Source organism: Xenopus tropicalis, chromosome 2 (assembly GCF_000004195.4).
Source record: "Xenopus tropicalis strain Nigerian chromosome 2, UCB_Xtro_10.0, whole genome shotgun sequence".
Taxonomy (NCBI): Eukaryota; Metazoa; Chordata; class Amphibia; order Anura; family Pipidae; genus Xenopus; species Xenopus tropicalis.
The window spans coordinates 45,242,491-45,386,669 of record NC_030678.2 but is presented as its reverse complement, the minus strand read 5'-3'; the positions used below and the strand labels follow the sequence as shown (position 1 = coordinate 45,386,669).

General features: G+C 40.6%; 3 protein-coding genes, 1 long non-coding RNA gene and 1 other non-coding gene across 6 annotated transcripts; 3 read left to right on the top strand and 2 right to left on the bottom strand.

The window, feature by feature from the left end:
- Positions 1-47,172: 47,172 nt before the first annotated feature.
- On the top strand, positions 47,173-60,036 carry LOC116408803. The gene is made up of 2 exons (XR_004221264.1): positions 47,173-49,471; positions 59,301-60,036. It is a non-coding gene; the product is annotated as an uncharacterized LOC116408803 (long non-coding RNA).
- mir22 (microRNA mir-22) lies at positions 59,334-59,425 on the top strand. Its single transcript, NR_049656.1, has one exon. It is a non-coding gene; the product is annotated as a microRNA mir-22 (primary transcript).
- Positions 60,037-61,766: 1,730 nt separating the features above from the next.
- Positions 61,767-100,404, bottom strand: LOC100498581 (apoptosis-inducing factor 3). Of its 2 annotated transcripts, XM_002936058.5 has the most exons (20): positions 100,251-100,404; positions 99,392-99,514; positions 93,434-93,518; positions 91,722-91,831; positions 90,927-91,036; positions 90,487-90,531; positions 90,325-90,406; positions 88,476-88,588; positions 86,003-86,089; positions 83,517-83,608; positions 83,071-83,201; positions 80,890-81,005; positions 79,036-79,107; positions 77,625-77,688; positions 74,417-74,493; positions 71,647-71,764; positions 68,866-68,964; positions 67,381-67,456; positions 67,190-67,294; positions 61,767-62,605 (listed from the first exon to the last, which is right to left on the bottom strand). In XM_002936058.5, exons 3-20 carry the CDS (start codon positions 93,493-93,495, stop codon positions 62,572-62,574), a joined length of 1,593 nt encoding a protein of 530 aa, XP_002936104.2. In that variant the 5' UTR covers positions 93,496-93,518; positions 99,392-99,514; positions 100,251-100,404; the 3' UTR covers positions 61,767-62,571. The 2 variants fall into 2 exon arrangements, with proteins under 2 accessions (XP_002936104.2, XP_031752616.1); XM_031896756.1 differs by lacking the exon at positions 99,392-99,514.
- Positions 100,405-104,953: 4,549 nt separating this feature from the next.
- On the bottom strand, positions 104,954-113,611 carry atp5pb (ATP synthase peripheral stalk-membrane subunit b). The gene is made up of 7 exons (NM_203787.1): positions 113,551-113,611; positions 111,957-111,993; positions 111,612-111,757; positions 110,566-110,729; positions 110,217-110,342; positions 106,157-106,336; positions 104,954-105,111 (listed from the first exon to the last, which is right to left on the bottom strand). The coding sequence occupies exons 1-7, from the start codon at positions 113,576-113,578 to the stop codon at positions 105,040-105,042; spliced, it is 753 nt and encodes a 250-aa protein (NP_989118.1). The 5' UTR covers positions 113,579-113,611; the 3' UTR covers positions 104,954-105,039.
- A 479-nt stretch (positions 113,612-114,090) lies between these two features.
- On the top strand, positions 114,091-125,923 carry wdr77 (WD repeat domain 77). The gene is given in 10 exon segments (NM_001126537.1): positions 114,091-114,230; positions 117,896-118,081; positions 119,480-119,621; positions 119,706-119,755; positions 120,283-120,353; positions 121,746-121,800; positions 123,048-123,119; positions 123,216-123,324; positions 124,683-124,751; positions 125,483-125,923. Coding segments are annotated over 10 exon segments (1,002 nt in total). The 5' UTR covers positions 114,091-114,145; the 3' UTR covers positions 125,646-125,923.
- The last annotated feature ends 18,256 nt before the right edge of the window (positions 125,924-144,179 follow it).

The following is a 144,179-nucleotide window of genomic DNA, read 5'->3' as shown; positions in this document are numbered from 1 at the left end:
TTGGGGAGTTCATTTGATCTGCTTGTGCCCCAGGGACTTTATTCTGAATGTGATGCTGTATAATTAGTAGAGCTACACAAAATAATGATATCTGCCTTCATTACCTGAGCACTTGATGATTTCTCCTTTACAGTCTGTTTCACATGCAGCAACATGTACATTCGCATATGGAATTAGTTGCCGCGATTGGGTTTTTAAAAATCACAGCAACTAATTACCCCATTTGTCTTAACCCTTAGGGTAAAAGGAGGTATTTTACTCATTGTAATCAAAGTTAACAGAAGTAAGGGGCAAATTTAAATGTCAAATCAGATGCACTTTTGCCAATTTACAAAAATGTGGGTATGACAAACTGTTACATATTAACAGCCCATTGATAGACATACACATCTTGCAAATCACTGAAAAAATATGCCACTTTATCAATATGGCACATGCACTGTTTTGTTGGCAAACTTTATAAAGATGGTGCAGCTACTTTAGCAATTCAATAGGGCTTATGTATGTCAGGTATGATTCCCACACTTTCCCCACAGTCAGTTGCGTGTAAAACCACTTTTATAGTTATGCTCTACGTCGCTCAGTCCTCTCTGCCACCATTCTGAATTTAGCGCTGCAATTTTTCCGGTGCAACTGAACTGGCTCAGGGGGCACTGGAGCCGCTGTTCCCTGTAACCTGTGTGCTCGCGTGTGCACAAATTGTGGTGCGCGCAACAAATTTTCTGGGAAAACACATAATTTTCTACTTATTCTGACCTACGCACACTAGTTTTTAAAAAATGCGCACACAGGTTTTAAAAAGTGTGCACAATAGAAATTTCTTTGCACACACAGCCATGCAGAAATTAGAGGGAACATTGCCTGGAGCTACTGCCTGGTGTGGAGGTGGCAGTAGCTTGAGGGTTCCCCCAGGCCCCTACGGCAACTGTGGCAGTTCAGTTGCACAAATAGGGTGCAAGCAGCACTCACGCTGAACACTGGAAATGACACCAGGCAGACTTTGAAAACTATGGCTAATTTATAGCTGAGTTAACTTTGGCGAATTCAACACAATTGTGATTGTATTGTATTAAGAGAATGGCCCCTTTGCAACAGCAATGACACCAGAATTCTGCAAAAAAACACTGCATTGTGGGGGCAAAACACGGGGTTTGCCACCAAAATGGCACTTTGCTCACTGCACTTGTCTATGTTATATCCTTCATGTTAATATCTTACGTTGTTGGTTTATGGCGTTCATTCACAAGCATTATTACAATTGTAATCAAGCAAGATATTTACACCAGCACATTATGTTCACATTTGCATAATTACTATTTTATATGTATGCTTGACATCCTGATGAAAATTTGGCAGAGTTTGACAAGAAGAAAACTCACACTAGTAAAATAAATATGTCCCTTAGGCTTATTTAGGAACATGGGTGAAGTTGCCAGTATAATATTCAAAACTAATTTCTGATTGGCTGCAATTGACAACTGCACAATTTAGCACATGTATTCTTAAATTAGCCCCACTGTATTCTCCTTACACGTGTATGTCTCATACAGGTTTACAAAGTTATAGATACCAAAGGGATGTGTGGCATTTTACAAGGGATAGTTACATGTTTATAGGAGTCACGGCCATTCTTGTGGCAATAAAGTGTAATCAGTTTTAACATTCATTCAAGAGTCACCAAAGTCCCTGTGAAATTAGCCTTAGGGTTAATTCAGCTAGAAGGGCTACCCTGATTGCCCTCATTGGTAATTACAGTAAGTGCTGCCCCACAACTTACATTTATTAGAAGTGTCCCGAAGGGCAAGGGCACAAAGGGCTATTACATGCATTTTTTACCTGATGCATTTTTTTCCTTGCTAAAAAATTATTACAACATCAAAAATCAACAGTACAGGCCTGGTTTGTCCCCACATCCCTATGGCATTAACTAAACATGGAGCTATGATTGGTTAAGAACTCCCATAGGTACAAGCACTTGGAACAATGGTCTCCACTCTTGGGTTCTCCTTCCTACAACTCTTTTGGTGCGGCAGTCTCAAACTAGCAACCAGGAGAGGGGCAGGGCATATTGGCAAGAGGTGGATCAGAGGCGTAACCTTCTCCACGTTACAGCTCTGCAAATGGAGGCCTGCAGACTAATTACAATATTTTGATGTCTCTAATTCTGCTCAAACTCTCTTCAGATGTTTTTGTAAAAAACTATTATTCTGATATAATCAGGCCCTTGAATGACTAATAATTGGCCCATTACATGGAAAAAGTTGGATAGCACTGCTCTAACACAAAGTCTGTGTGGGTTCACGCTGGCCTGGCCTATAATATCCCATTTTTTATCAAGAATGTTGAGATGTTTAAAGTACAATTGCTAAAATAAACATTTCAGGTACTATAATAAGGCATTAAAGCCTAAGGAAAAGTAAGTTTAGCAAAGAATTTAGGAGAAACCCTTGTAACTCTTTTCTTTCCATGACTGTGCTGTTAAACTATTGTGTCATGTAACTCAGCCCAAAGTGCAGGATCAGGAATTTCAGGAATTTATGCTCTCTATTCTTCCATTCTGGGTTTCTGGAAATCTGAGATGAGATTGCTACATTTTATACAGCAGGAGTCATTCTGAAACGATACCAAAGCCATCAATCTAAAAAAGGCAAGAAGATGGGCGAGAGGAGGCGAGGGAGGAAAAAGGCTGCAGTCTCAGAGGGAGGGAGACGGGAGAGCCCTATCGGTCAGTCATTAATATTCTTACTCAGATGCAGAAGGACACATAACCACAAGCATGATTGGATTCTGGTTCCAGTTATGTGTTATTCTTTGTAAAAAGGGACTAGCATTCATTGTGGGGCACCCCCAATCCCGGAGATTATATTTACTTATCTATTACCTTGGGCCAGTGCTCTTCTTCGAAAAACGCACCAGCCTTACATACTTCTACCACTATCATGGTTTTGTAGAAAAATATCAAATTTAATCTATCGACCCCTAGGAAAAATTGCCTCCCGCATATGCCACTAAAATTGTGAATATCAACCCTGTCAGAGTTTGGGCTTAGGTGAGAATAGCAGTTGCTAGACAATGCATCTCCCCATAGTGTAGTTTTAAACCCAGATACACAGATTCTACTTTGCTGGCAGGCCGTCACTCTCCTTGCCAATGACAAGAAAACTATGTAGTAGGCAGGGATTAAATTTGATATTTAACATTGTTGAATTTGAACTCAAAAACAGTGCTGATCTCTAACACCCCTCTGGATCACTAATCCCTGATCTAAAGGGGCTTTAACAATTTCGCCAATTCCTGTTTGCGCGTAAACTGAAATTAAACCAGGGAAAGGAAAGGCCCTTAGTCTGATTCATTCAGCAATTTGCTCAGCAATTCAGCACTCGGCAATTTGTTTTCTAAATCCATAACTGACAAGTATAATGGACCTTTCGCAGCAGACATAGAAACCAGGGCCCTTCAGATCTTTCTGGGCTAAAAGTCTCTGCTCTATTAGTTGATCAAACCTCTTTTAAAGGAACAGTAACACTAAAAAATGAAAGAGCTTTAAAGTAATAAAAATATAATGCACTGTTGCCCTGCACTGGTAAAACTGGTGTGTTTGCTACAGTAACACTACTATAATTTATATAATAAGCTGCTGTGTAGCCACGGGGGCAGCCATTCAAGCTGGAAAAAAGGAGAAAAGGCACAGGTTACATAGCAGATAACAGATAAGCTCTGTGGAATACAAAAGTGTTTTATCTGTTATCTGCTACGTGCCTGTGCCTTTTCTCCTTTGAATGGCTGCCCCCATGGCTACACAGCAGCTTTATTTATATAAATTATAGTAGACTTTCTGAAGTAAACACACAACTTTTACCAGTGCAGGGCAGCAGCACATTATATTTTAGTTACTTTTATACACTTTCATTTTTTGGTGTTACTGTTCCTTTAACTTCTTCCTGTGTGTGTGTGTGTAAAGAAATACATTTTAGATGTGATCTCTGTGGCTATTACTGTGTATAAGGCCTTGTCAAAGTGATTTAATGAAAGACCTTTATTTTCTTTATATAAAAGTCCCCCTAACGCTCCCCAGTGTGATTACAGGATCATGCTGCCATCCTGTGAGACACACACAACACATAGCTATCAATTATATGAACACACTTGTATCATTTTAACATCCTCATGACAATCATCCACAATGGCCACAAACGTCTCAGTATCACAGCTCTGTTGCTGCGCTACCTTCTTTGTAAATGAGTCCCTGTTTGTGTGGGTTTTATTTCTAGCCGAGTGGAAATTGGATACAAGAAAGAATCTCTGACTTGTGCAACATCACTGGCCACTGTGCTTCTGAGCATCCTGGCTGCAAGGTTACACTTGCTTCGGCCAAAGAGCCATAACAGATTCAGTCTCGGATTAAATAAAGTCCAAGCCTTACTGGGCCTAACACCAATCCCTCCAGCTGGGCTGGCTTTCTTGCAGCTCATTTATAAAAGCAATAACACAGTCACACACTGCAGCTCTAGCTAGATATAGTGATGGTGCAGAGATTATATTAGAATAGCTGGTGAGGAGAACGGTATATTTCATTATATATATTGTATGGATGGCATGTCTCCTCATCCATTATGTATACAGCAGATCTAGACCTTCCAGTGAAACCAAAGCAACTAAACATTGTGTCAGAAATTAGATGATTTATCAGCACCTATTATTGTTCATTATTTATATAGCTACACCTTATTACAGAGATTATACATCATTCATATCAGTTGTTTTTGATTTCCCCTTGAGTAGACAAAGGCAAGTGTTTCAGAGTGGTTCTCCTCTACTCCAGTTAATACTGTGTGTGATTCTTCTCTGCACCCCCATGTATGCCAAGTTATGGAGGTAAGAGAAAGAAGCAGACCAATGTAGATAGAATTGAAGCCCCTACTCCTTAGCTCTTATATGGGTGTCTCTAGAATTCTCAAGCCTGAAGTGGATAACTAACTCCAAGGTGCTGTTGGATGTCCAAGTGCAACATGGGAGGTCAGCCCTGGAAGGAACTGTTTCTCAATTTAAATGTTACTTCCATGGCTCCTTACATCTGCATGCCCTATACTCTGGACCTTGCACCGTATTGGACAAAAAGCAATAAACTGCATTTTGACGCAAGGTGCAAGTATGGAAGAGTATGCTAACATGTGTAAATGAGCCCTTGTGCCTTGTTGAAGTGTGCTAATGCCTTCTTGTTGGTCTATAAAATTGTTTTAGGAAAAGATTGCACAGGAAATCAGAACTCATATAGTTCTAGGCTGTTTGTGTAAATACATGTAGAGTGTAAGGAAGGAATTCTTAAAATCTCAGCTTCCATAAATAGGGAAAAGTTACAAAGTAACTACTGGGACACATACAAAAGTCAGACATTTTCTTTAGCTAATAGCTGGAGGCAGGGAGTCTTTATGGGGCACTTTTCTCCATGGCCAAGGTTCTGAAATTGGTCTGTCCCCAGGAAATGGGGTGCTGATGGGAACCCTTAACTATGGGCTTAATTAGTGTTTTCTCTTGCATTCCTCAAGCTATAAATGAAATAGAAAATTATAGGTTAACATTAAACATAGCAAAATAGAATAAGTTGTGCTCACCACTAGATTTTAAACCTTTTGGCTTGGGTGCAATGAGGGTGTAACCACAAAATTCATACAGACAAAAACAGGAGGTCCTCTGCACTCACTCACTATCAATATATATAGGACATTTAGTGGTGAGCAGAACTTTACCTTTTTTTTGCTATAGTTTATATAGGAACAATGGCCAGCTCCATGTTGTAGCTCCCATTTTGACCAGCTACAGTCAGGTGATACCAATGGTGGCCAAAAAAAGGGCAACCATTTTGGAGCTTTAACCTTGAAAGCAAGAAAGTTGCATATAAAACATAATTCCTTTGAAAAAAGTATAATAAAGCTGCAGAATTCTTAGCATGCTTACCTCTTCATCAGAGCAGGTTCTAGGGGGCGGCATCACTAGGGCAGAGAGTACTATTGTGCTGTCTGCACTAGAATTTCCATTATTGGCCTCATGGCAGAAGCAGATCTGTGCACTACATACAGATTTTAAATACTATAAGTATTGAAGTCACCATCTTGACCTACTACACATCCTACTCTACAGTCCTAGTCCCCTAATTGAGTCCCCACTGCTATAGGCACCATCTCTCTCTACTATACCTGCTATCCCACAGCCACAGTCCCTTCCCAGAGTTTATTATCCCACTGCTACTATAGGTACCATCTCTCCCTACTATACCTGCTATCCCACAGTCACAGTCCCTTCCCAGAGGCTATTATCCCCACTGCTACTATAGGCACCATCTCTCCCTACTATACCTGCTATCGCACAGCCACAGTCCCTTCCCAGAGGCTATTATCCCACTGCTACTATAGGCACCATCTCTCCCTACTATACCTGCTATCCCACAGTCACAGTCCCTTCCCAGAGGCTATTATCCCACGGCTACTATAGGCACCATCTCTCCCTACTATACCTGCAATCCCACAGCCACAGTCCCTTCTCAGAGGCTATTATCCCACTGCTACTATAGGCACCATCTCTCCCTACTATACCTGCAATCCCACAGCCACAGTCCCTTCCCAGAGGCTATTATCCCACTGCTACTATAGGTACCATCTCTCCATACTATACCTGCTATCCCACAGTCCCTTCCCAGAGGCTATTATCCCACTGCTACTATAGGCACCATCTCTCCCTACTATACCTGCAATCCCACAGCCACAGTCCCTTCCCAGAGGCTATTATTCCCACTGCTACTATAGGCACCATCTCTCCCTACTATACCTGCAATCCCACAGCCACAGTCCCTTCTCAGAGGCTATTATCCCCCAACTGTTACTATAGGCACCATCTCTCCCTACTATACCTGCTATCCCACAGCCACAGTCCCTTCCCAGAGGCTATTATCCCACTGCTACTATAGGCACCATCTCTCCCTACTATACCTGCAATCCCACAGTCCCTTCCCAGAGGCTATTATCCCACTGCTACTATAGGCACCATCTCTCCCTACTATACCTGCTATCCCACAGTCCCTTCCCAGAGGCTATTATCCCACTGCTACTATAGGCACCATCTCTCCCTACTATACCTGCAATCCCACAGCCACAGTCCCTTCTCAGAGGCTATTATCCCCCCACTGCTACTATAGGCACCATCTCTCCCTACTATACCTGCTATCCCACAGCCCCAGTCCATTCCCAGAGGCTATTATTCCACTGCTACTATAGGCATCATCTCTCCCTAGTAAACCTGCTATCCCACAGTCACAATCCCTTCCCAGAGGCTACTATCCCCACTGCTACTATAGGCACCATCTCTCCCTACTAAACCTGCTATCCCACAGCCACAGTCCCTTCTCAGAGGCTATTATCCCACTGCTACTATAGGCACCATCTCTCCCTACTATACCTGCTATCCCACAGCCACAGTCCCTTCCCAGAGGCTATTATCCCACTGCTACTATAGGCACCATCTCTCCCTACTATACCTGCAATCCCACAGCCACAGTCCCTTCCCAGAGGCTATTATCCCACTGCTACTATAGGTACCATCTCTCCCTACTATACCTGCTATCCCACAGTCCCTTCCCAGAGGCTATTATCCCACTGCTACTATAGGCACCATCTCTCCCTACTATACCTGCAATCCCACAGCCACAGTCCCTTCTCAGAGGCTATTATCCCCCAACTGTTACTATAGGCACCATCTCTCCCTACTATACCTGCTATCCCACAGCCACAGTCCCTTCCCAGAGGCTATTATCCCACTGCTACTATAGGCACCATCTCTCCCTACTATACCTGCAATCCCACAGCCACAGTCCCTTCTCAGAGGCTATTATCCCCCCCACTGCTACTATAGGCACCATCTCTCCCTACTATACCTGCTATCCCACAGCCACAGTCCCTTCCCAGAGGCTATTATCCCACTGCTACTATAGGCACCATCTCTCCCTACTATACCTGCAATCCCACAGCCACAGTCCCTTCCCAGAGGCTATTATCCCACTGCTACTATAGGTACCATCTCTCCCTACTATACCTGCTATCCCACAGTCCCTTCCCAGAGGCTATTATCCCACTGCTACTATAGGCACCATCTCTCCCTACTATACCTGCAATCCCACAGCCACAGTCCCTTCTCAGAGGCTATTATCCCCCAACTGTTACTATAGGCACCATCTCTCCCTACTATACCTGCTATCCCACAGCCACAGTCCCTTCCCAGAGGCTATTATCCCACTGCTACTATAGGCACCATCTCTCCCTACTATACCTGCAATCCCACAGTCCCTTCCCAGAGGCTATTATCCCACTGCTACTATAGGCACCATCTCTCCCTACTATACCTGCAATCCCACAGCCACAGTCCCTTCTCAGAGGCTATTATCCCCCCCACTGCTACTATAGGCACCATCTCTCCCTACTATACCTGCTATCCCACAGCCACAGTCCCTTCCCAAAGGCTATTATTCCACTTCTACTATAGGCATCATCTCTCCCTAGTAAACCTGCTATCCCACAGTCACAATCCCTTCCCAGAGGCTACTATCCCCACTGCTACTATAGGCACCATCTCTCCCTACTATACCTGCTATCCCACAGCCACAGTCCCTTCTCAGAGGCTATTATCCCACTGCTACTATAGGCACCATCTCTCCCTACTATACCTGCAATCCCACAGCCACAGTCCCTTCCCAGAGGCTATTATCCCACTGCTACTATAGGTACCATCTCTCCCTACTATACCTGCTATCCCACAGTCCCTTCCCAGAGGCTATTATCCCACTGCTACTATAGGCACCATCTCTCCCTACTATACCTGCAATCCCACAGCCACAGTCCCTTCTCAGAGGCTATTATCCCCCAACTGTTACTATAGGCACCATCTCTCCCTACTATACCTGCTATCCCACAGCCACAGTCCCTTCCCAGAGGCTATTATCCCACTGCTACTATAGGCACCATCTCTCCCTACTATACCTGCAATCCCACAGTCCCTTCCCAGAGGCTATTATCCCACTGCTACTATAGGCACCATCTCTCCCTACTATACCTGCAATCCCACAGCCACAGTCCCTTCTCAGAGGCTATTATCCCCCCCACTGCTACTATAGGCACCATCTCTCCCTACTATACCTGCTATCCCACAGCCACAGTCCCTTCCCAGAGGCTATTATCCCACTGCTACTATAGGCACCATCTCTCCCTACTATACCTGCAATCCCACAGCCACAGTCCCTTCTCAGAGGCTATTATCCCCCCACTGCTACTATAGGTACCATCTCTCCCTACTATACCTGCTATCCCACAGCCACAGTCCCTTCCCAAAGGCTATTATTCCACTTCTACTATAGGCATCATCTCTCCCTAGTAAACCTGCTATCCCACAGTCACAATCCCTTCCCAGAGGCTACTATCCCCACTGCTACTATAGGCACCATCTCTCCCTACTATACCTGCTATCCCAAAGCCACAGTCCCTTCCCAGGGGCTATTATCCCCACTGCTACTATAGGCACCATCTCTCCCTACTATACCTGCTATCCCAAAGCCACAGTCCCTTCCCAGGGGCTATTATCCCCACTGCTACTATAGGCACCATCTCTCCCTACTATACCTGCTATCCCACAGCCACAGTCCCTTCCCAGAGGCTATTATCCCCCCACTGCTACTATGGGCACCATCTCTCCCTACTATACCTGATATCCCACAGCCACAGTCCCTTCCCAGAGGCTATTATCCCCACTGCTACTATAGGCACCATCTCTCCCTACTATACCTGCTATCCCACAGCCACAGTCCCTTCCCAGAGGCTATTATCCCCCCACTGCTACTATGGGCACCATCTCTCCCTACTATACCTGATATCCCACAGCCACTGTCCCTTCCCAGAGGCTATTATACCACCATCTCTCCCTACTATAACTTTTATGCCATTGCTACAGTGTCTACCCAACGCTGCTATCCTCACTGGTACAGTTCATCCCCACCAGCTATTATACCCATTGTTACACCTTTGGTCTTCCTACAGTTGAGACAATTACTAGGGAAAGCATCATATAAACTCAAGCTACACTTACTTGTCACAGAACATTGAGCCCATATTCTAGAATAAGAATCTGGGCATACAGTGCATTATTATAGCACTCGATCACTTGGTACAGTCTAGATTCTCTAGAACAATGCTCAAAGTACAGAAGTGTCTTGGAGAAAGAGAAACATGAGCAATTCTTAACCATACCACCATGCAGATGAATTTAAAAGAAGGCCTTAAGGCATGTAGCTTTAAAGTTACTGTTATATTTACTCATTTAACCTCTGAAAATGTACTTATGTGCTGGCAGATACAGGAGGAAATTATCATGTGAAAGTGCATGTTTGGATGGACCTTTCTTGACGTCCAGCTGCAAGGTCCTTCCTTGTTACAAACTAAGAATTATGCAATATTTCTTGTGCAATGGACCTTGGTTACTTAACACATAACCTTTGGATTTAACAAGAGGAGTGGGAGGACAGTACAGTTTTCTAGTGGCAGAGATTTTACTTTAATTAAATATAAAATGCTTAACTTGTACAAGGGTATGCTTCACTTCATCGAAGGTCAACGGTAAATGGTCAGTTTAGTAAAGCTTTTTATATTTAGGGCTGTAACATGATAAGTAGTGGGTCCAGTTAAACTGCAGCTAAAAGAACCATTTGTAGTTCTAGGCCATTGGAAAGGCTGCAGGTTGGACATCACTGAAATTGGAAATGAGGGGTGATCAGCAGTGAGCATAAAGGTGGCCATACACATACCAATAACGATAAGATTGTTTGTTCCCTCCATTGACGTTCAGGGCCAAATGCAGGTTTTGCTCAGGCGCCTTCAACACCAGCTTTTGGGATATTGGTCATGTCATCGAGCCGCCATACATGCACCAAATATAGTACAAAACTAGGTTTTGTATAATACTATCAGTGCGCATTTGGCCAGCATAACGTGCGGGATCTATGACAGACACTCTCTTCACTTTAAGGCAGTTTATTTAACACAGGGGTGCCCATTACAACATACAAAACATAAAAATAAAACCTGCCCTCTGGGCACTACCTTCACACATTTGGTGAGTTCCCTCACTAACCTGGGCCCCTCACTGACTGCCAGTAAAAACACAAATGTATGGGGTCACCCCTGTACTCACAATGCTTCTTTGGGGGATTTCTCAGCCTCCTGGCTTTCCTCTCAGCTCCTCAGACACTCAGGGGCCTATTTATTATGATGTGTAAAATGAAATTTGCCAAAAAACAGGTATAAAAAGCTGTGTAAAATAAATTAATTTTACATGGTTAAGCCTGGCAATGTGTTTTGAATTTTATCAGCGTTTTTTTATACAGAAAAAATGAATCTGCCCTTCAGTCACTTTCCTCTGTACAGTGCCAGGCAGCACCCCCAGCCCCTCTGGGAGTTCCATAAACAAATAGGCAGCCTTCCTGCTCTGTGCCCTGTTTGAGAGACATTATACACATGATCCCTACAATTAAATACCTTTACACAGGACAGCCTTCCTGTTGAAAGTGAACTCCAGTATGTGAGCTGATCTAATGAAATGGATCACGTGGTCTGACTGTTCCTTCCACCAAACGTTCCTGGATCAGACAGCAAAGTCCTGTAAACAGCGACAACATTCTCTGTTTAGTATAATCTCCCTTCAGGCCTACATCTCCCAAAATGGAGAACTTAAAGGAAAAACTCACATTTTTACTTATTTGTTGGGTCACTGTACCACAATATACTGTGTATATATTTTTCTGATGTTTCAGTCCTCAACAGGACCTTTCAGACGTCAGATAAATTTTGTGCAATGTGTTTACAATAAAGTTGCGATTGTTTTTATAGGGTGTTCCAGTCTTGGAATATTTTTTGTATATATATATAAAATATATAATGTCTTATATTTGTCGGTGGTGGGAGGGTCTTAACATATCTCTGGCAAAAATGGTATAGATTATTCTGGATGTTGGGTACATACTGGGATGCACAAAAGCTCTTTACAGACATAGCACATAAACCAAAACAATGGAATATGCTGTCATAACAGTGTGACCCTTTCAGTAAGCACCCAAATATCCAACCAGCAGTGCTGCCCTGCAGTTATAAACAGCAAATTGTTTAAATTTCACCCTCTCTGGTGCCTACCTTCCTGATTCTCCTCTTTAGGTCAGGTGGCTCTTATGGCTAATAGGTTTCTGGCACAGGATGAAGGTTGCATTTAGGGGTGCCCTCTATGCAGCAACAAGATCTTTGCAATTCCTAGCTCCCTATACACTGGGTCCCTAACTGGCAAGGTACTACTTTGTCTTTGGTGGTGCCTCAGTTCCTTAACTAGTTGGCTTACCTTTACCTTACCTCTCATTGTATCTCTCACCACCTACATTGAGATATGGCCTATAAAAAAGCTACACTTAACTATATAGCTCACCTTGGAACCTTTGTGAGGGAGTTAACCTCAGGCTCTCTAGCGTAACCCACGCTTATCTTAGCTAAAGAAAACAAAGTCACCTGTTGCTCCCGCCCCTTATATAGCCTACCTTGGGCAATCCCCTACCCTCTTAAATGAGGGAAACCAGTTCTAGAACCTTCTCAAGGGCATACCCTGCTCCACAGTGCCACCTAGCTACTTGGAGTAATAGTTAAGCAACTTTACATGAATGGATAAACAAGCTTTACACAGCTTTGCAGGTTTATCAAGCTACACTAACTATTGGTAAAGTCCAGACACCTGCATAACACAACATTGTGACTTGAGGGGATTTGCTCTGAGCAACTTTTATACATAACAATTTGTTCATGGTAGTGATGTAATCAATATAGAAACCACAATGCACTTGTGTGACTGTTATATTTGTGGTATTTCAAGCTGAATTCCTATAATTATGCTAATATGGGTCTTCTAATTCTGTTTTATACCTCCAAATGGTCTATATTTTGGCAGCACTCCTAATCTAACAGAGATGGGGTTTACAACAATAAGGATGAAGTTTAAAAACAATTGTGGTTAAGAGCAGTTGGTCTTTATATTCCCAGTTTGATGTTGGACAGTTATCTTTGGATATTTGCCAATACATTATTCTGGTTGGAAATGGTAAAATACATTTCCTAACTGCGCAATAATAATCTCATGTATTGTGCAAATCCCATAAAATTAGATGCTGCCATGGTGGCATAGGGAATATGTCCTGTCATTCATGCATCTGTGACCCTTCTACAGTGATAATGCCGGCTCAGCACTGATTGATCTCGCCTGCAGACAGGATGGCTGCCAGAACTGCACTAACTAAACATTCCTCGCAGGTGCCTTGACCTGAGCTCTTTGATGTCCTTATTTTGCCCTATATAGTGTATACATTCTCAGAGAAGCCATCTGCAGGCAAAATGCACGGATTCCTCATAGGCAATTACAAGTCAGATTCTAACTTTCTTTAAAGGAACACTTGGTGGTATTTACAAGGCAATTAACCCCTGTATTATCTGCCTGCCTGCAAAACATTAAAAGTCTAACCCCTACTGGTACAGACACATAGAACTAATGGATAAAAACAGGACTATTTAATAGGGATGCACTAAATCCAGGATTCGGTTCGGGATTCGGCCAAGATTCTGCCTTTTTCAGCAGGATTCGGTCGAAACCATGCTCCTGGCCGAACTAAATCCGAAAAATCACACTTTCTGTCACATAAACATAGAAGTTGAACATTTTTCGCTGTAAGGGTCTTTAACTCTTCCTTATCCTAATTTACATATGTGAATTAGGATTCGGTTTGGTATTCGGCAAAATCCTTTACGAAGAATTCGCCATTTGGCCGAATCCGAAAATAGTGTATTTGGTGCATCCCTAGTATTTAACATGATCTAGCACAGGGGTCCCCAACCTTTATTACTCGTGAGCCACATTCAAATGTAAAAAGACTTGGAAAGCAACACAAGCACCATAAACGTTCATGGAGGTGCCAAATAAGGGCTGTGATTGGCTATTAGGTAGCCTCTATGCACACTATCAGCTTACAGGAGGCTTTATTTGGTAGTAAATCTTGTTTTTATTCAACCTAAAGTTGCCCCCAAGTCAGGAATTCAAAAATAACTACCTGGTTTGGGGGCACTGGGAGCAACATTCAAGGGGTTAGTGAGCAGCATGTTGCCCCCGAGCCACTGGTTGGGATCACGGATCTAGCAGAACATAAGGTAGCAGTGATGGATTAAATAACCCCAGCATTTTCTTTACAATATAATTATTCTGGCCCATCATCAGAAATGGAGCCCCGTTCTACTGAATTGTCAGGGCCCTCTCCTCTATTTTGTCTCAGTTATTCACCCACTGGGCCCCCTGGGGTAGGGCCTTTCTGACTAAGGAAAATGAAGCACCAATGAAAAAATGTACAACTGATTATCTTACATGCAATGACATGTCTAATTCATCTGGCCACATCCATTACTCCCAAATCACGCCCATGGTCTACCTAAACCTTTATTCTTTACTGCAAGCCCCGCCTTCTTTTGTTGTCTATATACTGTACCTGTGTATCTCTTAAGGACCCCCTCTGCTATTAGGTGCCTGGCTGGACCCCACCCCATTGCCCCTTAATGTAAACCCTGTCATTATTTGAAACTGAAAGCATCCTTTAATTATCTTACAAACCAATGCTTATATGTAGTAGGTATACCCCACATGTCTATGAAGATTTTCATTCATCCAGGTCATGGTATATCTAGTATAAATAAATTTAACATCTTCAATGATTACCAAACAAGTCCAGTTGCTTTAAATTTATTTATACTAGATATACCCCACATGTTCAGGATTCTGCTGGGCAGGTTTACTTCAGCATAACATAAATGTAAAATATGGTTTATGTAGTTTTTATCTGATAATACTTTATAGCACCATAAAAATAATTTGTATTTTTGGTAAAAAAAGTAAATAAAATATTTTACCCTCCCTTTTATACTTGGGGGACAGTCAAGTCCATCTCTTTCTGCTGAACTTTAGCTGGTAAACAACGAAAACATGAAAGGTAACCTAGCCATGGCGAGGTTGCCAAACGAGCAAATCTTTCCCCCATATTCGCACCTTCGGTGGGTGATATTGTGCGATTCCAATAGTTTGGACTGATTTTTAGCCAAAAATCATTGGGAGAGGCCTGTCGGAGGGCCCCATACAGGGCCAGATAAGCTGCTGAATCAGTCAAAGGAGCCGAATCCCATGTATGGCCGCCTTAAACAGAGATATCTCAGCCCCAGGGAAAGTGAAACTGCAGCACAATCCAAGGAAGAATTTGGTTTGTTTGTTGAGATGCTAAATTTGTGAACAAAAATCAAACCATGTAAAGTCAGCACTTTCCCCACACTGCATATCATTCATTCAATTTGTTTATGGATGTTAGGGGGGATATGTGTGATGTGTGAGGGGATAAGAAAAGCTCAGGGAGTTTTTTGAAGGCGTTTGGTGCTAAAACAGGTGTAAATGGATTTTCGATATCACAAACACAGATATGTCAAAATTCTCCAGTTTCCAGAATTATTTATTTAATTAGTTATTAGGCGTGTCCTAATGGTCCCTGCCAGAAGCAAAGACAGGATCAGTTCCCTATCAGGTCTTTCTCCCTACTGATTGGCTCTTATCCTACAGTGCAGTGTACTGAGTGCCCCCACCCCCCTGCACAGCCTGGGAAAGGAGGCAGCAGGAAGTGGAACAGATGGGCGGGACTAGTGGGGTTTTTGACGTTTTCAATAAATCAGCCTTAAACACTACTTTTCAAAGCACATTCCTTCTATATTTAGATGAGTACAATTCATTGACACAATATTGTTTTTCACACAGTATGTCCCCTTTAAAATGATGTTGGGCTCACAGAAGCTCCCTTGTCAATGCATCTCTCAGCTCCTCTTCCAATATATTTTCCCTACCCCTGCTGTTGTGCAAAGGTATACTCACTCCTGTGAAAGAAATACATGCTAACATTTTGCAACATGGAGGGGTGCAGAGAATGCTTTGGTTCTTTGCTCCATTTAATGCTGTCATTGTCCAGTTTAACACAGTGGGTCACTGCACCTTTTAAGATTGTACTTTAGTGTGATATTTAATGCTGAGAATCACTGTGCCATTTAATGCTGAGAGTCACTGTGCCATTTAATGCTGGGAGTCACTGTGCCATTTAATGCTGGGAGTCACTGTGCCATTTAATGCTGAGAGTCACTGTGCCATTGAATGCTGGGAGTCACTGTGCCATTTAATGCTGGGAGTCACTGTGCCATTTAATGCTGGGAGTCACTGTGCCATTTAATGCTGGGAGTCACTGTGCCATTTAATGCTGGGAGTCACTGTGCCATTTAATGCTGAGAGTCACTGTGCCATTTAATGTGCCATTTAATGCTAGAAGTCCCTGTGCCATTTAATGGTGAGAGTCACTGTGCCATTTAATGCTGGGAGTCACTGTGCCATTTAACGCTGGGAGTCACTGTGCCATTTAATCCTGAGAGTCACTGTGCCATTTAATGCTGAGAGTCACTGTGCCATTTAATGCTGAGAGTCACTGTGCCATTTAATGCTGGGAGTCACTGTGCCATTTAATGCTGGGAGTCACTGTGCCATTTAATGCTGAGAGTCAATGTGCCATTTAATGCTGAGAGTCACTGTGCCATTTAATGCTGAGAGTCACTGTGCCATTTAATGCTGAGAGTCACTGTGCCATTTAATGCTGAGAGTCACTGTGCCATTTAATGCTGAGAGTCACTGTGCCATTGAATGCTGGGAGTCACTGTGCCATTTAATGCTGAGAGTCACTGTGCCATTTAATGCTGAGAGTCACTGTGCCATTTAATGCTGGGAGTCACTGTGCCATTTAATGCTGGGAGTCACTGTGCCATTTAATGCTGAGAGTCACTGTGCCATTTAATGCTGAGTCATGTGCCTTAATGCTGGGTCTGTGCCATTTAATGCTGAGAGTCACTGTGCCATTTAATGCTGGAGTCACTGTGCCATTTAATGCTGAGAGTCACTGTGCCATTTAATGCTGAGAGTCACTGTGCCATTTAATGCTGAGAGTCACTGTGCCATTTAATGCTGAGAGTCACTGTGCCATTTAATGCTGGGAGTCACTGTGCCATTTAATGCTGGGAGTCACTGTGCCATTTAATGCTGAGAGTCACTGTGCCATTTAATGCTGAGAGTCAATGTGCCATTTAATGCTGAGAGTCACTGTGCCATTTAATGCTGGGAGTCACTGTGCCATTTAATGCTGAGAGTCACTGTGCCATTTAATGCTGAGAGTCACTGTGCCATTTAATGTTGTGGGTCACTGTGTCATTAAATGCAGTAAGTCATTACAGTATGCAGTATGGCACTCAGCTCTGCAAATCAAATTGCCATTTAATTTGCGAATCACTGTGCAATTTAATATGGGGAGTCACTGTAACATTTAATGCTGAATACTCTATTATATATAGGCATAATTAAGCTTCAGTAATAATCAAGGTATAATAAAACTACAGAGGCAAGAGGAGGTGGATGGGGGAAAAGTAAATTGGGAAAGGGTAGGGGACACCACAAGTACAAAGCTTTTTTTCTCAGATGTTTATCCGTGAAACATGCTGAGCCCGCGACAGTCCTAGATAGACATTCTTTCCCTCCTCACAATGAGGCGATTCCTAGAGAACAACAAATGTCCTTTAGTTGTGCATAAATTTATAAGGTGCCAGGCTTCCAAGATGCCCCTTCTGTTTGGGTGCCCTGAAACAAACCATAAAGTACCTCATGGTATGTAAGGCAGGTCCTGGGCACACAGTCTGTGAGTTCATGTTCCAGGGTGTGAGGCAGGCCCTGCGCAAATGGGCAATCCCCAAAAAAGATGCCTTGTCTTGAATGATGCACCAAGGGCTACGCTGGTACCTGCACAGGGTACAGGCATGCATTAATGTTCCAAGGGGAAGTCCACCTTGTATAGACATTCATGCGATGAACTTTTGCTGGTTGGTTGGTAAGCCTGTCTGAAGAAAGATTTTCCCAGACAGACTGCCTGGGAGCAGGGGCGCTGTAGTTGCTATAGGGATGGCAAAAATCCACTCCTGGTAAGGTTATGAATTTTTATTAAAATGGAAATTCGGCTCTGCTAGTGCAGAGAGCGCAATTGCGCCCTGGACCCCCTCCAGCTCTGTAAAGGTAAGCGCATGTGAGGCCAAGGGGGGGGGGGGGGTTGGCATTGGAGGAGCTGCCTCAGGGGCCAGAAATGCCCCTGCCTGGGAGTCAGAATGCCAAGTGATGCTATACCATTAATGTTGGGAACAGGGTGTATTGGTCACCATTTAATGCTGAGAGCCACTGCATTGTGCTTTGTGGTCTAAAAGTGAGCATGACCACATGACCTATTCAATTTTTTGCTTGCCACAGAATTATTTTATTGAAATACTGACCGCTTCTGTACATGTACATGTGGGCATGTACAGGCTGCTAAAAAGTTTCATGCTGTGCATTGCATGCCACGTACCACCAAATGTATTGTATTGTTGTCATAAACAACATGTTATATGCAGCTCTTTTGAGCAGTCAGTGGTCACATATGAGGTAAGAGATATAACCTTAGCTGTTTGCCCCATGACATTTTGAATATAAGTACTATCTCTCTCTATATAATGCATAGCTAGCTGACACATGTACATCATTTGGGAGTAAATGGCACATTGCACTGTCCTGTGTTGCACCCACAGAGCACATCTGAAATACAGTTAGCTAGCATGAATAGGATTCACATTTATGTAGCTAAAGATTGCTGTATAAAATGAAATAATTGCTATTATTCCCCAGACAGTACCTAAGCAATTATTTCTGCAGTATGTGCATCACAGTGTGGCTTCAGATGTAGCATCCATGCATTTTATAGGTGAGTGCACTAATGCTCCAGCAATAAATCTTAGTTATGTAAAATGTTAGATGCTTATGGGAGCAGGGCCTTCTAAACATGGAAAGGCTGAAGCTATTTCAGGAAGCGCTGCCTGTGCTGAGAAGGCTGCAATCGTTTGGCAAGCCCTGCTGAGGTCAGAGTGACGTCAAGTGAACCCCGGGCTGCCAGCTACAATCCATCCGTCCAAGCTGAAGAGGCACCAAGCCCTTAAAAGGGGTGGTGGCACAAGCCTCACAAGCACTGCAGGTTCCCACATTGAAATCAAGTGACTTAGGAAAGGGATTTGATAGTGACTACTTGCCATGAAATAGACTGCGGTCATTCAACAAGTGAGACGAACCTTCTGCTTGATAATATCAATATCCTCTGCACTACTGTTCTAATTATAAAACTGAATAACAACACTAATACGGTACATCCTATATTTCCTAAACTACTAAGTAGGGGTGGCGTGAAATTATACCTCAGTGATGGCACAGAATGCAGGTTCTTGCTGGTTAATCTTATAATTAATAATCTTATAATAATAAAATGATATATACAATGTATCTAAAAGGTAGCAGGCTAAGGCACTCTGCAATTGGTCTTTATTTTTATTCTTTGTATCACAATTCAAACATGAAATTGTTACCTGTCGACAAAGTTCCACTTACTTAGTAACTAGGCAGTAGTTGGAAAGCAGATTGGAAACTGAATAGTAATGGGCCCTTATTAGGGTTGCAACCTTTTAAAATTATTTTTACCTGATGGTAGGGGGACGAGCAGTGATGTAAAGGGGGCAGAGCATTGCCATAATAGGGGCAGAGATACAAAGCACAGATGGGTGGAGGGTGGGTTATGGAGAGGACTGGGGAAGGAATTGGGTAAAATTAGGGCAGGCCAGGGGCCAGTAAATTTGTAATATCAGCCCCAGTATTGGCAGAGGTTTTTTTTCAAATACTGGCTGGGTATTATTTCTATTAATACTAATAGAATCCTATCTATCTTAATAGAAGGATAAGTGATCTATATATTAATAACAATAACATTCTACCCGCAGAGTTAATCAGTGACCCAGGCAAATAGACAACTGCTATTGTTATCTAATAAGCATATAGTTTTCTGCTGCTGTTATGGCCAGATAAGCAACCTTTGCACATAAGCATCTGTGTTAACATTCTGGTTTATGTAAGCTGATACCTGCTATTAATGCTTATACATGCATTGAACTCGGTTCTTTTGCTGTTGACTGAGCATTTTGCATTACAGTAAATGAATGATGGACAACTTGAAAAATTGTTGAAAGTTTAGTAGTGCTGACATGTGCTGAGAAGTGTATGTCACAGTCAAGCATCCTACTATTTTCCAACCCTTCATTTTGTATTGTTACAGTGCATTGCTACAGTACCATATGAACATATGTCCCTGGGAGACTTTTATGAGCAGAACATAAGTTACTCAATGAGCTGGAGCATAGGTGGAGGCTGATTTTAGTAGGGTTTAGTAAAGAAGGAGAGGGGAGATGGGAAAATTATACTTGATATGAGAGATAAGCCTACAAGAAAGTACACTAGGGCTTATTTAAGACCAATAATTATATCCCTTGAATGCTTCTTCTCAATTCTTGGATGTTGTTTGTAGGATATTAAGAGTTGGGCTATTTTACCCCAAAGAAACCATGGGAATCAGTACCCATACAATGCCTGATCCATGTACAATAGCCACATAATTTATTGCAGGCAGGGCCACATTTTAAAATATTGTGCCCCTAGGCCAGCCGCCTTCTGCATCCCTCAAGCCAGCCCCCCTGCAGCATGAATGCACACACGCATATGTGTTATGTTCTCGTTCTGGATGCTCTATGTTGTGGGGTTGCTCACTAGTTTCTACAGACACCCGACGCACTGAGGACTGGGCACAGGAAATTCAATTGTCAAAATCTCAGGCAGGTCCAGTCCCCAGTGCTCGGGGTATATGTAGGAACAAAAAACTACAGATGTGTCTGGACAGCATGCCGCCTTGGGGCCTTTGTGGCCTTCCAACAAATCCGGACCTGATTGCAGGATAATTACAGTTGAAATTTAAAGTGTAATAACCCCAGAACACATGGCAGGATAACTGCAGTGTCAACTTCATGTATAATACTGCCATCCTGTTTGCTGTAAAAATTGTTGGATTTTGGAGGCTTAGCCTCCACTAGCCTCATTAAAATGCTAATGAGCTGGATTCATTATGGCAGTCATGGTATGGCCTTAACAGTGAGGAATTGTAAGAATCAAAAAGGTATATGGTTTAATAAAGTAGCAACTGTCATTTTAAAGTGAAATTGTTGTTACTATCAAAATCAGTTAAATGTGGCTGATGCTTAATAATCTAATTTAAGGATTGTTTTCTAACAGTTTTTGTGAAATGAATAGTTTATTAATGTGCCTCCTTGACCTAATTTTTTTTTCTTCATAAAACGCAGTCATGCTAATTGTCAGTAGTGCATTGCAAAATGCTGACTTACCCTGGAACGAGCCAACTAGAGCAGGTGAAATCAGGCAGCGACTCACAGCAGGAAAGTAGTTTTTGCAGCTGGAAAATGGCACTCAAATATGTAAATAAATCATTTCATACAAAAACTACTTTATGGGGGAAAAAATATAGAAGCCATTTGCAATTAACTAAACATTTACTACAATTAAATGGATTTTATAATGACAATTCCATTTAAGGTTATGTAAATTTATGTTACGGTTTTACATGTATTAATGGTATGGGTGGATAGCCCATCTGTTCTTTCCCTGTCAAGAATTTGTATATTTAACCCTTTCCCACACAGATACCAAAACTTCCCTCAAGGTCTCAAACACTGGATTTTGATGCCATCATTCTGCAAAAATAGTTACAACAAAGAAGTTTGCCTCTGTCAACAGGAAGGCTTTTCCGGGACCATGTACCTCTGCCAGGCATATTAATTCTTGATAAGGCTGCAACTTGCAGTGGAACAGCAGAGTCAGGTGTCTCCGGGCCGTGTGTATATTTAGCCGGTATGATGTGAGCTGCCTCCCCCAGACACCAATGTGTGAGTGCGGCCACTAATTATAGCAAGCCAGTGATAGGGAGAAATGCCAGGTGTAATTTGCGTAATCCAATGGCTTCCATGGGTTAAGCTATCTCATCAAAAGAAGTATTTTATACAGTTTTACTAAATAAATTAACCAAATTAATATCAGCCAGGGTAGGCTGCAAATACCATTTAACCACATAGAGAGAAACTGTATGCATGAGAGAGTCGGGATTTCAGTTTTATTTTATATTACATGTATAATAATAGCATCCCAGTGACCCAAATATGTTTAAATCTGGAGGGTTTCTGCTCTATTCCCTCTCTTATCAACTTATCAAGCATGACCACAGATGCCCATCAGTATAATCTTTGTGGCATAATACAAGACCTGGAGAATGCACAGTTTGCCATAGGTTGTCTTTGCCAGGTCCCCAATGTGGCCTTTCAGTCACCAGAAAGGTATGCATCCAAGTTGTTCAGTCCAGCACTATGCACCAGAATCTTTGGATTAGAGGATATAAAGAAAAGATGTATAAATAAATACCAGCCTTCCTTTCACATTTAAAACAAGTGTCCGGGGGAACCTGGACAGATCTTGAACAGTCTGTGTTGAGTAAGGTAGACTGAATTTGTATAAGTCTGTCCTTCATTGTAATGTACACATCAGGCATTTGGTTAAATATATCTTCCCGCTCCTCCTTACCATGTACATCCTCCTGCCAGGTTCCAGCAAAGGCAAACTACCCTGGGCTAAAATGGCATACAGCCTAGATATGGACCTATGAAGAGATTGCCTCCTTAGATGGCAGTGAAGCCTGTCTGCTAGTGAGCAATTTAAGTGAAGTTCCCAATGCACTCAGCAGGAATTATTTGCACATTTTATGGAGTGCTTATTTCACAAATGAATGAGAACCAATGTTGGCATGAAAAAGCAGCAGCAGAGGGTAGTTTTGTGTGCTTTTGTTGAGTCAGAGAATGGTAATAGCTGTATCTGAATTCCTTTGCAGCAAACTGCAGAATAATCTCTTGGAAATCTGGTGACAACTGATTAGAGAATGCAGTGACTCACACAAAAAGGATTGCGCACCAAGCCTTCCTTCCCCATCTGCCTTTATATAAAGCAGAAGAGGATCGTCTCAGCCCCATGATTTGTTACTAACGCAAATGTCATGTGACTTCATCATGATTTGCCTCAGAAGAAGAATGGGAGGAAAGGGCACATTAACCATGGCCAAGTAAGGCCTGGACTCTCCCTCGATGGAATGTGACAGAGATTTCTATTGTGTAACAACAAAAGTGCAGTTATCTTGGGTTATTTAATGGGTACATGAAAACAACATGTTTGTGGTTGATTTTATTTAGTAAATCAACACAGCATTACCCACAATCCTTCTAGTATAAGCAGGTACTTGCCAACCTTCACTTATTAACATAGGCATAACTTTGTACAAGGGCAGTAACATATAACATACAGTCAAAAATGAGCCTTTACTGGTTAGTATGGTTATAATAATATAGTGCATAATGTACCTATTGTAAAATATATATGAATATTATAAGTCACAAAGTTCCATGACAAGACTGAGTGCTTTTATACAGGTTATGGAACTCTAATTACTAGTATAACAATGCAATTGTCATAAGAACAATAACTCTTTATATTAACTCTTATTAAATAGAGATGCATAAATAATACAGACATTAAGAACTAATAAATAATATAAAAGAGCCACAATAATGCTTTAAAATATATAAGTGGCACGTGCAATCTGCAGTAATTGTCTATACAGACATTAAGAACCAATAAATAATATAAAAGAGCCACGATAATCCTTTAAAATATATAAGTGGCACGTGCAGTCTGCAGTTATTGTCTATACAGACATTAAGAACCAATAAATAATATAAAAGAGCCACGGTAATCCTTTAAAATATATAAGTGGCACGTGCAGTCTGCAGTAATTGTCTATAATATACATGAGCACTGGAGACCAAACCTTAACTGTATATGGCTATGAAACTCCTCAGCGAGCTCTAATAGCTTAATTTATATTACAATAGGTGGTACATTAATCCCTATATAATTTATTTTAGGTGGGGGCACATTTATAAATTCAACTTTTTTACTAAACTTTAAAGTTTCTGAAGAAGTTGGGCTAATATAGGGGGGTTAATTTGCTTTATTTAATTTTAACAATTGCATGGGCAAAACTCTTCCACAGATGTGAGTTCAGAAGAAGCCAGTGGTGGTAAAATTTTGGGTACTAACATTTTCCTTTATCAGCCAAGAGAGCTAGCACCCTATTTATCTTTCCTGCACACATCTCTCTGAGAAGCACAAGGGAAACACCAAGAGCAGATTTTTCCCAGAGGTAAATCGCTTTACCCTTGCCATGCACTCACTGCAGCAGGCTCTTTTCATTAAGTCTGTTCTTTCTCTCTCTCCCTTCCACCAGGACATTCCCTCCCTGCTACTTCTGGGGCACTTGAAAGTGGGTGGAATTTTTTCTAGCTGACAGCAGGAAGAGGAAATGTTTCTCATTCCACCATTATGCAATCATCCCTCTAGCAGACAGCTCCACTATGGGGGAATGCTTGCCCAAGGTACACAGGGCAGCAAGCATGTCCCTGTAAGGAGGCCTCCGTTATACAGCACACGTCTAACGTTTCCATGGTAAGTGCCTGGAAACAACAAACGTGTCTGGGCTCCTGACACAGCCTCTGTCTGCATTACCTGAAGTAAAAACAGATCCAATAAGCATTTTAACTCAGGTTCTTGGATAGTTTTCAAATCACAGAATCCTTCTCAAGTTATAAGTGTCTGCCAGCCAGTAGCATCCCAACATGAACCGAGCCTGTGAAGTCAGAGAGAAATAGATAAAGTAGATAAAGCCAAAAAGGCCGAACTGATGATATCATTCTTTTTATCATAAGCTAACACTCTTAGTATTAATACATTCTGTACATTTTCCCTTGCTGTGTAACAAATTCATTCTATATACATATACAGGTATGGGACCCATTATCCAGAATGCTCGGGACCAAGGGTATTTCGGATAAGGGGTCTTTCCGTAATTTGGATCTCAGTACCTTAAGTCTACTAAAAAATCAATAAAACATTAATTAAACCCAATAGGATTGTTTTGCATCCAATAAGGATTAATTATATCTTAGTTGGGATCAATTAAAAGGTTCTGTTTTATTTCTACATAGAAAAAGGAAATCAGTTTTAAAATTCTGAATTATTTGATTAAAATGGAGTCTATGGGAGATGGGCTTTCCGTAATTCAGAGCTTTCTGGATAACGGGTTTCCGGATAAGGGGTCCGATACCTGTATATACCCATATAAATGGTTTGAGAACTGCACTCCCTGTAGGTACCTTAATGGTTGGAGTGCAAACTATTGTTATCATCATTTATTAATATAGTGCCAGCAAGTAATGAAGAGCTTTATATTCATTTGTAATTACAATAATAACAATAATGTAAAAACAAGGGTTAGAGTAAAAATAGGATCAGAGGGGCCTTCATGCAAGAGCTTACAATCTAAATGGTTAGGGGACATTTGATAAATAAATTAATAATTAATACATTAATTTATGATAAGTTCATGTCTGATCAATTAAGTTACATTAAATAAGCTTCCCTAAACATACAGTATATATATATATATAAACATACAGTATATATATATATATAAACAAATATGTTAAATATATACAGTTTTTTGCTGAGGAAGGTGACTGGAATGTAGGACCAGTCATTTTTCCCACATTAAAGGAAAACTATACCCCCAAACAATGTAGGTCTCTACAAAATATATTGCATAAACAAGCTCATATGTAAAACCCTGCTTCATCTAAACAAACCATTTTCATAAAAATATACTTTTTAGCAGTATGTGCTATTGGGTACTCCTAAATAGAAAAAATAGGATTCACAGTGCACATAAACAAGCCAAGGCACACATACATGCTTGGCCCCATTAGCCAATGAATGGATAGAGTTCTGCCTTTTGCTCCCACACTACTTCCTGTTACAGTTAGAGCTGCAGTATTTCCTGTCAGGTGATCTCTGAGGGAGCACACAGCCCATCACTAAATGGTGGCTCAAATTTACTGATATATACCCATGTATATATTCCAGTTTGGTGAGATTCTTTAATAGGTCACTTGACATAATATAAATATATATATTATAAATAATATATGTTGGCTAAGTATTCATTCTGGGGGTATAGTTTTCCTTTAAGGGGCAGATTTATTAAAGAGGTGGTTCACCTTTCTGTTAACTTTTAGTATGTTATAGAATGTCCTATTCCTAACAACTTTGCAGTTTGGAATATCACTCTCTATATCATAGTAAAAGTTAATTTAAAGGTGAACAACCCCTTTAAAGTTCTATTTTCATGTATTTAGATAATTACACTAAAAATAAATTCCGTAATTTACTGTGTAAAAAACACTAAAACCTTGAATACAATACATCGCCTTCTTAAAGGAACAGTAACACCAAAAAATGAAAGAGCTTTGAAGTAATAAAAATATAATGCACTGTTGCCCTGCACTGGTAAAACTGGTGTGTTTGCTACAGTAACACTACTATAATTTATATAATAAGCTGCTGTGTAGCCACGGGGGCAGCCATTCAAGCTGGAAAAAAGGAGAAAAGGCACAGGTTACATAGCAGATAACAGATAAGTTCTGTAGAGTACAATAGGGTTTTATCTGTTATCTGCTATGTACCTGTGCCTTTTCTCCTTTGAATGGCTGCCTCCATGGCTACATAGCAGCTTATTTATATAAATTATAGTAGACTTTCTGAAGTAAACACACAATTTTTACCAGTGCAGGGCAGCAGCACATTATATTTTAGTTACTTTTATACACTTTCATTTTTTGGTGTTACTGTTCCTTTAAAGCTGCCATAGTCATGTAGATATCAACGAGAGCTGTCTTCTTCGTTTATAACCACACAAAATTCTTACAAATCGGATTTAAATATTTTTGTATCCTTATTTGCATTCATTACGCATTTTTATTCATTTGGACTTTTTACATTTGAATTTTTAATAAATGAGTTTAGTCGTGATAGAAAAAAACAGGAAAATTACACAAATACAAATTTTAATAAATCTGCCCCTATACTTTTTGTACCGGACCTGCTGAGTGCTGTGCTGTTTATTAATATTTGAAGTTTATTTTCTTACACACAAGCAATATATATATATGTTATGTTTGTGTTAACTCAGCATGGAGAAGATGGACACCAATTACTCTTTTTCAGCAGAACCTTCAGATTCTTTTGCCATGAAGGTTGGTGTAGCTAAAAATATGTCAGGATGTAACTGTGGGATGGTTCTGCGGCACTCGGGGCAGATGAAGAGTACACAGTGTACCGCGGTACATATCTCAAGGGCAGCGGGCTGCTTGAAAGCTTCAAGTATTTCAATATATTAGATCATTTTGTTCTGACCCAGCCCACCAGCCGTTCAGCCTAGAACTAATGAGATGCAGACGTGGAAAAGGAAAAATGTGAATAGCACTGCTTTCTTTGAGGAGTTGCTGGTCGGGAGTTACAATGGGAAGAATGCAGTGTACATGCATAGTCACAATACCACTGCTGTATTCACACATCCGCTCTATATGATATATAAGCTATGCAGAAGCAGGAATTTACTAGAGCGCGTCATTGTTCAAGCTGTCGCCAGAGCTGTCTTTAGGGGGTGTAAGCAGGGGCGACTGACCTCTGATGCACACATTGCAGGGCCTCAGGAGCAGCTTTTGTTTGTAGGAAAAGCTAGAAAATCATTTCTTGACTGGGCATTCAGAACTTATAAAAGCAGAGGGGATAACGGATGCTGTGCGTTAAGTATAGAAGGATGAGGTGGTGCCTATAGTAGTGGGGATAATAGGTTCTGGCTGTGGGATAGCAGGGAGAGATGGTGCCTATAGTAGCAGTGGGGATAATAGCCTCTGGGAAGGGACTGGGGCTGTGGGATAGCAGGTATAGTAGGGAGAGATGGTGCCTATAGTAGGGAGAGATGGTGCCTATAGTAACAGTGGGATAATAGCCTCTGGGAAGGGACTGTGGCTGTGGGATAGCAGGTATAGTAGGGAGAGATGATGCCTATAGCAGCAGTGGGATGATAGCCTCTGGGAAAGGACTGTGGCTGTGGGATAACAGGTATAGTAGGGAGAGATGGTGCCTATAGTAGCAGTGGGGTTAATAGCCTCTGGGAAGGGACTGTGGCTGTGGGATAGCAGGTATAGTAGGGAGAGATGGTGCCTATAGTAGCAGTGGGGGGATAATAGCCTCTGGGAAGGGACTGTGGCTGTGGGATAGCAGGTATAGTAGGGAGAGATGGTGCCTATAGTAGCAGTGGGGATAATAGCCTCTGGGAAGGCACTGTGGCTGTGGGATAGAGAGGTACAGTAGGGAGAGATGATGCCTAAAATATAGCAACCAATCATCGATTAGATTTTAATAAAAGCAAAGATCTGATTGGTTGCTATGCACAACATCACTGTAATCAATAGGTATCGCCAGTGTTAGTAAACACACCCCTTATAAATTAAGATAGAAGTTATAATATGACGAATTGGGCCTATGGTAGTGGTGACAATAGTATCTGGGAAATAACTGCTGCCATGGGATAGGGATATATAACGATATAGAATAAAAGACATTTTTTATCCACAACTGCAGTTTTTATTTTGTTCAATTTTTTCTCCCACTACTTGTAAATACAGGAGACTTTTATTTTGCATTTGCATTAGGATTTTCTTTAAAACTTTTTCTTTAAAAATGTGGTCAACAAAAAAAATACAGAGCAATTATTAAAATCTGGGAAGTGACTGTGGCTATGTATAGCAACTAAGATGGTGCCCAGGGCCACAGTGGGAATGTGAGGAGACGTCGGTACAAATGGGCATGATTGGATGGATCAGGGAAATGGTAGTTCAAAACACTGAGATGACTTTACTAGTGGGCAACTTGTGCTTTTATTTTTTTCCAGTACCCCATGTTATAATGTAGGATTTGTGTTCTGAGTGCATGCCTTTGGACTGTATACTGTGTACTGTAAATGTTACTATGAGCCCCAAGGCTGTGTATTTTGTTATTTGAAAGTAGGTACAGAATGCTATTCTATAAGCAAACCCACGCCAACCATGAAATCATATGCGGCTAATGTTAGAGAAAAACATTCTGGCCCAGCAGTGAATCATGCCCAGTGTTTAATCCCAGTGTTTTGGCCTATGTGTCACATGTTATTTATGAGTGTTGCTGGGAATTGTTGAGGAAATGTCTGGGAATGGTCTGTAAAGGGGAGCAGGGAAGGCACCGCAGCCCAGGGCCCAGCTCTACAGTGTCTGACCTTCTCTATGAATCACACTATCAATGCATTTTTCCCCTGCAGTGAACTCTCTGTTCTCTCTGGAGCTCAGGGACAGGGTGGGGGAGGTGAGCAGCAGGGGCACCACCAAATTGCACAAACAAATCTCAATGTTATTTGGCAGGGCCGTCTCGGAACTGTGTGAACTGCTCACCCTATACATAAAATGAGTGATGGAATATAGCAGGTCTGGGAGTTGTAGTCCAGAGAAGAGTTTGACTTCTCTAAAGAAATGCTTGTGAATGTGCATCAGTGGTATCATAACCAAACCCCTTATTTGTTACATTACAAAGCCCCTCAGAACAGAAAATACATAGTGCTCTTGTTTAGACAATATGGCATAGGCATATGCATCATTCCTGTATGTTCTAAACATGAGCCAAGAAAGCTTAAATGGATACTGATAATTATTCTTTAGGCACCATTTTCAGTCCCAAAATTCATACCCAGTAATATCCATTGGCTGCATATGATAAGGAGGTGCATGTGCCTAATCTCATGCCCATTTTCTCTCTATGATACAAGCATTTTGGCTAATGTATGTAGTTCATTTGGGTTAAAAAAGGACAAACAAAACAACTGATCATTCAAAAATCTGAAATTATATTCATGTCTCAAGTGTTTTGATTTTGCAAAGAATATTTTTTACTCAAATTTACAGAAATAGATTTTTATAACAGAGAAAACAGAATCTGGCAAAAAATGTAGAATTGGCAACACTTCAGGGATTGGAAAAGATTCAGATCTTTCCTGATAATAGGTTTCCACATAGTCAATTAACCAGATAATAGATCCAATAACTCTGAGAGAATGGCTGAAATCTTGGTTAGATTTACACAGAGTAGAGCAGTACAAGGCCCCCACTCTCAGTTTTCTGACCAAACCATTTATTTAAAGCTTAACACTTGTAAAATAAACATGCATTTAGGGTGGGTTAGAAATTAGTTCAGCTGCATTCCATATGGTTACAAAGCAAATCATTCAGTGTCCCCACATGCTTCGTAACTGATTACTCCTCAGTAGTACATTCGATATGTATGAATTTTATATGTATATATTATTATAAAGTACAGGTATGGGATCCTTTATCCAGAAACCCCTTATCCAGAAAGTTCCGAAATACGAAATGGCCAACTGCCATAGACTCCATTATAAGCAAATAATTCCAATTTTTAAAAATGATTTCCTTTTTCTCTGTAATAATAAAACAGTACCTTGTAGTTGATCCCAACTAAGATATAATTAATCCTTACTGGAGGCAGAACAAGCCTATTGGGTTTATTCAGTATTTAAATTATTTTTACGTTATGGAGATCCAAATTAATGAAAGATCCCTTATCCGGAAAACCCCTGATCCCGAGCATTCTGGATAACAGGTCCCATACCTGTATATATATTTTTATCTATATAGCGCTACTTATGTATGCAGCACTGTATGGCAGAACAATAAACTAATATAACAATCAGGGGTCATTACAATCATAAATACAAATATATACATATACATTAAAGTTTAGAGTCAAAGAGTGTCAAAGTATGCATTATATAGGTGTTTTGGGTTCATAAGCCAGAAGTAAAGAGAAAATGTCAACTATACCGAAAACCCATTATCCAGAAAGTTACGAATTACAGGCCATCTTCCATAGACTCCATTTTATTCAAATAATTTAAAATGTTAATACATATTTCCTTTTTCTCTTTAATAACAAAATAGTACAATATGTTTTGTTCCAGCTAAGATACAGTATAATGAAACCTTATTGGAGGCAAAATAATCCTATTGGGTTTATTTAATATTGAAATGATTTTATAGCATACTTAAGATATAAAGACACAAAATATGGAAAGATCCCTTATCTGGAAAACCCCAGGTCCCGAGGATTCTAGATAACAGGTCCTATACTTGTAGCTGGAAGTGTCAAATAAAAAGAAAATATTAACAATTTTTTTTTACAAACACAGTATTACACCAGACTTTTAAGAAAATGAAAGCAGCAGGGTAACGTTAATAAAATCGAAAACGTTATTGGAAGGCCAGGGCCGGCTTTTGACTTTTTGCTCCCCTAGGTTTCTTTGTTGCTCGCAACCCCTGCCACTCGCATCCCCTCTCACCCACGTGCTGGTCCCTACTACTACCATGGTTTTGCCGTCATCACTGGGGACTGGGTGGGCTGGAGATTCAAATGGCTGGCAAAATCTCCCGCACAGTCCCCAGTGGAGATGAGGCCAATAGGTGGCATGCTGCCCCCAATATTTTCTGCCCCATGCATGGGCCTTTGTGGCCTGTCCACAAATCCAGGCCTGCAGAAGTCGCTAGTGTTGGAATTGCCAATTTATCAAGTTTAAACAAATTGGTGATGAAGTAGCTGTTGTTATATTTAAGTAAAAAAATCAAAATATTGCCAGCTACAATCTGGGGGTGATTTAAATAAGTGCCTTTTTTGTCTTTTACGCAGTCCTCTTAAGGTGGCAATACATGGATCGATAAAAGCTGCCAATAGATTGTGTCAGCAGCTTACTGGTCCATGTATAGGGCCCTGCCCGACTGATATTTGGCTGATAATCATGCAGATGTCGAATAAGCAGGTATAAAAATCCTATTGCGGTGAGGGATACATCAGCTCGTTGGCTCGGCCGTCATCCCAACAGCCTACTTGTAACGCATTGATCAGCACAATATTGTCTACCTCAAGGTGGGCATATCGGTTAAGATCTTTACAAGTATGGCCTGATTAAGTTCAAAATCAATAAATCAAACCCCCCTCCCCCCATACGAAAAGACCTTTCCAGCCTAAACAGCCCCTCAGCAGTGACTGTCTATGGCATCTTACAGAAGCCCCTGCATTTGCCAAAATACAAAGACTGCCACTGCAGGCCTGCTCAGAATTTGACCCCAAAGAATGAATTAGAACTATCTTTCCATATTCTAAATGCAGTTGTCATAAAATAACTTATTGCTGGATGATTGCTATTGCAATACAACTCCTGAATGGAATGACTCCAGTTTGATGAATTACAACTTTCTCAGGTTTGTACTATAATGTTAAGAAGAATTAGACATAAGTGGTGTATCTTTTCTGTGCTTTTGTGGGGGGGGGGGGGCTCCAATGAGGTTAATGACAATATGTGGGCAAATAGTAGGTTTTCTCCTGGTGCAGAAGCTCCTTAGACCTGACTGAGCCCATTTGGTTTGTCCCACACATTTCGGTTCACAAGAAAACTGTGGATAATAAAAACAAAACCCATGGTTTTGCAACTTATACAGTATACAGAAAATTTGCTGAAAGTATTTTGGGCATTGAACCTTCTCAATCAAATTTGAAATCACGGGAGCACTTACCGGACAGTCACTGTGTGCTCAACGCATAGGCCGGAACCCAGATGGCAAAATTACCAATCGATTAGAAGATTTGTACGGAGCAATCCAAAGGACCAAATGCTTGATGCGTTTCGTGGTATCACACCACTTTCTCAAAAGCAGCTTTTGAGAAAGTGGTGTGATACCACGAAATGTGTCAAGTGTGTGGTCCTTTTTGTATATGCACAATATGCTTTTAAAGAGATGGAAAAAATAAAGATAATGATTTTTTAAGAGCAGTGTTGGATTGCTCCTTACAAATCTTCTAATCGATTGAATCTTCTCATACAGAAAATTAATTGCACTAGGATATGCTCCCAAAACCAAAGGCTGCCTAGCTGTGTAACTGGAAGGCCTTTTGTAGACCTTCAAGGAATTTTAATGGACTACAGTATTCTTAAGGGTTCTAAAGACTTCTTAATAATCATTAAAATAATCCGGCCCTTGAACTGGCTGCATAAGAAATAAGTGGTCTCCTACATGTACAGAGTTCTACTGCACTGCACAACAGGAAGCTGCCATGTTTGCTCCCATTGAGCCAAGATAACGACCAATTTGCCACCAAGTAAAAAGTTCAGTGAGGAGAGTGGGGCCCACACATTTACACACATGATGTAGTAGGCAGCAAAAGCACTGCTTTATACATGTGAGCTTAGCAACTGAAGGAATGGAACTCTGAATACATTTTTGGCAATTGTTGCTATGGGCAACTAGTAAGGCACACATATATAATATATAAATATATATACAGTTTATTCAATGCGGAACTCTGATCTGCTCTGTCATACTCACTCTCCAATTCTCCAATTTCTGAAAAATATTCAAAGCACCATACAAGGGGCAAGTTTACTGCCAATTAGCCTAGCAGAAATTTAAGGAAGGGAACTGCATTATTATGTATCTGTGTGTTCTTACATATATTCATCCATACATAGAGAATGGTTGGGGCCAGCTAACATTGCTCAATCATATCTAGCCAGTAGTTTATTTCTTGACTGGGAGAAATGCCAGTATGAATAAATATGAAGCCGCTCATCACCCGCCTACCCCCAAAGAATGTGTTAAGTCATCTTGCATGCGGCTAGATTTGTCAAGTCATTCAGTTCAGCTAAGTTTGCTTTGTCCCGCCCCTTCAGCTTGTTGATTGGTCCCTTGGGTCAGACATCTGCTTCTGATTGATAGTCTAACCTGCACTGAGCTGTAACCAGATCTGGTAACCTTTTTCTGTGGCAATGCAAACTGCTGAAATGCTAAATTCTACAGAAAGCAAACTAGAAACAATTTCATTTCTTTTTTTATTTTTATATACGGGGCAAGTCTGTGTTCATTTGCTGATAGAGGCTAACCTGCACATTACAAACAGCAAAGCAACCGAATGGTGTGTGCTGCTGTGCTGAAAGAGGAACTACACTGAGTCCACCATTTTACATACCCTGATTTTATGTTTTATCTCAGTGCTGTCCAACTTCTACGGTGCCGAGGGCCGGAATTTCTCTAGCATACATGGTGGAGGGCCGCTAATGGAAGCCAGTTTTGACCACTCCCCTTTTTGAAACCACACCCACTTCAAACCACACCTATTTTATCACAATGGTGGTAGCACAGCAAAATCCCAAATGCTTGGTCCTTACTGTGGGGATATCAACCGTCATTCATATGTGAAAGAATTATGTCATATTAAGATATACCCTTAAATTCCATATGCCTCCTCATCCCCTGTGGATAGCAGAGCAACCCCCAGTACATAATTACACACCTTCGGGACCATTTAATGGCTATTTCCAACTGCTAACAAACTCCCACAACAAACCCCCTGCCAGGTTCACCTCCCACAAGCAGCATAGGGCAAGCAGAGTATGGCACACACAGGAAGCACTCTGCCTGTCCTAAGCTGTCTGTGCGTGCCATACTCTGCCTGTCCTACCCTGCCTGTGTGTGCCATACTCTGCCTGTCCTACCCTGCCTGTGTGTGCCATACTCTGCCTTCCCTATGCTGCCTCTGTGTGCCATACTCTGCCTGCCCTACCCTTCCTGTGTGTGCCATACTCTGCCTGCCCTACCCTGACTGTGTGTGCCATACTCTGCCTGCCCTACCCTTCCTGTGTGTGCCATACTCTGCCTGCCCTACCCTGACTGTGTGTGCCATACTCTGCCTGCCCTACCCTTCCTGTGTGTGCCATACTCTGCCTGCCCTACCCTGACTGTGTGTGCCATACTCTGCCTGCCCTACCCTGACTGTGTGTGCCATACTCTGCCTGCCCTACCCTTCCTGTGTGTGCCATACTCTGCCTGCCCTACCCTGACTGTGTGTGCCATACTCTGCCTGCCCTACCCTTCCTGTGTGTGCCATACCCTCCCTGCCCTATGCTGGCTGTATGTGCCATACTCTTCCTACAGTACCTATGTCTGAGGTGTGAAGAAGTGAACAATGGGAGTGATTACAGTCTGAGCCTGAGGTGTGAACACTGCAGGGGGTGAACAATGCAGGTATTTGAAGGTGTGAAAAACACAGGGGATTACATATTTAAACAATACAGAGGGATTACAGCCTGAATCTGAGGTGAGAACCATGCAGGGGGCCAGTTAATCTCAGTACTGATACCATTTAATGCTTACTCAAAGGTAAGCCATCAAAGCAGCCAGACAGGTGGGGGGCCACACAGAGGGGGGTCGCGGGCCGCCAGTTGGACAGCACTGTTTTATCTTATTTTCTTGGTCCCACCAATAAATATTGCATTTCCCTGATTTGACATTTTCCCAGATTTTACGTCATTTTTTTTCCATGAAAAAAGTAAAAAGGGGTTGTACTGACTGTAAGCAGAAGGCACATATATAGGCACATATATATATATATATATATATAAGACCATTACTGTAGTTAGTAATTAATTCAGATTCATATTACATGACAGCTCATAAACCAGTAGAGTCCTGCAGCAACAAGATCCAAGATGGGGAGCTCCGGGGGACAAGTTTAAAAGCCTTGATATTATGGCTTTGGTTTTCTCTTCAGATCCTTTTGCTGAGGCTCTGCAGTCTTTTTTCCTTCCCAGCATTAGGAAAGCAGCCCAAAGTGATCAGACACCACTATGTGTAACATGTTGGATTGAGAGCAACAGTGACCAGTAGTAACAGGGAGAATATCTAAATTATTCCATGGGCAGACCTAGGGTTGCCAACTCATCTATTTAATAAAGGTATGGGACATGTTATCCAGAATGCTTGGGTCCTAGGGTTTTCCAGATAAGGGGTGTTTCCATAATTTGGTTCTCCATACCTTAAGTCTACTGAAAAATAATTTGAACCCAACAGGGTTGTTCTGCTTCCATTAAGGATTCATTATATCTTATTTGGGATCAAGTACAAGGTGCTGTTTTATTGTTACAGAGAAAAATAAAATCATTACAATTATTTGCTTATAATGGAGTCTATGGCAGATGGACTTCACAGAACTTTCTGGAAAACAGGTTTCCAGATAACAGATCCTATACCTGTAGCACATATAAAAACACTTATGCGTCATGGCCCAACACAATTTATAACAGGAATTTAAGTTGTGGCTTTTACTAAACCAATATAATGGTATCCCAAAACAATTAATCAACAATACTGCTTGTTCTACTGATAAACCCATGATTCCATAAAATGGTAATCATATTCCCAAGAACCTTTAAAATGGCTAATTGCAGATTTTCAGGATTATGATACTATCTTGGCTAAAGACGTGGCACCACTCTCTCCAAGAAACTTTTGCCATAGTCTGTGTGTAACAACAAGCGAATGCAAAGCAACATCTTACAGGGGATCTACTTCATTTGTTTTTCTTTTTTGTGTTGGATATTCACAAATTAAGCAAAAAGATGATTGTAGATTGTAAGATCTTTTGGGCAGGGCCCACTTCACCTCTTGTATCGGTTATTGATTGCTTTATATGTTACTCTGTATGTCCGATTTATGAAATCCACTTATTGTACAGCGCTGCGGAATATGTTGGTGCTTTATAAATAACTGTTAATAATATTAATAATCAATGATGTTTTGTTATAGAGCCACTGAATAATGTGGAGGCAGAGAAATTTAAAGACCGTTAATGATTGCAAATTCATTGATCATTGATTAGTGATCATTAGTGACATATATGGCCCTTCCCTATACGACCAGTTGCTTGGGAATGAAACCATTTCTCCAACAATGATCTTTGAGATGAATGGTAGCTTATTCTGATTGGTTGTTTATTATACTATTCATTAGTAAGAGAAAAAATAAACTGTTGATCTCAAGTACGCTGAAGCTGGCCATACACATTAATATTTTTAAAAGATCTTTTAGTTATCGTAGGACCAAACTCATTCTGAAATGATTGTTTAAAAGTACAATTTGTCCATTAATAAAAATGACCATTTAAAGTGATATTGTCTAGTAGAAGCTAGGAAAACTACCTGCTTGGCCCTGCAAACAATTGGACAATAGGCAAATTTCATTGCTGATGGCGAAATTTTTCAAATCTGTCCAATCAATTTTCAGACTGATGTTAGATAAACAAATTGCTGAATGTGCAATCACTTGGTGCCCACTAACCTAAAGATAATTTGACGGATTTGTTGGAGATACTATTGGCAGATTTGAGTCCTTCAAACAGATTCAGAAGTTTATCTTCTTGTGTAAGGGGACCCTTGATAGGCCTAACCAGCCAATATGTGGCTGTAAATCAGCCAGATGTCAATGTGATAGGTTTGATTTTCCCATCAGATTGGGGATGGCATCAGCTCATTGATGCAGTCCTCACTACAATGGCTCCTATACCCCCTAGGGCTAAACAATCGAATTAGCCTGATGTTGGGCAATATCAGGCTAATACGATCGTTTGATCAGGAGAAAGATCTGCTCGTTTGGAGACCTCACCAAACGAGTGGATCTTAATGTGCATGGCCACCATAAGGATGTAATTTTGGACGCTGAACATCACAGAGGTATAACCATTTCAACAATAAACAATCTAGTTATATTCACTAAAATATACAACTGCATTTAACCCTTTCTGTGCCAATGGTCTTTGATCTTACTGCAAATTTGTTATCAGCAAACATGAGGCACAAGCTCAAAGAGAAACTCAGTGTCACGGTAGGTATCCCAAAACTCAGAACAGGCGCCAAGGGTCTGGTCACGGCTCACGCTTCTGCCTCTAACAGCCGGCTTTCACGTCGGGAGGAGCCCTTCGCTACTCGGATGCCGACAGGTCTTAAATTGAGAGACCCAAGGAGAGAGTTCTGAGCAGGCAGGGGAACCAGAACTGTGTGGCAGGAAGAAGGGGAACGAGTCAGCGTAGTCAGAGTTCAGGCCGGGGTCAACAACGATCGGACAGCGAGGTACCAAAATGGAATCCAAAAGAGTAGTCAGAGGTCAGGCCGGGGTCAACAACAATCGGACAGCGTGGTACCAAAATGGAATCCAAAAGAGTAGTCAGAGGTCAGGCCGGGGTCAACAACGATCGGACAGCGTGGTACCAAAATGGAATCCAAAAGAGTAGTCAGAGGTCAGGCCGGGGTCAACAACGATCAGACAGCGTGGTACCAAAATGGAATCCAAAAGAGTAGTCAGAGGTCAGGCCGGGGTCAACAACGATCGGACAGCGTGGTACCAAAATGGAATCCAAAAGAGTAGTCAGAGGTCAGGCCGGGGTCAACAACAATCGGACAGCGTGGTACCAAAATGGAATCCAAAAGAGTAGTCAGAGGTCAGGCCGGGGTCAACAACGATCGGACAGCGTGGTACCAAAATGGAATCCAAAAGAGTAGTCAGAGGTCAGGCCGGGGTCAACAACGATCAGACAGCGTGGTACCAAAATGGAATCCAAAAGAGTAGTCAGAGGTCAGGCCGGGGTCAACAACGATCGGACAGCGTGGTACCAAAATGGAATCCAAAAGAGTAGTCAGAGGTCAGGCCGGGGTCAACAACGATCGGACAGCGTGGTACCAAAATGGAATCCAAAAGAGTAGTCAGAGGTCAGGCCGGGGTCAACAACAATCAGACAGCGTGGTACCAAAATGGAATCCAAAAGAGTAGTCAGAGGTCAGGCCGGGGTCAACAACGATCGGACAGCGTGGTACCAAAATGGAATCCAAAAGAGTAGTCAGAGGTCAGGCCGGGGTCAACAACGATCAGACAGCGTGGTACCAAAATGGAATCCAAAAGAGTAGTCAGAGGTCAGGCCGGGGTCAACAACGATCGGACAGCGTGGTACCAAAATGGAATCCAAAAGAGTAGTCAGAGGTCAGGCCGGGGTCAACAACAATCGGACAGCGTGGTACCAAACAGAATCCAGAAGAGTAATCAATAACAGGCAAAGGTCAGTTCAGGCAGCAGTACAGGATAGGTCAAGAACAAGTAAGGGTCAAAACAGGTCAGAATCATACAAAGAAAGCACCCAGGAACTAACAGGAGGTAGACCTACGTTGGGCAATGATTATGTTGCAAGATCGGCTTTAAATATTCAAATTTCGCGCCCCAGTGACGGCATACACAGCGCAACGCAGAAGAAGGCAAGTGCACATGCACGCGCGGCACAATTGGGAAGGCGCATGCACAGACTTGCGCACACGTCAAAAAGGCAGCGGACGCGCGTGCCCATAGCAGAACCGGAGGGCAGAACCTCCCCGCCGGCCCCTTAGACCACTAGGTATAGTTACACCCAGAACCGTATTTGTTGGAATGATGCTACGTATGACAAATAAAATGTTTCAAAAGATATTGTTGTATTTTCATTGTTTACTAGATAAAAAAATCTTTGACTAACTATCATATTGCTCAAAAAATTACCAATATGATGCTTATGTGGTGGCACAATGACACAAATTAACATATTCACATTTTTATTATAGAAATCAGTATGGGTTATAATTAAACTAAAAAAGCTAGCATAACTCAATAAATATTTAAATACTACCTATGTTATCATAAAGATATTGTTGGAAACACACTCAGATTTTTCTACTTAGTATCCTTAACAATTGAACATTCAAGACTTTGCAAGGGCTGCCCCCCTTCTCTGGAATTCGCTCCCACAATCTGCCAGACTTTCTCCCAATCTAACAACACTGGTCCAATTAGAAAATGTTCCATTTACCACCACTCTTTGTAATCTATAATTTAGCCAGTTCGCTATCCAATTACAAATATTATGTTCTAGGCCAATATTCCTCAATTTGATCATTAACCTTCTGTGAGGTACTGTATCAAACGCTTTAGCAAAGTCCAAGTAGATGACATCAACTGCCATTCCAGCATCGAGGTTCCTGCTCACCTCTTCATAAAAGGCAACTAAATTAGTCTGGCAAGATCTGTTACGCATAAAACTATGCCGGCACAAACTTATAGTATTGTGAACTGCAATGTATTCAAGTACCCTATGCCTTATTACCCCTTCCAAAAGCTTTCCTACTACTGATGTCAGACTAACAGGCCTAAAGTTTTCAGGCTGAGAACGGGATCCCTTTTCAAATAGCAGCACCACATTAGCAATTCGCCAGTCTCTCGGCACCATGCCAGACCTCAATGAATCCTGAAAAATTAAGTGAAGAGGCTTGGCAATCACAGCGCTCAGCTCATTTAAACTACTCCCTAATATTTATATATTTTTTATATAAAGGAAATCTGACTCAAGACCCAGGATGAAGTACAAATGGAAGAGCGGTGATAATAGAAGAAATAATAGATAACTTGTATCAAGCATTAGTGAGTCAAACCTACCTTACGCCACAAAAGCTATAATCTATGGGGAAAACAGACACTCCTTACTCTCCCAGATGCAAGGCTACCACTGTGAATTTTATACACCTGATATGGGAATGTCCTTTAATAGAAAACATTTTGTGACAAATAATAACCTTTGCTGTATAAGAATTAGATCACCCACAGGTCCTTAACCCTACAACCCATCTGTTGGATCTGGTTGACTCTCTAGTGCCAATAAACAACCCTGGATTATTTATGTGTTTGTTGTTATTCTAGGCCAGTGATACCCAACTAGTGGCTCGTGAGCAACATGTTACTTGCCAACCCTATGGATGTTGCTCCCCGTGGCCTCAAAGCAGGTGCTTATTTTTGAATTCTGGTTACATAAAAACCCAGTATAATGCCAAACAGAGCCTTATGTAGGCTGCCAGTCCACATAGGGGCTATTAAATATCCAATTAAAGTTCTCATTGGCACCCCCAGGAACCTTTCCCATTCTTCTGTGGCTCATTAACTTTTTCCATGTGAATGTGGCTCACGGATATAAAAGGTTGGGGATCCCTGTCCTAGGCAAAAAAGACAACACCTTTAAATTGGAAAGGCTGTTGCTACCATTGCTTATGAAGGGGATAAACTTTATTATTGCTGTATTGTTAAATAGCAATAAGAAGCATTCCATTTAAAGGAGAAGGAAAGGCAAGTGGCAAGGTTAGACAAGTGACTTAAATCGCCTACCTTGTACCCCAGGCTGGTGCCCCTGCTCGGAGAGAACAGCACCAACCCAGGGTTCGCTCGCATGCATGCGCAGAAGAGTGAAAGCTGAACTTTAACAGAGAAGTCGGCTTTTTACTCTACCGCACATGCGCCGGCCACTGGAATTTGCCAGAAAACGAAGCAGGAAGCGCTCACTACATGTACCCCAGGCTCAGGGGCGTTTGGGCCCCTCTTGCCGCTTGAGGCGGCTCCTGGATGCCGCCCCCCCCCCCGCTCCCCAGCGCTTACCTCTCCAGCGCAGGAGCGGGTCCGGGGGCGGTTTGATTGCTAGTGCAGCGAGCGCAATTGCGCTCTCTGCACTAGAAGAGCCAAATTTCCGGTTTAAAAACCGGAAATTCGGCTCTTAAAGTTACCAGGAGCGGCTTTTTGCCGCCCCTTGTAACTGGAGTTTCTCAACTCGCCTAATGGCAGAAGCGCCCCTGCCCAGGCTGTTTTCTCCTAACAGGGGCACCAGCCTGGGGTACAAGGTAAGCGATTTAAGTCACTTGGGGGTGCCTAACATTTTGGCACTCCCAAGTGACTTTGCCTTTCCTTCTACTTTAAAGTTAAATTTTATACAGGATTATAATTATATGGATGGGGATCATTTATTGGTTAATGTTTTGGATAAGCTTTCTAAAATCACATGTATAAAAGCAACAACAACAGCCAATACTTTACTTTGCCAAAGAGACGCAAGGGTATTCACCATGGAAACTATTTGCACTGCAGTTCTTAATGAAGAGATTGAATTTCATAGTGTGTGAATCATTCCTACATTATATAGTAATTGTCTTCACCTGACTTGCCGCTATACTTCAGAGCACGGCATTCTAGCTCCCTTTCACAAGCAGCACCTTCCTAAAATGTGTCAAGAGCCTGTTGCATATCCTAGCATGCTCAGGTGCAACATCACAACTGAGCCACACAAATCTACAGGTTGGGGAATAATATCTGTATTGTCATAGGGCTGCTGTATCTCTATGGTTATGTAGCAAAATAACAAAACTTGGTGATTAGCTACCCCTTTTAAATAAGAATAGTGATTTATCATACAAAAGTTGGTCTTGTATTCAGTTTTCTCTGTTAGGCTAATGGCACACGGGGCAATAAAGTAAACTGCTAGTGGGAAAACATATCCGCATAAACCTCTGATTTAAAGAAGAAGAAAACCTTTTTTTTCTATCTCTAGCATTACTCTAAACAACCCCCAGAATAACATACATATCCCTACATTCCATCTGATCTGGTTTATGATTTATAAGTTGAAATCTTCAGCTTCTTTCCTCTTCTTCCTGGTACAGCATGAAGCCCTGCCCCCTCTTCCTGTTCAGCTCTCCTCATCTCTTTGACTACAAGATAGTCGAAGAGGAGAGCCTTCTGGGCATGCCTGACAGAGAAGAAGCTTTCTAGTCAGAAACCAGATCAGACTGAATGCAGGGACTAAGGTATGTTATTCTGGGGGTTTAGAGTAATTTTAAAGATAGGAGAAAAAAAAAAGGTTTACTTCTTCTTTAACGGCAGGTGACAAATCTGCCTGTGTGCCATTAGCCTTAAGAACAAAAAAACTATTTTTTTTTTTTTAAATAAAGGAGAGGAATAATAACATTTATACCTTCTATTTGTTCAGACAACAATATTACTAAATAGTCAAACAGTATGGCCTAATGTTTTTGAGAAAGTGTATCCTCATTATAACTGATATATTCTGACATATGTGATATTACATGGCCTTTTTCCATTACAGAGGTTGTATCATCATTTCTTTTGGAAAAGAAAATGTCAGAAAGTATATTTTGTAGAGTTCTCTCAGCTGTAAAAAAGGTCTGTGAGTTCTGGGAAATGTTATTGCAGATAATGTTATAAAAAAAATAGTTGACTGCAGTTATGCCTGAATTTTGCACCTCCAATAACATCAGATCATATCCCTTGCTGATTTTGTGCAAGGGAACTATGAGCTATGGTAGGTAATAAGTACACGACATAGCAAAAATTAAGTGGGCCCCTTTCTAATTATTGTACACTCAACAATGGCAATACATCACACAACGACAATCTTCGAAATCTGTGTAGACAGTTAGGGGAAGGCCCTTTGCAGTATTAGTGCCATTATGCTACAAAGCAAGATAAATACAGAATTGTTTTGCTTAGATAGGAGTTGAAAATGTGACTGGCCTGTACAAAGTCCTACAGCAGTTCAATTAAGGTGGCCATACACGCACCGATATTATCGTACGAAACCTCGTTTCGTACGATAATCGGTGCGTGTATGGCATGTCAGCGAGCCGACCGATATCGCAGGAAGCTGCTGAAATCGGTCGGCTCGCCGATCGGCCAAGTTAGAAAATTTTGATCGGGCGCCATAGAAGGCGCCTGACCAAAATTCTCCCTTCAGAGCTGAATCGGCAGAAGGAGGTAGAAATCCTATTGTTTCTACCTCCTTACCTGCCGATTAAGCCCTGAATGGTGTGTGGCGGATCTGACGATGTTTCGTGCGACCGACGGTCGTACGAAACATCGTGAGATCGCCACGTGTATGGCCAGCTTAAGGTTGAGACCTAATTGAACTGCTGTAGGATATACTGCCATGTGATGTGACCCAGGTCTGATTACCCAACGTCCATGCCCATCCACTTACATATGTGTATGAAAGAACCCAACATCTAGTGGAAAGCCTTTCCATAAAAGCAGAGAGTAAAGGCTGTTAAAGGGACAGTAACACCAAAAAATGAAAGTGTATAAAAGTAATTACTGTATAATGTAATGCTGCCCTGTACTGGTACAACTGGTGTGTTTTCCTTAGAAAGACTACTATAGTTTATATAATAAGGCTTCTGTGTAGCCACGGGGGCAGCCATTTACAGGAGAAAAGGCACAGGTTACTTAGCAGATAACAGATAAAACCCCATTATATTCTACAAAGCTCATCTGTTATCTGCTATGTGCCTGTGCCTTTTCTCCTTTTTCACAGCTTCAATGGCTGCCCCCATGTTGACATAGCAGCTCATTTATATAAACTATAGCAGTGTTTCTGTTGCAAACTTACCAGTTTTACCAGCGCAGGGCAACTGTACATTATATTTTAATTACTTTAAAAGACTTTCATTTTTTGGTGTTACTGTTCCTTTAAAGCAGCAAGGGGAGGACCAATACCAAATTACTACCTTTGGTTTTGGAGTGAGAAGTTGGACAGGATAGGGCATTCCCCTTTGAATGCAATTACTAAGCTTTTTCCCTGGGATGGTGCTTCTTATAGAAATAAAATGCACTGTGCTTGGAATAGAACCAGGAGACTCTGCCTTCTTACCTACCTTTCCCAAGCGTTCTTAACTGCAATTTTAGACTTACCCATGTTCAGTTAACACCAAACATTTAACTGCTAATGCAGAAGTTCAAGTCTAATAAAAGGGGATAGAGAAGATGGCAGCGCTACACTGTTCATTTTTTGTCCTTGCTGGTGCATTCATGAATCTGGCTCTATGCTCTTTAAGATGAGATTCTCACAAAATGAAAAAAAACCCATTTAATTTGGCAAGGGAAAAAGCCACAGATTAGTTAGAAAATCTTAATTAAAGATAAAAGTTAAGTTGGAGTAGCCCTACCTAACTCCTGTAATTACTACCAGGCATCAATTCTCCATAGGATTGCCGATGATTGACACCATGTTGATATAAAATAATGGGTGGAACTAGAACAAAAATCCTCCATGGATAAACCGTACCTACAGGAGGATTAGGCATCTAGATTAACCACTTCTTGTTAACACCATGCCATTTTCAACTCATTTACAAAATATCTCTCCCCCTTAATACCATTAATCAATAATTCCCCCCCCCCAGAATGAAATCTAATTATTTGAGGTACTGGCTCAGGGAGGAAAACCTTCCATTCTATCATTTTTTTTAGATAATGGGGCACTCTTCCCCAAGTACAAATTGCAACTAATTAAGCCATTCACAAAAAACGACCATTTAAAATATGCAGAGGTTGCACACTACTATCAAAGTAAGTCTAGGGGGCTCTAAAACTTTAGGACGTGCATTTACTTAGTTTAAGATCCTATGTACGGTCCAAACTCCTCCAATGCATGTTATCTCTTAACTGTATAAGGCTACGGCTGATGCCACATGGCCTAGAATCAGCCCCTTCTCTGGCATAAGATTCACCTCCCCGTGTGGCATCAGCCTAATGCTCAACTAGAGATTAGTGTGCAGAAGTGTGAAATTGTGTGCTACCAATGTATTTCAACCAATAAATGCCTTATTATTGTTCTTATTAACACATTTATAGAGTACCAACACATTCCACCATACAACCAAAAGTTTATTCCCTAAAGTTGGTTTGTGATACTGGAGGACAGAGATTAACTTCAGAAACAGTTGCCTTTTTTTCAATCAAACTTAAAAATGTAGCTTGAAGCTCAAGAGCTCCAGGAAACAGAAGTTTCCACTGTACCAATTATTCCATTTCTTAATTTCCTGTCTCCTGTCTTCATACCTAACCTTCACCTTCTGGGGGTAAGACTGTTCTTTGGACAATTTAAACAGCAGAAAGCAACAGTATTTCTGCCCCATGCCGCCTCGAGATCGCTGGTGCCATCTCAGCCCGTTTTGCCCCAGCATTGCCATTTGGGGTCTCTGGGTATCATAACCATTGTACACCCTCTACTTGTATGCAGTTTTGGGCTGGGAACCCAGAGGCCCACCAGAAAACCTGAGACCCTAGGCCCGCTTTCCAAACTATTTTTCCTCCTTTCCTCACCCAACCTCTTTATTTTACTAGTCTCTTTTATTTACATGCTAGCATCTATTCTTCCATTTCTCCTCTTTGTTCCTACTCAGAAATGGGGAACGACCATGAAACAGGCCAAATGGCCAGGAGCAGGAGGGCCCACCGGGAGTGTTCCTGGTATCCTGGTGGGCCAGTCTGTATGGCCATACACTGCTTGTATGGACATACAGAGACTTCTGAGGTTCCTGGTACCATCTAAATCCCTCCACCTGCACTAGTTATGCCCTTATAATGCAACATTGAGCCTTCTCCAGTGCCCAGTACCATCATTCCTGCACTCCGCGAATTATGCCTGTGTATGGCAATACCCTACCGCCAGTGGTCCCTAATACCATATCAGCCCTACACCCCCTTATAATCAAACTTTGGCTTCCTCCGTTCCCTAGCAGCATCATTCCTGCACTCCCCATTAGTTACAGTACTGCAATACTGGGCCTCCTCCAGCTCTCCCATTACTTCCTATGCACAACTGTCAAGCAGTAAAGCTAAATGGCTAAGCCAGCAGCGGTGGGACCGAACCAGACTGCTCGGCAGAGCTCACTTGTTCAGTTCCTGCTCATACACTAGTGTAGGCTAGCTCCGGTCCCCATTCCAGCCTGACCCTTGGAATATTACGCAGCCAAGTCACTAATGAGGATTCCCTGTAAGTACAATGACATAGAATGTAGCGAAATGTAATCGCAGCTTTCCATAATGCGCCTTCTAGGAACGTCACTAGCCAGTTACTGGAAAGCTCAGTCCCCGCAACCCAGCTTGCGCAGCCCTGGCAACTCTCCGTCATTCGCCTGAGAGAAAGTGGAACATAAAGCCCCTCCCCCTTTGACGAATGCGGGGCGCATGGATACTTTCGCAGTTTCGCCCATGGAATCCTTGCTTTAAAAATGCCAACTCATAAGCGCACAGGGTTTACGAGGAAGTAATACCGGACTACATATCCCACTGTCCTTCGCGACAGGGCACTTCCAACAAATCAATCACCGCGTTTGGAAAACGATAGGCGGGGATTTACTAGAACTTTGACACGTCACGGCAAAGGACGCAACGTCAATCGTGGCGAGAGGGCGTGTCCTGTGTCGATAAGAAGGGGGGCGTGGCCGATACGTTCCCTCGGTATTAATTATTCAGGAGGGAGGGTAGCTCCTGTTCTGATTGGGCGCGGCCGGCTTTAGTCGCTTTGCGTCATCAGTTTGCCAGCTGATCGGAGTTTGGAGCCGGCTTGCTGGGAGTTGCGGGGAGACAGGACAGGTCAACGAGTGGGAGCGGTCACTAGAGAAGCCCGATGTTTTCTGCCATCCCGGCGGCGGTGCGTTCGGCAGCCCTAATATCAATTGATACCTATTGGAATTCATTCTTTTAGAGGGCTTTCTATGATCGGGGTGGGGTGTCTGGGGCATCTGCAAGTGAGGTGTAAGCATAGACTGGGTGGGGAGAATGCGGTAGATTGGGGATTGTGTCCTAGGGATGTGTCTGAAATGCTGCCCACCCTTTGTGGAACTACAGCTCCCAGAAGCACTAAAAAGCTTCGGGTGCGAAGGGTTAATGGGAGATATAGTGGGAAAAAAGCCCTGGAGGGCATTAGGTTTGACTACCCCGCTGATTGGTATGGATTGTGCAATAGGACTGGGTTTTTGGATTAGGTGAGTGGGCTGGAATGGGTCTGTTTGGGTGTGGTAGGTGCGATCTTTACATTGATCGCCTCTCCATCTGTAGCTGAACTACGTCCCTAGCATTCCCACCAAAGATTTGTGCCGGTAGAGAATGCTGGGAGGGCTAGTTTGGCGGCCGCAGGCGTAAGAACGCCCTATAGAGCGATGTGAGTGGGGTGCTGGGCAGTGCAAGATACTTGCTGAGTAAGGTGGGTGACGCATAGAGAGTTACAGGGAGCAGCTTTATGCTGGGCTACAGTGCCGGGCCCTACAGTGTGTTCGCCCAATAGGAGGGAAAGAAGTTTATAGTTGTGTTTCTTGGTATTTATGGAGAGGGTATGCAGATTGGGTGTGCCAGGGCATGCTCTGTAGGTTATATACAAGATATACAGCCCCAGATTCAATTCTGTGACAGTGGGCCCTTGGCTTTAGTGAAGTCCCTATTGGTACTGGTTAATATCACTTGCCAAGTTACTAACTAAACTAGTATTGTGTGAAGCAAATTGGTTTATCTAGCCTGCTATTTAGTTGGATAGAAATGATGAACACGAAGGCTACAGTTTGCAACTGGGTGGCTAGTGGGTGTGGTAGGCAGGTTGATAAGCTAAAGTCTGGCCCTGGAAATTGTATATAACCAAAGCAGTTAGTAGATATAGTAGACTGGGTTTATGTATATGAAGGTGGGTTTTGAGGAGTACAATGAATGTACCCTGGAGGATGGAAGGCAGGATGGTATCATGGGTGTGGTAGGAATGTATGTGGTGGAGGGGGAGTTGGGAAATGTGGTGTTGTTGAGGTAGCCATCCATGATAGGGGCTAAACTGTTATAGGTGTGGCAGGCAGATTCTAATTTGAATCTGGTATTGCTGGTATGGCAATTTATTTGGTATATGATAGTAAGGTTGGTGACTGATGCAACATGGTACTGGGAATAGGCAGGTATGAGGACTTTTAATACTGTATAACGAATATGATATATATGTATAATATATGGATATATATTGTAAGCATTCAGTGATACAATATGTTACTGAGAATTTGGTGGCAAGGTTTGAGGGTTGACAGTGGTCCTGTAGCAGTTTGTAGAGGGGAAGCACTTAATGTGGGCAGGTGGATATGATGGGAGGATGGAAAGTGGCATTGTAGTTAAGGCAGGCAGGTCAGGTAGTGAATCTGACAACATGGTGGTATGAAGGTGCAATGTGGTGGACAGAATGGCATCATTTATTGTGTGAACATTTGGCAGTATGAAAGGGTGACAGGTAGTAATGTGCCCTATGTTGGAATGAAGGGTTGTTGAAATGGCAGACTACTGGCAAGGTGATATTATGGCTATAGCAGGCCAGAAGGTGGCATGCATGTGTGTGGCTATGACAGGCCTGGCTGGTTATTGCAGATGTGGCAGGTTAGTAGGAGGGTGGCATGGCAGGTTGGGGGGGTAACATGAGATGCCAGTAGAATTTTGTGGTAAGGGTATGATAGATAGGGTGGCAAAGGGCATGTGGCAGGCGAGTTGACCATTAACACAAAGTTTCTGGCTTCCAGACAGGAGGGTTGGTTGGTGCGAGTGGGCATTGGCCACACATGTATCTGTGCAGGACTTGCCTGGGGTGGGACTAATAAAGTAGGTTAGGCAGCAGCTTGCCCAGGTAGGCGCCACAAAGCTTATTGTTGGTACCTGTGCTGTTAGTACCTATAGGCTGCCGACCCCGGTCAGAGCTACGGATCCCAGCGACATAGAGGACTGACCACACCCATCGCGCAAACGTGCCCCGGAGCCTGAATGTAACGGTAAGGGCTTGTCAGGGCACGTCCCGTCTGAGCTGCGTCCTAGCCCGGTCCGTTCGCTCCCCCTTCTGTCAGCCCGTCTCTCTGTAGCTCTGGTTCTTGCTGCCTCACTCTGCGTCTGTCACTTTATATTGTCTTCGTCTCACCTTTCCCATTCGCACCTATTAACAGCAGCCTCACTACCTACAACTGTAATTGTCTTGTCATTTGTCACTTTCATTCGGATATCATGGGCCAGTGGCTTTCTGAGACTAGGGGAACTAGAATTGTCGGGGAATGGTGGGAGTTGTAGTTATAGAAGAATCGGGGAGTTACAGGTTGAAGCATGCTGCATTTTCTGCGTCTTCCATATGCTGCCTCCCCCCCCCAGCGCCCTCCTTCCCCGGCTGTTGGGTCCTGTCTGCTGCGCTGCTGGGAGAAGCTCTGATTCACTCTTATGCAACAACCTGCTGTTACAGAGGCCGACACTGGGGGAGACAGAGCCGCTTGCCTGGGTCATGCCCTGGGGACACGTAAGAGCTGGGGCCATTGAGTCCTTATTATGAAACCCAGTTCCACATTGCACTGCAGCATTGCCTCCTCCCTTGGGCTGCACATAGAAGCTTTGTGTTTGGCTTCCCAGGCTCTTGCCCACAGCAGGACTCCTTCCCCCCCAGTAGTCACCATTGGCCTTGCACTTTTTTTTAGAAACCAAACCTAGATGTTCAGCTTTGTTACTTTTTAAGTTCATTAGAATCAAAGGCTGAAGAACGGTTACACAAAACTATATTTTCCATTTATTCTCTTTGTCAGCCAAACTAAATGTATAATGCGCTAGCAGATGGCAACTATAAGAACCTATGGTGTTACTGCATCTTTATATGCACACAAAGTGGTACTGAAGAGGTTGGGTTACTGGCTTACAGTGGGCTCACAAACTGGTAGAGAAGTGATTGTGTTACTGGGTTACTCTATACTCACAAACAGTCGTGATTGTGTTAGTGGATTATATTATGATCACAAACTAGTACAGTAGTGATTGTTTTACTGGCTTACCAGAGGCTCACAAACTGTTACAGTAGTCACAGCAGTGATTGTGTTAGAGTTGGTTTGGTGCAGCCATATGTCAGGGTCAGATACCATCAGGACTGGAGTAAATCAGTGCAATGCAGGGAGTTGGGGCCATGTTGTGATGCAAAAACTTGTGCCCCTCCAGCAACTGGTGTACAGTACTCAGCCTGCAGCAGCTGGAGGGTGATATGATGGATATTATACTAAGAACATCTAACACTTGTTATACAATGTCTTTTGTATTTTTCACAATAATACATTCTTCAAGGGAGGCCTTGTGGTACTGGTTCTCCAGTCTTTCTCTCTGCCCTTTTTGCCTGTTTGCTTCCAGCCTACCATCTATTGTTTAGCTTTAGTATAGTATAGCTTTCCTATACTATGAACCTTCTTACTGCATCAGTAGCTGCTGCATATCAGCTGTTTAATGCCCAGTGGCATTTTTAGCTCCCTTTTGACCATTCCCCATCAGCCACACCAGCATGCCTCCCCTAGTTTGGTTTGCAGTCTGAGTACATAAAGCACAATTCTCAGCTGCATTTATAAGATGGCAGCCTTTTCTGTCCTCCTGGGGTGGGGGGTGCTTATAGCTAGTGCCAAATGATTGATGCTGGTCAATGTAATTACCATTATATAGGCGAGGAAAGAAAGTAATTACTTGATTACTGGGATGAGAGGCAGTCAGAGTGGCACGGATTTGAGCAACTGCTCCCTCACTTGCAAGGCTTAGCACCAGCCTAGTGAAGGCTCCTTCTCCAGAGGGATTACCTGAGCCCAATGATCAGGCAAGTGCTTTCTTAACTTACAAATACCATGCCAAATGCTCCATTAAACAGTCTTTTGCCAAGCAAAGGACTGGTGTACAGTAAGCAAAATGGTTACAAGTTGGTTACTATAGGGTAGTACTGATAAACGTGTGTATTAGTAGTGGTGCATGATGGAAATATTAGACTAGGGGAGTTATTGAGAGGCATTACTGTACTATGGTATGATGCAGGGTAAGCTAGTGACAGATCAGTTTTTTATCTCTGCTCTTCTCTTGCGGTGCCCGGTGTCAGCTTTATGTACAGGCAGCATGTCCGGGGTTGAAAGGTTTGGGTAACAGGGAAGGCATACACTGTTTGTGGTTAAAAATTTGTGGCTTTAAGAATGCTAGGTGCAGAAAAAAAGATGGTTCAGCTTGGAGTCTTTTCTGTTGGTGTTGGTGCAGCCAACAATAAAGGGGACATATACTCTAGTTTATGACTTAATGTAAAACAACTCTGCATTTCTAAACACTTGCAAATGACATTATTATTCTGTTTTTTCTGTTGAAAGATTTTTACATATGTAACCTGTGTGCTTATTGGCAGATCAGCCAATTTAAATGAATTGCATTATGGTACCCTTCACTTTTGTACCACTCAGTTTGACAGGAGCAATAGAACTGAGCAGGGAAGAGGCAGGAAATGCTTCCTGTCTTAGTAAGTTAGCCTTTTGCCATTTTCCTGGGCTAGATGGTAGGTTTTACTTTCAGGATATTTGCGGTGTAAAAACTACTAATCATGGAGTTATATTTTATATATATATTGCATTACATAATCCAACACTATATAGACCAGTGTTTTTCAACCTTTTTTGGGCAAAGGCACACTTGTTTCATGAAAAAAATCACGAGGCACACCACCATTAGAAAATGTTAAAAAATTTAACTCTGTGCCCAGCAGCAGTGCCCCCCTAGTACATTGGTGCCAAGAGCAGTGCCCCCCTAGTACATTGGTGCCCTGCCTACGGCACACCAGGCAACATCTCGCGGCACACTAGTGTGCCGTGGAACAGTGGTTGAAAAACGCTGATATAGACTATACTGGACACAGACCATTTGCATATGCAACTTTACAAAAGGCTGGATTCTCCCACCCTCTTCTGTTGCCACCAGAAAATAAGTGTTTCCTGTTTCTGTACATTTTTAGAAACTTGGGTAAAATATTCTGACCCAGAGTGTTAGTGTTCAGAGCTAGTGTATCTGATTGTCAGGCCTGGGCAATCTGTGGATTCTGGAAAATGCCAGAGGGGCTGCTGTGCCTGTGGTGGACTGTTTGGGCCTCTGTGTAAATAAAATGACAGGGCCTATTGTGAATCCCAGTTTAGACTTGGTTTTAGTAATTGTAATAATGTCATCTTTAAACCTAACCTGTCCTAAAATTACTCCTGGATATTATAAATAATAGAGGAGTGGGCAGTTGTGTGTACAGAGCTGGTCACAGTTTATTTCCAGGGGTTGTTTATCTTAGGGCTATGTCAGAGAAACGCTACTACCTACCCAAAGGATAGGATTGGCACAAAGGTCATACACCTTTTGGCCCATTTTGGGAATATGGTATGGCAAAAGGTACCGGTCTAGCTAAAGAATAGAGTAGCTGATGTTAATTTTTTGTGTAATATGTTTTATGGAATCAGATGCTACTACAGGTATGGGATCCCTTGTCTGGAAACCCCTTATCCAGAAAGTTCCGAATTACAGAAAGGCCATCTCCCGTAGACTCCATTATAAGCAAATAATTCTAGTTTTTAAAAATGATTTCCTTTTTCTCTGTATTAATAAAACAGAACCTTATACTAGATCCCAACTAAGATATACCGTATATACTCGAGTATAAGCTGAGTTTTTCAGCACCAAAAATGTGCTGAAAAAGTAACCCTCGGCTTATACTCGAGTATATGGATTTCAGGGTCTAACTTATTGGCATTCAGACATGCATCCATTCGTTGCGCGCCCCCCCCTGTCTATGAATGCCAGGAAGACAAACTTTTATTCTTGCAGGGTGGGACTCTGCCACATACTGACACCTTCTCTCACAAGACTCTGCCACATACTGACACCTTCTCTCATTGTAAGTAATTGACTTTACAAAGTACTCATCTAATCCAGTTGACTAAAATCAAAACCTTCATAGGGACACTTTATGCAAAGCATGGCAAGTTCTTGATACTTATTATGGCTGCTTCCTTAGCTTTCCCAAACTTGCTTTAGTCTGCTGCTGTTGCATTTTTCTTACTTTTTTTTTATCAGCAGTGTTGTAACTCTTCAAGGCAGGAGGGTGAAAGGGTCCGCCATCCACCTTTCCCTAATCTACAACTGCCAACATGTTATATTTATGAAGAGTTCACAGGGGGTCATGCTGAGTGTCCTTTTATTATTTATTTGATTATTGAAACTTAGCAGTAGTGGCTATGTTTCCCACCCTAGGCTTATACTCGAGTCAATATGTTTTTCCAGTTCTCTTAGGTAAAATTAGGTACCTCGGCTTATACTCGAGTATATACGGTAATTAATCATTATTGGAGGCAAAACAATCCTATTGGGTTTAGTCAGTATTTAAATGATTTTTAGTAGACTTAAGTTATGGAGATCCAAATTATGGAAGGATCCGTTATCCGGAAAACCCTAGGTCCTGAGCATTCTGCATAACGGATCCCATACCTGTATTTCTATTTTAGTGATGTGCAGCATCTGGTTGGATCTTGGTTGGTTCTGTGCTGCTCCTGGGTTGTTGGCTGTCTGGCTTAGTAGATACATTTTTTTTTTGCATTACTGTTACAGGTTCCCTGTATTTAGTTTTGCCACCTTTTCTCTAAAAAAAAAATACTGGCCTGGCTGTATTTGTATCTCCCTTTAAATAACATTGGCATCGAGGGTAATTTCTGCTGGCCAGGCCAGTAAAATACTGGGCAGGTGATAACCTCAAGGTTCCCTTTTGCCTCTGGTACTCAAGCAGTTTGGGCCCTCCTCACCATAATTTTATTTTGCAATTTGTAAGCAAATTATGGTATAGTAATCATGAAAATTCATAAAATTGGTGTCATTTTTATTGTTTACCATAACAGCCAGACTTAAATTAGCAGTGATCATTTAATCACAGTAAGTATAATAAAATACATTTCTGACACTTGGTATGGATAACTAACATTTTACATTAATATTTTAAATTTCTGCCTATATAGATAGGACACGTATAGTAAATCTATAGTAGGGCTGCATCAAATCCAGGGTTCAGTTAAGAAGTCGACTAAAACACTTAGATTTTAATTAGTATAAAAGGGTAATTGGGCATTGTTTAGTTTTTTATATTTACTACCTATACTGTAGTAAGTTTAAAAAGAGATAATGAACTCTTCATAAACAACCCCCTCCTCAGAACATAGAAAAAACTAAAGATTTGACTGAATTTGAAAATTACAGATTTGTTTTTGTGCCTTTAGATTTAGACAGTAATGCCACAGGCCTCAGTCTTTGCTCATGTTCCATTACAGGTTGGTTTGGTGCAGCGGATATCAGTATCAAAGTCCTTGTTCCAAACTGTTTGCTGTGCAGTTATGGTCTGTGGAATCTGTTTATACCCAGTAACATAGGTCAGTCGGAAAGCAGGTGTCTGTTGGGTTACCATTGTACCTTCATTTGTAAATGACTTACAATTTCTGCTATTGTGACACATTGGACTTTTCTTCCAGTTTCCAAAGTGGCTCAAAGTGTAAGAAATTACCCCAGATAGGACATGGCACAACCGCTCCATCTGCAGCACTTGTTTGTATTGAGCATTACAAGTTGCAAAAGCCATTTTGTGATTTAAGGCGACGGAGCAACGTAAAAAAAAAAAACTGTAGCGACACACTGGCCGATGAAAATTTCAAGTTCTGAGAGCTGGAAAGAATAAACTGTTCTTTGAAGCACAGAGTCCTCTGTAAATTAGCCTAAATTAGTTTTACTTTGTTTATGAGGTAGTTTAGATTTAGAGTTTTGTGGCTTTTTCTAAAAGGGATTAGAATCCTTTTCATAGGTACCTGATGGGCACACTGATAGGGCAAGCAAAAAGTGCCACATAAGGGCACAACATATGTATGGCTGTCAGTCTGCTATTAATATGTAGAATTTTCTGATAGCCAGGGCCAAAACTAGGAGTTGGCAGATTCCTAGGGCGCTTCCCTCTCCATCCACGGCACCACTGCGCATACGTGTGCTTAGGCACGCCTGTGGGAGGGGGGCGAGGTGGCCAGCCAAGTTGCCTAGGGTGCCAGGCTGGCTTTGCCCACCCCTGATGATAGGTTATCAGCATGCACTAGTTCTCTGCCTGCCTATCAGTGCTAATTGGTTTATATAGCAAAAGAAGTGGAGGCTGTAAACTTAAGTATATTTTGTAGTGAAAAGAAGCAGTGGGCACTGGCCATTATGTGGACTGAGATTTCTTTGAGCCCCAGGCAGTGCTTAACAATCACAAAATAAAGCACAGGGCTTACAACAGCCCTTCAGGCATTTGCCAGAATATCCAGTTTGCTGCTTTAGGCTTGGTACTGGTTATTTATATAGTGGAAACTGGCACCAGAAGCTTGTTGTAAAGAGAATGAGAACTGGCACCCCAGCTAATTATACAGCATAGGAAGTTGGTACTGGAAACCTAAACACACACAGTAGGAGACAATAGGTACCACACACTTCATACAGTGTCAGTAGGAACTGCCCCAAACACATTAAATATAATAATAGTTAGGGGGTACTGGCACCCTGAGTATATTATACGATGGAGATAGACTGTGGCACCCCACACATATTATTCAGTGAAAGTTGATATTGGCAAACCAAGCACATAAAGAGGCTGAATCCTAAGCACATGGTTACAGCACAATGCTGTTAGATGGTGTGGCCACTGTACTACTGTTGTGTCACCAACTTAGGCACTGCTAGGCATGAAGCAACAGGAATCCCAGACTACCTGCTTAGTGGTCATTTGTCATATGACTCACTGGAACTTGTCTATTATAATAAATAATGTACCCCCTGTTGTAAAATATGAGGATATTAGCAGTCACCTCAGAGATCCATGACCTGTATAAAACCACTCTGCCTTCGTGCTTGTGATTTTTTATGGTCATGGAACCCCCCTCAGTGACTTATATAGTGAATAATGTACCCCCTGTTGTAAAATAAAGGGATATTATAAGTCACCGAGGGGGTTCCATGACCATATAAAAGCACAAGCCCGGAGGCAGAGTGGTTTTATACAGGTCATGGATCTCTGAGGTGACTTCTAATATCCTCATACTTTACAACAGGGGGTACATTATTCACTATATAATTTATAGATGGGGGGTTGGATAGGCATGTCGAAGTGTAAGCGTACACCAGCTCTGTGCAGCAAGAGTTATCAGCCAATGAGCAAAATAGATTGGGCTGTGTCCCTTGTCCTAGAACACAAGTATAGATAATAATCACTGTCCATTTCTGGAGACCTCTGGTGTTGGGGAAAGCTTCCCATGGCTCCCCTGGCTTCCGAAGCCATGTGATTTGCCCACCTCCCCTCAGTTTAGAATGCAGTCTGTGGTTTCCAATACAAGGTGGATGTGTAAGGAATTAGTTGCATGGTTGTCATTTGTGATGCAGGCAGACAGGGATAGCTGCTGATCTGTCCATCTTATCCTGTGACTCTGACTCACGGCATGACGCAGGCACACTTGCTAATTGGGTCAGGAGTGAAACCACCAGTTGAGATGGCTGTGTTCTGTAGAAACGTGTCCTGTTACAGTTGTCCAGGAGATGCCATTCTTACAGGCATTTAGCTAATCTGGAATCTGATTCCAATAATCTGATCAGCCATACAATGGCAGCATTCACACTTTTCATATTCATTAATTTATATGGACTTACTAAAGGTGGAGCCAGGGTGGGTAATGCAGGAAGGCTGAGACCCCAACCACAAATAATGTAATGGAGGTATGTCCTGCATATGGCCCTCCCTTGGTGGTTCAGGCATAGTACTAAATGGCTGTACTGTGGTCCGGGCAGGACGTACCTAACTGAATGGATAATCAGGTAATGGCATCACAGTGGCCCAGTGGTTCGCACTGCTGTCTCACCGCAACGGGAGTTTGTATGTTCTGCCCATATCTGCAGATTTCATCTAGGAACCACGGGCTTCCCCCACACTGCAGAAATATACAGACTGTTTTAATTGGCTATTGATGAAATTGACACCCAAAAAAGATTTATATAGGCATAGGGTTTATATAGGCATCGTGACATGTTCCTGTTACAATTGGAACTTGTCACTTTTCAGAAGCAGGTCAGAAATATGGGTGTTCATTTTCTGGCCAGTGCAAGGGACACAGTAGCCTCCCTTTTTTAATCAAAGGAATAGTTTCACTTCTTTAGACTAGAAAAATCAAAATATTACTGCCTAGCTGCCAGAGACCCAGCAATTACTCAAGGTCTAGAAATATTCTAGGTTCATTCCCTGACCATGGCTGTTCCCTGTAGAGAAGGCCAGTGTGCTGTATTCCAGCTTGTGAGGAGGAGCTGAGCCTATGAGAAGGGATAGCAGCTCTGGAAAAGATTACAGGGAGGTGGAGCCCCTGGATTTTAACATGGTGTATATGACACCAAGGGGCCGTCAGCTGGGTTAGCATTCATATCATATGTGCTAGGCATGTGAGGAATGCTCGGCATCCCAGCCCCTGTCCCAGCAATGCACGGAAAAGGAAATTTGGTCTGGGTGTCTAATGAGCACTTTAGCAGATGTGTGTGTTAGCAAGGTAAGAGGTGGCAACAAAAACCTATGCCGAGTGCAGAAAGTGTCCTGGCTGCTCAAAAGGAGAATTATTAAGATAGCTAAAGTCCAGATTACTGTGAGATCAGCCTAACCATAAGCTTTTAATACTGGAATGTAACTGTATTTGTCAGTATACTTATTTAATGATATATAAGTCATCAGTCATTTATCTTTGATATGGTTTAAAATACAGGGCAAAATATGCTCCTTGGCCCTAAATTTAACAATAAAAGTTTTATAAAATCCCCTTCGCCTCCTAAACGCTTTGGATTTTCTTCATGTTTATAAATGTAATAGAAATTTTACTGCAATAGCCTGTCTGGCTCCTATGTGTATGTTAATATACCCACTGCCATAAGAGTTTGCCAGACATAAGGTAGAGCAATGCACCTAACAAAACAGGAAGGCCCCTGGGCTCTCAGGCCAAAGTGTCATATGAAGGGATTACTTGCTTGGAAAGCAGCCAGCGACCAGGCCAGAATTGTGTAAAGGCATTGGGAGGGAAGCTGTTAGAGGCAGCAGGCCACCCTGGGACAATATGGTAGTCCGACACAATGGCTGCAGAGAAGACTGGACTTGAAATTCAATAAGCACTGACCTAGACCACTGTTCCAAGGGCTTTTTTGTGACAATACAGGTATGGGACCTGTTATTCAGAATGCTTGGGGCCTGGGGTTTTCTGGATAAGGGACCTTTCTGTAATTTGGATCTCCATACCTTAAGTCTACTAATAAATATTTTAAACCTGAATTAATCTCAAAAGGGATTGTTTTGCCTCCAATAAGGATTAATTATATCTTACTTGGCATCAAGTACAAGGTACAGGTATCTGTTATCAAGAAAGCTCCAAATTACAGGAATGCCAACTCCATTAAAATCGAATGATTCAAATTTGCACTTGATCTTAACTGGTGGTCTAAATTATGTAAAGACATCTTATCTGGAAATCCCCAGGTCCTGAACATTCTGGATAATAGGTCCCATGCCTGTACTGTTTTATTATTACAAAGAAAAAGGAACTATTTGATTAAAATGGAGTCTATGGGAGATGGCCTACATGTGATTTGAAGCTTTTTGGATAATGGGTTTCCATATAATGGATTCCTGCACTACAAGAGTCATCTGGTAATGGGGCAGCAATTGAATCTATGGGATCTATTACCATCCGACACATACTAATCATGAACCTGTTCTTCTCATTGCAGAATAGAAACCCACTCTTTCTAGCCCATGTTTTTCTGGCCCGCTAGAAGCAGTTCTTCAGTGGCAAGCTTTATGTTGTTCCTCTGTGCTAAAGCTGCCAGTTGAAGAACTGTTGAAAGTGGCTACTGTTCGACTGGGATTATTGGTGTTTTGGAGGAAAACAAATGGATACAGAGAGGCTGCAGGTAAATCCCTGTAATCCTGCTGCTATACCCTGTACGACTTGGTAAGTAGATTAGATCAGTTAGTAGGTATGCCTACTTGTCGCTATCAGGGCACTGGTAAAAGTAAATGTTCGGTGTCCTATGGCCCCTCACTGCAGGAATATAATTTTTTAGGAATTCTAAAGTCACTAAAGTGCTGGCCCACTGCTGAAAACAGTGATTTTTATTTAACAACTTCTGCCACAATGAAAAATAAGATAGCTTTTTGGATAAAGGGTGCCAAACTGACAAAGTAACACTCTATTAAAGTAGTTGCTCCGTATAAACCAAATGCATATATATGCCGTGCCATCTAATAGATTATCTTAGCTGATGCGTTTCCATGGGACTTTGTGCTGGCTTTCTGTGTGTTGTAGGAAACGTAACAAGATGGAAGCTTTGGGAGAGAAGCAACACATCAAGCAAGTGATATAAGAAAATACTTTATATTACTGTAGTTTTTGCCTACAATTCAAGCAAATGAATGTATCTGTCATTTTATAAACTTTGAAACACAATAAAAACCTAAAACTGATTTAAAGATTTATGATTTTTTTTTTTTGCTGAATCAAGGAAGCCATTGTATCTACCATTGAATTTTCTTCCAGTCTACACTAAGAAACTATACATAACCTTCATAAATAGTGCCACGTCCCCTTTCCAGTTCCTATCTGACGGCAAACATTGACGTCTAGGTTATACATACATTAAGCCTTTCCCCTGCTTTGGTTTAAATAAGCCCGCTGGGTGTATTTACTACAGGTTGTGAACTCTTCTGAAAAAGAATGCTGCAGCTCTGCAGAGATTGGATTTAAAATCCACACCCTGTAAACTGAAATGCCATTGTGTGCAGTGTGACAATGGTTTGCATTGCTCAAGGGTAAATTCAAAAGGGCAATATTGAAATGCAAGTCATAGCTAAGGTAGAACACTGGAAATCTCCATGTTTTAAAAGTTATAAATTGAGTTATAAATTTTTAAGGATAAAATATAAAAGCTTGTCTGTCTTGTGAATGAAATGAGTGCAATTGAATATATGAAGGGGTACATTTTCTTTGCCCAGGTGTGGCCTGCACAGAGTTCCTCTCCTAGCAGGTTATTATCACTTTCTGTAGGCCTCTTGCACATTTTGTGTGTGGATAATTGGGTGCCCATGGGGCTTGGTGTCACTTGTGTATACGATATTAGAGGACAAACACAATTGCTCTTTTGTGGTCCTTATTAAAGGAAAACTATACCCCCAGAATGAATACTTAACCAATAGATAGTTTATTTTATGTCAAGTGACCCATTGAAGAATCTCCCCAAACTATATATATATATATATATCTGTAAATATTGCCCTTTTACATCCTTTCCCTTGATCCACCATTTAATGATGGGCTGTGTGCTCCCTCAGCGATCAGCTGACAGGAAATAATGCAGCTCTAACTGTAACAGGAAGTAGTGCAGGAGCAAAAGGCAGAATTCGGTCCATTCATTGGCTGATGTGGCCTAGCATGTATGTGTGCCTTGGCTTGTTTGTGTGCACTGCAAATCCTATGATCACAGGGGGCGGCCCTTAATTCTTAAAATGGCAATTCTCTATGTAGCATTACCCAATAGCACATACTACTGAAAAAGTATATTTTTATGAAAATGGTTTATTTAAATGAAGCAGGGTTTTACATATGAGCTTGTTTATGCAATATATTTTATAGAGACCTACATTGTTCGGGGTATAGTTTTCCTTTAAGTGCTGGTGCATGTAGCCAATCCACTACTTTCAGGCCATGTGCCATGAGTCACAAAAGGGCAAGAGTTCTCAGAATGGTTCATGTTTAAAAATTCCCCAACCTATCAACAGCCTTCCCTTTAAAGGGAAACTATATGCCCAGGATGAATACCAGTTGATAGTTTTATATCAGTAAATGGCCTAATAAAGAATTTTACCAAACTGGTATATGAGTAAATATTGCCCTATTACAGCTTTTCCCTTCAGCCACCATTTTTGTGATGGTCTGTATGTGCTCCCTTTGATACCACCTGACAGGAAATAATGCAGCTCTAACTAAATATTTTCATCATTTTAAGATTGGTTTATTTAGATGAAGCAAGGCTTATATATATATATATATATATATATATATATATATATATATATATATATATATATATATATATATATATAATCCCCCATTTTGCTGTGTAGGTGAATTCCCGGCAGCAACAAAATGATTAAGAATGTTGCTCCTACTGGAATCAGCTCTTCCTTGTAGTGCAAGACAAGCAGGTTTGAGCAGGAACATGATTGTAAATATTGCTAGTCAGGACATTTTTTAGGTGACATTTGCATGGCACCTAAAATATATGGTAAAGATGAAAATAATCTTTGTGTAGGAGATTTTATGTAATACAATCTGTTTTTCCCAGCATTTTTCATTTGACTACTGTAGTCATATTGCGGGACTGTGATACTGTTCAACAGTTTGCTACAGCCAGCTAGTTTATAGGAGCACAATAAAATATAACACATCAGAATGGTGGTATACAAATTGTGTTTAAAATGTGTTCTGCTCATTTGTATAATTAAAACTTTATATAAAACTTTGTGCACCATTTTGCTGTTTCTTTTAATCATCTCAATGTATCTACAAAACATAGTAAAACATAACTCAGCCAAACTTGTTAATAGAGATGGAAAGATAAAATGACTGGAGTAGTACCAAGTTGTTATGCACCAGCTTGGGGTGGTCTGGGGTCTTTTGTCCTCCCACGTGTCCCCTGCACCAGTTCTAGTAAAGCACATGAGCAGTGCAGAAAACTCTACTATGCATGTGCCCACCCAAGCCAGATGGGGGGTCAGCTACTAAGCGATGCGCTGCCTCTTTTCTACTCTTCCAAACACTACACCAGGCTGAGGTACTCTTTAAAGAAGATCTAACAGCTTGGCACACCCCCAGTCATTTTACCATTGCTTCCCCTTTATGTAAATTGACTATATTAGGCATAGGAACTCCAGGTGCCAATATAGGATCTCCTCTTTGTTTGTTAACTCTTCAGATATACATGTGGGTCCTCCTGGAAGGTTTTATTTGGCTATCAGACTCAAAAAATCTTCTTCCCTGTAGAAAAGAATGGGACTAGTTAGCAGTTCATTCGGCATTATAGAAATAAACTTTAACACCTTATAATACAGTAGTGAGGCCCAACTGCCACCTTAAGGAATGGAAGCTTTGCCCTTAAACATTAACAAATCAAATAAGAATGCAGATTTCCAGTACCCATTGTAGAGTGAACTCTGCAATATAAACATGCCCTGAATAGACTAAAGGAAGTAAAATGATCTTCTAACTTCAGTAACTATTCTTCCATACTGGTTTATAGGCTGAGACCACTGGCTTTTCAAAGTTGTGGGTTTGGCAGTGCCTAAATGGCTTAAACCCAACCAGGAGGACACTAACCCTATTGTGCTTATTGTGCTTTCAAGGCTACCATAGAGGTGATCACAATGTAGCCCAACTCTGCTCTGTTCCTGGAAATCTGGTGTGTTGAGTATGGGGTGACAGTATCCCTTAAGATCCTGTGCAACTGCTTCTTATTACAGGAAGGAAAATAGCTGCAGCCACAGAAAAGTAAATGTAATATAATATAAATACATGAAATACATGTGCAATGCTGTAGCATGGGAAGGCTTTTACCTTAACAGCCCTTGCCCTCCCTTAGCATGGGGGTCACTGAAATCTTGGTGTTTGTCGCAACAGGGTTAAGATTACTTGCATGGATGGGCAGAGGGGAGGAGGTTAGGCTAAGGCAAGTGGTTGCGGCTATAAGCCAGTGTGTAAGACTACTAGCCTCAGGCTTTGACAGGGTTAAAGTTATTCCCACAACTTACTGTTAAGCATTCTATTTATAATATATTATTTATTATGTAAAATAAACAGGCTGTTAATAAATTTGCTACGGCCTTTTCAACCCAACGTAATGTGAGTTTAAATGTTTTAAAGAAGAAAAATGCGCTACTGAGGCAGTTTATTGCCAATAGATTAGTCACAATAGTGCAAGATAGAATGCTATATTCTGCAGAATGCTTTACCATACCAGAGTAAACCGCCCCCTAGATGCTCTTTCTGTTAGCAGCTGCCATTTTAGTTTGGTCTGACTTCACTTCAGTGCTGCAGCTCTGTGCTCAGATTACAGCAGAGAAGGGAGGGGGAGAGAGGAGCAAACTGGCTTGTGATGTGCCCTGAAGGATTTTTCTGAGAGCAGGAAGTCTGACACAGAAGATCACGTATACAGAATAGAAAAAAATAAATGTTTTGTTTCAAAGCAGCATTACTGTGAGTGTTTATGGCTGTATTTACATATAACTTTCTGATAAAGCTTACTTAGTGTTTACCTTTACTTCTACTTAAGTTAATGGGTTGTCATAGCTGTCAAGTGTCCCAGAAGTCTGCCAAAAATCCCACCCAACCTCTCCCGATGGCTTTTAAATTCTCATGCTCATGCGCAGTGGTCATTCCATGATGTCTGCACGTGCGCAATGACATACCCATAGGATTTCAGCTGCATGCACCATAATAATTCCCTGGGAGACCATCTCTAGGGGTTGACAGGTCTGGGTTGATTGGTTTGGGGTGAGGGGTGGGAGGTGATTGAGGCAGGAAAAAGGGGCTTGAACAATGATGTTGCCTGTGTGATGGAAGAGCTAGAGTACAACCCATCCTTGCGAGGACACAAAGCACCCAGATAAACAGAAAGCGCAGCATTTCTTTCTCTGTTCCCAACTGTATCCAGCAATGTGCTCAGCCAGGCATACTGTTACAGGAGCTGAAAGGCTGCGTGATTCCAAGGGAACTGAGGAAATGGAGCCTGAGATGAGCTTATACACTGGTTATATTGCTCCCAAATGATATGAGCTCTAAATGGCCTTGTACAAGATACATTTTTTCAGGCACCACACACTGCACTATTGTAATATTCCCTGGAGAAAAAAGTACTAGGGTGACACTTCATATTCTTCCTTAAGCATGCAACCTTTTTAATGTCTTATGGCTCTCTTTAAAAATACTGCATCTTATTAGCTGTGTTCATGGGGAACAGTGGCTATTATGAAAAAATCTGCTGTAGTAGATGCTAAATTACTTCATTTTTTTTCTTTTTTTGAAATGTTGAATTTTTCTTATAGTTTTTAAAATATAACCTATTAGTGTGCAACCTCAACCAAATATATTTTTCAGTAAATATTGCCCTTTTACATCCGTTCTCTTGATTTTCCATTTAGTGACAGGCTGTGTGCTCCTTCAGAGATCACATGACCAGAAATAATGCAGCTCTAACTGTACCAGGAAGTAGTGTGGAAGCAAAACACAGAATTCTGTCCATTCATTGGTTGATGTGGCCTAGCTGTATATGTGCCTTGGCTTGTTTGTGTGCACTGTGAATCCTATGATCCCAGGAGGCGGCCCTTAGTACCTAACATAGCCGTTTTCTACTTAGGAGTACCCAAAAGCACATACTACTAAAAAAGTATATTTTTATGAAAATGGTTTATTTAGATGAAGCAGGGTTTTACATATGAGTTTGCTTATGCAATATACTTTTATATATATTTTTATAGAGACCTTCATTGTTTGGGGTTATAGTTTACCTTTAAGGGGGACCTGTCACCCAGGCATTGAAAGCTTTATAATAAAATTTATTTCCAAATGAAGCCAAAATTCTTTTTTTTATTGAAAAATCCATACCTGTTATAAAGGTATTTAAAAATCTTAGTTGTCAGTCATATATTGCCTGCTCTGCCTCTGTGCCATAGAGGTGGGGCGGGCAAATTATTTCACTTTCCATTCACCAGCCTGTATCATACCATATGGGGCCAGATACCTGCTTCCCAGCACCTACCTCCTTAAGCCACTTGTTATTACCAGCACATCTGGTGAGACTTGAAATTATTATATGGGATTTATAAACTACAAAAGCCACAAGAGCATTAGCAAGGCTGGGTACTAGTATTGCAGTTAAAGGTGCCCCACCTCTCTAGCCCCTGCCTGCTCCTATTACCCACTGTTGTCTCTAGGCTTTCTCTTGATCACCTCCCCATCACTCACTCAAACTACTGCTGCAAAGTTACTAGCACAGACTTTTCAGGAACATCACTGCATGGTGAAGCTCAGGGGTCCTTCCTGCACCAAACTTTACTGTTGGTAATATTAATTCAGGTAGGTAATATCTGCCAATCCCAGACCGGTCACACTGCCAGATAGTGGATCAGAGTTTGTGGATGAAGCCTAGGCTTCCAGGCTGGTGATGTCTGTGCATTGGTCAGACACACCTTTGCAACTGATTGCAAACATTCAGTTAAAAGGTGTCAGTACTTAAGGCCTCCAACACAACTTTTTATTTAGCCCACAGCCATGGATCCCCACAATTCGGTTGCAAGTGTTGGAAGCAACTTCTATTGTCACATTTATGTTGCCGCTATCCTCTCTGTTGCTAACTTGAGTGTTCTTGTCTCAGAGGCCCGCCTGTCACCACTCCGTGTACATCAGCCAGGGCACTTGACTTTACAGAGCATTAGAAGTGGAGACAGGCATTGTTCTCAGAAAAAGTCAATGGCAGTCAAAACACCCTGCGTGCCACCAACCTGGTGTGTAAAGGAGGCAGTGTTCTTCTAACCACACCCTGTTCTCACAAATGAGACGGCAAATACATTTTGGCACACGCCAAGATAATACTTCAGTCACATGTTTGCTTTGCTGGAATGCACAAAAATGTCAAATATGTTTCACCCTCACCCTCATTGTTTCCTCCGCTGACCTCAATATGCATTATATTAATTGTAATTTGTCCTTCTTAATTATATTAAAGTGATAATTAATATTAGAAAAATTGGCAATTAGTCAATAGATTGTGGATTTTTTTAATTAAGTAATACCTTTACCCACCACCAAACCCAGTGTTTCCACAATCATCCCCTTTATATTCTATAATATGGACATGTTGCTTTGCTTTGGAGTACTAGCTTTAACCAGAAATTTTAACAGCTACATTTTCCAGGCTGTCTTGCCCAGGCACATGTGAGGTCCTGGGGTGCTGCCCTTCAGCCATGAAAGTGAATACACCATAACACCACAAGAAAAAAATGCACCAGTCCTTTATTTGAAAAATCTTTTAAGGGTGTTTGTTCCAAACAAAAGTAAAGTGAAAAGAAATGAAAATGGTTGTCACAGAGCTCCTCCCTCCAGTCCTATTTTTATCCCATTTCGAGGGAATTGCTTCAGTTATAGCAATCAAATGTCTAGTGGTGAGCATTTGGCAAATGCCCATTTTGCAAATACATAATAGCAGTCCTGCTTTCAAATATAATTTAACTGACCTTTAGACTAGTGCCTTCAACATCAAACAGCAAGAGGAAACATGGGGAGGCACAGAAGACAAAACTTTATACCTAAGTAACGGTATATAGTTTTAAAGTAAGGTTTAAAGATGGCAATGAGCAGGCCCGGACTGTCAATCTGTGGGCTCTGGCAAATATCAAAGGGGCTACTGTAAGATGCCACTCACTATTTATTGGGCCTCTGTGTACTGGAAATGCCAGGACCTATTTTATGTCCCAGCCCAGACCTGGCACTGAGAGTCCAGCTCATCTAAACATTCAGCATTGTTAAAAAGGGAAATTAGTTATGGTCATCACTTTTATAGGTACTTACAGCACTTCATTTTTGGTAATTCTCCGACCAGAGCTCATGACTTCTGCTACTTGTGCCACAACAGGGTCATAGTTCATGCTGGACACTGCAACAACATAATCATCCCTATATGGGGGGGAGGTATAGTAACTTTGTTAGTGTTTATAAATCAGAACACTTATTAGGTTTGGGCCATGTGTCTATTTACTTACTTGATATAAAAGGCCAGGAACTTCAATTCCTCTAGATTTCCTTTCAGTTCAATTGATGTGTAACCTTCCCCGTAACCTGTTAAAGAGGACACTTGCCATTTATTTCAAGTAAACTTCACAAAACCATGATATATGATATCCTACATGCCATTCTCTTGCAATGAAGTGCTGGATATTTGTGTACATGTAGTGCCATGTAGTAGCCCATCAGGCAGACTGTCCTGTGTCTAAGCAATAACTGGCAGTAGTGTAACTGTACCTGCAACAATCAGCTTTGGGTAAACAAAAGTGAGTCTTCATCATGACCATTTTGCTTACTTTGTACTGTATCAGTGGATAAGAGATCGCCCATGCACTAAGGCCACACCACCCCCAGGGCTCTCTTATTTCCTGTGAGTGTAAGAGAGGGTGAGCTAACTAGAGTAGTTTTATATACCAACAAGTAGAAATAATGTAGAGTCGTTCCCTATAGGACATTTGCCAGATTGGAGGCAGGCTAATGGTTGTATGAAATGGTGTATGAAATCCATGGCAACACTGAGAGATCCTGGTATGCTGGGGGCATGACACTGGTGGAGTTCTTTGCTTTCATTCGTTCTTCAATAAGGCCCTGTTTAAGAACCACTGATGCCCAAGATTTTGTGAGGGTTATACAATATAGCAGTGCTAGGCCAAAGTGTCCAGGCACCATAGACAAGCCGAGTGGCCCTGGATGCACATGCACGAAGATGGACATGTGAACCAGTGTGGTGACAACACAGGGACAAGAGCCTGGATAAGGAGTAAGTAAAAGAAGAGGTATGTGCCTAGCACCCCCCCCCCCCTTAGCCCTAGGCAGTGCCTCTTCTGCCTAGGGGATTCTGCACTAGCAATGCAGCCCCCCACAAAGGACCCCCTCTGGCCCAAGAAAAGGTAAGCGCTGGGGGGCAGCATTTTAGGAGCTGCCTCAGGACGGCTCTGGTGCCAGAAATGCCCCTGCTTCTGCCTACCTCTAGTCTGGCCCTGCAATTTAGCTTAGCTTAGGGACCCATCAGCTCCACTATCTGTGAGGGCCAGGCTAGTTTTATGTAGCAGAGCTCTACCAGGAGAGCAGCAGGAGTGAAAACCTCACAGTGTTTCCATCTATTACAGTTTTGGTGCATGTTTATTGCTATTCCAATCACAGCTCTCCTTGAAAGCATGAAACTTGCTATTTTTATCCACAGTACACTAGCATTTATAGGATTTTTAATACTATGGAGTTAAAATGTCTGCTATTCAAAGCCTGGCATATGCTGTAGGGTAAAGAATATCTTGAGCTCACAGTTCTTATTGAATCCTCTTATTTACCCAGAAGTATGCAAACCAGTTTGTATGATTTTACTTCCAAGAATGAGAGAAGAAATGTTGAGCTTTATAGTAATGATCTCCTGTTCCTTTGCCTTTCAGTCTTGGCTGAGGGGGCAACAGCGCATTATCTGCCAGCACTGACACTGTTAGACCTACCTGTGTAGCGGAGGCTTTTTCCTAGCAGTGAAGTCCAGAAGAAAGGCACAGAGTCGACTGGTACCTGCTTATTTAGCATGTTCAGCGCCGCTATACGACCTGTGAGAAATATGGCAGTTTTTCTATTTGGGATTACACAATGACACATACTACTAGAACAATATATTTTCATGAAAAATGTTTATTTACATGTAGCAGTGTTTTGCACATGGGCTGTTTTATGTTTATGTATATTTTTACAGAGGCCTACAATGTTGAGGCGTATAGATTCCCTTTAATCATAATGTGCCTTAGTATTCAGTAAATCTAGCAGCATTTACATTAGATAGGGTTGAAAAAAGACCAGAGTCCATCAAGTTCAACCCATCCAAGTAAACCCAGCACACACAACCCACACCTACCAATCTATACACTCACATACATAAACTATATATACAACCACTAATACTAACTGTAGATATTAGTATCACAATCGCCTTGGATATTCTGATTGTTTGAGAACTTATCCAGCCCCCTCTTAAAGGCATTAACAGAATCTGCCATCACAACATCACTAGGAAGGGCATTCCGCAACCTCACTGCCCTCACTGTGAAAAACCACCTACGCTGCTTCAAATGGAAGCTCCGTTCCTCTAATCTAAAGGGGGGCCTCTAGTGCGTTGATTGTTTTTATGGGAAAAAAGAACACCCCCCAACTGCCTATAATCCCCTCTAATGTACTTGTACAGAGTAATCATGTCCCCTCGCAAGCGCCTCTTTTCCAGAGAAAACAACAAATTTGACAGTCTAACCTCGACAGTCTAACCTCATAGTTTAAATCTTCCATCCCCTTAACCAGTTTAGTTGCACGTCTCTGCACTCCCTCTCTGCACTCCCTGTCACTCACATTTGTGTTCTTTATTATAAGAAACAATTCACGCGAGTAGCTGTTTCCATTTCCCAATCAAGGTAAGAGTATTGCTACAGCAACAGATGGAATTTGATTGCAGATACCAGCAATAATGCAAGTGAGAACCTTCAGCATAAGTCATGAATAATACAGAGACTGGCCCTGAATCCAAACCTCCGCAACCACTTGTTATTGGAACTTAATCCCTCACCCACACTACATCTGCCATCCTATCACTTCTCTTACGCACTGGGCTTCCCCAGCAAGGAGGTGTCCTATCTACTGCCTGAAAATCCTTGTACTGATATCTAAGCCAGGATCTCCTATCCCAATAGCTATGCAAACAAACCCCACAGGTTATGTATATATAAATAAATGTTCAAGACACTAGTGTATGATATATAATATATACAGTACATACATAATACATATATATATATGTCAGTTGGTACAATTTTGTTTTATTTGTCAGTCCTGCAAAATGTCTTCTGTCAAATGTCAAACTCCATTCTATTCTATGGGGCGTTAAGGCTCAGCAGCAGCTAAGGTAATACAAATTGCAAAGGGGTTAAAACTTTTCTACTCTTTTCTATATTTTTTGGTGACACCAGATGTTGAAAAATAGGTAGAGTTTTTGACATTTATCAATAAGAAATACATAAGATGAAATAAATAAGGTTCAGGGAAGGGCAATGAGATTAATTAAGGGAATATATGCAACTCACAACGAAAGGCTACCAAATCAGATCTGCTTTACTTAGAAAGAGGTGCCTTAGGGGGGACGCATGATTTGCTATGTGCTACAAATACACATATGATCAATACAAAACATAGACTTTATTTCCTGGGGTAGAGAAGGGTAACAAGAGCACACCTATTGGGACTAGAGAAAAAAATGTTACAGTATCAGCACAGGGAATTATTGTTACTATAGGGGTCACATTATGGAATTCCTGACTGAAGAATTTAACTTAATAAAATTTAATTACAACTTAAATAAAAGATCAATGTTTTTCCACAATGTAATTTGTACTACAAACACTTTTAATTTGTTTTCACATTCATGAAAATCAAAATACATATAGGATTTATTATCCAGAACGCTCATGACCTGGGGTTTTCTGGATAAGGGATCTTAAACATTAAATAAACCCATAGGATTATTTTGCCACCAATATAAATGTATGCATCTTAGTTACCATCAAATAAAAGCTACAGTTGTATTCTTACAGAAAAAAAATACTGTAAATTAGAATTATTAAAATGCACACTATGGGAGATGGACTTCCCATAATTTGGAGTTTCTGGATAACAGGTTTCCAGATAACAATACTAACAACATTCACAAGAGCTAAAAGCAATGACCTACCCCGCAGCTCACAAAGTCAGTTAATATTCGCTCCATGACGTTCAGTTACCAGCACGGCTGGATTTACCTGTAATGTCTAATTGCTTTTGAATTCAAAGTAAAAGTCAGCTTTGCTCCACTTCCTCCCTGACATGACAAATATTTATGCTATATTCTGAACAGAAAAAGGAAGCTTCACATTTTTAAGGGGATCTATAGGAGAAACCATTCTGTGGTTTGTTTCTGTGGAGACTGACGTAACCTATGATGGAGGCTGCATTACGTAGCACCTCTGTTCACAAAGGGCTGCTTTCAGAATAATAAAATAACCCATGGAACCTGCAAGCAAGCTGCCCAGCAACAGGGCTTAGGTGAATGCCACACATGCCGGCAGAAGAAAATAAATGGCAACCCGCCTGTCACTCTGTACACATTGTGGATTTTAGCCAGAAACGCTCAAGACTGCATTTACTGGCCAAAATCCAAAATACACAATAAAGCTACTTGAAAAGGAATCTTTCAGATAAAAGTGTGAGCTTCCTACCGTGGGAATGTGCCATCTGCCAATGACCAATATTAACTCTGTGGCCTTCCATTATGGAAAGTGGGAAAGAAACAACATCTCCTGCTGCATAGACATCTGGGACACTGGTGCGCATGAACTGCAAATAAAAGACAAAGGCTTTAGTGCAATAGTCAGTGTAATAAATTAACAGAAATGCATTAATGTGCCTTAAAGGAACAGTTCAGTGTCAAAATAAAACTGGGCAAATAGGCTGTGCAAAATGAAAAATATTTATAATATAGTTAGTTAGAAAAAATGTAATCTAGAAAAGCTGGAATGAGCAGATGTCTAACATAATAGCCAGAACACCACTTCCTGCTTTCAGCTCTCTAACCTCTTAGTTAGTCAGTTACTTTAGGGGATGCCACATGGGACATAACTGTTCTATTAGTTTGTGAGCACGCTGGTCAGATTCAAAAGCAAATTAACTGAATAGTTATGTCCCATATGCCCCCCCCTTATGTGTCTGTTAACTGACTGCTAACAGCTTAGAGGGCACTAAAGGAAAAAGTAGTGTCCTGGCTATTAAGTTAGTCATCCATTCACCCCAGCCTTTATAGATTACATTTTTGTCTAATTAACTATATTGAAAATATATATTCTTTTTTACAGCCTATCTTATTACCCAGTCGCATTTTTACACTGAACTGTTCCTTTAACGTGAATGGCAAGCAAACACTGGGATGCATGATTTAAGGTACTCCCATACATTCCCAACCTGCTATCACCTGCATAACCATAGTCCTTCTGCTGTTGGGGCGACAATAGCACTACGGTATCTCCAGGAAGCTAATTTGCAGACTCAACTCTCATAGGGTCATTTCTAACTTAAGTCATGAGGCTAAAAATACTGTGACCTCTATCCCTCACTACCATGAAACGTGGACCCAGGTCTGGACTGGGATTCAAAATAGGCCCTGGCATTTCAAGTACTCAGAGGCCCAAACAGCCCCCACCAGCCCACTAAATAGTGACTGTCTATGGGACCTTACTGCATTCTCTTTCTCATTCAAATTTCCAGTCCTGGCCTGTGTGGACATTTTATGTTGTAGGTCAGTGATTCCCCAACTAGTGCCTCATGAGCAACATCCCCCCCCCCCCACATTGCTAGTGTAGTAGCACTAGCAGAGCTGATTAAAAAAAACATAAATTTAGCTTTGAAAGTTTCCAGAAGCAGGTTTTTGTCGCTCCCTGGTAACTTGGGGGCTCTGCCATCTGAGGCAAGTTTCTCAACTCATGGCAGCAGCACCTGTGTGCTCACCAACCGCTTGGATGGTGCTCTAATTGCCCCCAAAGCAGGTGGCTAGTTTTAAATTCCTAGCTTGGTGGCAAGTTTTGGTTGAATAAAAACAAGATTTACTACCAAATAAAGCCTCCTGTAAGCTAATAGTGAGCATACTGTAGAGGCTACCTAATAGCCAATAACAGTCTTTTTATATTTGATTGTAAAAAAAAAGGTAAGAAAGGTCGGGGAGCCCTGTCATAGGTGATCATCTCAATCATTTTAGATTTCTATCCAGGAGTAGAGGAGTTAACAATGACTTTGTGAGACATTTCCCTAATGGTTCTCTCTCTACTAGGCTGTTTAACATAAGTTTCACAACTAATCTTTGTTTTTACTTTTAATAAAAGTTATTTATATTTAATGATTCAGTTCCTCAACCCAACATTTTTTTCTAGTAGGAAATCACATGCGCATGTAATGTGGTGTCCAGTACCCTCCTGGGATACTTGGCCAAGTGGCACACCCCACATTCAGAGACACTGTACCATCTTACAGACTTTCAGCAGAGGGGTCACCTAGGCCCTATCTCGCCTAGTCCCTCTTGCACTGGGTCTCTAACTGGATGAGGTACCACCAAGGATCTGGTCCTTCTCTCCTCGTTGGAGCCTCAACTGCTTATCTACAAACCACTGACTTTAACCACCTGCAGTGAGCTCCAACAAATCTATCCTAAAACTATCTAACTAATTTAATCCTGCAGGATACATCTCTGAGGTGGCCTACCTCAGGCTATCTGGCATCATGCACTCTTCCCCCCTCATTGGCCAAAGAAGTGGTACCCTACCTTCCTCCTTATAGCTTTTCCTGTTAAACAACTAGAACTGAACTAGAAACAGCAGCCTTTCAATAAAATCACTATTTTACTCCTTACTCACATGGTGAAACATATTTGGGAATAACATCACTTGTAATTTGGGTGCTTTTCTATATGCGACAGTTGAACAAAAAAGTATTTTCAAGCGCTATCAGTTTGGATGGCAAATTATGGACTATTTTTAAGCAGCAACATTCCCATCTGGCCACAGATTTTAAATTGGATTGAGGCTTAGTCTTCGAGTGGCCCATTCTAAGTTCTGGTTGTATGTTCAGGGTCATTGTCCTACTAAGAGGCAAACCTCTACCCCAGTTCCAGGTCCCTGTATTTGGTCCATTCATGTTGCCTTCAATCCTGAACGAACCCCAGAATCCACCCTGATGGATTCTGCCGAATCTTGAACAAAATCCTAATTAGCATATGCTAATTAGGACCGGGAAGGGTTAAAAATCACCGGAGCGTGTGGTGAAATCCCCCCCCCTACCATTTAACCCATCCGAATCTTGAAAATTGGAATTTATTTGTAGCCTTAACACAGTTGTATAGCAATATGAAAGAGAATACTATGTCAAAAGTTAGAACTTTGTGAAGTATTGTCACTAATTGTAGTTACATCTGTGTGCTTCAGCCAACTGCCCTGAAAGACAAACCTGATCAACAAAGATGGCTCCTCTGGTATCAACGGCAATTCTGCTGCCTTTCAGGAAGTTAGATGCTGGGGTGACCCCTGGGGGAAGCAAAGAAAATAAGCTTTAATATTAACCATGGTTCAACTGCACACAATCATTTAGCTTTATCAAGCCATTAAATTGCATTTTAATGAAGAAAGTCACAAAACAGGTGAATTAGAGAACATTATGTTACGGTCAGAAACTGGAAAAAAAATGCAACCAGTGCAGTCAAATTAACAGGCTTTGCTTCTGTGCATCTGCTTTTATACTAAGGAGGGGCAGATTTACACTGTGTGTCACAGAGACATCTCAAACAGGGTAAGCAATAAGGCAGCTCCCACTTATTAAGGCACATTGGCAGAAAATTAATGAGTTTTGAGTGCACAGTGAGTTCTTTAATGTGAAAACAAATTCAATAAAACACAGGGAGATTTACATAAAATAGTTAAGGATTAAATTATTCTGATTGATTCTGGAATTTATCATGCCAAGTAACAAATTCAGTTGAACCAATAGGAATCACACTGAATCTATACCATTCTGATCATCTAGGAAAGCAAAGCTTCAGTTTGATCAGTATCTATAAATATGGCTAGTGATTAAATCGTATGGTTCATTTGGGGCTCAGAGCTATGACAAATGTTGATGTTGATGAAAGTGGCTAATGGAATGGATAGGTCAGTTGATCAATTTAGAAAACAATCCTGCACAGATGGAATGGCTGGGAATCCTGCCACATATCCAGACCCTATACCCATAAACTTTTAAACATTATCTGTACTGAATGATTAACATTCAACCAAAAAATTGTACAGTTGGTTTTATTTTGTGACATAATATGACTATTAATAGAATTGCTGATATTAAAGTTAACTTTTCGTATGTATGTATATCTTTATTTATAAAGCTCTACTTTCGTACGCAGCGCTGTACAGTAGAATACATGAATACAAACAGGGGATTATTAAGATAATAATAGATAAATACAAAGTGCTGTAGGTCACAGTGGGTGACAATATAATATACGTGCCAGTTCCCAGATCAGATGCTGTGCGAGTGCTCCAAAAGGTAGTCTTTAAAGGTGGCCATACACGTGGCGATCTGACGATGTTTCGTACGACCATCGGTCGCACGAAACATCATAAGATCCGCCACACACCATTCAGGGCTGAATCGGCAGGTAAGGAGGTAGAAACAATAGGATTTCTACCTCCTTCTGCCGATTCAGCTCTGAAGGGAGAATTTTGGTCAGGCGCCTTCTATGGCGCCCGATCAAAATTTTCAAACTGGTCCGATCGGCGAGTCGTCCGATATCAGCAGCTTCCTGCGATATCGGTCGACTCGCCGACATGCCATACACGCACCGATTATCGTACAAAACGAGGTTTCGTACGATAATATCGGTGCGTGTATGGCCACCTTAAGTTTAGTTTTAAAAAGACTTTTTTCTCCGGAGGAAATCAGGGAGGGCATTCCAAATGTAAGGGGTAGCAAGGCAGAAAGGTTTAAGTTATAGAATGCTCTATTCAAATGGGGGTTGCTGACCCCAGCAGCCAAAGACTATTTTATTGTTATTGTTACTTTTTATTACAAGCACATTCTGTGCTTCCCCTTCCCAGTGCTCTGTATGTGAGCAACATTTACATGCGGTGGGGCTCCCCTAAATTTATGACACCCTAGGCCAGGGCCTTTGTGGCCTCGATACAAATCTGGGTCTGGCTGCAATATACACAAATAAAGGCAAGGCCGTTATTACTCTGCCTGACAGCACATTCGGGGGATCTGACAAATGAAATGCTGTCACTTCATTAGAAGAATATGTTTCTGTGCACTCAGTATAACAACAACAACTGTCACACTAGGATATAAAAGCAGAGTTACACACAAACTCAGGATATGGACTGGAGGCCTGACGTTAAAGGTTATGTAATTTCCTTTGGAAAACATTTTCATATTTTTCTTGTTTACAAATACCCAAAACTGGGGTGTAGCATGTACCTTGCAGCATGACACAACCATTCCAATCACAATAAAACACTGTGTGATGAGCCTAAAGTGACACTGTGCTAGCCATTTATGAATTTAGTAAATTATATACGTCGCCCTGACTTTGAATAGTAACTAGAAGAAGGTACCCACAAACCCTGAGAGATATTTTGTTTAAAAGTCATTGGCTGGTAATATAAATAGCCAGCAGAGGGCACTGTTTCTTTAGGTTTTTCAGATGAAGTTTCCATGGCAGCAAAGATGGCAAAACCTTCAGATATGATTTGACAGAAATACTTCAAAAATAAATCAATACTTTCCAGCCCAGAATGTCCATATACGTTACTGAACATTTATAAGAAAATAGTAAATTCATTCATCTTAAGTAGATATGTATTTTTCTGACAAGCAAGGATTTAGGGCTCATGTATGTTTACAAGAACAGCTGCAGTCAATGCACTTTTTCAGCAGTTGCATGTAAAACTACTTTATTAAAAGGTACTTGTGTCAAAATGTGCACTGCCTTATAATATACTCAGCGCTGCTCAACCCTTTCTGCCTTCCACTCTGAACTGAGCGCTGCTACGCCTACTGACACAGAGGAACCCTGGAGCTGCCTCCACCCCAAGACCAGGTGGTAGCTTTAGGGTTCACCCCACATTAATCACTGCAGTTGCTTTGCCAATAGAGTAGGAGGCACATCACTCACAAACCCAACACCGAAAATGATACCAGGCAACTTCAAAAATATTTGGCAAAACTGCATCCAATGTGCAGCAAAATGCACGCACACTTATTTTGGTGAATCAGACACAATTGCGCTGGGCGCAGCACAATAAGCCTGCATTTTAAGTGTTTATAAAGCAGCGTAATGGCCAGACCTTCTTTACTATAAAGCACTGTAAAGTTGCACACCAGTGGCCTTGGCCTGGGTGCCAGGATTCTTCTCCTACCTTTAACACAGCAGGCTGAGGTATGTGTCACACGCGGGCCGGGGGGGGGGCAGGGAAGGAGGAACTGTTGAGACCGGGCCCCCTTAAGTGATGTTTCTGTGGGGGGGGGGGGGGAGTCCTGGCATGCCCAATTTACACTACTACTGCACACCCCAAAGGTCAGCCGTGTCACCTTTACTATAAATGCCATTGCTCAGGTATTATGGGAAGCTCACAAGCTTACAATAGTGTCACACAGTGCAACTTACCGATGCCAGCTACAACCACATCAGCAGGAAGTTTGCTGCCATTTCTCAAGACCACCTCTCTCACCTAACAAGAAAGAAGCAGACTAAGTGCATAGAACGGAGCTTATGCGCAATAGCTTAAAAGATAATGGCATTTAGAATGAGCCATTGCATGTGAGTTGCAGCTAAATTAGAATCTGAACAGATCATACAGATGGTTATGTAACAGTGTGTCCTAGTGATATGAGAATTATGTAACTGACAGAATGCTTATAGCACAAGACTCTCCTTTTACATATGGATTGTCTCTGCTACACATATTTATTTATATGTGAACTCTGGCCTAATGTACTAGGCCACTACATAAAATTCCTTCACAATAGCGTTTTTGGCCGTTATACATCAAACACACACACTCTTAATTCAATGTGTTTTTAAACAATATGTGATTAAAGTAGAGAATCTTTTTTTGCGTTTCAGTTAAAACATTTACTATTCGTCCTTTTAAATTAATAACACGGGCTTCCTGCCTTTTTACTTGAATCTCTGCCATCTATGGCTATGCTTTGCCTCCATTTGCAGACAGCTTCCTTCTTTTCATAGAACACTTTTTATAAGAGTGCTTAGCTTTACACACAATTACACAATTGCAGAGACACACAATGGAGCACACACAAACACAGGCAGAAACTGAAATTTATAAAGTGAGCTACACTTTTTTTAAAAAAAATTTGGAACAGCAATGTTTCCAAGCCAAAATCCAATCTGTGTGCCTACAGCCAGGCCAATGCAGTGGCTCCAGTGCAAGCACATGGAAAGGCATGGGGGCTGCAGTGGTTAGAATTATTGTCTTACAATGGGGTCAGTTGTGGGGTTCAATTCTAGCCAGGAAATCTGCAAGGAGTTTATATGTTCACCCCATACATGCTTGGGTTTTTCCCACACTCCAAAAATAGACAAGGAGGTTAATTTGGTTCTGATAAAAATTAATGTAGTACGCATGAATGCAATCGGAATGTTACATTCATGCATTCTACAGTGAGTTAAATGATAAGAATGATGTATAATATCTGTAAGGGTGATGTAACATGGTAAGATCTGTCACCCACGCCTGAATCTGCACTTCCAATCTCCTGAAAATAATATTACTTGCACCAATTCATCTTATTTCGCATTTTCCCACAATTAAGCCAAATCTCCACAAGTAATATCATTTACTTGCGCCAATACTAATGTTACGGAAGGGTGTTGCATCTTCAGGAGAATTTTCACCTGTGGTAGCGCAGATTTAACCACAGGTGACAAATCTTTCCATGTGCCATCACCCTATAGCGCTACAGAATTACATTAAAACCTATGTTGGCCCTATAGAGATAAAGAATCTTAAGAACCCCCATAAACACACACAGATAACCGGAGGCAAAGAAACAACCTGTCCATTTTCTCCTCTGATTTCTCTGGCTTCTGTTCTTGAGTAGAAACTCACTCCTTTCTCCTGTAAAAGCTGAAAAAACATCAACAGAATAAACATTCCATATCCTCTTTTTAGTGTATGATAATATGTATTTCAACAAACTGTTCATGATTTCTTATGTTCATTATTTTAATTTCAAAGCATTAGTGTCTCCTTCTATGGGTCGTTTGGTTACAGCTTTAAAGCCAACACTAAATACGAAAATGTGAGCAGTTATGTTTTTTTGTGTATGCTACACTCCATTCAAATAATGCAAATTATAGTGTCAACAGAACCCTTAAGCTCTATATTTTTAAATTACCTGTAACCAAAAGGAAGATTTCTCCAAAAAAATAATAACTGTACATAATTATGGAAATACCTTATGAAAGAAACCCTTTCAACTGTCAGGATATGCTTTTCCACAGATAGCAAACCCAGGAAGATAAACATAAGATTGTTACAGTTACTCAGGCCTTAGGAGTGTGGTTTGTGAAAGTGAAATATAGGGAGATATTTTCCCCATCCAGGAAGTTTACATGATATTGCAGATTGTTCAGGCACGTGCCATTTGCAGAATGTATTATTGTTATTATTATTTCTATAGTGACATGGTCTCCTGCAGTTCCCTGATTGCATTTAAAGTAAATCATTAAAGTTCTACTAGTACTGGTGTCCCCAGTTTTTCACTGGTAACTATAACTTACAGCGATTGTACATTTAGTAGCACAAAAAACCCAACAAGGACAAAGGCAAAAAGGCAAAATATTTGGCTAATCTAAAGTGAGGTACCTCTAAAGTGAGGTAAAGTTCACTTTACCTAGACTTCCCAGACTCTGCCTATGCAAGTGCATATGGTGAGTTACACTTGCTTTTTTTACACTGCTACAGGATATAACAAAGCTATATATGTGTATATATTTAAAGGAGAATGAAATCACTGGAGGTGCCAAATGTTAGACTCCCACGCTGATTGTAATCACTTATCTGATACCTCAGGCCAGTACTTATGTTAGAAGAAAAATGCACTGGCCCAGGACACTTTTCACTGAGCACCACGGAGTGATCCTTTTCTCCAGTCATCTTTCTTCAAATGGGCAGACTCATGCGAAGTACAGTGAAAAAGCCAGCTTTTTTTTTGTTAGGGTTCGGCTTTTCACTACACATACACACACGTGATAAAAGAAAATCAAGAAGATGATCACTGTGTGGGGCTGAAAAGTACTTTGGGCCAGTGCAGTTTTCTGCTAACAGAAGCACAGGCCCTGGCCATCAGTAAGTGATAATCACTGAGAGGTGACTAACATTTGGCATACCCCAGTGATTAACCTTTTTGTTCTCCTTTAAAAGATAACAATAATTGTCTTTAGGGCCATGGTAGACGGGGAGATTAGCACCACGATTTCCTGAAACTGCGGAACTTGCCTGGAGAGGAAACTTCCGCGATTTAGGGAAATCGTGGCGCCACATATGCCATCCCACCGGCGATTTATATTCCAGCCGGTGGGATGGCATATCGGAGAGATTAGTCGCCCGCAAAAAGGGAGATTTGTCGCGGGCAACTAATCTCCCCGTCTACCATGGCCCTTACAGAAATTCTGTTGCAAGAACAATAAAAATAATGTATTAAATCAGGAAATTGGATGTTGTCAACACTTTCTGTCAACAACTATTTAACTCTTGACGTATCAAATTAAGCAGGTAACTGCAACATCAGTCATTTGGGTGTAGAAGGTTTTTTAGTGTCAGTACTAAAGGCATGGAGTGAGCAAATCTATTGGCTGGCATATAAAAACTAGGAAATGACATGACAATACATGAGAATGTGGTTACCTTCATGGCCACTTCTCCAACTTTGGGTCCTAGTACAGCCTGGAAAGGGAATTCAGATCTCCCAATTACAGACACAGAGCTTGCTTTGTCAGAGAGAAATGCTGCAACCTCCATCCCTGTAGGTAAAAAAGAGAGATAATATTCTCTGGTGTGATATAGCTTCTTAGCAAAATATGGTAATCTGAGTAGGCCTGCTGTTCAGGAACTACAGCTCCCAGCAGCCCATCCATACTGGCTGTGCTCATCTTGTAGTACTGGCAGGCCCTGGTAAAAACAAACTTTGTGGAACCCCATTATTCATAAGACGTAGGTGGGAGGCCTTTGGTTGTTGTTGACCTACTCCTTTTAGAGTGCTGGGAGTTGTGCTTTAGAAAAAAACTTTTCTAGCACTTTGCTTTTCTATACCTATTATCCTTATCTCTTGCAGCGTACAATGCTTACATCATGTAAGGAGCCACTTGGCAATTGCCCCAGTTCAGTTTCCCTAAAAGAGAGCTCTGGCTGAGCTTGCAGGGATTACTGCCAGTGAATAGTAGTCAGTGCTGTTAGGGCAGATAAAAGAAGCACATCCTGTAGATATGAAATCAAAATGGCTGTAGATAACAGAGGGGCATTTCTGATTTTTTTCTAGTGCTGTGTGCAGAGAGCATATGCAAGCACTAGATAAGCAAGCAGTTCAAATGCGACGGGAAGATAAACTCGTTTCTAGGTCATGCAACATTTACACAAGCTATTATATCCCACATAAATACTGAAATTATGAAACACACAAGTGTGCCTATGCCAGGCAAAATGGGCTCAAATAAACTGGCTGCCCATCTCCTCAGAGGTAATTATCTTTACCCTATACACACACAGCAAAATGTAATATCTAATAAAAGATAATTCTTGGTTAGTTGTAATAAAAGATCATTCTTGGTTAGTTGTAATAAAAGATCATTCTTGGTCAGTTGTCACACTACAATAATGCAATACCACAATTGTGTTATTGATGCTGTTGCATCAGTTGGTCTGCCCAGAATGAAAAACAATTTGCCAGTTCCTGGAATTGGTGTACAAATGAGCAGATCTGAAGTCAGCTCCCTTCACTTTCTTGCATATCCACTCATTATGGCCAGTTATTGGGTATAAAAGATCAACCCTATAAAAGCTATAAATTGTATTGATATATTTGTTTGACCAGTCAGAAAAAGCTGGCCACTCCTTCCTAACATTCCTAGGCTATGATTGCTCATGTACTATAAGCTGTGCCCTCTGACAACTGCACGCACTTTCACAGTGGGATATAACGCAACAAATCTGGAGTGATCAAGACATTCAGAAGTCGATTTACATCTGGTTTTTAGAGTGTACTGTTGCTGTTTAAAAGGACAATATGCCAGATATTGGCCAGCAATGTTGGATTTCTGTGTGCAGGGGGGTACAGGAGAGATCTATGAGTTTCCCTGAGACACATGTTTGTTTTTCAGTCAATCCACTACTAGTAATGCATTGCACACTTAGCACTTACCCATTATATACAAAGCCTAACTCACTTTCCCAAATCTTGGCAAAGCTGTGAGCACTTTACTGATGGGGGGTGCATGGCACTCGGTTAAAGGGGTCCAGTCACAAAGGCAGAAAATGCTATATAATAACAAATGAAACCAAACACGAAACCCAAACATTTTTACTTGCGGCTGTCTGGCTTAATCTCCGGAAATTGTTTCCCTTCACAATTTGCCACAATTAAGCCAATTTCGGGGAGGTTTGTAGAGAGCAGTATTGATTTTTCAACACTGGCTACAAATCTTTCAGTGTGTCATTGCCCTTAAGGGAAAGGTAACGCAAGACTTTATCCTTACTGCAGTTATACTTTCCCAACCTGTGCAAGGACATATGTTTAGACAGAAAGGCCTTTTTAAAAATGAAAACATCCAGATAACAGTGTTATATCAGGATACCACTAACAATATTTTACCTTTAATTGCATCTGAATGAGTTCTGAAAGGAAGCAAAGCAGTGTGGTGATGCAGCCAGCAGTATCTTATAGCTGTCACCAAGCTTACCCCAGCATCATGTCCCTCAAAGTCCTATTAGGCATTTCCCATTTTAGTCAATAGGAATTACAGAAGCCTATTTTGGGTGCTTTTCATGTGGCTACAAGGTGTTTTGTGTACCATCCCCATTAGATTATCTTACCAATAAATGAAGTGCCCATTATAACCACATTCTTCCCAATGGCTGCTTCGCTGATCGCATTGGCATCATCAGGACTACGTAGCAGGAAAACATTCTGTAAACTGGAGCCAGGGCAAGTAAGCTCTCTAGGCCTAAATAAAACAAAAGTGTAAGTTGATGGGTAATGTACAGTATATAATGAGCAATACTACCCACTCACAAAAAAACATTTATATAAAAACAAATAATATTACAATGAGAGAAATATAATTAATATTAAAAAGTCTCCACCACGCAAATTTCAAATTTCAGACTGTAAAAAATGTATTTTCTGTTTTTAGTTTCTAGTTTAACTATGCTTCATACAAATCAGATCAAATGGGTTGAAATGACACAATGGCAATGGCACTGTCGGGTTTCTAAATGCAGTCTCTATGTGGGGGTGTATAGTAAATATATATAGTTACCTGCTGCCCGTAGCAATTAGAAGTTGGCTGTACTGAAGGGTTGAATTATCTCTAAACTTGACTTTGCCTTCGTCAGTATTGATAGAAACCACCTAGAAGCCATATAAGAAAATAAGTAAAGGACTAAGTTACTTTACAAGAAAAAGTGCAAAGGCGAGTTTCTCAACTCAGCTCATGGCAGCAGCGCCCCTGGGCCAAACAAGTGATAATAAGAAATGATTTATTTCAACCCTGCAGCAGCTAGTGTTTGGTGTGGTTTGTGCTTACATTATTAAAATACAGTATTCCTACATAAGGATTCAAATCATCATATATTTTACCCACCAAACAACATTTTTTTGAGAAGGAAGCCTTGCATCTTGTAGCATGTTCAGCACAATGCAATTAACTAGTGTTTGGATTCAAGGATCAAGTATCTTTTGTGCTTAAAGGGGTTGTTCACCTTCAAATTAACTTTTAGTATGTTGTATAGAAGGCTAATCTGAGACGATTTGCAATTAGTCTTTATTTTTTTTATTTATTATTTATCTTTTTGTTCAGCAGCTCTCCAGTTTGAAATTTTGGCAGCTATCTGGTTGCTGGGATCCAATGTAACCTAGCAACCAGACAGTGGCTTAAAAAAGAGACAGGAATATGAATAACAAAGGGCCTAAATAAAAAGATAAGTAATAAAGAGTAATAATAATAACAAAATTGTAGCCTTACAGAGCAATATTTTTTTTGGGTGCCAAAGTCAGTGACCCCTATTTTGAATCCTGGAAAGAGAGGAGGAAGGCAAATAGTTAAAACAATGCAAATTAAAAAATAAAGACCAACTGAAAAGTTATAAGGGACAAACATTTTAAAATCATATATTTTTTCTGGAATTCCATGTAATATGGGCTCTGCAAAGCCTTACATTTTGGGTTCAGAATTATGCGCTTGTAAGAAGGTGAAAGTTGTGTGTTAAAAAAAAGGTGAAGGTGTAGAAGGCTTCTGGCCAGAATCTGTAGATAAAATGGTCTCTTCTGGAAGAGTGTCCAGAGGGAGACACTACAGAGAGTGCCGGACCACTAAAGAGAGTGGAGGGGTACTAGAGTGGATACCAGACCACTAGGCGGATAGGTGGGACTGGGTCCATGGTATCAGAATTGAAAAGTTAATTTTCCTAAACTATGTAACTGGCCTGGAAAGTCATTGGAAGGAGGAAAGAGTTTTCTGTACTAGCACCCAGGTTTTGTTGCTGCAAATGGTGTGCACCCTAAGGACTATTTTATGCCCCCAACTGTGTGCAATTTTAATGGCTCAACAATATCTGCATGTGGTCACAGTGCACATATAGGGACCTGTAAATTCTGCAGTTCCCTTAGGCCTCTACATGCTGCACCTTACACCTCATTCACATTAAAATGTGCCCAGCAACTTAAAGGAGACATATCCTATAAAAATTAAGAATATACCAGTGAATTACAGTATACTCCTCTAGATATAGAAGGATTGTGCTTAAAAAAAAAAGTTGGGTTTCATACTGATTGATTTATTGAGAAATTCCACCAAAACCCCAGAAGTCCCATCCACCTGTTCCACTTCCTGCTGGCTGAATTCTCTGGATGAGCAGGGGAGCCGGCGGCTTCAGTACACTGCACTGTAGGATAGGAACCAATCAGCAGCTAGGCTGACCTGATAGGGAACTGCAGCCTGTCTTTGCATGTGAGTGAAAGGCTGTGATTGGCTCTCCCCCTCCTGCTGTGCTTCTGGCAGGGACCATTAGGACACGTCCTCCCTTCATTTCAAACAAGGACAGACAACCGATAGGATATATAGGGAGCTCCAATAAAGGGGCGTTTTTTACAGATAGGACTAGTTTTTAGCACAAAGTGAAACCAGCACCATCTATTATTCATAATTGCCTATAAAATTAAGGTTTTTCCAGACAAATTCACTGTCGATTCTCAGCTTGCATTTATATCTGCAGGCCTTGAATCAGTCCCATGTGGCCGTAGTCCACAATAGTACCTAAGCCTCTAAAGGTGGCCATACACGGGCCGACTATAGCTGCCGATATCGGTCCCTTGGACCGATTCGGCAGCTAATCGGCCCGTGTATGGGGAGAGCAGAGCGGCCTGGCCGACCGATATCTGGCCTGAAATTGGCCAGATCTCGATCGGCCAGGTTAGAAAATCTGGTCGGATCGGGGACCGCATCGGCTCGTTGATGCGGTCCCCGATCCGACTGCCCCATTGCCGCCCACATAATCCGATCGTCTGGCCCCAGGGCCAAACGATCGGATTATTATTTTTTTTACCTAAATGGTCCCCGATATCGCCCACCCATAGGTGGGGATATCGGGGGAAGATCCGCTCGCTTGGCAACATCGCCAAGCGAGCGGATCTGCTCGTGTATGGCCACCTTAAATCATTCTTTTTTTAAATCACAGTCCAGTAAATCACATTTCAGTATATCCATATTCCTCATCTTTTTGCCATATAGAACCAGTATATATGTACCTCTTTCTCAGTCCAGACTTCGATGTCATAAGATGAGAAAAAATCCTCCGAACGTAAGTAAATATCTTTGGCTTTTACATTCATTGCCTGTTAATGACAGAAACATCATCACAGTTCCCTAATTACAATGTATAATAATACCTATAGTTTACATTTCACTAATTAAGTACAGTATGGTATCTATTATCTGGAATGCTCAGGAACTGGAGTTTTCCAGGTAAGGGGTCTTTCTGCAATTAGGATATCTATACTTTAAGACTTAAGTAAACTGCAGAAAAACTCACCCATGTTTTATTTATTCCTATAGGATTTTTAGACGTGTATTTAGCAATTTAGTTTTACAAATCTGTTATTATCTGTTTATAAATCGTGGTTTTTTTTAAAACATTTTTGAATTTTTCGAGAAAATTATCTAAAATATTTTGAGAAAAGAAAACAAACAATCGAATACTACAGGTATGGAATCCCTTATCCGGAATCCCGTTATCCAGAAAGTTCTGAAATACGGAAAGGCCACCTCCCATAGACACCATTATAAGCAAATAATTCTAATTATTAAAAATGATTTCCTTTTTCTCTGTAATAATAAAACAAAACCTTGTACTTGATCCCAACTAAGATATAATTATTCTTTATTGGAGGCAAAACAATCCTATTGGGTTTATTCAATATTTGAAAGATTTTTAGCAGACTTAAGGTATGGAGATCCAAATTACGGAAAAACCCATTATCCGGAAAACCCCAGGTTCCGAGCATTCTGGATAACAGGTCCCATACCTGTACCAAAAAGCACAAGCAAAAATTCCTTGCCCTATAGCGGAGCAGGTTGCTTGTGCTTTTCTAAGCGATTGCGCCCCCCTGCCTTTTTGTGGCGCCGGTCCCACCCCAACTTTCACATTGACTTTGACAGGGAAGATTTTCAACCTGCTGCCACACTTACAGCTTTGAAGTTACACCCCCCAAACTTGAATAACAAAATCATGGGGTCACCCCGAATGAAACAGCGACATTTGTTGGATGAGCCAAAGTGGGAGGGGCCAACAACAGCCAATGGGGTCAGCCTGAATGAAAATATGATCATTGTTGGATGCCCAAAAGTGGGCGGAGCTGTGAACAGCCAATTAGATTTTACCTATTGACTTGGCGGAAATTCCACCTGCTGCCATTCTCACAGTAATAACAACAGGGTCCCCAAACTCTAACAAAGAGTTAGACACCAGGTAACTGCGGTCCAAGGTTAGAAAAAGTGGGCGGAGCCACCAACAGCTAATCAGATATTACCTATTGACTTTCAATTGTGAAGTCCAACCTGCTGCCATTCTCACAGTATTAACACCAGGGTCCCCAAACTTTTCACTAGTCACTAGGGGACTGCATTTTTAGCTTTGAAAAAGTGGGAAGAGCCACCAACAGCCAATCAGATTTCACCTATTGAATTTTATTGGTTTCGATGTCAGGGTTCCCAAACTTGAAAAGTCAGTCACTCGCTGACTACGTATTCAGGGTTAGAAAAAAGTGGGTGGAGCCACCAACAGCCAATCCATTCCCACCCATTAAATTTCATCGGTTTATATTTAAACTGAAGCCATTATTTACGTATTAATTCCAGGGCTGTTAAAGTTTCCAAAGTTAGTCACTGGGTATTTGCCGTTCAAAGTTAGAACAAGTGGGCGAGCCACCAACAGCCAATCATATTTACTTTTAATGGTGGAGTGTAAAATGCTGTCAGTCCCACAATTTTTATGCCCCCAAACTTTGCAAAGTTGGTCACTGGGGGACTGCAGTTCAAAAATAGTGGGTTGGGTCACTAACAGCCAATCAGAATTCATCCATTGAATTTTATTGGTTTAAATTTAAAATGCTGCCATTCTCACACTATTTATGCCAGGGTGCCCACTGTTTGTCACTGGGTGACTTTTATTGGTTTAAATTTAAACTGCTGCCATTAATTGCTTTATTAATTCTAGGGTCCCTAAACTTTGCAGAGTTAGTCACTGGGTAACTGCAGTTCCAGGTTAGAAAAAGTGGGTGGAGCCACCAACCGCCAATCAGATGTCACTCATTGACTTTCAGTGGGAAAGTTTAAATTGCTGCCATTCAGACACTATTAAAACCAGGGTCCCCAAACTTTGCACAGTGGTTTTTACTATAAAACTGTGGTCCAAGGTTAGAAAAAGTGGGCGGGGTCAACAACAGATCAGATTTCATTCAGTGACTTTTCAACCCAACATGAAGTTTGTTCTCAAACTTTCCTTTCTAGTTAGTAAATGTAATTGCTATTGAAAGTGTCTGTCTGTTAGTGATGTGCAGGTCGACTAAAACTTGACCAAAAGGGGCAGATGCCTATAAGTCAGGGAGCCGGAAACCCAGCAGTGTATGGTTTTTATGATAAACGCTTACTTATGCTTTAAAGGTTTTATAACCCTAGCAGACACATGCTATAATTTAAGCAAGCACAATAGTTGGAACAGACCTTGCTAAGCTTTGTTCTATCATACGGTAGATGTTTCTCTCTAGTCACCATGACAATTCTTCCTTTGTAACCTTCTTGGCGAAGTGTTTCTGCACAAACCAGTGCTGCTGGCCCTTAAGGTACAAAAATGGTCAGATTTAAAAAAAAAAAAAAAAAAAGAAGAAATTTTAAAGGTATCTACATTCCTTTATACCACTACTAATGAGGAGAGGACTGGTAAAGAATTCAATTCAAAACCAGTCCAAGTGCTAAGAAACCCAATATTACAGGTATATATTTTACAGAAGGCAGAGAAAATGCAACCTATAAAAGAAAAGAAACAAACCAAGACAAAAGGCCTGCTTGTACATTACACTAAACATTTAAATACATAAAAGAAACCTGGTATAGGAAACTTTATCCAGAAAGCTATTATGTTGAATGTCCAAATTACAGGAAGGCCATCTCCCTTAGGGTCCATTTTAATAAAATAATTAACAATTTTTACCTTGTTCTTGATCCCAACTAAGATATAATTAATCTATATTCGGGGCAAAACAATTGTTTTAGGTTTAATTAATGTTTAAATGATTTTTTAGCACAGGTATGGGATCCCTTATCCGGAAACCCATTATCCAGAAAGTTCCGAATTACGGAAAGGACATCTCCCATAGACTCCATTATAAGCAAATAATTCTAATTTTTAAAAATGTTTTTTTTTTCTCTCTGTAATAATCCCAGCTAAGATATCATTAATCTTTATCGGAGGCAAAACAAGCCTATTGGGTTTATTCAATATTTAAATGATTTTTAGCAGACTTAAGTTGTGAAGATCCAAATTACAGAAAGATCCCTTATTCGGAAAACCTCAGGTCCCAAGCATTCTGGATAAAAGGTCCCATACCTGTATTAAGGTATGGTGACCCAAATTATGGAAAGACCCCTAATCCGGAAAACACCAGGTCCAGAGCATTCTTGATATCAATTCCTATAACTGAACTACTGCTCTTTAATTAATAATGAGTATATTGTGCCCCCACCATCATTTTTCCTCTGAGTATGATCTGAAGGAACACAGCCTCTATAGCCAAATAAATGTCATAAAAGATAGTTAAATAGAAGAAAAAAGCACAAAAGGGAATGGGCTATACTTTAAAAGGAAAAATGAAAGTTAAGGTGAAGTATATTAATACAGATACAGGGACAGCTAGGGAACATTAAAATCCGGACATAAATTAAGAGAAAGCAAAAGTGTGAAAAAAATGCAGTGACGACTGGTATGCAATAAAGGAAGGCAGCAAAGCTGAAGCATCGTTATTGGAATGATCTAATAAGATCTGAAAAAAACAAAATAAGAAAAAAGAACACAAACATAACATAAAACAAAGAGAGTAGAATATTTTTTAATACTGTTAATAAAAACAAAAGAATCAGACTATAAACATTGCAACACTCAAGAATACAATTGCAGTACTAACACTTGTGGCCTTTAAAGGTTACAGTAGAACCCCAATTTTATATTTCTCAGTGGACGGCGTCAAAATGGCATAAATTCCGGGAAAATGTAAAATCCAGGAAAAATAAAATGCAGCTTGCCTGCATGAGGCCACGAAAAAATGGTGTCAGTTCCGGGAAATCATACAATCCAGGTACGTAAATTGGGGTTCCACTGTTATTATAGTTCTAGTTTTCTCTGTAACGATTGAGGGCTGGATATTTACCAGCTGGTGTTACAGACTGTCTCCATATTATAGATATCTGAAAGAAGTGCTTTATAAAAATAATGACACAAATAATAATGGGTACATTTTGTACCATTGGTACTAAAATGAAGGCTTTGTACCATTTTTTTAAATCTGCATAATTTTACCTGATCCTATTAGGACTATGTTAGTTCTGTCCCCATTGTAGTGTCTGCTCATTTCCTTCACTCTCTTGGGATTCTCAAGAGCCTAGAATGAGAAAATTATAGTTACCGTATATGCTAGATTTCCATGAAGCTGCTACTCTTTTAGTTCTTTTACGGATTTACCTTCCTGTTGGCATTAAGTAGCACTTTGCCATTCTCTACGGTCACCTGGGGAATAGAAATATAATATTAAAAGAGCAACAAATAGATTAAAAGAAACATCTGTATAAAACATAGCATACATTATCATGGGCTGCGTGAATCTCCTTAGTACTGATTATCCAATTACTGACTGGATTATTATTGATTATCCAGTTATTATCCAATTAATGATGCAATAATCTCCTCTCATTCTTAGATTGTTTTTTCAAACATACAACAGGAAGCTTTACTACGGAAAAGTACATTACAAGAAGTTCATTTAAATGTTGGCTGCCTGTACTGTTTCTTTTGGATTTATATGTAAAAAAATTAGGTTTGCTAAAGCCTTTCATACTGCAAAGTGCATTTTGTACTTGTACAGGACACGTGGAAAGCATTCAGTCATACTAAAGATGCGTTACCTCAAAGCAAGGAAGACTGTCCAGTCCTGGATATTCCTCAATATCCCCAGTCTCAATATTGAAACAAGCTCCATGCCAGGGACAGCGGATCCTATTGCCTGACAGGACTCCTGCAATTCAGAGCATGCCATTTGCACATACCAACAACAGGTGCCCATAATATTTACATAAGATCCCAGCAGCAGTTATGGGTTACTTGGAATTTAATTTTACAGCAGATGGAAGAATTCAAGATTCTTTCTAGTTTATATGGAGACTTGGAGAGAGAAAATAATATTTTTTATTATGGATCTATATTTATTTTGATTTTTGATGGCAAACTCATGCAAGATATCTATTACTTAGGTGAAATACCTAAATACCTAGGCTGATTTCCATTATAGGATGGCTGGGCTTAGGCATTTTCTCTCCTACTTGAAAACCCCCAGGTCAGAAAATGCTACAGTATGCAAGCCATGAGCATTAGGCTTCTAATTTATTTAACTTTGTCCTCCAAGTACCAGTTAATACCTTAGTCAGAGATGGAAGCATTGATATATTTAGTTTGGATTAATAAGTGATCGTTAACGAACACATGCAGATGCTTTATCAAGATTATATGTCATGTAACCATATGAAAACAGCGACAGTGTCCAAAAGAACTTGAATGTTTAGTTTAGAACGTTTTTGTTGTGCAAACGCACCATAGGATACATTTATTATTAATAGAAGTCACTCAGTCAGTCTTGCAAGACCTTCATATATGTAAATCGATACACAGACTAACTGGTAAGGTGGTGAAAGTAACATGCTGACCTTTACTCAAAGGTGCGCCATAGTGTGTACACTTGCTGCCGACTGCAGTGAAAACTCCATTACTCTTTACTAGAAGGATAGTCTGACCTTGAACATCAAACTCACGCATCCTTTGTGTAGGAAACAGAGATAAATTAATCATCATACACTATGTTTGGAAATCAGAATAAATACATTATTACAGTACTTTAGTATTATGAATCTGAAGATTAGCTTAGGGATATTGGCACATGGATCACCCGGAACAACCCCCTGCAGGCGCTTAGAACTTTGATTGGTACACACCTATTTTAGGCAGCAGAAAAAAAGCCTAAAAGTGGCATACATTTTCGGGTCCTTAAGACTGACTCAGCAGCTTATCTCCCTGTGTATGAAGCCCTCTGACAGGCCTCCCTGGCCGATATCTGGCAAAAATTGGGCAGATGTCGATCAGACAGGCTTGATTTTTTGTTGGATGGGGGACTGCATTGCACACTGATGCGGTCGTCACCTCGACTTTTCCTATCCCCTTAATTGCAATGCAATCATTTTGGCCCTAGGGCCAAACCATCATATTAGCACTTATTGCCCACCCAAAGTTTCCCTTTAAGGGCAAACACACACTCTTTAGGCAGAGTATTTTGCTGCATTTGGGCCTATAACAAATTCATGGGGGAAACCATGATCATTCTGTCAGTTAAAGGTAACTTTCTGTGTAGCTCACCTACTGGCATAGGCAGACTTAGTCCTAGTGGACTAGTGGGACAAAGAACAGAGCCAGAGCTACAAAGGAGCCTTGGTCAATAAATGAATAGTTGGAGAACCAACTTGATAAAAAAAAGCTGTATATGTTAGCAATGTCTATCCTGTGACCCAGAAGCCATTGTTGAACTACAACAAGGACATTTTGCTATTTACTGCCCCTTTCCTATTACCTTATTGCAGAAACCTACCATACTTCCTCATAAACAGGGCAATAGAAGCTACTGTCTTGGCCCTTTCAAAATGAGCAGGCAGACTATTGGCCTATGTATGAGGCCCATTAACGTGCCTGGCCAAGTAATATGGCAGAAAACCGGGCAAATATCCATCGTGCAGTGTATGGGCAGCTTTAATCCTATATAACCCCTGTAGCATTTAGCAATATCTGTGCTAATTGCAGTAAGAGTGTGCAATGGATGAGTTCCAGTCCATGCCTGTTTCCTATGTTTGCATACCAATTCTAATTGCCAGTCCATCCTTCCAGTCAAACTCTTTGTATATAAAGTGAATGTAACCTTGTGCATACAGATGAAAGAATATCTCAGCTGCTAAAAAGATAGGATATTAAATGTCAGCTGGAAACCTATAATGCTTTTTCGTGTAACGACACAAATGAATAATACAAAAAGTCACTGTAAATATACAAACTGTAGAAAAGCCAGCTTTTTTAAAGGTCATATCACCTTCACGTTTATTTGAAATGCCATTTAGGCTACTGGTACACCAAGTTGTTTGCCCACCTGTGTATTTAAAAAAAAGTTGCTCCATGCTAAACCGCTTATGTAAGTGCACTGACAGGAATGGCATTGGCCTGTATGCAAACAAACTGTTTTTGGCACAACAATGTAAAAACGTCTCTGCCTGCATCTCTCTGCAGGAGGAGAAACAGCCTAGTGTGCCATTGGCCTTAAGTCATCGGTCTGCCGTGTATGGCCAACTTTAGAGTATTCTTCTCTGTTTTCAGTACTTACTCTCCTTCATTCAGTTCTGACTCTTCACACAGCTCCTGGGTGATTCTCTCAGTCCCACTCATGTTGTACTTTTCTTTGTGAGCGACTGTGAAAACAAAAACTGATAAAATTACTCTGTGTATGTAATATGTGTGTTCAATGTATACACCAGTGGCGTAAATAGTTGGCATAAAAAAGTCCTTGGAGGGGCCGGTGCATGGAAACTCTTATCTGGACCCCCACCACTTCCTCTATAGTTACGCCAATGGTATACATTAATAAATGCTTATAATGATAATAACAGCAGACAACAGGTATTATTGCAGCAGATTGGGAATCTTATGCTCAAGGGTATACTCAGTAGCCAAGGAAACCTTTGTTTGGCTATAAGAAAGCCTGATCTGTTAAGATTAACTGTTATTAGGATGGTTTTAGCATTATCCACTGTTTCACTAGTTAAATTTAAATAATTTTGTCTCTCCCTGTGATCATCCAGGTTAATGATAAGCAAGGTAATATATTGTTTGTTAAGCAAGGTATATTTATAAAGTCATAACATACAACAAAAAAAGAGAGCATAAAGTTTTGATTATGTGGGTTTATTCCACACTTTCTCAAGCACTTATGCACTCTATTTATACTTAACCTAATAGCTAATTTTGTTCTGCCACAGACAGTAAGAGCCTGGTCAGTGTGTATCAATGTCAGCCATATTATTAGCTGGCTCTTGGGCTGGTAAATGGACTGATCTTGCATAATTTAGAACCTAGGAGACTGAATACTAAAGGTGGCCAAAGGAGATGATCTTTTCCCTATTTGCATTTGGTCTTTGTTGTCCCAAAAAGTCTTTCAAACCTGCCCGATTAACATTGGGCCAATTTTTGGACAGATGTCAGTTAGGCTGGACTGAGGGCCCTATACATGGGCCAATAAACTACTGACTCAGAACTTCGGTAGCTTTTATCAGACTGTGTATGGCCACCCTAAAGGTGGCCATACACGCACCGATATTATCGTATGAAACCTCGTTTCGTACGATAATCGGTGCGTGTATGGCATGTCGGCGAGTCGACCGATATCGCAGGAAGCTGCCGATATCGGACGACTCGCCGATCGGACAAGTTTGAAAATTTTGATCGGGCGCCATAGAAGGCGCCTGACCAAAATTCTCCCTTCAGAGCTGAATCGGCAGAAGGAGGTAGAAATCCTATTGTTTCTACCTCCTTACCTGCCGATTCAGCCCTGAATGGTGTGTGGCGGATCTTACGATGTTTCGTGCGACCGATGGTCGTACGAAACATCGTCGGATCGCCACGTGTATGGCCACCTTTACTTGCTTATGCTTTATTTAGTCAATATATTCATACAGGAGGTGACTACAAAGGCAGATTTAGAAGGTTTATCTAGTGAAACTGTGGATTATGCTAAAATCATCCTGATAAAGATAATCCTAACAGATTAGGCTTTATTATAGCTCCAGAAAAGTGTTTCCTTGGCTACTAAGTACCACCTTGAGCATTTGATGTACTGGTAAATGTTGCCTATCCCCGTAATATATGTTTAGATGTTTATATATTCACCAGCAGAACAAAGTCACTTTTAAGGAGACTTATTTACTAACTGTCATGATTTTTACCACACAATGTAGTGTCCCCCAAAATTCCAGTGCCACTGACAACAAGCACAAGAGCCCCTTTGGAACATCGCATCATATAGTGTGGTATAGATGTTCACTTATATGCATTCCCCTTCCACTTGTATTTTGCTATGTCAACTGACATTCATCACATTTCATTTTTATTTCAAGCCTGCTTAAACATGGTGTATCTTTGTGATACAAAAATAATTCCTGCTTCAGTAAGAAGTTTTATTACACACAGTGTGACCTATAATATTGATTGGTTCATCAGAGGGCTGCATTTTAGATTTTGATATAGATAGCATTCCTTCTAATTCAGTTACTTCTTTGACTGCAGAGCATTACATTATTCAATAATGTGGCATTGTTATAACCTGTTATCTAGTCACATAACAATAGTCAGGACAATAATTTCATTTCTTTAGTGGTTCTATCAAGTTACCCCTACTAATAGGAAGAAGCATTGTAAGCTGCTTAGGGTCTCGTATTAGTTACATAGATCACATACATAAAGTATAGGAGAGCTGTATTCAGCCTGTCTCACCTTTCCCTTGTTGCTTTTCACACTATGACACAGCAAAAATGCTATAATTAGCTGCTCCCATTTTCCAGGCTTTTACATTAAATAATGTTATCAGGCTATATGGTATCACTGATTTACCAAAGAGTTTCGGTTACCTGTAGTACTAATTCAACCTGCATGTTATTAGATCAACATTTCCACCTGGTATTGTATTTTTTTTCTTTATTTCAGTATCAGTGTTATTAAGATAACATCAATAACTAAAGAATGAACATCAAAAGAAAGAGTGAACCCCCACAATAATAAGCAGTGTTGGACTGGGCTGGCACTTAGAGAATATGCGCAATACATTAAAGTTCAAAGTTTCAGTACAGGTATGGGGCCTGTTATCTAGAATGCTCTGGACCTGCGGTTCTAAATAGGGGGTCTTTCTGTAATTTGGATCTCCATACCTTAAATCTACTAAAATATTTATACTATAGTTAAACATTAATCAAACCCACTAAGATTGTTTTGCCTTCAATAAGGATTAATTATATCTTAGTTGGGATCAAGTACAAGGTACTGTTTTATTATTATGATTTGATTAAAATGCAGTCTATGAGAGGTCTCGTTATAATTTGGAGCTTTGTGGATAACAGGTCTCATGTCTGTACTATATAAACAGTTGCAAAGATCAAGTAAAATTTGTGCCAAAAGAATCATCAAAAACCTGTTCTCCTAAATACAATCACCCATTGATACCAAAGTATCAATCTGCCCAGTCTCTGTTCAAGAAACAATACTCCTGGTGTGAAACATGAATGAAAAAACCCATCATCCCAAAATTAGCCTGGGAATAATATCCTGCTCCTCTAAATTATTATCAAAAATAAGGAAAGGCTAATAAAGTCTAATAAATAGTTAATCTCAAGCTGCAGGCATACCTTCAGTTGTCTCAATAGTGCCCTTAAGTATAACCATATTTCTCCCGTTCCGATGATCAGAAGCCAAAAAGGAAGAAAAAACGCTGAGCTGTGTAAAGAAAGTTCCCATAATGCCTCGCTCCTGCACAGACACCTAGACCAAGTGTACATGCTCAGACTATGACTATGAGTCAGCTTCCTGCTGATTGGCTCAGATCCACATTCCTAAGGTGGGGGAGTGAGTTCTTAGCATTCTTGAGGGAGGGGGGAGAAGGAGAGAGGAGACAGCAGAGAGCTGCGTGCCAGTGCAGTGCAGTGAGAAGTCTGCAGCATTTCTGTGAGTGCTTATGGCTGTATTTACATAGACCTTTCTGATAAAGTTTACTTAGTTTTTACCTTTCTTCTATAAAGAAGAAGGAAAGTCATTTTGGCATTTTGCTGCCAATAAATTTGCCACATTAGTGCCACCTAGAACACTATATCTATTCTGCAGAAAGCTTTGTCATACCTGAGTAAAGAGCCGTAGAATCTCCCTCTATTTGTTTAAGACAGCTGCTGAAATTTTAGCTTGGTCTTCATAGCTTCCTGCTTTAGACCTAGAGGCTGATAGGTAGATTACGCATTCCTAAGGGCAGTGACAGACAGGGAGATTAGTCGCCCCGCTATAAATCTTCATTGCGGCAGGCAACTAATCTCCCCCGAATGCCATCCCACCAGCAAGAATGTAAATCGTTGGTGGGATGGCATACGCGCCGCTACGATTTCCGGAAGTTGCCCGAAGTTTCGTCTTTGGGAAATCGTACCGTTGCGTTTCCATTCTTGCCGGTGGGATGGCATTGCGGGGAGGTTAGTTGCCCGTGGCAACGAAGATTTGTTGCGGGGCGATTAATCTCCCCGTCTGTCACTGCTCTAAGGGTGGAGGGAGTGAGTTCTTCTTATGGGAGCGGGGAGCAGGAGATGGGAGAGAGGAGACAGCTGCACAGACTCTGGCCCCAGGAATGAAGTATTTTTATGAGAGAGGAAGTCTGATACTGAAAACATGTTTAAAAAAATGAGACAAGAAATCCTGTGTTTCTTTTGATAGAGGACTCTATCTGTGAGTGCTTATGGCTGTATTTACATAGACCTTTTTGATAAAGCTTACTTAGTTTTTACCTTTCCTTCTCCTTTAAATACCCATATTCTTCATTTCCCAGGGTGCCACAGCCATGTGACTTGTGCTTCGATAAACTTCAGTCACACTTTACTGCTGAGCTGCAAGTTGGAGTGATATCACCCCCCTCCCAGCAGCCGATCAGGAGAAATATGGGAAGGGAGCAAGATAGCAGCTCCCAGTAGATATCAGAATAGCACTCTATAGTAAGAAAACCAAGTCTGGCTTGGGACTCCTCCAGTTACATGGGAGTAGGAGAAACAATAGGTTACCTGAAAGCAGGTGTGTAGCGCTGGCTCTTTCTGAAAGCTCAGACTCGGGCACAATGCACACACTACACACCTATATTACAACTAAAAATTTGTTGTTCAAGAACATTTTTTTAAATGAAGAGTGAATTATTTGCTGTGTAAACAGTGTAATTTAGAAATAAAACGTACACCATAAAAATCATGATAGTATCCCTTTAAAGGACATTCAAATATGCAAATATAACCAACTTAAGTCAGTTTATGCATAAAATCCTTTTATACATTCATATGGGTGTGCAAAGGTGTTAATTTCAAGTGGCTATTCCATCAAATGCAGGAGACTGATGTTTAAGACTGTTCTACAGTGTTTTAATGCAACAACGATAACACCAAAGAAACATCAAAGCATTTCATTCTTTGATGAAAATTTGTCATTTTTACCTGCTAGGGCGGGGGTCCCCAACCCTTTTAACCAGTGAGCAACATTTTTATATTAAAAAAGTTGGGGAACCAGCTGGATTTGTCACTGGGATGCCCCAAAGGCTGCCTCCATTCGCGCCCCTGCCACAAGTGTGCATGCGCATTCCCACGGTCATTTAAATAATCATACGGAGCAGTGGGGAGAGGTCCCCATTGCTCCGTGTGTGAGCAAAATATGAATGCGGCTTGGGCGGCATGCTGCCCCTAAATTTGTACCGCCTTAGGCCTGGGCCTTTGTGGCCTCATCACAAATCCGGGCCTGTGGGGAACAATGCAAGCATGAAAAAAGTTCCTAGGGTGGTGAATAATAAAGGCTGTGATTGTTTTTTTAGTAGCCCAGTGTGAACCAGCAGACTACAGAAGGCTCTGTTTGGCAGTACCAATCACCGTATTGTGAATAATAAATATTAATATATCCACCACTGTGTGCAGTAACTCTAAAGGCTCACCGGAAGGCGATGAACTGTGGATTCGCCTACATCTAACCTTGATCTCCCGCTGTAGAGCTTGATTTCATCGCCTTCCGGTGAGCCTTTAGAGTTACTGCACACAGTGGTGGATATATTAATATTTATTATTCACAATACGGTGATTGGCTTTGTTAGTTGAACAAAGGTTTAAAACGTTATTACACTATTAGTTGTTTTGTTTCATTTTATATATGCGCTCCCTTCACACTTTTCTGGACACGTTTGAGACCCAGTCAAAGTGGTTATTTTCGTAAGAGGAGCAGCAGCATCACAGCCATTACAGCACTTCACTGGAACTTTATTTTGAGCGCTGAGGATTTGGGTATTGTATATACCTTTGTGCATCTGTTTGGCAGTACGCATGTTTTTTCTGCAACCAAAACTTACCTCCATGCCAGGAATTCAAAAATAAGCACCTGCTTTGAGGCCACCGGAAGCAACATCAAAGGGGTTGGAGAGCAACATATTGCTCGCGAGCCACTGGTTGGGGATCACTGTACAATTGACAAAAGATCAGGATGACAAAAGTTTGGATCCCCCTTGCACCCATTCACATACCTTATAATATAGATCTAGCAGGGCAAAGTACAAATTCGACCAGATGCACCAACACACTCTGCATAAGTCACAGGATGCAAACTCTTGGCAAAGAAGCTGCAATATTCAATGTTGTCGGTCCACCTGCATTAAAATGAAGAAGATGCAAGAGGCACTGGTTAGGCTGAACTATAATAAGGCCAAAGTCTGTCTGGTACTGCCAGTACATTACAAGATGCTGACCCAAAATCAGACTGGAATTGCAAAAATGCATCAGGCCTAATGGCTAAACTCCATGGGAGATTTTGTCAGATAGTGTCGGATCAACAACACATCCTACAATTCAGATGTAGTTGCATGGGTAATAGGACTGATAGAAAAATCTAAAGTGTAAACTACATAAAAGATTATCTGTGCGACACAACACACCTGTCGGAAGGGAACGCTACATGCTGCATTTTTATCCGACGAGATAAAATCTCATGGTGTCTGACAGACTTTTCTCATTGAAATAGATTGACTGTCGGATGTAGATGCAGGAACAAAACACACCATCCAACTTTATCTGATCTGACTTTTAATTACAGTCTATGGAGACCAGATTTTGTTTTGCTGTTGCAACATTAGTTTAGATAAAATCTGACTTACAATATCTGATCAAAATTTCCAGAGGAGTTTAGCCCTAAAAGTACCAAAAAGTATACTTTAATTTACTTTAAAGGTATTCACGTTAATGCAGCATTATTTTTATTACTTACAGAAAGAAGCAGCCTGCTATAACTAAGATGAGAAAAAGACAGGTGCCTGTCTAAAACCATTCAGTAAAAGTGCAATGAAGCAGAGAGAGGAGAAGGAAAGTTGCTTAAATGAGGTGACTCACCCTGTGCTTAGGTAATGGGCTGCTGATCGAAGCACCTCAGGGATCTAGTACTTATCCCAAGGCTGAGACAAGCTGCGGCTTTCCTTCACACAGCAGCCGGCTTTCCTTCACACAGCAGCCGACATCAGTATCTACTGCTGCCAGATCTGCCTACTCATGCTGCCTTTACTTTATTCCCCCAGCCAATCACAAGCTTGCAGCAAGCACTTGTAACCCAGCAACTAACCCCACCCTGAGGCAGCCTCACACAGTAAAACCAGGGAAAACTCAAACAACTGGTTCTGGTTAACAGAGAACTGGAGTTTGTTGTACAAAATGGCATTAAAGTCCAGAGGTTTCCTTTGCCATGCATTCAGCCATCAATAGCTGTGTGACCCAGAATTATATGGTATAAAAATATACTTTTTTTATACAGGACAAGCACATTTGCTAACACTGCTCTTCAGCACCTGAATGCGCAATGAATGTGTTGAAACCTGTGTCCTGTTTAGTAATTATAGAACAGACAGAATCATGTTTTATTGTGGAACTTTTATTCTTACATTGTTTTGTTGACATACTTACAGGAGAGGTACAACCTAAAAAAACAAGGAACATTGCCTCAAGGGAAGTCTGGCTCCTGGGGAGCGGTAAGGAGATACTGGGAGTTGGTAACACCCTGACACAGAATCACAGCCTACAATGGTTCTGTCTGAAGAAAAAAAAATTAAATGATAAAGGGCACTTAGGAGTGCTAATTAGAAAGTAGCAGTTTAAACAGTCAACTGCCTTAAGACTAATGAAGGCTATTTTTTTGTCATTAGGCCGAGGGCACAGTGAGCTTTTTACACAAATTATACTTGAGACAGAACTCTGCAGCCTAACTTCCAGTTCCCCACACTGATCACTTCCCACACTGATCACTTAAAGTGATTGTACATGGGAAATAAAAACTGCCAACTCAGTCCCATCAGACCAAGCCAGCAAATTATTGGTCCATGTATGGGGGCCCACTGAGAGGCCTGCCAGACCAATATCTGGGCAAATATCAGGCATGCCCTCCTCTGACAGGTCTCTGAAAGCCCTGCTGGATAATTTGATTGTTGGCCCTAGGGTTAACAAATGGATTAGCCCAATTTGGCCTAGGATGTGAGTTGCCAAACTAGGCTCAGATCCACTCATTTGGCAACCTAACCGAACACGCAGATCTGGCTGTGTATAGCCACCTTTAGAAACACAATCCTGCCAGTTTAGACATAGTGAAAGACTCTGTTTGCTTTACAACCTGAGACACATCCCCAAGCTACTTACAGATGATTTTGGCATTGTACGCACATCAGATGTTAGTTGTATAGTTCAGTGTTTTTCAACCTTTTTTGGGCAAAGGCACACTTGTTTCATGAAAAAAATCACAAGGCACACCACCATTAGAAAATGTTAAAAAATTTAACTCTGTGCCCAGCAGCAGTGCCCCCCTAGTACATTGGTGCCCAGCAGCAGTGCCCCCCTAGTACATTGGTGCCAAGAGCAGTGCCCCCCTAGTACATTGGTGCCCAGCAGCAGTGCCCCCCTAGTACATTGGTGCCAAGAGCAGTGCCCCCCTAGTACATTGGTGCCCTGCCTACGGCACACCAGGCAACATCTCACGGCACACTAGTGTGCCGCGGAACAGTGGTTGAAAAACGCTGGTATAGTTTATCCCACTGTTATACAGTCAGTCTAATATTAAAATATTTGACATTTTAGCTGACATTTTGGCCACCAACTTCCAGCGGCTTTGTCCATATCACATTAGATGAGGAGTGCATCCATGCATTGATGCGATCTTTAAGAACATGAAAAGTTGTCCTATGTCCAAAAATGACCTTTTTTGTTAGTTTAATGCACAAACTATCATTAACATATTAATAATGGATGAATGCAGAGGACCTCTTGTCTCTGGCTGTATGAATTTGTGGCCACACCCTCATTGATCCTCCACCTAAAGGATTAATATTTAGTGAGTACAACTTTCCCATTTTTGCCAAAGAGACAGATTGCTGAATAATAAAATAGTGAGTGGAATAGTGAAGAGAGTAATTTGAATATTTTAGAAACAAGACATTTTAATTGATTATATTTAAAAAAAAAAAAAACTCAGATTTTTACAAGATGGTACATATTAAATTTTCATTTTTGTGAGTTGCCCTTTAAGCTGGGCAACAAAGGCTTTGATAGACCAAATACCAAATGTAATACTAGCTCTGTTCATAGGTTGCTGTTCACTGTTCCTTATTGTGTATATTGGACCTTTGTGATATGATGGAAATGTATACAGAGTAGGGTAAGGTGTTAGTTTTAGGTTTCTGTAAGAATCTAGTGTTTGATTTCTTCCTAGGTCTAATATTTGCTTATGTCTAATATTTGTATTCCTTTTAGTGGTGAATAATCAATGATGCTGAATTCTGGTTATACCTCAGCAATTCTTTTAAACATGATTTTAATATAATGAGCTGTGCCTATGGCGTTCCTTATTAAAAAACAAATGGAACCTGTAAGGCAATACTTTGGCCTATGTCTTACACAGTTCTGTTCTTACATTTATTTGGGGACACCATTGTTTCCTCAATCCTTGAGATAAGGCACACAATTAATTTTTTTTAATGTTGCAATGATATTAACATATCATATACTTCTTTAAAAAAATATTATAAAAAAAAAAAACTACAAAAGTTGAAGAGATACAGAAAGTCCTCCAATAGGTGCAGTAAGTAGATTACGTTAATTTCACCTTTGGTAATCTCTAACATAACAGCAATCCTTGTGGTGTTGTTAGATGGCATACTGATTTTATATTTTATACTTTACATATAGCATATTTATATACTTTTATCTCCTGCCTTGGGTTGTCTTTATATGGGACACTGGGGGATTTTGCATGTCCCTTTATACAGAACTTACCCGACAAAAGCAAGCTCAACAGAATTGTAGCCTACCATTAGCATGCTTCCAGTGCTGGTAAACTAGCATTTTTTTTTTTTTTATAAAGCTAAGCTCAGACACTGCCATCTGGTGACTGGAGTATATAACAGCATCCAAATATTAACATCATATTCACCCAAATGTTGGGTGTGCACTGCAGAAAAAGCAGGGTCTGACATGCAGGAGGGACGCAGCTTACGTGCACATAGCGTGCACTTACAAAGCCTAAACCTCTCACTAATTTCCATCACCTATGCCAAATAGCAGGATAATGCCAGACATTGGTGGGCAGATGAATTCTATAAAACGAAGCTATAGTAGAGGGAAACTGACAATACATGCTTCCTTTACCTGTGGCTTACAAATCAGTTCATGCTCGAGAGTTCTGTCCTTCTGACCCATTTACAGCATCCTTGCCTTTCTCCAGAACAGGGTGACCATTCATTCATTTTTTTTGTTTTGCAGAGCACACTATCTGCTTACAACTATGGAGTATGCCATCTAAAAGCTGTCAAGGTCATGGAGAAGTCAATGGGAGATGTCCTCGACAAACTATACTAATCTTTAATTTGTGGTTTTAGAGGCTTTTGGGTTTTTTTCATTTATAAGCGCAGGAAAATTCACCCAAAAACCAAAAAATTAAGGATTTCCTGACTATGAAGACTTTGATTCATCCAGGTCATGGCATATCTAGTATAAGTAAATCTAAAGCAACTGGACTTGCTAAGGTTTTCATTTTTGTTCCACAACATTTTAATTCGTTCCTGCCTTTTATATTTGGATCTTTGAATAAATGACTAGACATTCGTGGTGTGAGTGGAAATGAGTTTCAAAACCTCTTAAACCACTAAAATCAGAATGTTGATAAATGTGGCTCCACAAGTTAAAGAAAGGACCATTGTGTACATTGTGTCACATGTTTAAAACATACACACCAGCATTCTCAGATCTAAGCTTCATATTCACAAATACTTGAGTTGCTTCTTTCATTTTTTTTTAATTATGCTTCTCACGCAGTACTAATACGCATTTTGTGGTGCATACATTAAAAAGAAGCCAAGTAGACAGTTGGGACTGGGCATGGGACGTGCTAAAGTTCCCTGCACGTCCTGTCCTCAGTGCTCTATATGTGAGCAAAGTTCAGGTGTGGCTGGGTGGCATGCCACCCTAGGTCTGGGCCTGTCTACTAGGCTAGGATGACTGACGAAGAGGTTTGGACTGAATCGGCAGGACATCAGGAAACAACCCGGTGAGGCACATCCCCTGGTGACCTAGCCCGCTGCTCTACCATCCAGAAATGCATGCACTGGCTCTTAGGGCATGCTGCCAAAGGTCTGAGCCGGTCTACTAAGCTAGGATGACTGACGAAGAAGGTTGGACTGTGCCTACAGGAAACAACCATGTGGGGCACGTCCTCTGGTGACCTAGCCTGCTGCTCCACCATCCAGAAGTGCAAACCCCAACCCCCCACTCCTCTCCATCCAGAACTCTGTGCGCCGGCCGCACCTATCCCCATCATGGAGAGGTGAGCAGTACACAGCAAAAGGGGGGTGGAGAGGGAGCATAAGCCAATTACCGAGGTGGGGAGGCCTCCAGGCAGCAGCCCCAGTGGGCCCCTGACACCCCAGTCCGACACTGCTGACAAAACAGTCACCACCAAACTGGGCAATATTATTCATGGTACTGGAGAATGGACAAATAACTTTGAGCACCATACAAATGCACATTTACTCTGCATTTAAACAAAAAAACACAAGTCATTATAGAGTGTAGAAATATTAACATTTATACACAGAAAGTTTCTCAGACAGATGGAGCCTGCAGATACAATTCTTCAGCAGGATAGAAATTAAACACTTGCTTGTGCAGTCTTGGATAGAACTTTCAGGTCTGTGATACATTTGGCAATGCTCTCCTTTTGCTGAAAGAGGAACAAAAAGACAAACATCCTTTTCAAAAAATTAAGACAAAGTACAATAAACTTTATAAACAGTTTGGATCTTTTTTTAATAACACAGATAATTACTGGCATAATGCATCAGTGACCAAAGATATAACAGATATAAGTGTCAACTTCCTAGAAAGTCTTATTTCAACAAGCTGCATATAAAGCTCTTTACATGCAGTCTATTACTAATGTGTCTAAATTGTAGATTTTCAAGTGTCTTATGTTACACTAAAAAATAAACCTGTCTTCAAAATAGATTAAAAAAATCTGTACTGTTATAAAAAAAAATGCAATCTCTATCCTGCAATCCCTCCCCCCCATCACTCTGCTAGCTCAACGCTGCTCCATGTTCTATATGACAGGAAAGCTGCTTTTATGCCACCCAGAACATGGAGCAGTGCTGATGCTTTTAAAGTAGCATGAAAGTGCAGGGTTTGAAAGAGAACACCAAAGCTTGTGTCATGCCGACAGCTTTGAGGACTCAATCCAAACAATTTACTTGGACCATACAGCAAAATAAAATAAACATTTTGCTGCAGGCACAATGACAATGAATTCCATTGTGGCTAAACTATGAGACAAAATGAGCCAATTCGAAGTAGAAGGAAAGGCGTTTTGGCATTTTATTGCCAATAGATTAGTCACTATAGTGCCAGCTAGAACATTATTTTTCTGCAGACTGCTTTACAATATTTGATTAAACAGTCATAGAAACTCCCTCTCAACTCTAAGTTCAGATTACACAGCAGAGATGGGGGGGGGGGGGAGAGAGTTGAGATGGGAGGGGGAGAGAGGAGCAAACTGAGCAGACTCGTGCCATTCCCTTATGGATTTTTGACACAGAAGATCACATATACAGAATAAAAGGAAAGAAATGTAGCGTTTCCTTTTATCGAGGACTAAGAGAAGCAGTTTTGCAAGGACTTATGGCTGTATTTATATAGACCTTTCCTTCTTTTTTAAGGGGAATTGTTGTCGCCCCCTCCTAACAAGTGAGGCCATTTAGCTTTTTTCTTACCTGTTGGGGGGTAATACTCTGTATTACATTTTTTTCTACCCAGTTGATCATATGATCCTGCTCCTTGCGACGCTGGAGATGTTGCAGAGCTACCTGATAATCCAAACGCTTTTTAACCTCGTTATAAACATTCAGAATTCTCTCTCTGTAGTTAATTTCCAGAAGCATCGTCACATTGTTCTGTGGTTAAATACGGACATCATCACTCATGTGAGAGAACAAACTATTATCAACAATGCAAAGTAAGTCCTAGTACAACAGCCTCCTGTTATTTATATATGAAATCTATATTTTTCCTTTACTCAATGGCTGACAAAAAATACACCAGGGAAAAGTGCTTCTCATTAGCTAATAGGGGGAAGGGGGAAGAGACCTTGGGGAATCATTCACCAGCTCAGGAGGAAAATTGATAACTATATAACATTATTATAAAGCACCAACATATTCCACATATTGAGTGTATTTTTATTTATAATATGCCCCTGCCTGGTGTCATTGCTGGTCTTTTGGTCTTTTAATCAATAAAATACATTTCGCTGGGTATACTGTAATCATTTTTTTTATACATTTAAGAGGTAACTTTACTGCAAATTACAAATAGCAAACAACTAACAATTCATTCCATCAGCTAATAGTAGAAGTCATAACCAACAGCAACAATACAAATTAGCTAGTGGCTCCTACAATGTACAGTTGGCCCCTAAGCATTAAAATCTAATTACTGCACAGACATATCAAGTGGAAATATTCACACATCTTGTATCAACAACATAAGCATTGCTTATTGATCTACTTTACTTAGTCATTCCAAATTATGCCTAAAAAACATGATTATTTCAATAACAAATACTGCATATGTATAATGCAGTCCAAAATAGTTTAATTAGAATGCTCCACACATTGGCACTTTAACTCCATGCTATTGTGTAAATCCATGTGTTCCAAGTGCTGTATGCAGTGTGAAATCAACAGTAAACCTCCGGTGTCAATATAAAAATGTTATAAAGTTGCACTGCTTTTAACTCAATTTTTTTTATTGAACATGTCCCAAGGAAATTAATGTCAGGTGGAGTAAAACAAGATTATATGGAGCAAATCAAAAAAATTACAGACCTTGAGTTTTACACCAACCTTTACTCAAGAATATTCTGCTCATCCCCACTGGCTTTAATGAATTATACCAGCTCTGAGGTAGTGTTTCATAATTGTGTATATATTTGTAAGATAAATTAAAATACACACTTTCATAAATATTGCCACCTAAGGGAAACTGCCTACAGAAGAAGCTTGATGGGCATGCAGGAACAAACTTCACTGACTACCTTATTTTTTTTCATAAATTTATTAATTGGTGAATTCCACTGCCCCCAAAGAACTTAAATCTATAACCCTAAGACTAACTACACTGAACCCAGAAAACTTTGAGACCATTTTTTTCTTTATTTATTGTTGGTGTCTGTAACCAGAGGTCAAACATAATCTATTAACAAAATGAAGACCAAACAGCCAACACATGGTCTAAAAATAGTTCCATATGATTATTTTGGCACTCGTATGGCCAGCTTTAGAGGTACAAGAGTAGAAAAATAGACTCACACTTCTCAGACATGCACCTAATACTTCCTGGCAGTAAGGTGTTTATTGGCTAATTTTTAAGTACATGTGCCAATACTGTTAAGGAACAGTTCAGTGTAAAAATAAAACTGGGTAAAACAGATAGACGGTGCAAAATAAAAAATATTTCTAATATAGTTAAGCAAAAATTTAATCTATAAAGGCTGGAGTGGGCAGATGTCTAACATAATAGCCAGAACACTATTTCCTGCTTTCAGCACTCTTATCTTTAGTTAGGTAGCCACGTGGGACATAACTGTTCAGTTAGTTTGTGAGCATGCAGGTCTGATTCAAAAGCAAATTAACGGACGAGTTATGTCCCATATGGCTCCCCTCAAGTCACTGACTACTAACAGCTTAGGAGAGCTGTAAAGCAGGAAGTAGTATTCTGGCTATTATGTTAACCACCCGTTCACTCCAGCCTTTATAGATTACATTTTTGCCTAAATAGATTGATAAGATTTTTATTTTGCGCAGTCTATTTGACCCAGTTTCTTTTTTACACTGAACAGTTAATTTAAAGTGGACCTGTCACCCTAAGAAATAATTACAAATTGTTTTCTATTGTGTTTGTCAAGCAAAATAAACTTCAATTACACTATATAAATATTTTGAAACTTATTTCCTTCAGCACTGGAATTCACCATTGCAGAAAACAGGCAGGCTCCATTTTGTGGCACTGTTTTTAAGGGAAGCTGTGCATCCTGCAAAATCTTGTTTCTGTGCCAGTATGGGGGGACCTGATACCCATATCCATGCACTGGTTACAAAATTAGATGGTAAGGAGGGAGGGGGAATAATAGGGAGTGCAGTGACATCTAAGAAGTTCTGAATTGAAAGTGAAAGTAACTGTCTGCCCCACCCCTATGCCTAAGGCATAGAGGCATGGCAGGCAACATACGATGGACTTTTAAATGCTTATATAATGGGGTATGGATGTGTTAATAAAAAAATGACTTTGGGTTACATTTGAATTGGAAAAGGGTTTTTATTATACAGCTTTTTATGTCTGGGTGACAGGTCCGCTTTAAAATGTTTTTCACAATGTAAGCAATGTGTAGATTTTTTCCACCAACCCCCTGCCTGTGTCTGTGCACAGAAAATAGAAAAGTAAGTGCAGGCTCAAAGAACCAATGAGAAAGTCTCTTCCAATTGAAGTTAATTTGCATATATTTGATATGACTAGCTAAATCATGCCAGCCAATTGCCCCAAAGATATGCAAATTAAGCAGCATACACAGTAGCACTTCATGCCCGCACACTGATGCGCTTGTTAAAGGAACAGTAACACCATAAAATGAAAGTGTATAAAAGTAATTAAAATATCATGTACTGTTGCACTGGTAAAAGTTGTGTATTTGCTTCAGAAGGCTACTATAGTTTATATAAATACTATGCTGTGTAGCCATGGGGGCAGCCATTCAATGGAGAAAAGGCACAGGCACTTAGCAGATAACAGATAGAACACTATTATATTCTACAGAGCTTATCCGTTATCTGCTATGTAACCTGTGCCTTTTCTCCTTTTTTCAAGCTTGAATGGCTGCCCCCATGGCTACACAGCAGCTTATTATATAAACTATAGTAGTGTTACTATAGAAAACACATCGGTTTTACCAGTGCAGGGCAACAGTACATTATATTTTAAAGCTCTTTCAATTTTTGGTGTTACTGTTCCTTTAACTAGTAATTATTTTGAGATAATTATTTAACAAAATTAAAACTAATTAAGAAAATGTTTTTTGAGATTATTATGCTAATATTTCTGTTCGGGACTAATACTATTCTTTTTCGATTGTGGCTTTTTAACTGCTGCCAGGCTGACAAGATAATGAAATGCAGGCAACCAGATAAGCGTTAAAATCCCAAGCCTGAGCACTGCACAACAAAAACAAAAATTATTCAAAACTATGAAAAATAAAAAACAAAAATGTATAAGAATACCATTGTCTTCATAACAATGAATTAAGGATGAACTAAACACTGTCTAAATTGTATTTATTGTGGCCTAGATGTGAAGAGATGTAAATATAATTATGTTTACTGTACTTTGTTCAGAAATTATAGAAAAAATTGTCATGTTGCCAATTAAAGGTACTTTTGTATAAAGGATGTAATGTTTCAAAACTTGCTACAACCCTTCTTGGTGTTCATCTGGGTAGTTTTTAAGCACTATCTATATATAGATTGTAAGCTCTACGGGCAAGGACCTCCATCCTCTTGTGTCTTTGACTTAACTTATTGCAACTGTATCTTGTATTTATAGTTATACTTTGTATTTATCTATTATTATCTTAATAACCCCCTGTAATGTATTAATGTATTCTACTGTACAGAGCTGCATACATAAGTAGCGTTTTATAAATAAAGATATACATACATACATACATACTATTAATACAGTGGTATAAAGCTGGAGAGGCACAAAAACATAGAAGAACCATACCCTTTTTGCATCAAACAGGTGGTGCCTTCCTTCAACCCTCCACTGTTCCTTGTTTTCTTCTTCAATAGCCCGCTCCAGATTCTTAAGTGCAGAGTCTTTCACTGCCTGAGCCTTAGCAACTTTCTCCTAGAAAATAAAAAAAAAACATTCCAGTTGGTGCTACGCGCTTCTAAATATTTATCAATCCTGTCATATGGACAGTCTGCTCAATTCTGCTATGCACAATTGAATCTCTTTTTTGCATTCAAATGGCAGAAATTTGAAACACACATTGGCAGACTATATATTTTATTAAGTAGTGTATCTTTTGTATTAGCCAGCAGAAATAACAAAAGAAAAACTCCCTTACTTCATTGAGCTTGTCAGCAAAGGCTGCCACGCTGGGCCCAAATTTCTTGATTCCATAAACGATGACAATACCAATAGAGGCAGCAGCAAAAGTCTCATGATTAATGACATATATTTCCTTTGACAAAAGGTAAACAAGGAGACCAGTGCCCAGCATGTAAGGGCCTTTAAGAGAAAAAAAACACATTTAGGCACTATAATAAAAATCATTACAGCTTTAACCATTTTGCTAATAAGGCAGGTCACAAAATACATTGATATAATGTTATAAAATTATATAATATAAAAAGATACTTTTTTTTACTGTATCTAAATAGTGTGAATCATTAATACTAAAACAATCAATGCTGTGATAAAAAAAAAGGACCAAGGAAAGATTAAACACTTATTACACTGATAAAGTGTAGAAAGCAGTTATATTAGAATTTCTTAGGCCTGTTCTATTCTGGACACATTCAAATACCATCTGACCATGTGTGTACTTATTAGGCCACGTTCAAAAGCATTTTGACATAATAGCTTTGAGCATGTTTATAGGGTCATCAAATTTACCACACCATATCTACTGGCCAAATAATTTAGCTGGGCACCAACACATGCTGTGATGATCATACAGTCCATAGTTAGTTTACACATCTAAGAATTCTAAATTCTAATTCTATTAAATTCTAAGAATAAATGTCCCTTTCATAACATACATGTATCTGAGCATGCTCCTGTAGCTCCTTTGTCAGGAGCTTTAGGGTCTCCCACAGGTGATGAAGCGCCAAAAGACTCTCATTGGAAACATAGCAATTGTGCAATTGCTTGCAGATTAAAAAATTCATATGTGTTCCTCTCACTGATTTTAGTGATTCCCAAAGGCAATATATTTTTGGGCATTTGCCTACCCCCACAAGTGACATATGCTTGGAAAAAGCCTGCATTATTAGTGTTGTATCTTTCATATCAGGTGGTTCTAGGCATTGAGATAGTTTGTAGAGAACCTGCCACATTAAATAGTAACTTCAATTAGTATGTAACAAGCAAAAAAAAAAAAATCCTTACCTGTGACTCCTGTCTTGGGGTAAAGGAATTGGAAGAACTCTTCAGGGATCAGACCAAAACGGACCTTTCCTCCTTTCTCTGGAAGTGGGGGCACTGGAGCCATGGCAGGCTGCCCCTTGTGAAATGACCTGCATTGGTTCAGAAGTCTGGTGCCAGAAGAAGAAAAATATGTTACGACTATCTGCAGTAGCCTCCTACTGTGTAAACTCCTAATCATCTATATATCTATCTACATATATTACATAATGTGGAGGAAAAACACCTAGAGACATTTTATAGTGATTGTATCATGTCCCTTATAGAATGTGGTACAACAGAACAAGTAAGGTATGAATCTAGACTTACCCAACGCTGAGAGGGGCAGTTTTCCTCAGGGCAGAGGCTAAAGAAATAAAACAAAAACTCATTAGCTAAATGTTACACAACAATTATATATGTGTATATGGTTACTTAATATTGTAAAGAAAGACAAATTTAGTGTTTCCTTTTGTCCATAATGCTGTTTTATTGAAAGGGGAATCTTGAATTTAAAGTGAAAGTATAGTAAAGTAGCAGTGGTATGCAAATGAAATATAGATTTATAGATTGTTTTTATATAGTTTGATTTGGCCATACTGCATGGTTAATCAGAAGCTGCACAATACATGATTGCATGGGGCTAAAATAAGTAACGGTTTGCCAATAAGCATGGAAAACCTACATGTCCAGTTGTCATGAGCTGGCCAAACTATATGTAATTTATCCATAACACACTCATTTGCCCTTCCTTACTGAGATAAGTGTGGAGATTCTACATTTGGCAAGCCCCACTGCTTTCCTCTGAGCCTCTTTTCTCCAATAGAAAAGTATGAAACTTAATTGAAACTAATTACAAGTGGCAAGAGATCCATTATTAGACAAAAACTGTGCAAGGCGGAGGTTACCTTTTACAAACTCAGTAGCATTTACATTGGAAAAATAAAATCTCTAGAGGGAAAATGCATGTAAACTGCAAATGCTGTACTGATGATTTAACTAGATAACATAAAAGTAATTCATCTCTTAATAAAAAAATGTACCATAATTATATTCCACATATCATAATACCTATTATCCCAAAAGATTAACAAATATGAGTAACTTCACCAATGCTAAAATCTTCCTGTTGGCTAAACTTTTTAAAGTTAATTTAAAAATCTATGAATCTCCATTAATTTCTCAGTACCAGGGGCCTTTCATCCTCCATCTGACCCAAGAGTGTTAATGTTCATGCCATGCCTCAGAAAGCTCAATGACACAGAATATGACATTGAACTCTATGAAGCCTAACTGCTGAGGTTCCATGCCTTAAAATCATAAGATATAGAGGAGCATTTTTATATGGGAATGTAACTATATATTTACTCTGATAATATCATTAACTTACAGGGCTGCCCTGGGCTGCCCAGCTGGCTCACCACCAGAGGGTCAAGTGTCAGGGTCTCTTTTGCTTAAGTTCCTTCAAAAAGTGATAGAACTGAGCAAAGAACCATCCCGCACCAGTAACATAGAGAAGCACTAAATACGTTTACATTAGTTTGTTTGGAGGTGTTTAGGATTTAAAAACTTTGTACAATCAGTAACAAAGGTCCTATTTCAAAATATAAGAATAGAGAGTTAATGCCAAAGAAATTTCATAAGCTTATAAATGCACATTTATTTGGTTTACTGTAAGGGGCTAAATAATTCCCTATATATCTTGAATACAACGCACGTTTATATAGCCTCGATGAATAATGAAACACATGCTAGGGAAAGGTCGGATTTCTAACCATTGAATGCACATGATTTCCAACAAGAATAGCACACATGAAGGTTTCGTCTGAATATTCCTTAATAGATTAAGTTGCTGCTGCAAGGTATTAGCTGCTGAAAAGGCTAGTTCCAGTGTATTTCATGCGGCCATTTCCCGGCCACTCACCTGAGGTCAGAGCGGCTCTGGATAGCATGGTGCAGCGGGGAAAATGCCTCTTTGAGACCGGAATTTGCTGTGTGGCCTGTCTCCGCCGGTCACCCTGTGCCCTCGGTGTCCCTGACAGTGCTTAGGAAACAAGATGGCGTAGAGCACGCCTTTTCCTGGCCGGGGTGACGTCACTGAACTACCGCCGCCATTTTACCTGATGGCAAAATAGGAACGCTAACAGTCTTAATATTCAGCCTGCACGTTTTTGCGGACTATTTAACAGATACGACAATTTAATTATATTTGGATGTTCATTTATTTTCGTTGCTTGTTTCCTTTTAGTTCATCTTTCTATAGGCATGCACCCCATACTAAATTACGCATTTAATACAACGCATAAATATGAATTATGCTTATTTAAATAAGAAATAAAATGCAATCTACGCTCATTTATGGTAGTTTTCATTGTGGTTTGGTCTCTTTCCTCCCTATGGAGTTCAAGGGCAGGGGTGAGATTAGCGTTGCGGCGGAGGGGCGGAGCCAGTGTGCGCAATGACAGCCGGGTAGTGTGGAATAGGCCGGGAGATTGCGTTCCAGTGCACGTGTAGTAGAAATGAGTAAGGGAAGTCCGTGGGGCAGCCCGGTCACGGCACCGGCATGCATGGAGGTTCAGATCGGAGCGGTGAGGTACCGGAGAGGTGAGAGTAAACACAGCACCATGCACTTGTGGAGGGGAAGCGAGTAACGTAACAAACTGACCACCCTTTGGGGGGTTATGGCAGTTTTAGTTTAGGTGCAGCAGGAGGAGCGCAGCATTTCACATGGACGTTCTAGTGTGAGGCGAGTGTTGAAAAAACGCTATTGTATTCAGTGTTGGACTGAGATGCCAGGCGCCCACCACAAAACCTTGGACCATACATCCACCTTCTAAACTATTAATCCTCCTGTCCTCACTCAACCTCTTCATTATCCAAGTCTCTTTTCTCTATCCTTCCTTCTCTTTTTCCCATATAGAAATAGGGAATGACCATGCAATTGGCTAAATAGTCAGAAATAAGAGGGCCCACCTGGAGTGTTCCTGGTATCCTGGTGGGCCAGTCCCACACTGATTGTATCAAAAGCCAGGCATGGCCCTAACTGCTTACTGCCATTTATTTCCTATATATAGGGGTGCTTCAACCCAAGTGCGTCAGGTATTGAAAGTAAATGCCATTCTAAGCAATTTTTCAATGTATACATTACCCTTAAATTAACTTTTAGTATGATACATATGGTGGTGTGCTGAGTTAATTTGCAAATTATATTCATTTTCTTTTGAATGTAGTGGTTTATCTAACGTTTTGTTCTGCGACTTATTAGTTTTAACTTCAACTGCTATATGGTTGCTAGAGTCCAGTTTACCCTAGCAACCAGGCAGTGGTTTGAATGAGAAACTGGATGATGCATAGGCAAGGGCCTGAATAGAAAGATAAGTAATACAATCTAACAGTAACAATAAGATTGTAGCCTCACTGAGTAGTAGTTTTTTTTTTTTTTTTTGCTGCCATAGACAGTAACCCCCATTTGAAAGTATGAAATGGGCAGAGGGATAAAAAAAAAAATAAGACCAATGGGAGAGCTATTATTTATATTCTGCCATAGTCTCCTGACAAATATTTCCTGAGAAATGATGTGTAGTTATAATTACATATTGTGAGGAGACAGTATGGAGAGGGCACTGCTTGTGAGAGCTTACAATCTAAAGTTGCAAGAAATAGGACATTGTATAAAATACTTAGTTACATTAATGTGAAATAGCACTTCAGTGATATTTCTAAAGCAATATGTTTATCTTTTGCTGCGCTGCTGGTTTCAACAGTTGAAACAATATAGAAGTAGCCTGCTCGCCTGCAGGTAAAATGCTAGTTCCCTTCCATGCCTTGGCTGCTTCTTTACATGTCTATTAGTCAGCTGTCCTCTGCTCAGGCCAAGACTAGAAATCTGTGGATTATGACATATGTCAGAGGGACTGCTAGAGCAGTGCTGTCCAACTTCTGCGGTGCCGAGGGCCGGAATTTCTCTAGCATACATGGTGGAGGGCCACTAATGGAAACCAGTTTTGACCACTCCCCGTTTTGAAACCACACCCACTTCAAACCACACCTATTTTATCACAATGGTGGTAGCAAAGCAAAATCCCAAATGCTTGGTCCTTACTGTGGGGATATCAACCATCATTCATATGTGAAAGAATTATGTTATGTCATATTAAGATATACCCTTAAATCCATATGCCTCCTCCTCTCCTGTGGATAGCACAGCAACCCCCAGTACACCTAAGTACACCTTAGGGACCATTTAATGGCTATTTCCAACTGCTAACTCCCACAACAAACCTCTGACAGGTTGCTGCCTGTGTGTGCCATACTCTACCTGCCCTTAGCTGCCTGTGTGTGCCATGCTCTGCCTGCCCTTAGCTGCCTGTGTGTGCCATGCTCTGCCTGCCCTACCCTTCCTGTGTGTGCCATACCCTCCCTGCCCTACCCTTCCTGTGTGTGCCATACCCTCCCTGCCCTATGCTGCCTGTGTGTGCCATACTCTACCTGCCCTATGCTGCCTGTGTGTGCCATACTTTACCTGCCCTATGCTGGCTGTGTGTGCCATACTCTGCCTGCCCTTAGCTGCCTGTGTGTGCCATGCTCTGCCTACCCTATGCTCCCTGTGTGTGCCACACAGGCAGCATATTCCAGGCAGTACCTACATGGGTACCTACAGTACCTATGTCTGAGGTGTGAACAGGGGAACAATGGGGGTGATTACAGCCTGAGTCTGAGGTGTGAACACTGCAGGGGTTGAACAATGCAGGTATTAAAAGGTGTGAACAACACAGGGGATTACATTTTTAAACAATACAGGAGGATTACAGCCTGAATCTGAGGTGAGAACCATGCAGGGGGGCAGTTAATCTTAGTACTGATACCATTTAAAGCTTACACAAAGGTAAGCCATCAAAGCAGCCAGACAGGTGGGGGGCCACACAGAGGGGGGTCGCGGGCCGCCAGTTGGACAGCACTGTGCTAGAGGATGCCTTACAGTCACTATTTATTGGGCTGCTGTGCACTTAAATGTCAGGGCCTATTTTGAATCCCAGTCCAGGCTGCAGAGAAAAGAAGGGCAAATTCTGCTTTTAATACCCAGATTGTGTATACCTAAGGCTGTTGCTACACCAATAGATTCTGCTCCTACATTCCTAACAGCTTTCTGATGTACCGGTGTCTGGAGCCACTGCGTTGGCCTGGATGCAAGAACTCTGAACGGATTTCGGTGCCAAAATGCATACTCAAGCATTTCCTTGATGAAATCCTACATGTTCCGCCAACTGTGCTGACACAGAAATCAGAAAGCTGTTAAGAGCATAGTGCTTTTATCCATAGGCCAAGAATCTGTCTGGTATGGCATTGGTCTAATGGCCCGTTAACCTATGATCAGATCATGTTATATCAGCAGCATTTGCACACCAGTAAAGGGACCAACAGCGTCCTCAGCTGATAGTATTTTTATGATTTCCTATTGAATATCAAGCCAATCCCCTGTGAGATGTTTTGGTTCAACAAACTACTATATTGTACAAAGTCTCCTGCTTTTGTCTCCTATGTTTGGTCACTGTAGCCTATGTTGTGTTCTTTAGCCGCTGCTAGATGCAACCAGATATCAACACTTGGCATAAAATGCATTTAATGTTGTTTGCATATTAAAGTTCTAAACAGCCATTGTTTGTACACAGAAATATAGATCATACCAAGAGTTTATGGAGACCTGACAGAAGAGCGAGGTATTAGTACACAGAGGTGGTCTGTGTCTGTCAGGATATTCCAAACTACTCTAAGGATATCTGGGCAGTTTTTGCCCATATACTAGACAGGGTCTTGGAAAGGCCCTGTGCACGCACCAATAAGTTGACAACGCAACATACCTTATAGGCAAACAAAAGCATAATAGAATTTACACTGATGTACACTACAGTTTGCACGGTCTGTGACTCTGACACTCTTATGGGTTTCCTTGGTGTTCCATCAATCTCAAACCAACAATTGAAATCTTTCCTGCATGCCTTAGAGATGTTGAGAGAACCATGTAACACAAGCCTACGCAGAAAAGAGCTAGATCAGAAGGGGGACTAAAGATTAAGGTGCTTAACTTTTAAAATACTCCTGGGCATATAAACTTTTATAAATTCCCTTTATTGAGAAGCAGTTGTTCATAAAATACAGGGACTATTAAAAAAAAAAAAAAAATTATGTTTATGTATCATTTGGTATTTTTTCTGTTTGGTGGTGGTTTTGACAATGATTGCTTAGTCCCCTTTTGCTTATGTTTTTAATAGATGGAGCTCTGCTTCTGGCAGCCTCTAGCCTCAGTAGCCGCACATGGGGTGGTTCCATATGGGTATTTAAAGACCCCGACTCGGCTCCTAATGAGAGTCTGTGCACAGCTGGAGTCCAGACTGAAGCTGGTGTGACAGATGTTGCTTGGGTGTCAGAAAAAGGAATCCTTGTGGCATCAGATTCAGGTACGTACATTTTAAAGTTGGATTGCAGGTTGCAGTAACCTTTCTACCACAACTACAACAAATGTCAACATCTGGCCTTGTGCTTTCTGGGGTGGGCCTTATTAATGAGCTGATAGCCTCCTTGCTTGACATGCTTCCAAATATTGGCAGACTGTTGGTTTGCTCTATACAAGAACCTATGAGCTACTGACTCAGTTCAACATAGGCCAGTGTAAAGCAGTCCTGGTTAGACTTATCATTGTATATTTGAGGATGTAAAATATTTGCTCATATTTGCATCCTAGTGCCTGAATTGAGTAGGTTTGCCTTATTTTAATGTATTGGTGGTAGGTTATTTATTACTGCGTATAATAGGTTTCACCCCTTTTTTGTTTTTCATAATTAAACAAGAACTTGTAGTTATACAGTTAGTGGGTCCATGAGGCCATGGCTGAGCTGCCAGAAACTGCAAACATTAGGGTAGTCATTCATAAACAGTGGGTGCTTGCTGAAAAGTACCCTGGGTCGGTGCTGTTTTTTGCTGATCATAGCACTGGTCCAGGGTATTAGGCAAATTATTATAATCACTAGGGGGTTCCAAATGTTTGGCAGCCCTCATGATTTAACCTTTCCTTCTGTTCTAATGCAGTCCATAGGAGGTGCAAATAAAAAATCAATTAGGGTGGGATTTAATTGGGTAATTTGGCCTCAGAGGGGTGCATTATGTTCAAGGAAAGCCAAATTCACTGATGTTTACCAAAATGTTAAGCAGCACTTACCTGTAGTTCTTGAGCATCACTCGTGCAGACTTTAGGCTAGTGAATGCACAGTATATTAAAATTAGAAAACTTGTAGTCTAGAGAGGGATGCCTGGGAGCTACAGATAAGGTTTGCTGTGCCCTATATTAATACTCACCCCCCCACCAAGTGAAATCAGATTTTCTTGTCCATTAATGGTGACCATACACATTATGGTCCCAGGAAAGAAAGTTTTTGTACACTCAGAGCTGAATCGTCGGATTTGCAAGTAGAAACAAAATGATCCTACCGCTATCTGATGATTCAGCACTAAATGTTTGCCAGTACTTGGCCTCCTTCAGAGGCACCTGACCAAAATTTTCTGTCCTGCCTGATCGACTAGACGACCAATATCCAAGGCCTTTGCCGATATCAGTCACCTCATCTCCTGCCATATGTGTGCCAATTATCGTGCAAAACTATGTTTCGTACAATAATATTGTGTGTGTATAGCCATCTTTCGTCTCATAATACTGAAAATCGGTGTTCTAAGATCAAAAGGATTTATTTGCATTTTACCAGCTGATTATTTTTGTTTGGGGATTTTTTCACTCTTGTTGTTTAATATCTAAAACATATTTAATCCGAAAAGTACAAATTCTTATTATAAACCTTTATTAGGTGCTGTGGAACTATGGGAAATTTTGGAGAAAGAGTCCTTGCTGGTCAATAAATTCACTAAATATGAGCATGATGACATTGTAAAAAGCTTGAGTGTTTTTTCTGATGGGACACAGGCTGTAAGTGGAGGCAAAGACTTCAGGTAATTTGTCCTTTTTTTCTAGTGTTGGTTTGCTTTTATATAAAACTGCTGGCAAAATTCAATATTATTTTTGTATTATTTTAGTGTTAAAGTCTGGGACCTTACCCAAAAAACTCTTCTGAATTCATACATTGGTAAGTTCATTTAATTTAGTCACAACTCAGTTTATTTGCTGCAAGTTAAACAGTAGGCTCAGATACTCATGGGATATTTTTAAGGACATAGGGCCTGACAAGGGCACCACAATACTGTAGCATTATGCTTTAGTATTGTGGTGCCTAAGCCCTTTTACCATCTATTGTGATTCAGATACAGGGTGCAGTGAACTTCACTGCACACTGCAGAAGGGTAACCTTGTAAATTCAAGGCTCCCCTTGCTCTAGAAGTGGTGTAGGAGACCAAGTCTTGTCCTTGTGTGTGTGGACTTTAAATACTTTTAGTAAAATGGGCTCTGTGTCTTACTATATAAAAAAAGGTTTTGGAGCTCTCCATATTTTGAGCATGCCGATTCCTTTGTTTCATTGTTAATATTTTAACATGGGTTTAGTTTGCATGAATTACTTTACTGAATGATCGTCTGCAACCAGGCCTAGAGGTGGTGTTTTTTGCCTTTGTATATGCAAAGTGTTGTTGCCTTTTTTCATTACTGTAAATTCCCCAGCACATTCCAGTGAAGTAAACTGTGTAGCAGCTTGTCCTGGAAAAGAAGCAATATTTTTATCTTGTGGAGAGGTAAGCATTGCTTTTCTTAACATTTTAGCATTAATAGTTGGTACTGAGAAAATCTTGCTTAGGGCAAAGTCAAGAACAAAATTAACAGGTTTTTAAAAGTCTAAAAGATAATTTAGACCAAAATAATACATAAATAATAAACAATTATATACACAGAGGCACACAAACCACATTCACCTTGTTACCAATTATCAGAGCATTGGTATCAATGCAGCATCAAATGGCTGGTAGTGCTTAAAGGAGACTGAAAGGTAAAAACTAAGTAAGCTTTATCAGAAAGGTCTAGATACAGCCATAAGCATTTACAGAAATGCTGCTCTGAGTTCTCTGTCAAAAGATTTGTTGTGTCTGGTTTCCTCTGCCAGAGACACGCAGCTCTCTCCTCTCTCCCCCCTCCCTCAGGATCTGAGCCATTCAGCAGGAAGCTTCCTCATAGTCTAACTAACTGAGCATGTACACTTGTCTGGGTCTGAGTGCAGGAGCGAGGCAATATGGGAACTTTCTTTACACAGCTCAGCTTTTTTTTCTTCCTGTTTGGCTTCTGATCATCTAAACGGGAGAAATATGGGGAGACTTAAGGGCACTATTGAGAGAACTGAAGGTATGCCTGCAGCTTGAGATTAACTCCTTATTTGCCTTTCCTTCTCCTTTAACTAAATCCTAATTCTTATGCCTGTGTGTTTAGAAAAGACTTTTCTGGTCTCTTGTCACAAATTTGATCTAGTTGTTAATGATGATACTGTCTTCAGGATTGTACCCTGAAAAATGCCATCATTTACATTATACGTGGGATAATACATTCAAGGCTGGCAGTTTATGAGCATATAATCAGCAAAATGTTTGCAGAGTGCAAACCCATGCCAACTATTTTTGTTTAGCTAAACCTGATACAGGGCCCCTTCAGTATGTTTTACACTCTGTCTTTAAGTTGATTATATAGGAGGAAATACTTCCCCTTTAAAATTGCTAAAATGGGGCATTTTTAAAGGGGAAAGCAACCCAGATTATTTCAGGTAAGAAGAAGGCACAATATCAATTGTGAATGACAAGCAGACTTATTCCAGTATTATCATTATTAGATTTTATTAAAACATATGGGCAGAAGCTATTACAATTTTCAGCAGCTGCCTTGATAAAATTAGCCTTATGGGAACAGCAAAATTCAGCCATACAATCACTATATCCAAATGTAAAATGGCATAATCCTGAAATCTGAAACTGCACAAAGTTGTAATCAAGGTTGATATTTAAATGAATGTTAAGTCATCTTATATATCCCTGCAATACATCCTTCACCAACCAAGATCAGGGCTCTCTACAATCAGCTCAATACTGTAATGAATTGAAAGTTCTACTTTACGTTCCAAATCTCATTTTATGTTTTTTCGATAGGATGGAAAGATTTTACTATGGGATACCAGAAAGCCTAAGCCTGCTACTCGAATTGGTGAGTTGTGATCATTAATATTAACTTTATGAATTTATTAGTAAATATGTCCTAGTCGTTGTTGGGGGAGAGGGGTTCTTTTTGCCTAGAAGAAGTTTTAGAGCTCCCTTTGAAAGTTACTGACTCCAACACAAACACTATCTTTTTGAATGCAAAATCTGTGTTTGAGTCTGTTCTTCTAAAGGAGTTTTATCTCTACAAAAGCTGTAGATGGAGCTACTAGTAGCAGCTACTTTTTCATGGCTACTAAACCTCAGAAAATACCCTGCCATAGACAATACTGAGATTTACCTCTGCTAAAACACTCGTAGAGACAATTATCAGTCAATGATCAGCATTGTCTATTTTAGTAGCCACGACAAGTAGCTGTTAGGGCTGTGACAGACGGGGAGACTATTCGCCACGCGCGTCAAATCTCCTCGAAATGCTATCCCACCGGCGTGAATGTAAATCACCGGTGGGATGGCATACGCAGCGCTGCGATTTGTTGAAGTTGCGGAAGTTGCCTTGACAGGAAACTTCCGCGACTTCTGCAAATCGCCACACTGCATATGCCACCCCACCGGTGATTTACGTTCTCGCCGGTGGGATGACATTTCAGGGAGATTAGTTGCCCGCGACAAGGGAGATTTGTCGTGCGGCAACTAATCTCCCTGTCTGTCACAGCCCTTATTAGTAGCTCCATGTGTCTTCACCCTTAATCAGCAGTTTATCTGTCCATATATGGGCCCCCTTAAAAAGGCCTACCTGTCCGACAACTAGCCGAAAATTGGCCTTATGTTCAAAGTGCAGGCTTAATAATCCTGTCAGGACAGAGAGTATATTGGCTTGTTGATGTGGTCCTCATCCCAATTTCCTGAATCCCATCAATGTGATGCAGTCATTTGTCCTTGGGCCAAATGGTTGGATTAATCCCATATTGCCCACCTGAAGGTTGGAATATCATAAAGAGATCCGCTTGTTTGGCAATTTTGCCTATGAGCAGATGTACGGCCAGCTTTAGACCTAACTGCTTATCAAAATGTGACTCCTGCACGTAGAGAGAATAAAGGGGAACATTGCTGAGAGCATAAAAATGAAGAGTAACTTCTTATATTATTTCAGAACCAGTACATAATTTTTAATTGATAATATTTAAGTTTCTTCTGTGAGATGTAGCTCATATACATTTTCATGATAGTTCCCCCTTTAATTTATCCAGATTGCTTAAGATAACAAAGCATATCTTTTGTCATTATGTTTTTCAGACTTTTGTACCCCAGACACCATACCTACCTCTGTTACGTGGCATCCGGAAAAGGACGATACTTTTGCTTGCGGTACGTTATACCAGATTGCAATGCATCTCAAACACTTAGTTCTTTCAAGTAATTATATCTGTACCAATTTAAAATGGCTCATTTGTTTCCTGATAGGTGATGAAATTGGGAATGTATACTTGGTAAATCTGAAAAATTTAGACTCTGTTCAAAAATCATCTGTGCACTCCCAGAGCATCACAGGGCTGGCATACTCATATCACAGGTACCATCTTTTTTTATGTTTGTTCTATCAATGTCATGCAGTGTTGGTACTAGGAGCTTTGATGGTCCCTTGATATCTGAAATACAGAAAAAAAATGCTTACATCCAGTTATCATCAGACCTAGACTGACCGGGGCTGCTGCAAGATATCATAGACCGTCACTATTTATTGGGTTTACTTGAAATGTCAGGGCCAATTTTGAATGCTATTCCAACCTGGATATGACCATTATGGGTTTTCCTGCTTTTTGTTACTCTTTAGTAACATTCATTGATAAATCCATTGACTTTTTGTGAGCGTAGCCTAATGAAGAAGAACATACACGATTTCAGGATCTTCAAAGGGCACCTGTCACTCCCATGTTGTAACCCCAACCAGAGGTGCAGGCTAATAGAACCTGCACTCGGTTAGGGGAAGCAATATTTTTTCTTGAAAGAAAAAGATAAGAAAAAGCCCCTGCCAGCGCTAGGCTACCCATACCAAGAGGGAACTCCAATTATGTGCAGCACATAATAAGTTAGTGCCACAACTCGTTTATTATACGCATGCCTGTGATGTAGGAGAGTGAGTTGCATCCACTGCTCCTATGTCAGCCACATACCTAGCGAGTGGCGAGATTCATTCATTATGTGCAACATAGTTGCCTGCACCAAGAGCTCCTTCCCTGTGCAGGCGGCCTAGCAACAGGGGTTGTATTTTCAAGAAAAACTATTGTTTCCTCCAACAAAAGTGCAGGCTCAGGGGGGGAACAGTATAGTGATGATATGCGCACTTTAATCAGGCCCCTGAATACTGAAGAGGGCCGTATATTATTTTTACATTTTTTTTAATTCCTTAACACAATTGAGATCTTTCTATCTTCATATCATTCTACTAGCATTTTAAGTTTAAAAAGTGCTCTACTATGCTGTCATAGTTGCACAATCCTGAACATTACTAGCCCATAATGTTCCTTATTTTTAGTATGCAGGGCTGCTATCAGGGGTACAGGGGGCAATCCAGTCAGGGGCTACTTAGCAGAAGGGGCTGCTAGAGTCTTGAACTTGTGATCTTTGGAGGGCCAGAGCTTGTGGGTGGGATGGATTTTTTGTGGGGTGGATTTTTTGTAAATGAGCAGTGGTTGGGGCAGATCAGGGGCACCAGTGCCCTACTAATTTAACAGTATGGCTCAGCATGATTATTGGGGGCAGCCCTGGCCATGTGTGCATTCTTTGCCTTGGATTATTAAACCATGGTATAAGCTGAACAAAAATTAGTTAACTTCTACTGTAATGTTTAGAGCTATATCGAATATCTGAATAATTGAAATGTGCTGTGAATACTGTTCCTAAATATCTCTTGCATATCATTCTCTTTAGTTCACCCTACTTGGCATCCATAAGTGAAGATTGTACTGTGGCAGTCTATGACTCCGACTTTTCAGAAGCGTAAGACTAAGATTCTTAATTCCTTTATTATTAACAAGCATCCTAAAGAGAAGGGTTATGACATACAAGTGGGACTTATTAATAGTAGACAAATTGTATTGTTGGAGCAACTCAAAGAAGATGACAGGTGAAAGCAAATGTTTCTAATTGGTTGACATTGGTTGCTTCCTAGTGCAAATTTGCCTATTGTTATTAAATGAACTCCAGTGTGTAGGGATGGGTAAGATCAGGAAAATAAGTAAGGTTTTTATAACCTGGTATTTATAGGCTGCCGACACATGTAGCTCTTTACAGAGATTAGACATTGTTCACATCAGTCCTTGCTCCAGTGGATCTTACAGTCTACGGGCCCTTTCACACACAGAAGGGACAGGTTTTTTTGTTTTTTTTTAATCAGAAGCCACTTGCCTGTATGTCTCACAGACATGGGGAAAACATGCAAACTTATTGCAGACAGTGCCCTTCTTAACTTGGGGCCCAAGCACTGCAAAGCAGCAGTTCTGCCCACTGAGCCACTATGTTGCCACTTTGTGGTAGCAGAGAGGTAAACTAGAAGAAAGTGAGCTTCTCTAAAGAAATTGTTTCAAGGGGATGTGATTTGATGCAAATTTAAATCTGCCTAATAAAATGGAATGCTAAGCAACTTTATAATATATTGTATATTGCAAGACAGTTCTTAGAAAACTGCTGGAATTGTATCATTTATATTTCCACTTTCACTTTCTTTGTAGATTTCGTGACCTTTCTCATCGAGATTTTGTTACTGGTGTGGCCTGGTCACCCCTTGATCATTCCAAATTCACGACAGTTGGTTGGGACCATAAAGTTCTTCATCATCATCTGCCTGCAGAGGGAAGGCCAGAGAAGCCTCTTGTGACAAAAGCTGAGGATTAATATCTACAAATCATAATGTACAGCAAATGATGACTGTCAGCTAATGCTGTGCATTAGTTGGAGGCGATAAAGATAACAGTGTAAAGTGTGCAGTCCAAGTAGTTGTAGCGGCGATACCCTAAAGTCTTGAAAGGTCATAGGGAGTTTTGTTTTCTGTTCCGCAATTATTCTGAAATTGTGTTTCCAATATGCACTTATCAGAACTTAGAAAGCTAAGGCTCTGACTTTACTATGGTTACTTTTGTAATGTGACTTAAAGATTTAATTTAACTTTTTAATTGCCATGCGTGTTTTTTTCTTGGGATGGAAAAATTGGCGTTTTATTTGTACACAGCCCCTGCCCCTGATGGCTTACCCCCCCCCCCCTATGCACTACAAGAAATGTAAAGAGGTTTTGATCCCACACCTAACTAGCCTTTTTAATGATGGCAGGCCATTCCATCCCCTCAGAAATGCTCCAGGCAAATCTGTCCCACTGCACAAAACAAAATAAAGATACAACAAACATCCAAAACTACCTCCCCATCTCTGTTTTAGGTGTCATATTGTTCTCCAAATAAATTAGGCAATAGACTCAACAAGTTTATGCCTAAATTGACCCACCCCAACCATTCAGGATTTATAACTGGCTGGTGAACTACGGATGCTATCAGATGCTTAATTAATATTATAGAAGGCGCAAATGTTTCCAGATCCTGATGCTAGACTGGAACAAACTAAATATTTCTTGGCTTGGTCAGATTGCACTGACCTGCAATGATCATCTTACCCAAATTATTATACCTCTTTAGGGCTTTCCCAATTCCAATAGACACAAAAGAAATATCATTCCAAGGAGCAGTAATGCAATTTATTTGGAACAATAAAATACATAAACAAAACTACCCTTTTGCCTATATAACCAAGGGGGTCTGAAAGTCACAAATCTCCTTACATATAAAATTTACAAGACTGGCCCAACTAGCACAGTGGCATACCCTGCCAGACAGACTACACTGGGTAGATTTTGAAAATACTACAATTGCCCCCATACAAACCTAAGTTTCATGAGCATCTCCAGGAGCAATACAACTACATCACATTCGCAACCCTATCATTTTATTTCACCTAAAACTCTGGTCCTGACTGAAACCAAAAAATCCTAATCCTAGCAACCTCCAACCCTTAGCTGGTAACCCTGACTTCTCTTTAGGCCTCACCTTAATTGCATTCTGTTGGTGGTCCCAAATAATATACATAAGCTTGCAGATTTAATCACACCTAGGGGCCTCAAATCTCTAGAATTTCTCCCAAGAAAACTACCATATTCCCCGAACAGAACATTTCTGCTACATCCAAATCTCTTAATTCTACTCCCCGCAAGGCTCAAAGCTTCAATGCTCACTATTTGAATCCAGTTGCAAGTTTCCCACATATGCCTTGGGACTTATCTCCCAAATATACACACTGAGATTCAGACTTAAAGTCTCCTGTGGTACCAGCAAATTGGGATAAGAATTGGCAATCTGCTTTTGGAGGTTTCTCCTTACATAAGCATAAAATAACTGGCATATAAGCTACTGTTCAGATGGTATACAACTCCAGTATAGAAAAACAGCTTCTCACAAACCTTCCCATCCACCTGCTTTCGAGGCTGTCAAAACGGGGGATTATCTACACTCATGGTGGACTTGTTCCATGGTGCAAAACTTCTAGCTACACACTTTTTCCTCTTGTTATCCCAAATTTTTCATACTGAGATCCCAACTGGCCCCAACAGCAACAAAGATTCTCGCAGCAACTTGCAATTTGGTTGGCACCACTTCTCTTCACAGCACAGCTTAAAACCCGAATTGACTGTATATATTCCATGCACTACCGTTTGCCGATTTCAACCGATAAAATAGAACTTCATAAGGACATCTGGCAACCCTTAAAATACCGTAATAATCGCATGCCCCAGTTGTCAAACCCTCTCTTTAACCATGAACTGAGTCAGTTCTACCTAACTTCACCCACTTCTCCAGGAGATGTGGCAGGAGATTTAAAGAGCTACCAAATCTCATATGCATCCCCAGTGCTTCAGAAAGAATTCGGGTGTGGCTGGGTGACATGCTGCCCCTAAAATCTTATAGCTCTAGGACCAGGCTTCTGTGGCATTCCCACAGGGTCCTGCTTAAAATGAATCCAGAAAAGGAAAAAAATGTAAAGAAATCTTATATGAAAAAAATAATAATGAACAAATCTATAAACCCCTAATACCAAGTTGAACTTCCCGTTCTTTAATTTTTTTTTCTTGGTTTATTTTAACAGAATTGTCAGCTCACTCGCTGTAGCCAGGCTGGTTAAATGGAGAGTATCTCTTCCCTAGAGGATGTTTCTTGTATTCTTTTTGTACAGGTATTGTTCTTGGGAATATTGCTGCTCCCCTGTCTCCTGCTGGTTTCTACCCTTCCATTATTTCACATGCATCACCAGCTGTAGAAGTATTTCAAGAATTTTCTAAATGTTCACTATTTTCAGTGGTTTTCTTCTAAATTGTTTTAATCTTATGCAACATAGAAACTGGCTTGGTCTGTGCATGTTTCACATTTATTTTTGTATTTTGGGGAACTATGTAATTTTTCCATTTTCTAAACCCTTGAAGAGGTGTTCCCTAATTTTGCCTTCATCATCATTAGTAGTCTGGGAATCACTGTTGTCCCAGTGGTGAATTTGGTGAGGGTCAAATACCCTCTGTTGTGTGTATAAGAGTTGTTTCTTAGTAAGTTCTACATGCTTAACTAACAGGGCTTGCTGTGTCTGTTGCATCACTTGGTATTTACTGTGAGAGGGGTTTGTTGAGTTGTCCCTTTGTGTGTCCTCTAGGTGTGTGACGTCCTCCTGTAGGAATCTACAGAGTTTGTTTGATAGCTTGCATTAGTCTACCACACAGGAATGACTTAAAGGCCTCATCACTGATCTCAGCTATGTTCATGATTTTAAGCAAAAGGCAGCTACGGTACCGTAGTTTGGGGTTTCCTTGGAATCAACCCTTAGTGACTGTAACGTACTGCTTGTTTGAATTCTGAACTACCCACTCTAAGAGCAATGGCGCACCAGGCTGAAATGCACATACAAGCAGATCTGCTCCCATCTGCTCCTTGCTTAAAGTGTACTGAAATGCACAGCAGTGGCCAACAGCTTTGGAAGTATTTCAGGAATTTTCTTATTCTCTATTTTCAGTAAAATTCTTCTAAATTGCTTTAATCTGACACAATTTAGAAACCTGCAGGGCCTGTCCATGGGTGTATGTACTATATACATATAATACTGCAGTATTGTCATAACTTTCCACAGCTGTGTTCTTCTATTTATTTATTTTATTTATTTTCATATTTTGGGGAACTTAGGGAAAAGGAAATTATTTCAAAATTTGATTGATTTCATTCGAATATGGTCTTCCTGTAAAGGGTTTATCTTGAAATCTCAGAATTATGAGATGTCCCATTTTAAGCAAATAATTCTGATTTCTACATATGATTCACTTTTTCTCTGTAATAATAAGACATCTCCAGATATCTGGAAAGCCGTAATCCAAAAAGCTCAGAATTATGGGAAGGCCATCTTCCATAGATTGTGCTTTAATCAAATAGTTCAAATTTACAAAAAAAATATTTCCTTTTTCTCAATAATAAAATAGTACCTTGTACTTATCCCAACTAAGATATAATTCATCCTTGTTGGAGGCAAAACAATCCTATTGGGTTTAATTAATGTTTTAATGATTTTTAAGTGGATTTAAATTGAGATCCAAATTACAGACCCCTGATCCGGAAAGCCCCAGGTCCCGAGCATTATGGATAGCAGGTCCTATAGATTATATATATATATTTATTCCTGGAAAAAGGTACCACTCACTCAGGGCTTAGGATTCCATTTTAGAAATTTTATTGTAGAAGCACGACAACTGACGTTTCGGCTGTACATATATATACATATCTCAAAAGAAAAGACCGGCAACACTTACTTATTTGCAAAAAAACAATAGTATTAAGAAAGCATGAGCAGCCTACGTTACGTTACAGTCCCCATCGGGACCTTTCTCAAGGCAACCCCATCACTTATTTATACCCAAAATAGGCAAGTACACAGGAAGTGACATCAAAGTTAAGTTCCATAGGATGACTACTGCAGAAAAGCAAACAGCTAATGCCACAAAGTGACTGATGCAAAGAAAGTGCAATAAAAATGCCTCTAATGCAATAAGGTGCTACAGTAAAATTGATAAACCTTAAAAAAAATAAAAAAAAAAAAAAAAAAAATATATATATATATATATACAGTATATACATATATATTAAAAAAAATATGAAGCATTAAAAACAACAACCAATAATAACCTTGTCTACATAAACACACTGAGCAGGCTAATTAAAGCAAAGTTATTCTTATGCTAACTTAACTGCTGGGGCCCCCAATATTACTAAGGACCTATGCATTCTATACCCTATGCAAGAAGAAGAATTACACCTATAGGAGCGCCACACTGCCTTCTTCTTCTGTCTTTCAGGGCTCACTTTTGCCAGCTGTGAAGCATTTTTCTTCACAATTTGTATAATTATAATTTAAAATTCTGAATTTTCTGGATACTAAAGATCAGATGGTATTCAGGCCCGGATTTGTGACGAGGGCACAAAGGCCCGGGCATAGGGCTGCACAAATTAAGGAGCTGCATGCTGCACAAGCGACACTAGAAATCTGCTCACACCGGCGCACTGTGGTAGGAAAATTATTTCATTTATCTTCAGATCTAGCATGATAATATATTGTCATCAGATCATAAAGGCATTGTGATTGGCATTGACCTGCAAAGGTCCATGTTAATGCCCATAAGGCTATTTAATCCAAGCCCATAAATTCTCCATTTTGTGAGTAGCAGCAAAGCAAACCAAATTCCAATATCTAGCCAACAATATTTCCATTACAACCACAATGATTGTAGTATTCAAACTTGACCATTAGGAGGCTTAAGCATCCCATGAAATCCCTACTTCAAGCCACAATACAAAAAGCAAGCTTTGTTTAGAGAAAATGGGCCTCATTTACTATCATATTTGCACAATTTCCCATGTTTTTCAAAGTGCAGGTTTTTTTTTTTTTTTTTTACAGAATTCCAGCATAATTAAACCTGCCAAATGTTTTTACAAATAGATGACAAAATTCATCACTTAGCCTAAAGATGGATGTGCACTTATGTGCCCTTTAAATGCTTAGGATTTGGCCATGTGTAGGATCCCTGTCAACTCTTCCACAGAAAGTCGGGGCCCCAAAAGGGTGTCAGTGAATACTGGCGTTGGCAGGGCTCTCCTGCTACCTCTAAGAGTTACTAAGGTTACTCCTGGCAGTTACAGGCTCCCCTACATTACAGTCTGTAACATATTAGGTGCATTGCCATACCTCCCAACATTTGAAAATTTGAAGAGGGATGCACCCCTTTTTGCGACCACACCTCTTAAATACCAATCACATTTGACAAAATTTGTCAGGTTGTATAAAGTTTGAACACATTTCTGGGGGTTTTGGCGTCTTGTTTCATATGTTATTACAGTTTTGCTAATAAAGGTGAACTTGCCCTTTAAGCTGCAAGTCTCAGTTCCCCCAAGAAACCTGTTTTTCTAGACCTGTTTCTTCCTGTTTTCTGTTTTTCTTATTAGTTACAATTGTTGAGTATTCTGGGTCTGTCTGCCAAAAGCCTACTTATCTAATTAAGTTTGAGAAACGTTGCATCTTTATTTGGCATTCAGTGCAGTAGATGAAAAGGAAATGAGGGACTTTTCAGTAAGAATCTGGGACTGCGGGATGAGCTGTTAAAATCGGGACTGTCCCGCAAAAATCGTATGTATTGCCACCAAATTAGTCACAAGTGCTTAATGTACTTTACAAGGCCAACCTCACTTTGGAGCCCATAGTTTGTACCCACAATTCTAAATAAGTGCCAGCAAGTTAAAATATTCATTAAATTCTTGTTCTGTTGATCACTTTGAGCAATATTACTTGAATTTTGCTGGAGGGGTCATATTCTGTATAATAGGTGAGTGTTCTGAAGAGTATCTAATATAAAAATGAACTAAGTTACAGTAAGGGGACTGTGTTAGACAGAAGTCTGTACATCTTGGGGCAGAACCAAAGATGATACAAGTTGCAGGGGGGAGAGGAGAGACTACCAGTGCCCAACAGGCCAGTCCTGACTGATCCATTTGTTCTCATTTGCCAGTGTTTCACCCTGCTTTGTGCCACTTTTTGCGAATGCCGGATGTGCACCGTGGTGAGTTCCAGCTGTTTTTAATTAGGGTTGCTATGAATATACTGCATTTATACATGTAACTTTTAATTTCTATGTGATTATTTAAAATAGTTTTATTGTTAGACTGCTTACTTGCTAGACTTTACTGTTTTATGTGGCCTACAATTATGGGATATTTTGGATTTTTATAGATATTTGTATATTTTTTGTTGTATTGAGTTCTGATACATTTCATATGAAATATTTTGCAATAATGAAAATCATCCATGGTCTTAACCTCCCATTTATTTTAATTTTAGCTACTTGAGGTATTGTGTAAATTGTTAAGGGGACCATACACAGGCTAAGAAAAAAAAGCTGCCACTTTGTTCCTTCTGCACTGTGCCAGCAGCTAATTGGCCCATATATGGGGCCAACCAACAGGCTCTTTTTTGACCAGATTTCCGTTGAGCAGGTTTGATTTTTCCATCCGGGCGAGGAGTGCATTGACGCGTTGATGCGGCCCTCTCCCTGCATTGGCATCAATTATGATCCATATTATCTACCTCAGGGTGGGCATGTAGAGGAAAGATCCACTCATTTGGCGACCATTATGATCTAGATGCTTGCCTGCCAGCCAATCAGATCAGCCAGTTTGACCCATTATGAAGGTGGCAAAGATCTGCTTGTTTGGTGACATCGCCAGACTAAGTAGATCTTAATTTGTATGGCCGGCATTACAAACAATCTCAATATTGAACACAATCCAGACTTCTCTTTCAACCTGGAGCTGCTTTATTTATATTTGTTAAGTAAATTTACAGCAGACGTGTAAAAGAGGCAAAACACACATTCTTTAACAACTTTATCATTAAATAGATGGAGTACAACACACAAGTGTATCTTAGCTACCACTTCCTGTTGTTTAATTGCAAAGACTGTTGTGTGTATTTTGTAAGTGCTGCAACCAGGATATGAAGCCAAACCAACCATCTTAAGGGCTGTGACACATGGGGAGATTAGTTGGCGCACAACAAATCTTCTTTGTCGCGGGCGACTAATCTCCCCGAAATACCATCCCACCGGTTAGAATGTAAATCGCTGGTGTGATGGCATACGCATCGCCGCGATTTGCTGAAGTCGCAGGAGTTGCCTTGATTGAAAACTTCTGCGACTTTGACAAATCGTGCCGCTGTGTATGCCATCCCACTTGCGCGCGGCAAGTAATCTCCCCATGTGTCACAGCCCTAAGGCAGAACCAGAGATTATACAAGTTGCAGGGTGCAGAGGAGAGCCTGCCAGGATTAAGGCCAGTCCCGACTGATCCATCTGTTCTCATTTTCCAGTGTTGCAACCCTGCTTCGTGCCACTTTGTGCGAATGCGGGATGTGCACAGTGGTATGTTCCAGCTCTGTTTTTAATTAGGATTGTTATGAATATACTGCATTTAAACATGTCCCTTCTAATTTCTAGGTGATTATTTAAAATAGTTTTATTGCTAGACTCTACTGTTTATTTAATAGACTTTACTGTTTTATGTGACCTACAATTATGCTATATTTTGGATATTTATAGATAGATATTTTATATTTTTGTTCTCTGTGAGTACATTTCACATGAAATATTTTGAAATATTTTTTTTAATATTTTTAACAACGTTATCATCAAACAGATGGATTACAACACACAAGTGTATCTTAGCTACCACTTCCTTTTGTTTAATTGCAAAAACTGCTGTGTGTATTTTGTAATATGAAGCCAAACCAACCATGGATCTACTATTCTGGGTAAAATAAATTTAACTGAAAAACAAATGAATGGAATATACAGTTCCTTGGAAGACTTATAGCTACGCTATAAATCTGTTAATGTTAGACAGTGTTCCTTATGCCGTGGTAGTTACAATAATAGATAATACAGGTATGGAACCTGTTATCCAGAATGTTTGGGACCTGGGGTTTCCAGATAAGGGATCTTTCCGTAATTTGTATCTCCATAACTTAAAGGTCCCCATACATGGGCCGATTCTAGCTGCCGATATCGGTCCCTTAGACCAATTCGGCAGCTAATCGGCCCGTGTATGGGCACTACCGATGGGCCTGACCAACCGATATCTGGCCTGAAATCGGGCAGATATCAATCAGGCAGGTTTAAAAATCTAGTCGGATCAGGGACCGCATCGGCTCGTTGATGCGGTCCCCGGACCGACTTTGCCTATACCCGTCGTTATAATTCAATCGTTTGGCCCCAGGGCCAAACAATCAAATTAGCCTGGATTCTCCCGATATCACCAACCCAAAGGTGTATGGGCACCTTAAGTCTGCAAAAAATCATTCAAATATTGAATAAACCCAATAGGCTTGTTTTGCCTCCAATAAGGATTAATTATTTCTCAGTTGGGATCAAGTACAAGGTACTTTTTTATTATTACAGAGAAAAAGGAATCATTTTTAAAAATTAGAATTATTTGCTTATAGTGGAGCAACAGGCAAGATTTCAGGTCCTAAAGAAGCCACAGATACGTCCAGATAATTAGGTTAGATGTATTCAACTATATAATTTAGTAATTCATTTGGATATAAATTACATAGATATCTCATTAGCTACACAGCCTACAGCATACTGAGCATGAAAATGTTTACTGAGTGCAGTAAGAAAGCAATCGCATGTAAAAAAGATCTGTTCTATAGACTTTTAGAGGTGCTCTATCACTATGCATAATATTCTATCCTGATACCTTGTTAGGTTAAGTTCTCTAAGGGCTGTGACACACCGGGAGATTTGTCGCCGCATGACAAATCTTCCTTGTCGCGGGCGACTAATCTTCCCGAAATGCCATCCCACTGGCTAGAATGTAAATCGCTGGTGGGATGGCATACGCGGCGGCGCAATTTGCCAAAGTCACCAAAGTTTCCTCTCAAGGCAACTTCCGCGACTTCGGCAAATCGCAGCGCCGCGTATGCCATGGCATGGATGGCATTTCGAGGAGATTAATCACCCGTGACTAGGGAGATTGTCGCACGGCGACTAATCTCCCCGTGTCTCACAGCCCTAACACATGATGCATAAAAAAATCAAAGTAGGCGACAAAAAGGTCTGATAAATAAAGGAACACAAGCTTGTATTAACGGTATGGTGACATTAATTATTAAGAGACATATTGATTTTAAGATGCCAAAACAAGGCTTAGGATCCATTACTTATTGACAAATGAATATCTTGTTTATTTTGCAGCACAACCATGCTAGGCTTTATCAGCCTCTTCCAGTTGTGTGCAGATAATGGTGCTAACCTGTTTTATCTAGCTGTGTGATGTTTTAGGTCTTTTTTTTTAACTCCAGTGAAAGCAAAGAGGAACTGGCATTCAATTCTCCCTTATCAGCTAAACAGGGACTTTCATATTGAGTCACGCCAGCTAAAGGTTAAGCCTACACAAGCAGTCACAAGGAAAAGGAAAAGAATAGAATTTTTTAAAATTAGCTTGGGGTGGGGGGCAAAGACAGAGCTGCACCAACTGGGGAAATCTCTATATTGGATATAAATACTGACTGCTTCCGATTTGTAAAAAAGTTACAAGCTATTTACGCAGATATAAATATGATAATATATACCTTCCAATTTTTCCCCTTAAAATGGTACAAAGCAGTGAATAATAAGGTGATATTTGTACAGTCCAATGATAGGTGTATTCTTTCCAACATCACCATTTCAAGTCCGTGAGCATTTGTTCTTAGGCTGATGCCACACGAGGCGTAGGGCTGAAATTTTCGGCAAGCGGAAAAACGCTTGGCGAAAATTCAGCCCTACGCCTGCTACTTGTGCCTGCACCCGAATAAATGGAATACGCTCGGGTGCAGGCACATGTAGCCGATATACGCATGAAAACGCGAGAGAATGCAAAGTATCGCGTTTTCATGCGTATATCGGCTACATGTGTTAGAGCACTGGGATCCTGAGTTCAACCCCATCAAGGCTCTATCTGCAATGAGTTTGTACGTTCTCCTCATGTCTGCTTGGGTTTCCTTTGGTTTCCTCCTACACTCAACATACAGGCAGGTTAATTGGCTCCTGATAAAATTGCCCATAGTGTGTGAATGTGATAAGGACCTTAGATTGTAAGTTGCTTTGGGGCAGGGACTGATGTAAATGATGTGTAATCTCTGTAAAGCATTGCAGAAATGTGTCTGTGCTATAAATATCAGGACATAAATAAATTCACATAGCTATACTAATCTAACTGTAGATCTCGAGATCACAACAGCCTAGGATATTATGCTTGTTCAAGAAATTACCCAAGCCACTCTTAAAGGCATTAACAGAAGCTTCCATCAAACACCACCTGATACAGCGTTCCACAAACTCATTACCCTGATTAGGTAACTATTTTAACTATTTCATTTTCTTAAGTCTAAAAGGGTGGCCTCTGGTCCTTTTTTCTTTTCTACTGAAAAAAAGATCCCCCCCGTTCTGCAGTAGCAACGCCCCTACCACCACTGATACTGCGACTCACCTCCAGAGACTGCTTCCACTGTAAGGGGGAAAAAAATTGCAATAAAAGAAAAAACACAGAATGTACTTACATCTACAGTAAACCTGAGCCCCTTCGTCTACTTTTAATAAAGCCCCCCCCCATTGTGTTCCTTATATTTATCCCTGATCATGGTTTTTGAAGGGACAACCCTATTGTTCTTTCTTATTTGGGATGTTCGGTTCTAAAACATCTGAACAGTGGTGTGATCTGGCCCTGTCTGTCTCCTACACTTCTAATAACCATTTAGGTTAGTCCCTGTCAAAAAAATAAAGTCATTACATATAAAAATTATCTTCCCAACTTTTTAGGTGCTTATCCTTAAATACATAATATTCATTGTTCAAGTTACTGATAAGATTTAGGTAAGGTCTGATTTTCCACAGAGCACGCTGAGTAGTGGGGATCACATTCAAAGGCCGGAATAAACCAAGTGCAATAATGAAAGATTTGCCAAATGGAGCAGATCAAATGAGAGATGGCATTGTGTAATCACACTGAACCTGTTTATCTCCCATCCATTACATTACTTAAACTAGATGTTAAAGTCTTTCTCCTGTTACTGCTCAGCAGAATTTAAGCCCCAGGCAATTTTATCAATTTTATCAATTTAAGAGATTTTCTAAATAAAATTTTAAGGTAGAACAGTGACACTGGCTTATTTAAAGGACATGTAAAGCCTACATTTGCCTACAATGTATATCAGTTGGGCACATCTCCCCCACCCAAATGGCATCATTTGTACTGCATATATCTCCTCTGTGTGCCAGCACCATGACATTTTCCTAAAGCAAATAGCAGATTTCACCCGGTGCCCATTTTCCTCTGATACATGATTGGATAAATTTAAATCTGCAAACAGCATACACACACACAAACACAGGCCCTTATTCAGTATACATTTCATCAAGAATGCAGGCTCACACAGGCAGACCTGTCTCATAAATGTTCTGCTTGTTTGAGCTGAGCTCAGGAGAGGAGGTTAGGAGAAAAAATGTGAAGCAGACAGCTAGAGCAGAGTTTCTATGGGAACCAGCAATGCCATTTCTTCACTGGCTGTTAGACTGAAGGGCGTGTTTAGTAATTTGAGCTTAGAACAACTGAGCATGCCCACAAGCCAAAACTCAAAGCAAATTCCTAAGGGAGGGGGCCGAGTGGGTTACAGGAGGAGAAGGAAATCTAATCAAGGGGATGCTGCAGCCTTACTATTAACCTCTGGACAACCAGTGTGGCAGTTATTGAACGATTTCAAAGGGGCTGTTCACTGATTACATTTTTTCGTGTGGGGTTTACATGTCCTTTAATTGCATTCTCACAAAGACCTTTGCAAACGTGTCTGCATGAAGCTAATATTTAGCAGCTTCACTGTATAGCAAAACACATATCTAACAGATGATATAGTAATTAATTTCAGCTAGGGACTGTGTTGGTATTACAAATTTACAATATACCAGTTAATGTGTAAAGGCAGTAACCCTTCCTATAGATCCCTCCCTTCCCATGACATCTCTGTAGTGATCACTCTACTTTTGAGTAGATGTCCGCCTCTGCCCTGCCCATTTCCCTGCTTAGCCCACCCACTTCCTTGTCCATCTCTCCCACTTCCTCACCCAACCAGTCTATTTCCTGCTGAAAGATGAAATTTCTCCCAAGCTTTAGTTTTCCAGCAGCTCAAACAGGTTCTCTGTCCATTTATTATGCACCATCTATATTCTTTATCCTATTGTAACAAGTTTATGAAAAGTTTGCACCATCATACTGCTTGCCCGTAAATTGGGTGCAGAGCACTGGGGAAGTGCAAACAACCTGTGCACCAATCCCCCATGCTCCATACCCGACAAAATAAATTTGCACATGCAATTACAAGAAGGGGAGGAGGGTGGGGTGATGCACTGTGATGGGGCCTAGGGGCGCCTGGTAAGCAAATCCAGGACAAATTCAAGTGGCAAAGCGATTCTGGTTTGAAAATTGTGCCTGGGATTGACACTTTGGAAAAACACAAGTTAAAGATTTGTCTTCTGAGCAGTAGATATGGTCTCAGTTACCTCAGTGGATGTTTTAACAATTTATAGGACAACTTGGAAACTTCACAGACACTTAAACTACCACCTACCAGCAATTAAATTGTTGTTCCTTTAATGCCTTTACAATTTGGCAACTAATACTTTTTGAGTTGTGTTCTTACCGACAGGTTTGTAAATTCCTCTCCTTGTACTGTTCAGAAATTTTTCAGTAGTTTGGTCCTTGAAATTATTAAGGTACAATTGATTAAATGGCATCTGTATAGATTTTAAAGATACACCATAAATAACTTTCAACAACACCACTCGTCCACATAGCGAAAGCCCATCCTAAGAAAGAGAGTCCAATGTACCCCATGCTCTATTATTAATTGGACATTTTGTCTGTTTTAGCCATAAAGGGGTTACATGAGACATGGTTCTTGCCTAACTGACTAGACTAATTGAACATGTAATGAAGGTACATTTTTTTCCAGCACCACCCCAAGGTCCAAGTTTAGTCATTTTATTTAATGGGGGGACTTAATAATTTGGCACCCCTAGGGAGTATTATTTCCTTGTCCTTTTAAAAGATAAGGAAAGACACAGGAACAAGACACAAAGCAATGAAACATAGTGAAAATCTGAATTTCCCATGAACATCAATAGTTAGTTATCCATAAACCCCTTCTCTGTTGGCAATTTTGAATTAAGATCCATGGTTGGTTTGGCTTCATATTATAAAATACACACAGCAGTCTTTGCAATTAAACAAAAAGAAGTGGTAGCTAAGATACACTTGTGTGTTGTAATCCATCTATTTAATGATAATGTTGTTAAAAATTTTAAAAAATATATATTTCAAAATATTTCATGTGAAATATACTCACGGAGAACAAAAATATAAAATATCTATCTATAAATATCCAAAATATAGCATAATTGCAGGTTGCATAAAACAGTAAATCTATTAAATAAACAGGAGAGTATAGCAATAAAACTATTTTAAATAATCACCTAGAAATTAGAAGGGACATGTTTAATTGCAGTATATTCATAACAACCCTAATGTATTGCACCTTAGAGAAGAGAAGAAGAGGCACAGAATTACAGACTGGGGAAGAGAAGATGTACTGAATTAGAAATGAGGGAGACAACTAGTAAATGGGAAAGAGCATAGAATGCTAAGCTAACCCTTTGCATGTTGGTAGGAGCACCTTGTATTGTAAAGCCTGACTTTACCACTCAGGAGAGATAGGGATATCCACTCCCATCCATGGTTTTTTTCACAGAATCCTGTGCAGCCCTGGATCAGCCAAAGCTTCTCCTGGCAACCCATGGTGGGAGAAGTACCCTGTGTGGCACGGCCAACTTTACCCCTCACCATTGCAGCAAGCCTGACTTTACCCCTCAATAGAGCAGTGATACTCCTCAACCATCATGCTCTGAGTGATCTGGCACTACTGTCTGTCCTCCGTAAAGGGGTATGCCTTCTTCTCCACGTTACAGTCGAGCTGGGCTAGCAGACAGGACAAGTAGCGAAGAGCTTAGCTTCTGGCTTGTGGGTGTTAAACAGTAATGAAAGGAATCAGTGTGTATGATGTAGTACAGGTAGGGGATCCCTTATCCGGAAACCCATTATCCAGAAAGTTCCAAATTACGGAAAGGCCATCTCACATAGACTCCATTATAAGAAAATACAGGTATAGGACCCATTATCCAGAATGGTCGGGACCAAGGTTATTCCGTATAAGGGGTCTTTCTGTAATTTGGATCTCCACTAAAAAATTAATAAAACATTTATTAAACCCAAACTGTTTTATTATTACAGAGAAAAAAGAAATCAGTTTTAAGATTCTGAATTATTTAATGGAGTCTATGGGAGACAGGCTTTCCGTAATTCAGTGCTTTCTGGATAACGGGTTTCCGGATAAGGGATCCCATACCTGTAATTCTGGGTTTTTTGTTTTTTTTTAAATGTTTCCCTTTTTCTCTGTAATAATAAAACAGTACCTTGTACTTGATCTCAACTAAGATAAAATTAATCTATATTGGAGGCAGAACAGTCCTATTGGGTCAATTTAATATTTAAATGATTTTTAGCAAACTTACGGTAGGGAGATCCAAATTACGGAAAGATCCCTTATCCAGAAAACCGAAAGGTCCAGAGAATTCTGGATAGCAGGTCCCATTTCTTTAAATGGTGTGTATGAACTAATGTTTTGCACCTTAGAGAGTAACGTGCCTTCATCCCCACATTAAAATCCAGCTGGGCTATCAGACGGGACAAGTAGCGAAGAGCTTTGCTTCTGGGTATTAAACAGTAATGAAAGGAATCAGTGTGTATGATGTAGTACAAGTAGGGGATCCCTTATCCGGAAACCCATTATCCAGAAAGTTCTGAATTACGGAAAGGCTATCTCACATAGACTCCATTATAAGCAAATACAGGTATAGAACCCATTATCCAGAATGCTCAGGACCAAGGGTATTCCGGATAAGGGGTCTTTCCATAATTTGGATCTCCATACCTTAAGTCCACTAAAAAATTAATAAAACATTTATTAAACCCAATAGGATTGTTTTGCATCCAATAAAGATTATTTATATCTTAGTTGGGATCAATTACAAGGTACTGTTTTATTATTACAGAGAAAAAGGAAATCAATTTTAAGATTCTGAATTATTTGATTACTGCCTGTCCTCCGTGAAGGGGTATGCCTTCTTCCCCACGTTACAGTCAAGCTGGGCTAGCAGACGGGAGAAGTAGCGAAGAGCTTAGCTTCTGGCTTGTGGGTGTTAAACAGTAATGAAAGGAATCAGTGTGTATTATGTAGTACAAGTAGGGGATCCCTTATCTGGAAACCCATTATCCAGAAAGTTCTGAATTACGGAAAGGCTATCTCACATAGACTCCATTATAAGCAAATACAGGTATAGGACCCATTATCCAGAATGCTCGGGACCAAGGGTATTCCGGATCAGTGTGTATGATGTAGTACAGGTAGGGGATCCCTTATCTGGAAACCCATTATCCAGAAAGTTCCAAATGACAGAAATGCCAAACTCAGCTTAACTCGCTGAACCAGACCATTTTGCAACAGTCACTAAAACAGATCACTCAGCTAAATTCTATACACCAGTCTATGAACCTGCACTCCTACAGAATATTGAGCAACACTGCATAAACCAGACCACTGAGCTACACTCCCAGACTACTGAGCTACACTGACTGAGATGCACCACTGAGATTCACTCACTGAACTAGACCAATGAGATGTACTCCATACCTCAAAACAATGAGCTGCACTCCATTCACCAGACCACTGAACTAAACTTGATGACATTTCAGATACACTCCATACAACAGATCATTGAGCTAAACTCCATGAATAAGACCACTAAGGTAAAATCCATGAACCAGAGCAATGAGTTCATTGCATATACTTCATTAACCAGGCCATTCACTTCACTGCATGAAAAAGGCCACTGAGCAACACTCCATACACCAGACTATTGAGCTACACTTCATGAAACACACCACTGATCAACACGAACTGCCCCAGACCATTGTGTTACACTCGCTGATATACATCATTGAGCTACACTCATTGAAGAAGACCACGAGTAACACTCACCAAACCAATCCATTGATCTAAGCTTCATACACTATATCATTGAGCTGCACTCCATAAACCATTGAGCTACATTTACTGACTCGGAGCACTGAGCTACACTCTCTGAACCAGACCATTGAGCTACACTCGCTGTCCCACATCATTGAGCTACACTCAATGAAAAAGACTTGAGTAATACTCACTAAAACAAACCATTGATCTAATCCTTATACACTAGTCCATTAAGCTACACTTAATGACCAGACTTAGAACCAAGACTATTGAGCTACACTCGCTAAACCAGACCTTTAAGCTATACTCACTGAACCAGACCATTGAGTTACACTTACTAAGCTAGACTGCTGAGCTATACGCCATACAGTAGACACCAGACTATTCAGCATTACTTGCTGACCCAGACCACTGAGCTACACTCACTGAATCAGACCACTGAGCTAGACTCTCAGACCCAAACCATTCAGCTACACTCACTGAACATGATCATTAAGCTAAACTCACTAAATCAGACAAATGAGCTGCACTACATACCTTAGACCACTGAGCTACACACACTGAACCAGACCAGTGAGTTATACTCCATGAACTAAGACTAAGACCACTGAGCTACACTCACTGAACCAAACCATTGAGCTACACTCGCTGACACAGAACCATGAGCTACACTTCCTGACTAAGGCCACTGAGCTTAACTTACATAGCAAGACCATTGTGTAACAGTCCCTAAAACAGACAATTGAGCTATACTCCATACACCAGTCTATGAAGCTACACTGCATACATGAGTCTATGAGGCTACACTCCATAAAAAAGAATATTAAACTACAATCCAAAAAAAAGACCACTGAACTATACTCCATAAACAAGACCATTTAGCTACACTCACCAAACCAGACCAATAAGTTACACTCATTGAACCAGAACATTGAACTGCACCCCATACACCAGACCATTGAGCTATAATCCATAAACCAGATCATCCAGCTACACTCCCTGACATAGACCATTGATCTTCAGACACTGAACCAAAACCCTTCAGCTCTATTCAGAGAACCAGACCAGACTTAGATAACTTAGATAAGAGAACCAGACCATTGAGCTACACAGTATGAACCAGAAGGCTGAGCTTGACTGCATGAACCAAGCCAATAAACTACACTAAACCAAACCATTAAGCTGCACTCCCTGAACCAGATCATTGAGCTGTACTCCCAGAAACCAGATCACTGAGGTGCACTACCTAAACCACATGACAATTACTGTACCAGACCATTGATTTAAACTCACTAAACCATGCCATTGCGCTACACTCCATAAATCAGACCATTTAGATAAACTCCAAAAACAAAATCATTTAGCTATACGCAATGAACCAACGAGACAAATGAGCTGTATTCTATACAAGTAGGGGATCCCTTATCCGGAAACCTATTATCTAGAAATTACAGAAAGGCCATCTCCCATAGACTCCATTATAAGCAAATAATTCTAATTTTTAAAAATGATTTCCTTTTTCTCTGTAATTATAAAACCGTACCTTGTATTTTATCCCAACTAAGTTATAATTATTCCTTACTGGAGGCAAAACAAGCCTGTTGGGTTTATTCAGTATTTAAATGATTTTTAGCAGACAAATTGTGGAGATTCAAATTACAGAAAGATCCCTTATCCAGAAACCCCCAGGTCCCGAGCATTCTGGATAACAGGTCCCATAACTACACCCCAAAACAATGAGCATTCCATACATCAAACCACTGAGCTATACTCTATGATACAGAGCAGTGAGATCCACTTCATTAGCCAGACCATTGAGCTACACCCGCTACCCCAGAAGAATGAGCTACACTCGCTGAACCAGACTATAGAAATAGACTTGGTACTCCAAACTATTGAGATATACTCAATGACCTAGACCACTGAGCTTAACTGTTCTGACCCAGACAATTGAGCTACATCACTTAACCAGACCACTGAGCTAAACTTGTTTACCCAGACCATTGAGCAACACTAGCCCACCCAGACTATTAAGCTGCACTTCAGAAACCAGACCAAGCAGCTTCACTTACTGAAAGTAAGCTACACTCACTGACCCAGACCACTGAACCACACTCACTGAACCAAACTCTT

What these genes read in the sequence shown, in the direction of transcription:
- LOC100498581 (XM_002936058.5), bottom strand. Translation starts at nt 93,495, where the DNA reads ATGAGTGGGACTGAGAGAATCACCCAGGAGCTGTGTGAAGAGTCAGAA. An exon ending in TACTTAATGCCAACAGGAAG is followed by an intron (nt 90,407 to 90,486) that starts GTAAATCCGTAA and finishes TTCTCATTCTAG; the next exon opens with GCTCTTGAGAATCCCAAGAG. An exon ending in AATGGGCACTTCATTTATTG is followed by an intron (nt 81,006 to 83,070) that starts GTAAGATAATCT and finishes TTTTACCTACAG; the next exon opens with GGATGGAGGTTGCAGCATTT.
- atp5pb (NM_203787.1), bottom strand. Translation starts at nt 113,578, where the DNA reads ATGCTATCCAGAGCCGCTCTGACCTCAG. An exon ending in ACTGCCCCTCTCAGCGTTGG is followed by an intron (nt 111,758 to 111,956) that starts GTAAGTCTAGAT and finishes TTCTGGCACCAG; the next exon opens with ACTTCTGAACCAATGCAGGT. An exon ending in AGAGTATTACCCCCCAACAG is followed by an intron (nt 105,112 to 106,156) that starts GTAAGAAAAAAG and finishes TTCCTCTTTCAG; the next exon opens with CAAAAGGAGAGCATTGCCAA.